Source organism: Aythya marila (assembly GCF_965140915.1).
Source record: "Aythya marila genome assembly, chromosome: 8".
Classification (NCBI taxonomy): domain Eukaryota; kingdom Metazoa; phylum Chordata; class Aves; order Anseriformes; family Anatidae; genus Aythya; species Aythya marila.
This window is the reverse complement of record NC_139049.1, coordinates 10396201-10512784: the sequence shown is the minus strand read 5'-3', so window position 1 is coordinate 10512784 and position 116584 is coordinate 10396201. Positions and strand designations below refer to the sequence as shown.

At 46.1% G+C, this 116584-nt stretch overlaps 4 protein-coding genes across 5 annotated transcripts in view; 3 read left to right on the top strand and 1 right to left on the bottom strand.

Moving 5' to 3' along the window:
* Positions 1-20398: 20398 nt before the first annotated feature.
* LOC309880689 (flavin-containing monooxygenase 3-like) lies at positions 20399-26782 on the top strand. Of its 2 annotated transcripts, none has more exons than XM_082765861.1 (9): positions 20399-20481; positions 20564-20719; positions 22541-22729; positions 22950-23112; positions 24001-24143; positions 24223-24422; positions 24537-24895; positions 25313-25385; positions 26296-26782. In XM_082765861.1, the coding sequence occupies exons 2-9, from the start codon at positions 20588-20590 to the stop codon at positions 26633-26635; spliced, it is 1599 nt and encodes a 532-aa protein (XP_082621987.1). In that variant the 5' UTR covers positions 20399-20481; positions 20564-20587; the 3' UTR covers positions 26636-26782. The 2 variants fall into 2 exon arrangements, with proteins under 2 accessions (XP_082621987.1, XP_082621986.1); XM_082765860.1 differs by having other exon boundaries at positions 20405-20481; positions 20582-20719.
* A 9390-nt stretch (positions 26783-36172) lies between these two features.
* On the top strand, positions 36173-41402 carry LOC309880592 (dimethylaniline monooxygenase [N-oxide-forming] 4-like; the record flags this gene model as incomplete). Its single annotated transcript, XM_082765702.1, has 9 exons — positions 36173-36286; positions 37198-37335; positions 37611-37799; positions 38125-38287; positions 38589-38734; positions 39352-39551; positions 39720-40072; positions 40268-40337; positions 41018-41402. The coding sequence occupies exons 2-9, from the start codon at positions 37204-37206 to the stop codon at positions 41400-41402; spliced, it is 1638 nt and encodes a 545-aa protein (XP_082621828.1). The 5' UTR covers positions 36173-36286; positions 37198-37203.
* Positions 41403-41979: 577 nt separating this feature from the next.
* On the top strand, positions 41980-111943 carry PRRC2C (proline rich coiled-coil 2C). Its single transcript, XM_082766063.1, has 36 exons — positions 41980-42190; positions 43201-43271; positions 59664-59831; positions 61045-61222; positions 64152-64258; positions 66971-67108; positions 68001-68230; positions 68586-68665; positions 69647-69780; positions 69864-69951; positions 70237-70375; positions 71317-71388; positions 72159-72798; positions 73606-73775; positions 74402-74648; positions 75571-75784; positions 76605-78971; positions 79989-80197; positions 80834-80988; positions 81460-81805; positions 82276-82361; positions 83310-83498; positions 85398-85649; positions 90653-90742; positions 92484-92585; positions 96771-96984; positions 97953-98156; positions 98855-98967; positions 99495-99631; positions 101018-101252; positions 101645-101767; positions 103226-103444; positions 105267-105370; positions 106610-106736; positions 110057-110336; positions 110423-111943. Exons 3-35 carry the CDS (start codon positions 59717-59719, stop codon positions 110315-110317), a joined length of 8085 nt encoding a protein of 2694 aa, XP_082622189.1. The 5' UTR covers positions 41980-42190; positions 43201-43271; positions 59664-59716; the 3' UTR covers positions 110318-110336; positions 110423-111943.
* Positions 111944-115320: 3377 nt separating this feature from the next.
* MYOC (myocilin) overlaps positions 115321-116584 on the bottom strand; it is a 3065-nt gene continuing 1801 nt past the window's right edge. The window contains exon 3 of the mRNA XM_082765826.1: positions 115321-116584. This exon is cut by the window's right edge and continues 3 nt beyond it. Coding sequence (XP_082621952.1) covers positions 115803-116584 — 782 coding nt within the window. The 3' untranslated portion in view covers positions 115321-115802.

Here is a 116584-nt window from a genome sequence, read left to right as displayed (position 1 = left end):
ATGGAAAGTCTCTGCCAGTCCCTCAGGATGGGTCATGTCTCAGCAGGGAGCATCCCACACAAAGACCTTATCTCCCCCCAGGTTCCCATAACACCCCCATCTGCCTTCCCCACCTGCCCCACTGGAGTCAGCAGAGCTACTCCATGGTCCAGGCTGGGTCGCTGGGGAAGGAGGAGGAAGCTCAGTCCTGAGGGATATTTCTGGTACTGTGTCTTAGGTCTGCATCTTGGCCTTTGCTGCAGACACGTTGGGCACGTGCAGATGTCTGACAGTGAGGTTTGATACTCTAAAATAATATGTTGCAGGAAATGGGAAATAAATCTCTTTAGAGTGAAGGTGAAAATTAAACTGGCAGAGTATGAATGGAAAGCCAGCCAAAGTATCTGACCTAACACTGGGAAAGAAATAATAAACCCAAAGAGGTGTAAGTTGTGCTGGTGATTGCACGTGTTGCTGGTGGAAATTTTTTTCTTCCTGCATGGGTATTTTTGAGGAAAGAAGCAACCCAGTTGTGACCAGGGTGCAAGTTTAAAAATAAGAGATTCTGTTTGCAAAGAGAACACAGGCAGGGAAAGTGAGACCAAACAAGCACTGCACTCAAAGAACTTCCTGATGTTATGTTTTGAGCTTTTTTTCCACTTTTCTTCTATAGTCCAGAGGAGCTAGCACTTCTAAACCAAAATATTTCTACCATGAGTATGTGGTTCCAGCTCCTAGAGCCAGGTTATCGCCTTGGAAATCTCAGCTTTCACTTGGAAACTCGCTCTTGGTTCCTGTGCCTACACAAACAGAGGCAGCGATTGGAGAACATGTCCTGCAAGATCAGAAAGAAAAAGGACCCGGTGCAATGTAATGTTGCTCAGCTGCTTGTCAGCACCTTGCCCTGATCCTCTCCCCTCTCCCTGCCTTGCTGCCCTCTGCTGGGATCCGCCAATGCCCCCGCAGTGACAGCAGCCTGAACATCCCTGGGGTGGCCTGAGGCTGCCCAGGTGTCCATGCAGGAGGTTTCAGCTGGGTCCTTCAGCATTTTGGTGACCTGTGGCTTTCCCCTGTCTTTGCTCACTTTCCTGCAGTAGATAAAAATCACCCTGAGCAGTTTCCTTGGATGTCCGCGTAGGTGCCCCCCTTTCTGAAATTACCAAGAGGACAATTCGCAGAGCGCCCAGTACACATCTCTGGGCAGAGAGACCCCCCCTTGTCCCCACACTATGACCTTTACATGAAGGGACTCACATAAATAAATCCCTGAGCAAACCCTTGGTCCCCCTCCTCACTTCAGTCACGGGAGGAATTGCATCGACTCGCATGGGGCTGCTCCCATGGGAAGGTCGTGTAAGCGTTTGCACCTCTGGGCTTGGTGGGATCTTGCCTCGTGGAGATGCAAAGCAGAGCATCCGTGTCGATATCGCTTTGCTTGCACGGAGTTGCTGAACAGAGCCCAGCTGGATCAAGGGACGGGTTTTGTTGTTTCTCAGTTGCTGATGGCCAACAGGCAGCGTGTCCTTGTCTGTCAAGCCAAAGCGAAAAATTATCACCATACATGTTTAACCCGTATTTTACTGAACCTGTCAATATATGTGCAAATGAAGGGCCTTATCCTGAAAGAGTGCAGTTCTCTGGGCTTTTAGGAGATTTTCAGCCTCAGCGCTAGGGAGGCTGCCGTGGTTACTCCGGTTATCACCAAGTTTGGGTACATTTGGGGAAAAAATGGTTGAGGCACACTTTCCTGCTCTAGCAAGCACCGTTTTCTCAACCTCACACTTTCCAAACCAGAATAAGGACCTGATTCCCTCCAAGTGCATTTTTTTGAGGACAGATGATTGATGAGGCTTCTGGGCCTTGGGATATGACACCACGGGAGGGATTCCTGGACAGAAGCGTGGCCTGTAAATTACCTCCGGCTTCATGATGTAAAATGTGCAGTGTTTGCACCAGGAGAGAAATGACCATTTTCAATAAAAGGGGAGAAAGCCTCCCCAGTCCTTCCTACAAGCTGCCACCTGTATCACGCATTGGTGCCCTGGGTCCTGCAATGCGGGCTGGGGCTGGGGAGCACCCTGGGGTGCTGGGGGACTCAGGGCTGCCTGTACCATCAAGCTGGGCATGGGGATGCCATACAGGGACCCCAGGAGAGATGGGGACCCCTATGCACCGTGTGAGCCAGTGGAGATGGCTGGTGCCTCCAGGCCTGTGCCCGAACCTCGGGATCCTTCTGCCAGTGTTCAGATGGGTTCAGACAGAGCATAAGGTGGGAAGCATCCCTGAAGACTCTCCCTAAAGAGCTGCTTTTTGGGAAGACATGAGATGCCCTCGTGTTTTTGGAGCTGGTGCCTTCTGTGCTGGGGGCTGCCAGTGCATGGGGCTGAAAGCGGAGCAGGAGGGGTGTGAGGGGGACCCCTTCAGAGAAGAGAGGGGAGCTGGGGCTGAGCACCCTTAGGTGGGTGCTGGGTGGGGGGTGACCATCCAGGAGGGGCAGAAGGAAGGAAAGCTGCGAATTAGGAGAGGAAACGCATCATGTCCCACTGCCTGGATGAGGAGCAAGAAGAGATGGGCTCAGTAGGGAGGAAGCTGCACTGCCAAGAGGCTAACAAGGGCTAATTAGTGCAGGAGGCTATTAAGAGAGGAGCAGGGGGTGGGGTAGAGCTTTTCCATGGGGGAGGACACGGAGCTGGGTGCAGCTGGTGAGTTGTGCTATGGGTTTAGGCCCCTGCTGTTGGAGGGGATATGCTGGGGGGTCTCAGCCCCCTGGAGCTTTGTGGCTTTGCCCTGCTCCTTCATCTGGAGAGGGCCAAGGCTGCTGTGGTGCCTGGAGAAGCACAGGGCCCCGGCTCAAGCAGGAGATGACGATGAGGCCCTGCTGTGGGGCCTGTGGGTTTCTGTGACCTCCCTCGGTGGCCTCTGAGGGATTTGTTTGGGGCTGAAAGCTGGGAATCCTGAGCACCGTGAGCTGGCCTCCTGCTGTGCTCCTGAGCCCTGGGTCAGGGTAACCAGGGCAGGGGATGCCTGGGGGGGCTGTGAAGGGGAGGTGGGCATCTCCGCAGTCACCTGCGGCCAGCCAAGCTCGCGTTCCTCACGAAGCCGCTTGCTCACCCCTCTGGGGCTGAAATAATAGTGTCAGCCCCTTGCTTGCTATTTCCTGGCTGTCGAAAGAAGGAGAACTGCAAATAGCGCAGCTTCCAAGCTGCTTTTGGGACCGGAGTGGTTTGGACGGAGTTGAAACGAGCCTCAGATGTCCGCAGCCGGCTCGCCTCAGCCAAGGCAGCCTTTGGGCAGGTGTCCATCACCGCGGCGCCGGGGCTCCTCGCCCCCACGGCTGCTGCTCTGCTATGAACCAGGAGAAACCACCCCACCGGGCTCCAGCTCCCACTTTGGCTTGGATTTCTCCACAGGACCCGTGGCTGGGACTGTCAGAGCCTCATCGGGATGTGGGGTCCTGCAGGTGGAGGCCTCGCTGAGGGAAGAGCAGCAGGGCGGGGATGGGGTCAGGCTGAATAGGGGCTGCCTGAAGGAGGGGAACAGGGGCTCCTTAGCACCCCAACCTGCTCAGAAAATGCAGGTTTCCACCATTCTGGCCAAAAATCTTGGCAGAGAAAACCCATGGCTTTCTCTGACACTGCTGAGCTCTGACACTACATCCATACGGTGCCCCCTTACCCTGTGGGAGTAGGGACCTAACTCACTTGGGCTCTGTCTCCCCTATTGGGAGCCTGGGTGGGCTTCCTCGGAAAGACAGGGGCTTGAGTGGCAAGAACCTCGTGGTGTGCCATGCCCCTGGGGGCTGCTGGCACCAGGGCACCCCAAGGTGCAGTACCCCCTGTGACGACATCACAGCATCTAAGATCCAGGTGCTGATACTTTTTTCTTGCTTAAATAAAGCTAGAAAGTAAGGGATTGTCCCTTTTAAAGGTGGTAACAGGGTACACTTTGCCCTGTGCCCCCCTGCAGCCTCCCCACCATATGCCGGGGTCCCATGGGCGATGCTGGGCTGGGAGCCCAAGACCTCCAGCTGTGACCATGAAGCTCAAATGCCTTCAGTAGGGCCAGGAGGATCGATGTCCCTGTGTCATGGCAGGGAGAGGCACAGGGGGAGTTAACAGCGGGCTGAGGGATGACAAATGGCAACTGGCATCTTATAATCTCATCCTTTTTTCTTTTTTTTTTTAACAACTTTTTTTTTTTTTGAGATTAGAGTTACTCTTTCCAGTGCCTTGGCCAAACAAAGCAGCCATGTGAGAAGGAGATGAGCTCTCCTCCATCCCTGGGCAGGATCGGTCACCCCATGCTCTTGAGGTGGCTCCTCATAGCACTGCTGGCAGTGCTGTGGTTACCCTCCAGGGTCTGGGGATGGGCCTGGTAACACATGTACACTATGGACAAGCTATAGCTGTAGGCAGGATTCATCGTGGGATGGGATGGGAGCCCCTCCCCAGTGGGGGAGAGCCCTCCTGGGCCACTCCAGGCCCTTATCTGGAGGCAGGGTGCAGCTCTCTGGGCTGGCAGCAGATTTATTGCCATGTCCGAGGGCTGTATCTAAAGCCGGCTGAAAAATTGAGTTTCTTTTCCTGTGGTAGTGTCCAAGTTTTCTGATTTTTTGACTTCATCCCAAATCGGGCCAAGGAGTGGAGATCTCTAAAAATACCACGATGAAAATGCAAATATGCGCAGGCATGGCCAGGGCGCAGACACGATAGATTTTTCCAGCCTTGCTGAAGTGGAACACGTCAAGGCTTTGAAAAATAAACTCCCAGGAAGGCTGTTGTGTGCCTGTCATGTCTGTATGTCACTGAGCCTCAAGTGAGATGTCTGAGCAGGATGCCTCGTGTCTGGAACATGTCAGGATGAAGGCTGCTTGCTCCAGCATCGTTCCCATGGGTGTCTCCTCTGACAGCTCCACAAGCCTTGTGGTCAGCCCAGGTGGCTGGATCTTGCTCTTCTCCTCTACAATAATGGCACACAGGGACAAAATGACATTGCAGGATCAAAGGACAGCCTGTGTCCTGCTCCCTCTCCATCTCCCAGCTCGTTTAAAGCCATGAGAGCCCTCACAGGTTCTCATCCAGGTTGAGCTGAGAAATGGCAGGAGGAGCAGAGCCCCTGGAGGTCAGGCTGCTGAGTCAAGGTGAGAAGGACCAGGTTGGAAGTCAAGGTGATGCACTTACCAGGGATATCGTTTGTCATGTTGGGCTTTCACTGACCTAACACAAATGCCCAAGAAGGTTTTCAGAGGTAAAAATCCACCCAAGCAATGACTTGATGAAGGTCCTGGAGGTCAGCACACGATGCACCACAGATCCATGTAGGGCTTCCCCAAGGAGAGCTCGCTTACCAAGCGTGGCAGGCTCTGATAATAATAGTAATAATAATAAATAATCTGTCTTTGGCTTCCCCTCCCTCTTCTCAGTGACGAATGGCTAGCAGTGTGGAGGAGAAGCAGCTGTTGACGGGGAGCAGGGTGGCTTCTCTGGGGTTTATTGTTTTAATCATGACCCAAGCGAAAGTGACAGCCTGAAGATGAAATGTCTGCTGAAAGGAAACCATAACTCCGGGTGACTCCACTTAGCTGTGTCACTTGCGAGGGTGTATTTGTGTTGGACACGGTGGATTGTGATCTCAACCGGCCATTTGCTGAAGCTTTCCTCCTGCCTTGGTGTTGTTGGGCTCGAGATGTCTCTGGGAGCTCTTGAATCTACCTGGGAGCTTTTGGACCTACATGAGCCTTGCATTGGAGTTGGTCCAGCCTTGGTGGGTCTGGTTTCTGAGGGGTTCAGCGCCACGATGCTGAGCGGGGCTTTGTAATCCCAAAGGAGGCAAGGCGGGCAGGGTGGTGTTCTTGGGGTCTGCCCTTCATCCAAGGGGAAGGACCCTCCTGGAGGGCCTTGGGGCTGGTTGCTGTTGAGGTGTAGAGGGATGAGCATCAGGGAAAGCAGCCTACAACGGGCATCCCACCACCCGGCCGGCTGATGGGGACCTCTGCGTGCCCCCACCGCCTGGCACAGAGGGAGTTAAACGGCGCACGTTGCTGCAACGTGTTCAAGCTGGCCCATCTTCCCTCTGAGCACCACGAATATGGGGGAGAACAGTTTAAAAATAGCATCCTCCATGTTCCTGAAAAAATGTTCTCATGTGCTCTGCTGGCTGAAACCGCTGTTACGAAACAGAATATTTCCCATCAGCCGTCATTCGCGCTCCAGCCCGGGATGCTGCTTGTTACGAGAGCCATTACCGAGAACGGAACAGGACCAGAATAGAAAAGTCAGCAGAGTTGTTATTTTCCTAATTAAAAAAACACGTCCTAGCCCGCGAATGGTGCCAGGACACTCGCGCTCCTTCCGCTGGATGGGAGCCCGGGCAGCGCCTTCGCGCGGCGCTCGACCTCCAGCCCCCACGGAGGGGTGAGCGTGGATGTCCCCACATGTGTGAATACCCCTGCACATCCCAGGGGTGCTGTGCACCCAAGGGTGGCTCCTTGTTCAGCTGCTTTCCCTTCGGGGAAGGTGTTGTAAGCTCAAGCTGATTTTGCCGCACGTGTTGCCGTCACTGAAGCCACTGGGGAGAAGCGTGGGCAGAACGGGAGCAGGAGGGTGCTCCAAAAACGTTTGGGGAAAATGTTTGGTGTCCAAAAATGTTTGGAGAACGTGTGCTGCACATGTGCAACCGATGACTACTTGTGCAGTGCTGATGCATGCAGTTATTTCCCTCAGTTACATCTGTAGGTACGTGAGCCGAGAGAGCAGCGGTGGGATTAGATTTTTATGGGGTTCTTGTTCTGCTTTGCACAGCTCCCATCCTGCACGGGCTGTTGGGTGGAGCAGGCAGCCCTGGGCAGCGTGTTTGCAGGCACACCACGCTCCTCACACTGCACAGGGGGTGGTTTGTGTGCCACCCATCCTACAGGCCCCCATCGACCACCAGCAGGTAGCACGGACCCATTGGGGCAGCCAAAAGGAGGAAGAGGAGGAGATAGGTGCTGGGGAGGGGTGGGGTGAGCACCAAGGGGTGATCTGCAAGGCTTTGGGCTGGGGGCGTGCCTAGGATGAGCCCTCTTGTCCCTGCACCCGGCTGCTGCCATGGGGCTTGTGTCCCGAGCGGTCATTTTGGGGAAAGGAGGAGTTTGTGTTAGTGTGGCTGAAAAGCTGCCTTCTCACCACCTTTTTTTGTTGTTGCTGTTGTTCACCTTGCCTAGTCTTCCAAAAAAGGGATTGGAGGGAATTTTTTTTTATTTTTTATTTTTTTAAAGAAAAGAAAAAACCTCTCACTGTTTTTCCTGGCCAAAAAACACTCTGAACAAACAAATCTGCAATGTAAACCTCCCCCTCCCCTCTGAAACTTTTATGTACTTAAACATCACCATTCCAGCGAATCCTAATACCCGTGGTTTATTTGACACCAAGTGACTCTGCTCGTGCTTGTTTTTCCTGGGATGCCTTCAAGGTACGACTCATTAAACAAGCACTGCTTGAAGATGCTGGCGGGCTGGCCACGTCCCGTTACGGATGAGTAACGGGGAAGTTAGGTGATTAACAGCAATTCCCACGTTAATGATGAAAACGATGGGGAAGGAGCCACGTTTTGGAGCACGGCGTGCCAGCTCAGTGACCGGGGGAGCATTGGATCCTCCTGATGCCAGAGCCTGCTTGGGGCAGGCGATCAAATCCCAGCCATCGAGCAAGGCGCTCACCCTACTGCTGCCCTTTTTCCCTCTGCTGCTCCCAGGGGGTGCTGCTTGCTCCCGTGCTTGGCTCTGGAGCCTCATTTCTCCCCCCAGCACCTGCTTCTCACAAACTCCATCGCTTTGGTGCAGTTGTTTTAATCCTGTGAGTCTCACTGATGATTTATATCTAGGCTGAGACCCAGAGGGAACGAGTTCGCCCCGAGGAAAACTTCCCTCGTTATGCACATGGGGCATTGGGACCAGAGGAGCAGCAGAGCCCCAGAGCTGAAGTCCTGGGGTGCAATCCAGCTTCTCACAGGCTTGGTGAGCTTTGACAAGTCAGCACAGCTCTTGCCAGCTCTCCTGCACAAAGGAGAACATTATTTTTTTTCTCTTTCCCTTTCCCCTTACACTTTCAAGGATTTCTTTGGTTTGACTGCTAGCAGGAAACATCTGACAGGGAAATTGCTACGACTCCAGGCAAACCTCTTGTGTCCGTACACCAGCAGAGGCTGTCCCAGCAGAGGTGAGGGTCTCTGGGGCTTGCTGGAGAGGAGAATTTGTTTCCTAGGCAGTGTTCCCCGGGACAGCCCAGGCGCAGGAGCTCTGCTGTGCTGGGACCGCTCTGGAAAGCCACCTGCAACACTGAATGGGGGTTTTTGTCATGCTGCCTGTTCCCAAATGCTGTGTTTTGCACTCACATTGCAGAGTTGTGAAATGGTCAGTAAGGAAAGTGACTGGGGGACGTGGGGGACTTCTCCATCTAGTGGAGTGGGTGTCCTGGAGCCCCACTGCTGCCTCCTGGGCTTCGTCCCTGCTCTGGGCATCCCGATGCTGATGTCCCACTGTCTTTCTTTTCCCAGGTGCCCCATGGCTGCAAACCCACAGTGAGGTCCTTCCACCTCACCTGCACCCGCAGTCACAGAATGGTTTGGGTTGGGAGAAACCTTAAAAATCACCCAGTTCCTGTTCCAGCCCCCTGCCATGGGCAGGGACACCTCCCACCAGCACAGGTTGCTCAAAGCCCCATCCAGTTTGGCCCAGGGATGGGGCACCCACATCTTCTCTGGGCATCCTCACTACACCCACAGTAAAGTATTTCTTCCTAATATCTAATTTAAATCTACCCTCTTTTAGTTTAAAACCACTGCCCTTTGTCCTATCGCTATGTGCCCTTGTAAGAGGTCTTCCTCCGATGCTTTTCCAGCTGCCTGGGGGTACCAGCTGGGGTGACAGGAACGTGATGGCCTTGGGCAGTGAGGAAGAACGGGGAGGGAAAGGGCACTGAGCTGCTCTCCCTATTTCTTCAAGAAGGCAGAGCGAGGTGACAGCCATCGCCTCCCTCCTGGGGCTGGGTCGTGGTGGGTTTTCCATCTCCCTTGCTAATCCCAGAGCTGGAGGAGCTACTCACTACGAAACGCTTTCCACCACCAGGCAGCTCCCTCAGACCTCCTGTTTGGTGTTATTAACGAAAACCATCGGCAGGGCAGCGTGTCAGCAGGCTCTGGGAGGCGGTGTCCCTGAGGACTTGCCCTGGAGCAGTAAGACCCCGTGCTCTCGGTGTCTCCTCCTGTAACCCTACCTCTGGCAGGCCGCGTAAACCCCTCTTGGATCGCTGATTGGACATAAATCTCCCCAAAACCGCGATGCTTACCAAACATTATCGCATGATGGAGACATAAATCCCACGTCAGCTCAGCGAAATATCTGCGGTGATGGAGTTAAACAAGTCAAGACACCTCCTTAACCATTCCCAAACATTAAAATGCAGGCGAGGAGCACACGAGGAGCAGCACAGCCGAGACGCTTTCGGAGCAGACATTTATCACTCTTGTACAACCAGCCATAAACAGGGCTACGGCTTCTGGCTCTGCCTTGAGCTTCCAGGCACGGTGACACAGGGACTGGAGGGGCTGCGTGGATGCAGGCTGGGAATTTGGGGTGGCAGCATCGCTGCTGTAGAAAGGAGAGGGCTGCTGCTGGGTGGTGCCATGGCTTCTGCTGCTTCTGCTGCCCAAAGGTAATCTTCCCAGGCTGGGGATGGAGATGTGGGGAACTGTGAGAGCTGGGCACCTCCGAAAACCCCCAGTGAGATATGAAATCAAATCCTGTGTGTCATTAAGGCTAAGTAGCAAGAAAAGTTCATTTGTTTGTTTTCCTGAGTAAGAAAAAAGATTTAAAAAAGACCCTTTCTATGCCGTGTTTTAGCATCTCAGGCTGTGAATGAATCCAAATCTCTGGCCCTGTGCTGGAGCAGCCTGTGATGGGGGAGGTGGCTACGTGCAGGGAATGAGCCCAGGGAGCTGCAGGCGGCATCTGAAGGGGATTTGCAGCCCCTCTGGCCCTGTTATAGCTTCTCCTTGCGCAGCTGCACCAAGGATCCCCTAGTTTTGGGAGTCTCTTCACTTCTCACACTTTGCTTTTTCACACAATGAAGAATTTTATTTTATTTTATTTTATTTTATTTTATTTTATTTTATTTTATTTTATTTTATTTTATTTTATTTTATTTTATTTTATTTTATTTTATTTTATTTTATTTTAACCTCCTGAAGCACAGGTGAAGCTGTATTTCTCTTCCATCCCTCTGACCCTCCATCATCTGAGAGCATTTCGTGCCCTGTGGTGCCCAGTGTTTATATAAACTCTGAACCATGTGCGGCTGTGGGACTGGGCTATAAATCTCCCCAAAGGGGCTCCTGCAAGGTTGCTGATCCTTCCAGGGCAAGCTGAAGCTGGAAGCAGAGAGGATCCCTTCCCAGGGGATGCACCAAGGAGATGCCGTCTTCAGAGGGTCTCCACCACGTGTCCAGCTGGAGACCAGGGAACCAGCCCTGCTCAGTGCTCTTCACGTCTCACCTGCTCTTCCCCTACAGGAAGAAAACACATGGTGCTGTGTTCTCCACCAGATTATCTTCAGGTCGCTGAGTAGCAGCACTTTAAAAAATAAAAATATACAAGCAAAAACTATGGCAAGTGCCTCGAGTGACTTAGAAGGCTGTTTTCAAAAGGGAGTTGCTCTCAGGAGACAAAGCATGTTTGAGACGATGCTCTCAAAAATCAATTGCTCTTGGAAGTTTGGCATCTGTGAACAAGCTGCCTGGCAGAGGGCAGCGGTGGAGGTGCCTAAACTGGTATTTATTATGAACTGGTATTTATTACAAACTGGTATTTATTATGAACTGGTATTTATTATATTCATTGGTACGTGCATGCAAGAGAAAAGGAAGGGAAATCGCTGTCAGCACTGTACTGCAAGTAACTTAATCATGCAAGTCACCATTTAATATCACTGTTAATATGAATTTGAGACTTAAGCACCACACAATCCCCCAAATGTGTGTTAAAAAGAGAATCACATCACACCGCAGCTTGCTTACACCAGCCCTGGGGTCCCAATCGCCTGGGCCGGACCCCAGCACTGATGTTTGCATCCCGCTGCGCACATGTGGGGCTGGACCTGTAGCCACAAGTGGAGGAGAAGCCCAGCCTAGGGAATGTCAGCAAATTAACAAATCAAGCCGTTTCTCCTCCAAAACTCTGCTGGCTTCTTCCCATCCAGCTGTGCTTTACTCTGTGGGCTTGACCCCTTTCCTCAGGGCCAGAGTTCAAGTGACCTACGTCTGATTTCTCACCGCCGCCTTATGAGTGTTTTCATAACACTTTTCTCCTTCCCAGCTTTGGGGACCCGCCAGAGCCCAGCCAAAGCCGAAACCCTTCTGCTCTTTGACATTGGGCTTTGCTCTCTGCGGGATGTTTCCTGGAGGCTCGCGGGAGGCGGTGTGTAGGCAGCACGGGAAGGGGGGCTCAGAGACGGTGGTGATGCTTCGTGGTCTTATAAATGGTTGGAGAGCACCGGGATTGGGAGAGGGAGGATTTGATGTACTGTCATGGTGTGCTGCCCACACATGGACCCAGGGAACCCAAAGGTTGGCACTGGAGCCACATCTGCCTCACTAGAGGCTGGACAGGGTGGTAGGAATTGCAGTGGGAAAGCTGGGAGGAGAGAGGGGAAGCCACAGCTCTTCAGAGAGGAGATGGGGAAGGGATTGGGGATGGCGATGGAGCTGGAGAAGGGGATATGGGAGGAGATGTGGAGAGATGGGGGCAGAGGTGGAGATGGGGAAATGGGGCCATGCCCCTGCATGCCTGGAAAGGGGGAGCAGAAGTGGGAAACTAGTGAAAATGGCACTGGGGACTCCATGAGAAGATGCTGGCTTGCCTACTGGAGAATGAATTGCACTAATGATATAATCCACCTGGATTTTACAGGGACTGGAATATCATGCATGGAAAGGAGGCATTCCTTCAGCTTGCCACCTGTGCTGCTCTTTGCTCGAACACCTTCTTTTCTTATCTGTGCAGGCATATGCCCTCCTCTCCCTGTCAGCTGGCCAAATGCCCTGTGGCCCTTCCCAGGCACTGCAAACAGGTACGCTTGCCCAGCTCCATCAGCCCGTGGGGCTCATTTGTCACTCTGTGGGATGGGAAAGCCACCTTGTGTGTGCCCTGAGCCCAGCATCCTTGGATCTGGAAATGCCCCTGGTCCACGCACACACAGAGAGGGGCCATCTGGTGATGGCTCTGCTCACCAGACGTCCCTGCAGCCCATGGATGCTCATCCCACGTACCAGAGGCTGTGCCGGCGCCAGCAGCAGCCCTGCTCTCTGACATGGGAGCAGCCAAACACCGCTTTTGGCATCCCGGGCTTGCTTTGATGTCTTGCGGCGCTGCCCCGAGCTCGTGCACCCCAACCCGTGCTATTCCCCCAGGCGGTCCCCCCCTTTCTCCATGGCCATGTGAAACATCCTCCTTGTGGTGTTTCCGAAAGGAAAAAATGTCCTTGGCTGCTGTAAATAGCGCAGAGAAATGATTTCTCATGGTCCTGCTAGAACCAACATTTCTGTTGCTTGAGCCTCGTGAGCTCAGTGGACAAACGTCAGTGGGGAGCTCTCCTCTGTGGCAGGGCCTTTCCCATGGTATGGACTTCACGTGGGTTTTTGGGGTACCCAAGGGAGCCAGGTGCTGGGAGAAACGCAGCCCTTCCCTCTGGGATGTCAAGCCCTACATAGGGAAAATGGCTGTGTGCACTTTGCGTGTGGCAAAAGGAGCTTGGAGAGGCTCATTGAGCTTGCTGCTGGATAATTAGGTGTTGAACGTGTGAGTATTGATGTGGGATCCTCTCTGTGGGTAGAAATTGACTCCTCCACGGAGCGACTGTCCTACAACGTGTGTCTCAAAAGGTGCTGATCTCTCTGTATAACTCGATCAGCTCCTGTAGAGCATCTCCAGCCACCTCCAGGAGAAAAGAAACCAGCCTTGCCAACATCATTTTACCATCACAGCGACTGGCAAAACAGCATCTCCCTCACCACCCGAATTCACACTGGGCTTGTGATGTGCACAGGGACACAGGGATAGCAGATGACACAGCGATGGGAACCGTGGGGTTTGGAGACACAGGTGACACCTGGCCAAGGGACTGGGAACCAGCGGAGCCATTTCCCCCACTGTGGGATGTGCTCCTTCCATCTGAAGCCGCCCCAGGAACCACATCCAGGCTGCTGCAGGGAAAGGGAGGGCATTTCCCATACAAAAATAAGCCCTTGCCCCAGCTCCCACGCCGCAGAGAATCAGCCTCGTCCCAGCCACTGGGGGAAGCGCCGCGAGAGGCAGACCTGGTGCAGAGACCTCAGCCCCATAGTCCAACCTTATCCCAAGGCTAATGACAAACAAAGTCTATTTTTGCAGTGGCCTTGTTTAAAATATTTTCCCTCAATACTCCTGAAATAGCAGTAATTGGAAACGGCTCTTTGAAAGGCCGGTGCATACTTCTTTAATTATGCCTCGCGCTGCCTGTTTCCAATGAGAGGGCCCTATCTGTTTGCAGTTACCGGCCCTTATGAAAAACAGGCTTGGGCCCAAGTTGCCTGGAACCGAAATGAGAAACATTTCCCTTCCTCGGCACCGTTGGAGCTAATTAACTTTAATCATCCCAGAAACATCTCCTTGAGTTTCCCCCCGCCTTGGCTCCAAGCAGCCCCAGGGGCACGGGCGGTGCTGTCCCCTCGTCCCTTGGTCCCCAGGTGCCATCCTCGCTGGTGCTCTGCTCCAGGACGGGCTGGGGACACGGTCACAGCCAAGATGAGCCAGAAAAATCATACGAGCCACAGATCACGGCTGGGGCTGTGATATTTTGTGATTTACCAGCAGGGACGTGATGCCGCGGCGGTGTAAGAGCATCACTGGTGAGAGCACGGAGAACTAGCGCTCCCCAGTTTTTGTCTGAAGCCATTGGGGTTTAGGGGGGACCTGGCTGTGAGGCCATCACCGCTGCCACCCGGCGGGACGCGGGGGTGTCCCCAGGGTGCCCCGGTCCCTTCCCCCACCAGGGGGAGCTGAGACCCCATGGATGCAGCCCCCGGCCCCCCCGTGGGCCTCGGAGTGGGCTGGGGGTGGGCAAAGGGAGGGGGAATTTGGGGCAGGAGGCGGAGGAACTGGGTGGGGGCCCCAAGCAGCCCCAGCTGGGTCCCCACCCAAGCACCCAGAGCCCCATTTAAGTTCAGGTCTGAGCATTCATCCCTCTCCTGGGCTCTGCCCCTATTGAATTTTGCAGGGAAAAGGTCCGATTTTAACGCCCTTCTGTAGGGTTACGGCTTATTCTTTTCTTTGCTCAGTATATGGGATGTCTTCCTGAGCCCATTTCTCGAGGCAGGAAAAGCAGGATGGAATTTGGGCTAAATTCAGGCTGACTGGCCCCTCCAGAGCTCCACCTGGGGCTGTCTGCGTGCTCCAGTGCTGTCCTGGCCGAGCCTGAACGCCCTCAGCCCTGCAGGAGCTCTGTGAGCCTCCGAGGCAAGTTCTGCACCACTGGTAGGGATCTCCAGAGTCAGCTTAAAAATCCTACAAGTACCTTAGGTGATCCTTTAACCCAAATGCATGTTGCTCCCAAGGAGCAGCAGGCTTTGCAGTGGAGCAGGGCACTCGGTGCAAGCACCAGGACCAGCGCCTTGCAGTGTTATGAAAGGCTTTATGAGGGGATTTGGGATTTTGTTTTATTTTTTTGGTTGGCCACTAAGGAGTCAGGGATTGTATAGGGCCAGCTCCCTATGGCCGGGAGAACCCAAGGGCAGGAGCTGCTGACCACACACAGAAACCAAGGCGGGAGCTGGTGGCGAAAAATGGAAAAAATGTTCTTCACGTGCTTGTTCGCTGGGGCAATTAAAAGTGGTTACAGGAGCAGAAATGAGTGATTGCTCGCTTTGTTGTCTGCTCCCTGTGCTCTTGGAGAGATTTATTGGCTGGTAGCAGATGATCCGATCCCCCTGCTCCAGATTCTGTGCAATGGAGCACTAATTATGGTTAATGGTTGTACTGAAGTGGATAATTTTTTTCTAGCATGACAGCAAGAATAACATGATTTAGCAATATCCCTGCAGCAAAAGGGCCAGGAGTGGTTGTGTCCACAAGCTTTACACAGCAGGGAGGGTGATGGCAAGAAGACAGTGGGAAAAGGCACTGGCATGGAGGGAAATCAGTCTGTCCTGCCTGGAATTTGGGATGGGCTTTACCAGCAGCATTGCCCCTTGGCCTGACCCTACTAGAGCAACAAGGCATGAGGGAACAGCCCCACTGATGGTACACGGGTTTTGAAGAACAAGGAGGGCACATCGCACCCACTGCTGCTCCAAGCCTTTCACTTGGAACCATAAAGAATTTGGTGGTTTTGCTTCCAAACTGGTCTGACTGCTAGGGCTGTCCAGGAACAGGGCATGGGAAACGTAATCGGGTTGTACGTGCAAAGGTAAGCAGAATAAACAATGAGGGTGTAAAGACATTTTAGTGGTAAGGATGTTGATCCTGAATATGTGATATGTGACAAAAAGTAAGGCTAATCCCAGATTCAAGGGCACGTAACCAGATACAGCTTGGAGAAAACAATCTACAGGGCAAACAAAATTCAGGCTAGGGCAGCTCCTTCAGGCTGCCTTCTCAGGGACAGCCGTGGGTTAGCATCCCAAAAGGGTAGAGTCAGCTGCAGTGTAAATGTGGATGTGAAAACCAGGGCATAAAGTGAGCTTTTGTGGCTTTTGCTCGTTCTTTCTCTGGATGGATTGGCACACCAAAGGCAGTTGGGTGTCACCTTGCTGGCCCTGAGCTCCCTGCACCCCCCCCCAAGAAGCTCCTGGAGGAGGCAGCCCAGCACGGTGACCAGAAGCTGGCCCTGTGAGCTCTCCAATTTACCCTTCATTCAGAGTTTCTCATTTTTTATTTTTTTTATCCTTTATCCAGGCATAAAGGCTAGAAACCATTTTGAAGGAAGTTCTTATTACTCTTTTAACATCTTGAGAGAGTCTCTCCCTGGGGTTGTTTTTCATAGCTTGAGGCTCTCACCTCTCTTCTGGCTCAAAATCACCTGCAAACACAGCACTAAGTGCCTGTTGGAGGGACCACAGGTGAGACTGTGAAGCCTCTCAGCCTGTTTGCACTGTGGAGGTGCTCATCCCTGGTGGTGCTTGATGATGAGACCTCAGGGGAAGGAGCTTCTTCCCATTGCATGTCCCTGGGGAGAGGAAGGCAACGAGCCACGGGAAATGTGGAGCAGCTCCAGAAAATGAGGTCTGAAGCATCCTAGTGACCCCAAATTTCTCGGTTCTGGAGGTTTTTTTAATGTCGTGCCAGCTGTGTGGTCCTTGAACCCTTTGAGTGGGCAAGGCTGTGTCCTCCCAGCAATGCTAGTGCACTCAGTCCCTCCCTAGGGAGGGAGGAACTGGGAAGTGATCCCACAGCACACCCCAAACCCTCCAGGAAAGGAGAAAGCCCCCGGGGTCTCTGTCTCAGCACCCCTCTGATCTTCCCACCACACTGATGCTGCAAGCTGGATGCCTCCAGGAGGGTTTGTGGCATCCTTCATGAATGACTCTTGGAACAAATTTGTGCATGGGGAGGAGGATCCAGGAAAAATCCCCTGCTCAGTGCTGTGGACGTGGGCTGCTGCACCCAGAAACCATCCCCTGGGTCCATCCTCGGGGCTGGAGCCGTCCTTCAGAGAGGAAAGAGGGACATCGTCTTCTTGGGATGGGTTTCTTGAAACTGGCAATTAGCAGCCCGAAAGCCATAATGAGGCAACGGGATTCCTTGCTGCTGGGGAGCAGCTTTTGGCAGACTTCATCACACTGAAAGCCTTCACCAAGGCAACGAGGAGGAGACCCTTGCCTTTCTGCGAGGCACCTGAGCAAAATGCTGGGGATCAACCCATGGATGGCAACTTGCAGCTCAGCTCGTCCGTGCTGCTGGGGCAGAAAAGGTGAGGGCAAGAGCCTGTTGTTTGTTTTGTTTTGTTGTTTTGTTTTGTTTTTGTTTTTCTGTGGGGATGGTAACTGCCTTCCTGCTCCAGTGGGGTTAAACCAGATGCCTTCTGTGCAGGTATGCATCTCCCGAGGACAAAAGGGAACAAAGGGTTCGTTAGCAGGAATTATGTGCCTGATAACCCCACCAAGCCTGTTTCAGGAAGGTGTGGTCACAAAGCACCCTGGAGCTGTTCTGTGCTGAGACTTGAGCCTCTGGTGTCTGGTTCCCTGCATGAGGGCTGGGTTTGTTCCTTCCTGGCAAAGTGAAGCTGGGGACAAGCAGAACAGCTCAAATCTTACAGTCCCAGCCTGGGACCTCACCTCGCCTTGGTGCTTCAAGCAAGGCTGGTATGGATGTGATGGAGGACAGCCCTGGAGGGATCCCTGGTGAAGCCCAGGCAGAGCAGGGGTAGGGGACACAGCCAGGAGGAAGGGGACTTCTTGAGGGCATCCGTAAGGGAGCAGTAATACTTGGGACGATTCCCACACTTGGCAATAAACCTGTGGGTTGCCCATGCCCGTGGTGCCTCTGGCCCCTGCAGATCTGCAGCAGTGCCAGTCCCCTGCGGTCACCGGTGTGAGCAGGGCATTACCCCTGTGGTTAGCAAAGGCATTGGATGCGCGTGTCCTTGGGGACCTCCACTCCTCCAGCCAGGTTGTGTAAGGCTTAGAGCGGTGCAGGAGCCAGGTAAACACTTGAGCCCATTTTTGCCAGGTGATTGCACAAGAAAAGGACAATCCTGTGTAATTTCCCAGAGCCAGGTGCCTCTGAGCACCTACACCATGGCCCCGAGCTGGGCAGCCTCCAGCAGCTATGGTGGAGGTGGGACTCCACATGTGAGAGGCAGTGAGGCCACTGCAGCTTCTCCTGGGGTTTTTCCTTCTGGAGAAGGTGAGGAGGTGGACTGGAGGTCTACAGGAGAGCCAGCACCAAGAGTGGGTGGTAGTGGTGGCGTTTAGAGGAGAGCTTTTACCATCGAGAGATGTCTTCAAGACAAACAGTGAGATTTTTCCTGTTGCAGTTGCTACACCTGAGAGCAATTTCCTGGGCTTTTGGTGGGTTTAACCCTGTCTGGAATGGTTTTATTGCACTCAGAGAAGAGATGAAAGAACCTGGGGGCTACTGAAGAGGAGCTGCCCCAGCTCAAGGCTGAGTGAGGAGGGTTAAGAAGAGCAGAGACACCTTGGCGTGCTCCATCCATCAGCCCAAAACTGATGGGAATCCTCTTGCAGCCCTTTCCTGGAAGGATTTTGCCTGCAACCGAAAATGGGGAGGGGTGCAGAAAATGAAATGAAAAATGTATCTTTAACCACGCTCAAGACAAATGAGGGATCTGCCTGGGAAGTGCTTGGCTGCAGTTAGCGGGGTGCAGAAGGGAGGTGGGCGCTCCTAGTTCCTGCCCTACAGCTGCTGATTTATTGTCCCTGGCGTGCAGGGCCCCGCCAGCCTGCGGGATGTTTCCCATTTGGCACTTCAAAGATGGGTGAACAATGGAGCTGTGCTTCAAAGGGGGATGGCTGCTGGCCCCTGGGACCCGGTGAGGCCACGGTGCCTCAAGGAAATTTTGTTCATCTCGTGCTGCAAGCAGCACCAGGAGCCTGTCTGCAGCTCAGGGGGATTGTGCTCCCCGTGGGCATCCTGCCCTTCGTGACCTGTCCTTCAGACGATGTTCCCCTTGCCATGGGTCCAGCTTTTTGCACAAAGGCAAAGTGAGCTGTGTCCCTGTGAGATGTCCCCTCCATAGGAGCCGCAGCGTTGTGCTCGAAGCCACCTCCAGCCTCAGCTGCTGAAAGGAAGCTTTGGGCTGGAAAAGGAGGTTTTTGTAGGTGGGACTGCCTTTACCTTGGTATTGCTCTTCTGGAGACTGAGAGCTGCCTTCTGCCGCGTCTTTCCTGTGGTGCATGATATAAAGTCCAACAGGAGTCTGCAGCTGTTGGGCAGAGGGACAATAAAAATGTTAATTTTTTAAATTATATTTTTTGCAGATTTTTGCACACCCTAACTTCTCTCTCTTTCTCTGCCTTTCCACACCTGCAGCCTTTTCCATCCCTTTCTTTTTCCCTTTTAGAGAGGAAAAATGCAGCAAAACATCCAAAATCTTTTATTTTTGAGGAAAAGAGCAGCTGGGAAATGACGAGCTGAGAGGGCAGGCACCTTTATTCCCTTCCCTCTGCCTTAGTGATGTCTCCTGTCCCAGTGCCAGGACACGGAGCAGGCACTGTCGTCCCCTGTGTGTCATTTTCTAACAAACATTTTCATGGGCAGAAGTCCTCCTCCTCCAGGTTGGGTCCTGCAGGAGTCACAGAGATCCACCTCTCCTCCGGGCTGGGAATCCATAAGACCAGCTCGGCACCTTATTTGCGTTAAGTCCACTTAATCGTGACTCCAAAACTGCTCTTTTGAAAACCCGAACCAATTTGCTAGATAGTGGAAAAAGGAACAATTTCTTCTTCTGGTCAGTTGCTCAATCATTTTTTTCTGGCGTTCTCCATTCTGTTTTATTTGAAGTCAATTTAGGATGAATGAAGTGTCCAGCTTCGACAGCTTTGGAGGCTCCGGCAGCAGCAGCCCGTGGGCTTCCCAGCGCGTGCGCTCACCAGCTGAGCTGTTCTCCCTCCGGCCCCTCCGGAGGCCAGGACTTGATGGATGGGCTCACACAATGAATTAAGCATCACTGGAGAGTGCGGAGCTGGATTTGGGCTTGCAAGCACACTCCTCCACACTTGCCTGTGTTTTGTCCTTTCCCACAGACGTCCTTGGAGGCACATTTGCCCCATTTATTAGAACTGGGGATCTGAGGCAACGTGGAAATGTGGTCCAGGGAAAATCCATGTGAACTTAGAGAAAAGAAGCCCAGACGGTGAGTTACTTGCTGAAAGTCCCGTGCTTGGGGATCCTGGACTCTCGTGTGACGTGGCTGGGAGCTGCTTGGCTCTGGCAATGCTTGCGGAGACCGTGGCGGCGAGGGGAGAAGGCAGGATACAAACCACAGCTTTCCCTGATGGTCTGCTGCTCCTACAGTCGCCTCTACTCTGCCCACACATCGTTAATGGACTACTTATTCCTCCAGTTCTTTGCTGGCTGAGGATGAGCCTCCCCAGACAGTCTCCTTGGTGGCCCCTGTTTCCATCGGCTGCTCTCAACCACTCGGACATGGCCGTGCCGCTTTGCAGAGGTGCCTTTGGAGATGCTGGAAGCAGCCGCCTGGTGACCTCTATCTTGGAAACCATTTCGGTCCGGGGCTTTATTTCCTAATTTCAAGGCTCTGAGCCCACAGCTCCTCCTCAAGTTACAGCTCGGGGGTTGCTAAAGTCCACGCAGCGCGAGCCGCTCGTCCAAAGAGAGGCCGGGCTCTGGCCCTGCCTCCCCAGCAGCGCTGTATAAAAGCTTTGCTCTCTGCAGGAACCTCCTCCCGAGCCCTAGCTCCTCTCTTCCCACAGCCTCAGCTCACGGCTCTCGCCTCCCCGAGGGGTGCACAGGTAAGCGAGGATGGATGGAAAACCCCACGGGACGTGTAGGGAGCGGGGCAGGGCGGAGGCGGGCGGCCCCACGCCGTGACAGCCGCTCTCCCCACCACAGGACACCATGGTGCGGCGCGTGGCCGTGGTGGGCGCAGGTGTCAGCGGGCTGGCGGCCACCAAGTGCTGCCTGGAAGAGGGGCTGGAGCCCACCTGCTTCGAGAGGAGCGAGGACATCGGCGGGCTGTGGCGCTACACGGTGAGAGCGGCTCGGGCCGCGTGGCCTCATGGGGCTAAAGAAGGATTTGGGGTGGGGATGGTGGCTTCAGGAGCAGCTCGGGGGAAGGAGCTGGGCAGGTTAAAGCCTGGGGGAGGAGGTGAGGACAGTTTGTTCTGGGTGATGCAAAATGTTTGACTCGGATCAAAGCACAAAGCCTGTAGCTGTCACGCCTGACCTCTGGATGCTTTCCGGAGCTCAACGGGGGTGCTAGACCTAGTCCCGTGCCCTCTCCCCTGAGCTTCTTCTTTCCCTGGCTCCTAAATGCAGGTGTAACCAGCTCCTAAGTGCCTGGGGTGAGGCAAGCCCTCCTACCTGGCCCTTTAGGACACGTATGTGCTCTTGGGGGTGATTTGGTTACTGCACCTGATGGCTTTGGGGGGCCTCTCTGGCCCCAGCCTGGTGGTATCTGCAAGAGTCAGATTAATTTTTAACCCGGAATGTTTTGGGGATGGAAAATCACTGGACCCAGCAGGTTCAGCAAATCATTCATCTGCTTGCTCATTCTGAGGAAAGTTGGCAAACCAAAACCCCCAGTGAGACTCTTAATTTGACAAGATTAAAATAAAACACTTAGGTTTTATTTATTTATTTATTTGATGTAAATTACTTCTTGTTCTTCAGTTTTCTTCAGTCTTCTCTGGATATTTTTTAAGCTGCTTTTAACTGAAAAAAAGGTCCGTTTTGTGGCAGTTTTGTGTGAGTGAAATGTTGCTTTATTTATTGCCCTTTTGGCTTGATAATGATGTGGAAATCTTGCACATCTGCTGGATTCTGCCTCCCAGGTGGGTGAATCCACAGAGAGGTGGTGAAGCCCAAAATTTTTCCTCTCTGCAGGTGTGTGTCCATCCCCCTAGTACCACCTGGGCAAAACCTTGTCCTGAGGGGCATAAATCCCAGCCAGAAATGCCAATAGCATTAGGATAGCAGCTTTGAACCCTGGGGCATCCAAACAAGAGCACTGTGCAATCTTGTACATGTGGGAATCTGTGGTTTTGGCAGGGATCTGACCCTTGCTATGTCAGAAACTCTTGGCCTGTTGGACCAGAGGCTCAGAGAGCAGATTTAGGGCAGTTTCACAGACAAAGTATTTATCTTTGCTGTGGACGGTGCCTGGATTTTGTTAATTGAGCAGTAGAGCAATAAGCCTGTGATATTCCCTGTGTGCTCCAGCCAAGCAGAGAGAAAAATCACTTTGAGCTCTGCGAGTGATGTTTCTGAGAAGAGATGCTTCAGCTTTAAAACAGTGTGTGCCCAAGGTTAAGTACAGACAACATCATAACTGATGTTTCTGCGAGGTAAAAGCGGAAGAAATTATGCTAAAAAGGGGAATCTGAGGTTATTATGGGGATGTGCGTGGCTCTTTGGAATGAGCCCACAAAGCCTGCGAGCAAACGAGGAAGGTAAGCAAAGGGCTGCAGACCCTCTGGGGTGCTCAGCGCCCTCAGTTCTGGGCTCAGTGGGTGAGGTTGAGCTGGAGAACAGGGCTGGGGCTTACTTGGCCAGGCAGGAAGGGGATAGCAGGGGAAAACCTCCCTCATTCTGAGAGCCAAACATTGTGGTTCAGGCCTCCAAAGCTCTGGGATTCTCCTAGAAGTTCTGGATAAAACCATCTCCAGGTTGGCTTAGTGTTTCCTACACTTGGCTTATGGCTTTCCAGGGTGCCCATGGCTGGTCTCCCCGAGCTGTGCTGCTCACCCAGAGCTGGAGATCTGGGCTTTGAGGAGTGGAGGACACCCTCTGGGGCAGCACACATCCCTTCATCCCCTCTAACCACAGCCCTCTCCTCATGTACCCCTCCAGGAGCATGTGGAGGAAGGCAGGGCAAGCATCTACCGCACCGTCTTCACCAACTCGTGCAAGGAGATGATGTGCTACCCCGACTTCCCCTTCCCCGAGGACCACCCCAACTACATGCACAACGCCCGGCTCCAGCAGTACATCCGCGACTACGCCCAGCACTTCGACCTGCTGCGGCACATCCGCTTCAAGGTGGGTGCCTCGGAGAAAATCCTTTGGGATAACACCCAGGGGAAAAAAATGTGGGTTTTGTGCAAGTGGGTCTCGCCAGCTTTTTGGTTGGGTGGGGTCAGATAACCAGCTGGAAAAAATATTTGGCATTTGAGTCTGGGGGCGAGAACACCCACCTGGCTGCAGAAGGGTCCCCTTGCACTGACTTCCCAAACCTCTTTCTGTCTCTCTTTCCTGTAAGACTGTGGTCACCAACATAAGGAAGCGCCCTGACTTTCGTGCTACGGGGCAGTGGGAGGTGGTTACACAGAGAGATGGGAAGGAAGAGATGGCTGTTTTTGACGCTGTGATGATTTGCTCTGGGCATCACATCTACCCAAACCTCCCCCTAGACCACTTCCCAGGTAAGTTGCATGTCTGCAATTCATCCACCATCATGCAGACAAGCACACACCTTCTGTTCACCTTCTTTCTTCCCTGCAAAAAATGACTTTCCAGCACTAAAAAGAGTGTTTTCCTTGGGAGTGCCTTTGACGGTGGGCTCTGTTCAAAGAAGCAAAACCTGTTTTTTTAAGAAAAAAGACTCAGTATACAAACTGTGACAAGGCAGGGACACTTTTACTGGAGGTGATGCTAGTCTTTCCTGGAAAAAATGATTTCAGAGTGTTTCCTTTAACAGAAGATTCTTCACTAAAGGGTTTCATAAAACTCTTCTTTTGGCATTTTTCCATAGTTTCTTATACAAAAATTGTGCACATTTTACCATACCTGTGTTTATAGGCACATCATTGAGAAAAATTCTCGATAGTGAGGAATAGTTGGTGCTGGGGGTCTGTTTGGAGAAGGTGAGGGCCTGGGTTATGAGCTGGTCAGGAGAACTCCCCTCAGGTCCTTTGTAACCTTCTGGTTTAGAAATTAAAGTTGCTTCCCTGTCACTTACTGGTGTGAGGGCATACCAAGGGGATGACATTGGCTGTTCTGGTGTCTCAGCATGATGTTGGGGCTGTACTTGTAGTTTTTGGGGTACACAAATATGACACCAAGGTGTCCTGTTCTTGCCTGCTCAGGCTCCTCTCTGCTTAAACTCTAAATGAATGCAGAGAAAAAAACCCTGTCCCATTAGAGGCTTGCAGCATCCCTCCACGTGCCAGCGATACCTGCTACTGTGAGCAATGCTCAGACAGATGCTCCAGCACCACCTGCAGGAATGGGAGATGCCAAGGCCAGCACAGCCGCTCTTTTTTCCATTCCTGGGGTGATTTACATCCCTTTCTGTCTTCCTCCCCCCCCAGGTATAGAAAAGTTTAAAGGCTGCTACTTGCACAGCCGGGAGTACAAGGAGCCAGAGAAGTTCAGAGGGAAGAAGGTGCTGGTGGTCGGCTTGGGCAACTCCGGCTGTGACATTGCCGTGGAGCTCAGCACCGTGGCCTCACAGGTACGGGGACCTGCACCAGGGCTGGTCAGGGCTGGTGGCCATCACGGGGGTGCCTCACCCCTGCCCGGCTGCCCCCCAGGTTTACCTGAGCTCACGAAGCGGGTCCTGGGTGTTGAGCCGCATCTGTGACCACGGCTACCCCTGGGACATGGTGATCATCACCCGCTTTCGCACGTGGCTGGACAGCATCCTCCCCAAGGCAGTCAACGACTGGCTGTACGTGAGGGGCATGAACCAGCTCGTAAAGCACGAGAACTTTGGCCTCATGCCGGTCAACAGGTAAGCGTGAGGCCATCTGTTCCCAAAGCCACCAGAGGTGTCGGTCCCAGATGGGGCTGGGCCGTGCCTGCACAGGGCCAGCAGCAGGAGCCTCCTTGGGCTTTCCCCTTGCAGAACATCCCGCAAGGAGCCGGTGCTCAACGATGACCTCCTGAGCCGCATCACCTGTGGCGTGGTGTTGATCAAGCCAGATGTGAAGGAATTCAGAGAAACATCCGTTGTGTTCCAAGACGGGACCGTGCAGGATGATGTGGATGTGGTTGTCTTTGCCACGGGTTACACTTACTCCTACCCCTTCATGGAGGATGAATCCATCATCAAGAGCAGGAACAACGAGGTCACTCTCTACAAGAGCATCCTCCCCCCTCACCTGGAGAAGCCAACCATGGCAGTCATCGGGCTGGTCCAGTCCTATGGGTCTGTCATCCCGACAGCAGACCTCCAGTGCCGCTGGACGATCAAGGTGTTCCAGGGTGGGTGCATGGGCTAAGTAAGGCCTGTTTTCCCCTAATGGGAACTCGTGTTTCCCAGCAGTGATGTACAGATTAAAACCAAAAATGAGGGCAGCGCCTGAGAGCTGAAGAACGTGGATTTGGCCAGAAATACCGTGGCACCTCACAATGTGGCAATGGGTGACTTGTCATCCCACTACAGATTGCAATGAGGTCCCTGTGGTGGGACAACTACTTGGGCATCACCACGCACCCTAAGGGACAGGGTGGCAAATTTTGTCACATCTCCGATGCCCAAGTACGACCAAAGCCCAGACCTTGATTCCAAAGGGAAGAGAAGCACCCAAGGACACAGCTGATCCCTACAGATCCTACCTGCTTTAGGAAGGATCTCTGGGCATCACCTCCCTTTGCTAATGCTATTCCTGTTCTCCCCAGGTCAGTGCACCCTCCCGCCCGTCAGCAAGATGATGGACGACATAGATGAGCAGATGAGGAAGAAGCTCCAGTGGTAGGTGCAGCGTGTGGGACTCCCTGCCCAAGGAGGAGGAGAAAAGGGCAAGGGGAAGGCAGCTCCTTGCCAGGAGGCTCTTCTGAAATGCCCCCTTCACGTCCTGGATAACTCAACCTATTTTTTTTCAGTGCAGGAAGCCCCAGCCAGCTGGCTGGTGTTGGTTCACAGTTTTCCACCCACCCCAGGAAGGCCTGAATTGGGCAAGTTTGGGTGGAAAATTTGTGATGGGAAAATTTCCTGTCTGGAAATGCTGGTTTGCCATTACTGAGCATTATCAGTCTGAAATAGCTTTTCTCAGTGAGGCCCCAGCAAAACCAGAACGTCTTCCTCATTCTTCCGCGATGTTTTTTGTTTCATATAGTACATGGAAATGCCTTGCATTCCCCTTCCTTAGCATATCTCATGTTATAGTGAAGCAACGTGGTGAAAATATGAACATAGTCAAAGCTGAGTCTGGCCCAAGAAATGTTTTCTGTTTTTAGAAACAGTTACGTGGCAGGAAGTTCCAAAGCACAGCATTGAGGTGAGAGCCAGATCCCTTCACCAGCAGCAGCAGCGATGCACATGGTGCATGGTCGTGCCCCAGCCAGCACCGCTCCACATTTTTGGCGGACAGATTCTGCCTTTGTCCCCCTTCTCAGGGCTCTGTGGGGGAGCAAATTCCTTGTCTCTTGCCTTGATATTGTGGAGGATGGCAGCTATGGAGCAGAGGGCTGTCTGTTCCCTGCCAGCCCCCTGCACCATTTTGACCCTGCACTGAATTTGTCTGACTTTACGGAAGGTTTGCTCCCTGCCCACCCTTGCTGCTGCCACAGGGTCCCCCAGCGCAGTGAGAGCACAAGATGTCATATCAATGATAATAACAGGGGGAAAGCTAAAGCAGACCCTCTTTCCCTCTCCCCCAAAGGTATGGGAGCAGCACCACGCTGCAGACCGATTATATCACCTACATGGACGAGCTGGCCTCAGCCATCGGCGCGAAGCCCAACGTGCTCAAGCTCCTGGTGACGGACCCACGGCTGGCCCTGGAGGTCTTCTTCGGGCCCTGCACCCCCTACCAGTTTCGGCTGACAGGGCCGGGGCGGTGGAGTGGGGCCAGGAGAGCCATCCTCACCCAGTGGGACAGGATGCTGCGGCCCACGAGGACACGCATAGCCCCTGACGCCCCCAGCCTCTTCCCCATCTCGGCCATGCTGGGGGTGCTCTTCCTCCCGCTCCTCCTCCTCCTCGCTGTACTCTACTGGTAGGGGAGCGATGCGGGCGCACCAAGTGGGGTTTGTGCATGGGAAGCTTTCTCCTGCTGGCCACCCAGGGAAATGTGTGCTGCTGCTTGGCTCATTACCCAGATAATTCATCAAGAGTTTCCTTTAAAAGTAAAAAAAAAAAAAAAAAAAAAAAAAAAAAAAAGCAAGCTTTGGTAAATCAGTCTCTGTGCTTGGTGAATTGAAGCGTTCTCAACTTTTTTTTTCAGTAGCTATGAAAGAGTATAAATGCTGGTCCCAGTAAGTAACGCTGGTTATTTTATCCCTCTAAATGTGTTCAAAGTGTGATGCAGTGTCTTTAACTCTCCCTTTGCACAGTCTTTCTCTAGTGAAAAGACAGAGACAACATATTTGCTTGTTCAAGAGGCATTTTGGTGTAAAAACTGTGCTCTGGGCAAAACAAACCTGCCTGAATTGCCTCTTCTGGGCACTCATTTCCATAGCAAGTAAAGAAGAATATCCATATTTTTCACCAATGGGGAAAGATGCCCAAAGGTGGGGGAGGAACTTGGATGAAAATTGTGAGAGGAAAAAATATTTTGGTGGAAAATGTCGGGTAAAGCCCCCTAGCCCAAACAGCCCGCCGGCTCCTGGAAGAGCATCTGGCTTTGCTGCAGAGTGTGGGGTTCCCCAGGGGACAGGCACAGCTGGGGCTGTGTAGCCCAGCACCCCCACTGCTGTGGCCATGCGATATTTAGCAGACAGCAGCTCCCCTTTCTGCTGCCTCAGCAATATCATAGTTCATTTTTAGGAAGGACAGATGGGTTTCTCATGAATCAGCTAAGCTTTGGCACGGGCAGCTCATGAAGGCGGTGGTCCTGAGGCATGCAGTGAAGAGGAGCACTGGGCTCAGCCCGGGCTGTGCCTCCTGGCCCAATGCATACAACCAGCTCTGTCACCGTCCCCAGAGCCTGGCTCTCTGCAGCCTGCACCCCAAGGTGCTCTGAGGGCTCTTTCCTTCTCTTCTCCTTGCAGATGTTACGAAGTTCAGGGGGCAATATTTCCGAGACTCCCAAGGAATTCAGCCCATTTGGCTGGCTGGTCTGGGGGATTTGGGGCTGGATACATTCATGGGGCTCTCCCCAGAGGCCAAGGAGAGCATGAACCCCATGGGAGCTGAGGGGATGGTGCTGGCTGTGCAGCTGGTCCTGTTGGTGCCTTGTGGGCCCTGAGGCCACCATAGGAGCTGCTGCTCTGTTTCGCAATGCTGTGATCTTCCAAAATGTCTCCAGAGGAAAAAAAGACACAAGGGTGGTTATCAGCACACCCAAATGCCAGTGATGTGTCCTGCAGAGCAATGCTGGTCCCACTTCAGGCCACAAGCTGTTTCAGATAAGAGGACAAAATATTTTTACTGTTCATTTTCTATCATGAATTATATTACTTTTTTTTTCCAAGCTGAAAGCTGAGCTATGCCTCAGGCTTGGTGTAGGAAATGCATAAGCCACTAACTTCAGTATTAAGAGCAAAATGTTTAAACTAATAGCTATGGGCATTAAAACTAAAAATTGCTGTTCATGCATGAATTTTAGGAAGCCCTTTCTTTTTTCCTCATTGTAATAAATAGAAAGCGAGAGGTGGTTTTTCACATCTCCATAGGCACAAAACCTTCCTCAAAGGCAAAGCCTGGAATTAAACATCTGAATGTAGGCTGGGTAACCCAAAAGGAGAAGGATTGTTGGTTTCATCAGGAACACTCTGCAGGTGCTTCTGAGCACAGGGTAGCTGATCCCTGAGGGGACAGGAGATGAGTCTTGGCTCCGGTCCTGACCAGCCCATGATTTGCTCTCTGCTCGGGCTTGCTGATAGCAAATAGATAAAAGCCTGTACCCAGCTGGGTCTGAAGTCCAGCCAGTTCAGTCTGTCTCACTTTTGCCTGGATCAGAGCTTTTTGAGACATAATCAATAACAGCTTTGTTATCTCCTGTTGTGGGGTTGGTGCTTCTCCCCTTTGACATGTTGGTGAGATGAAGTTATGCCTTGGAAGTCTGCGTAAAAGTTTTGTTTTTGTTGATGTTGGTTTTGTGTGTGTGTGTTGTGCAACTTCACCGATTTCGCAATCTGAGCACAGCCACGGGAGCCCTCCAGTGAGGAAAGACAAGACCTAGGGTGCAGTGAGGAAGCACTGGAGAGCCAGTATTGCTTTAGAAATGAAAGGTGTGTGGTGGTCAGCAGGAAGATTCACCTGTCCTGGGTGTGATTTGGGTCAAGACACTCCCACGGAGAAGTGAGGCCAGGCAACAACAGTGCTGAGCAGCCCTAAAATCACTGGGACCACCTGTGAGTGCTCAGCACCTTCTCAGACCAATTAGCAAGCCAAGCCAGGAGCTCCTGTACCAATTTAAGGAAGATGCCTTCGGAGTGATAGAGAGGTGATGCTGTGTAATCTCCTCAAATATCTCCAAATGCTGCTAGGGGGCAGCTTGGCTCTCCTGTGGGGGTAAAAGAAAAGTTGTTGGCCACTCTGAAGGCAAACACATGGGTCTGTGGGAGGTGATGGGGTCTTCATCACCAGGGGGTTTCAAAACAGGTGGGGGAAACAAGGAGGAAAGGAGCTGCTCTGGAAGGGAAGGTGGGTCAGATGGTCCTGAGGTCCCTTCTTGTCCTGTGGTCTGCCGAAGCTCTTGGAGATGAGAGAAGATCCCTCACTGGATGTGAGTTAGTGGGGCTGCCAGTGCCTGTGCTGGCTGTGCTCAGCAGGGAGCTGGAGTTGTCTGAGACGGGCACATTGCTTAGTATTGGGGGGTTTGTCCTTCTAAAATGCATATTTCTGCAAAGGAATGCACAAACAGAGCTCCTAGGTGGGGCCTGAGGTGGTGCCAGAGCACGTCCCTGCCAGGAGGAGGATTGCTGCCGTGTCCCCGTGCCGGCAGTCAGGAATGTCAAACACCAGCACACCTCCCCTCGAGATGCTCTTGGAGCGGCTGCAGGAATTGAAGGCATTTAAACACCCAGCTCAGGAGGAAGGGGGGAAATATTTACAGGAGGGGGCCCACTGACTTCACCGAAATCTTAAAAGCCCTTGAAGACCAAGGTGGTGGTAGGACGGAGCCTTCTGGTTGGGGTCTGTGTGGCTTAACCACCTGCTTTCCAGGCAGCTCTTCCTTATGGTTATTTGCCTTTTTTTTTCTTTTAAACAAGTGTTATATTTAAATATAAGCCCTGTTTACTCCAGCAATTCCTTCAGGAGATGTTTGTTATTCCTGAAATGATGGAGACAGAGCCCTGAATGCTGAGGGTCAGTTCAGGAGGCTGGAGGAGGGTCCAGAGCCCTTCCTGGAGCTGCGGGTTCTTTGGGTGCTATTTGGGAGCTTACACATGTTTATCTGCTTTGTGCTATGGTACAAGGCCGTGGCAAGAAAGGGGGTGTGTGTGCATCCATTAGGGATGGTCTTGTGAGGATTTTTTAAGTTTTCAGTGGGAACTTTTAATTGTAAATCTTAAAACCTCCAAAACAAGGAGCTAAAAGCTGCTCCTCTTCTGCCTTCACCAGATTCACGGGAGGCAGCAGGCTTAACAAGGGCAGCGGCTTCTCCTTGGCAAAGTCCACAGGCTGCACACGTGGAAGATACGTGACTTATTACTAAATCAGGTCAAATTTGGCCAAGTATGCTGGAGTAAAACACTTGTGCCCTTCTCGCAGGGCCTCCTTGCCTGATCAGCAAACTCCTTCCCACTCTACCTACTACAGCCCATGCCTGCCTTGGCACATTCTTTGGGTCTCCTTCACCGTGATGCCTCTTGTGAGAGTTCAAGAAACTGAATGTACCTAGTTCAAAAAGAAACATAAATGTTGTGCTGGTGCTTGTTGCTGCTTGCTTTAGTGTCCTCTCTATGCTGGGAGCAGTAAAGGAATCAGGAGAACAGCCTCTGCCACTTGATAGTATTTATTTTATTTTTTTATTGTTTTTTTTTTTTGTTTGTTTGTTTGTTTGTTTGTTTGAGCAGAAAAATCCCCTTTTGACCTTGGGGGCAACCCGTGTGCTCCAATGCATAAGCAATTCTTAAGGTTAAAATCCAGGCTCTAAGAAATTAGGAAAAGTGCATGTTGCCACCTGCAGCCTCCTCTCCCCCCCCCACATATCCTCATGGGATGCAGCATCCTCACTGTCACGGGCAGTGAAGGAATGGGATTTAAGCCCTCTGCTCATTACTGGGAGGCACTCTGAGCCCCTTGAGGGCAGTCTAAGTGCCATCCTCTTATAGACATGGGATTCCCTCAAACCTCTGAATAAGGGGAGCAGAAGGGAAGCACGGACCCATTTTCTGCAGCCTTCAGAAAGGTTTGTGGACAAGAAAAGACTGCCTTAACAAGAAACTCTTTGTTCCTCTTCCCCCAGTGTACTCCGAAAGCTAGTGTCACGAGCCTAGAAAACAGCCAAGTGGGCTGTGCTCAGACTTGTTTATCTGTAGATTTGCCCCTCCTTGACTTAAGATGTTATTTTAAGCAGAGATGATGAAAACAGTGCCAGGGGTTTGTAGAGAAGGAGAGGACAAGAACCTGCTCTACTCTTTCCCATCCAATTTAGCCCAATTAGGTCGGTTTGTTTTTTCCCTGCCCTCTCTTTCCAGCATGCAGAGCCCACACGGTGATGGCCACTGACATCCCACTGAGTGCAAGCAGCTGGGATGCTGGCTGGGAAGCCAGGGAACCAGGGGCACGTGAAGAACAAGATGTTTTCCTCTGTGGATTCCCTACTTCTTCTTGCCAAGTGTGTGCAAGCACATCTGCAGCTGCAAGATCTCGTAAATCTGGGAGTCTGGTGGGAGGGCTGGGAGGTGCAGCCGAGGCAGAACCTCCCCAGTTTCTTTTTAAACCTTGGTTTTCCTAAAGGCACAGTCCTTCACCAGCAGTCTTGGCATGACCTCCTCATCCATCTGTACTTGTTTGCAGGCGTTTCATGCTTTCTTTCCAAGTCACCCCTAAGTATATTGAGTAGCTGCAGGTGAAGCTGCATCCAAAGCCACCCTCGCACCTTTCCTCTCCATGATAATTCACCGCTGGGAGATGGATGGATGGGTGCTATGTTTTCCATTGGTATTTTAGCAAGCATTTCCACTTTGTGAGTGTGTTTAGGACCTCGCTATACTGGTGTCTGTGTCCACTTCACATTCTCCTGGTTAGCTGGGCACCACCATCTGGGTGCACCCAGGATGCCTCCGGACCACTCCAGTCCTTCCCACCACCATGATCCCATTTGGCCATCACCCATCACCACCACCCCGGTCTCCTGGCACACAGAGGTGCCACCACTCCTCCCACAGCACACCCAGGTTGTGCAACCATCACGAGAGCACCACGTGTTGCCTATAAAACCCAGCCAGAGCTGCTCCACTCGTGGCAGCAGCGAGAGCATAGGCAGATGGTCCTGGGAGGTAAGGGGAGAGCCGGCCGTGTCCGTGCACTTTCAATCAGCACTTCCAACCCTCCCTGCACAGTGAGGCGAGTGGTTTGCTTCCCATCAAACTGCTGGGGTTAACCCCTGAGGGTGTTTGTAGGCAGAGAATGGAAGCGTGGCAGCACCAGGCATAGGCAAGATAAGGCAGGGGGTCCCGGGCATTATTTCCAGCTTCTTTGCTCTAGGGTAGGGAATTAAATACCATGCATAGCTGAGCCGTGCTTGTGATGCAAGTTAACTCCTGACGTGCAAGAGGGAAAAAAAGGAATGAATAAATGAACAGCTTATGATAGCATGTTTTTTTCTTTTCCGTTTAAACAGAAAAAGTCCAGTTTTCATTTAAAATGGAAAGCCAAGTATTCTGAAATCTTTACTAAGAACTGAAATTGTTCATGGGAAATTCAATGTTTTGTAGAAATGTGTCCAACACTACTCTTCTACTGAAAGCTACTTGCTGGCAACTACGCTGTCCCTTTCAAGTGCCACTGTCCCCTGGCAGCATGTCCCAGGGAGGTGCCACCGGGCTGGTGACCCAGCTGAACAGCACAAACCCCTAGAATTGTGGTCGAATCAGGGCTCACAGCAGCCCTGCAGCTGTCTGCCTGTCTGTCTGTCCAGCCCAGAATTCCCCAGAGAGGCAGCTTTGGGAGGCAAAGCATCCCCAAAGCTGCATTGTTACAACCTCTGTCCCTGCAGTCGTGCCAAAGCTGGTGGCATCTTCCCCAAGGGACAGAGGATGGGATGCAGGGGCTGGGAGCAGCCCCCATGCATCTTTGGCTCTGTTTCTCTAAGAAAGGCGGTGACAGGGCTCCGAAGATAAAATGCAAACGTTTGCAAGGCTGACAAGCAGGGATAGTTTAAGTAAGACTCTGTAAAAACTGGCAGTGGCTTGTGGCTGAGCTGCAGCCTCACAAAGCGAGTTTCCAGGGCAACTGCAGGGCTTTGGAAGCAGCCTGGCTAGCATGCTAAAAGGGGATGGGTTTATTTAAATACATATAAAGAGGGAGAAGATGAATGTTTGAAGGCCTTTATTCTAGCTTTTAAATTAAGAGCTGGTAAAGGGAATGAGAGGTTTGGGGTGGTCTGTGGAGGGGTTCCTCTATAAAGGGTGGGCTGGGGGCTGGGCAGTGCTCCTGGAGATGCCTGAAATGGCCACAACCACTGGTGGGCTTCCTCCTGGGTTTGTCCCAGAGGAGACAAGCCTCTACCTGTTGGTCATCAGCAACACTTCCAAGGAGATGGCTCCGACTCTCCCTGCCCCAAGGACTTGCTCATGTTCATGCCCAATACCAAGTGCATCAGGTTTGGGGGGAGCAACGGGTGTCTGGTGCCTCCCAGCTCCATATGGCCATCACACATCCATCTGACTTTTCAGACCACCATCAGCAGCATCAGGAAACACCCCAGCTTTGACACCATGGGCCAGTAGGATGTGTTCACAGAGGTGGATGGGAAGGAGATGTCCTGCACTGCTTTCCCTGTACTGCTAGCTGCTTGCAGGCAGTTGGGAGGAGAAGTGTTAGGTGCTCCTCAGAGAAAATGCTTTGCTCCTCAGGTACTTGCTTGTGCCCATCAAACCTCTTGGCACAAACAGCAGTAGGCCCTTGTGCTTCTGTGGCCTTGTTCCTGCAGGCACTTTAAAGTAAATGTCCAAGGTTGGATGCTGCAGCTTCAGAAAGTGGAAGCTCCATCATCTGCCGCAGGGCTGTGCAGGCCTCACAGCGTGGTAAATGTCCCCAGCTCTCAGCACAGAGAGGGCGGCCTTGTCAAGGGTTTCTGAAGCCACATCTGGGAGAGAAGACATTTGTTGGCTTGTCTGAACCTCTGAGAGGCTCAATGCCAAGGCTGCACCAGTGCAGCTCTTGCACCCAACTTTTTTACAAGTATCACGTGTGTGTCTGCTGCACAGGGATGTGTGAGGCCTCATTTTTTGGGGGGAAAATACCAGCTCTGTGTGCGTGAGATGGAGGGTTGGGCCTCCCCAAGTCCCTCATGGCCACTGACTGAAGCTTCTTGCTCTTGCCACCCTGATTGTTTCTGCAGCACTCATCCCTACAAAAACTCAAGCACTTAAGTGGTGTTTCTCTTTCCCCAAGGCATCAAGAGGCTTCAAGGCCGGTGCTTTCACAGCAGCACTGTTTGCTCAAAGCAAAAGAAGTCCCAGGGAGAGCAAGAGGGATGCAGGCAGGGCTTGTTTGTGGCCCTCAAGGCTGAGAGCCCCGTGGGTCACCATTGACGACCTTCTGAGCTACATCCTCACAGGGAGGATCACCATAAACTCATCTCCCTACAAATGTGTTTCCAAGGCACCTGCAGAGGCCCACCCTGGCTGTTCGTGGGCTTTTTTTACTCCAGAATGAGTTCACATGTCCCTTCAGAAGTCAAACCCCACAAGGTGCTCTCCTCTGTTCCCCAGGCTTGTGTCAGTTGCCCCCACAGCCTGCCACAGAGAAGGAAGAAAGTGAGAAGAAATAAAACCAAGTGCAACTTACCACATTTACAGCAGAGGCTAGAAACCAAAAATACCTGACCTAGCCATTGTTTTATTCACTTGCAGTGAGCTGATGTAACCTTTGATTTGATGCTGATATTTTGCATGTTGGTGATGGGGAGAAATTAATTCAGGGGACTCAAGACTAAAGCTTGCCTGAGGAGCTGGGGAATTTGCGATGGTCCTGAGGGACTGAGAGACAAAACAGCAGGGAAATTAATGGTAATAAATGCAAATTAATACAGCAGGATTTAAAAAATAAAAAATAAAAATCTGTAGACACAAATTGTCTCACCTCTCAGCACAGAGATGTGAGTCACCATGAACAGTTGTCTCACAGCATCAGCATGGGGCTCATGGAAAGCCAAGAGGTCAAATAAAAGGCTGAGAATTATTAGGAAATGAACAGGATGAACCCAGGAAATTTGGTGGTACATTAAGCCGTGCATCACTTACATTGCTATAGGAGGAAAGATGTAGAAAAGCAAAATAGAGGATCCCACAGAATAATTGCTGTTCAATACCAAACCAGCCATACATGGCTGTTTTCAGCCAGCCAGAGGTGGGGATATGAAGATGTGAATTCTGCAGGGCAGGCGAACTGGGAGCAATTCCTCAAGTCACTGTGCATTTCTTCTGTGTTCAGTGGAAATGAGTTTGAGGGGAAACTAAATGGTGCTGCCTTTTTCACACAGCACACAACATGGTTTAGTAGTAGATTGGCAGTCCAAGGTCAACTTGTTGATCTTAGAGGTCTTTTCCAACCTAAATGATTCTATGATGCTCTGCAGAGAGCAAAGGGAAAAATAGGTTAAACAAACAAATAAATATAAGCCACCAAACAAACAAACAAAAAAATAGTTTGATGAAATCCTTTGGAAAAGGTCCACCAGGGTGCAGAGGGGGTTTGGATGCAACTCATGGGTGATTGATGCACATTTGTGCCAGAGGCAGGATCGCTCTACACATGCTCTGTGGTGGGCAGGATTTTTGGACAGACCCTGTCCCCACAGTGCCTGCCCAGTCCTTTTCTAAGTACATCCCAATTGCATTTGGGCACAACAGCAGTGCAGATGCAGGGCAAGTTGTCCTTGGGCTGTTTTCAGCTCACCCACAGCTTTGTAAACCTACTTGGCCAGTGATGGCAAGCAAGGCTTTGGTTGGCACAGCCAGAGAGGAGCCCAGCCCTGCCCCAAATCAGCTGGGAACTGGGGTTTTTGGAGGCTTTAGTCCAGCAAGGAGTTATCTGGGCTGGGCACAGAGCTCAGGATGTCCCTTCCTCCAGCATTAAAAAGCCCAGGCTGGTAGAACTGGTGCATCTTTTAATTTAAGGAGCCCTGGCTGCTGGCCTCACTCCTACCCCTGGTGTGTGGGATGGGGATGGGGATGGAAATGCTCCCCTCACACTTTTGGCTGCCTCTTGCCCCTCCAGGCTGGCAGGCGGGCACAGGGAGCGCAGCGGCCGATTCCCCGGGGATGCCCAGTGAGGGGGGAGGACACGGAGGTCCCCAGGCACGGACACGACCCCGGCGTCACGGGTGGGTGTCCCTGCAAGCGCAGCGCCTTCGGGATTAAGGTCCAGGCTGTTGTGCTGGCAAGTGCTGGCAGCGGAGCGGGTGTAAAGGTCGGCGGTGCAAGAGCTGTGCGAGCAGGGCCAGGCAGACTTCTGCCTCGCCTTTAAATCCCTGCCTGGAGAAGCTCCAAGTGAAGCCCGGACGAGCCCTGAGCAGCAAAGGCACAGTGAAGGTTTGCTCTGAATTTCTTTGCAGCTGCATTTCGTGTGCTGTGAAGCCAGCCAGCCCGTGCTCCGCTGTCTCCAGTGGGGCTTGGCATCGGGGGCGGCTGCTCCCTGTGGGTGATGAGGACAGGCGAGTTTTGGGATTTCGTGGGGACAGTTTTTGGGATTTCGAGCAGTGACGCAGGCTGGGAGCCACTCGCTTTGCTACGCGGGGTTTGTGCCTGTCCCTGCAGCATGGGTGAGCTGCAGCTGGACGGGAGCCTTCATGAGTTCGTTCAAGTCTCTTGCTTTTTCTGGGGGCTTTTCTCTGTATTTCTGCTGTTTCCTCCAGCTCCTATTTAAGTTAGCTTATTCTTTGGCATAAAACTGTCTGAAAACAATGAGCCTTTCTTGCGACTTTGCAGTAGGAGTGTTTATTATCTAATCAAAGTTCACATAGGCTCGTTTTTTTTTTTTCATTCCTCTGATTTACACTGAAGCTCTGCATAGGTCAGTTTACCCAGCCTGAGCTCGGAGTTCCTCCTGCCTGGAGCTTGCATTGCCCGAGTTTCTTTCCGTGCCTGTTTGGTAACACAAGCAGCACTTCCACAACACTGTGCAACTTCGGAACTGCCACTCCATGTTGTTCAGGCATCAGGCATCACGATTATTTTTTTTCTAAACCTTTTTGTTTTCAAGATAACACCATTTAATGGAAATTAGAAAGGAGAGCATGAAAACAAGTCAGCCCAGCTGAAAACATTTTTTAAAGCTCTACCAAAAGGGTGACATTTGCACAGGCAAAAGGGTTGCACAAACTGCCCACAGATCGGGTGATGCCCACAAGGGATGGGGGTGGGAAGAAGTGATCCACGTTTCTGCTGATCCCTGGACAACTTTATTCCCTGTTTGTCGTGCTCCATCCCTTTGCCACCTGCAGGACACCATGGTGCGGCGAGTGGCCGTCATCGGGGCCGGTGCCAGTGGGCTGGTGTCCATCAAGTGCTGCCTGGACGAGGGGCTGGAGCCCACCTGCTTCGAGAGGAGCGAGGACATCGGGGGACTCTGGCGCTTTGCTGTGAGTGGGCTCTGCTTGGTTTTGCCCCCTCCCCATCTCCCCTTTGCCCGCAGCAACAAGGAGGGGGTGGCCATGCCCTCGGGAAGATCCCCGTCCCAGAGTCTTGCAAGCCCTGTGTGCAACCACTGGCTTTAAACTCAATGCCGACCTCATCCTGCAGCCAGCAGCAGGTTTTGGGGTGCTGGCCCCTGTTTATCGCTCACATCCCTGTGCTGACCCTGAGGAAGAAAGTCATCCCCTGTGCATCCACAGATATCCCTGCTCACTTCTCACAGGACAACGCTGACGGCGGGAGGGTCAGCGTGTACCGGTCGGTCATCACCAACACCTCCAAGGAGATGTCCAGCTTCAGTGACTTCCCCTGCCCCGAGGATTTCCCCAATTTCCTCCCCCATGGCCTCCTCCTGGAGTATTTCCGAATGTACGCCCGGCACTTCCAGCTCCTGCAGCACATCCGCTTCAAGGTGGGCTGGGGCCTGCTGCAGGGGGGCCACGGGGAGCTTCAGGTGCCACCATCACCCGGGTGGGATGGGACAACAGCCCCACGAGGGCTGCATGTCTTGTGCACCCTGAACACAGCCTTTTTGGCTCCGTGTTTTAAGAAAGGCTGCTCAAGCAGGGGCTGCCCCATCCCGTGCCATCTCCAGAGGGAAGGTGCAGGTCTGTTGTAGCAGCTTCAGTGCTGAAACCAGGTTCCTGAGGGCCCGGCAGCCTCAGCCCTTTGTGGGCAGCTCCTTTCTGAAACTGGGCACAGCTTCTGACCGCAATTTTATTGGGTTTTGGTGTAAGACAACAGTTCTCAGCGTGAGGAAGCGCCCGGATTTTGCCACCTCAGGCCAGTGGGAGGTTGTCACCGAGACCGAAGGCGTCCAGGAGTCGCACGTCTTTGATGCTGTCATGGTCTGCACAGGACACTACCAGGTGCCCCACCTGCCCTTGGCTTCTTTCCCAGGTGAGCCAGAGCATGTGTGACCCTCACAGAAAGTGATGTGGGCATACCCAGGAATGGGTAAAAACTCCTCGTGAAGATGCACTGGTGCTCTTGCATGAGAATTTGCAGAGCAGGACCATGATGAGGTTGCAGAGGAGGGTGGAGAGGGTGAAAGCATCACTATTAATAGAGGGGCTGACATCTCTACAGGCTTTGCAGCACTTGGCTGCAAGGAGAGGTGGGGAGCAGTGGGTCCGGGGCCAAGCACAAGGCTGGAGCAAATGTGCCTGGTGGTAGGAGATGCCTCCTGCTCTCTGCCCAGGCATCGAGACCCACTTCAAAGGCCGATACCTCCACAGCCAGGAATACAAAGATGCAGAGGCTTTCCGGGGAAAGCGGGTCCTTGTGGTCGGCATTGGGAACACTGGTGGTGATATTGCTGTGGAGCTGAGCCACGTGGCTGCGAAGGTACAGAGCTATGGTGGCAGGGGCACGGGGCAAGTGGGAGGGATGATAAAACGACCATTTTTCTTAAAGATGAAGTTAGCAAGACCCACCATGGGGATGTTTGTTTCCCTCCCCTCTGTATAGTCCCCGCTCAACCCTTTCTTGGCATTCAGCTCTTTTCTTCCCTCCCACCACTCAGCCCTCTGAACAAGGCTTTGACACTGTTTTACTTTTACCAAATACCTCCCCAAAACTGCCTACGAGCACTCAGGAGATACTCCCAGTACCCGCAGGAATGGCACCTTTTGCTCCCCAGGGGCTTTGTCTCGTGAGGGACACCAGAAGATGTGACAGCAGGGTGTCCACACCAGTGATGGTGGCTGCGACCAAGCTTTGTCCATTGGGTTTCTCAATAAACAGACCATCAAATTGAGGCCAGTTGAAGAAGCTCTACAATCCCTGGAGAATTTGGGCCACCTGGGAACATTGCAAAGGCCACCATGAGCTGGTTCACCTGGACACCGGCTGCTTCCCTCAGGACTCAGCTCCCAAGCACAGGAGCTGGGATTTGCCACGTGGGGCAAAAATGGAAGTCAGGCCTCTGGGCAAGAGGCCCTCAGGCCTGCCTTCTCCGCCAGGTGTTTCTCAGTGCCAGGAGCAACACGTGGGTGTACAGCCGGGTGTCAGACCACGGCTTCCCCTTCGACATGGTCAGCACCACGCGCTTTAACCACTTTCTCGAGTGGCTTCTCCCGTCAGCCATCACGAGAAGGATCAAGTTTCGGAGGTTCAATTCATGGTTTAACCACGAGATCTATGGCTTGGCTTCTGTTAAAAGGTGTGTGTGATTTTTTTTTCTTTTTTTCTTGGTTAGTTGTTGATTCTTAATGGTGTGAAATCATCTTTCACTTTGGGGGATATTTGCAGCATAGCAAACCATTGGAGAGGACTTTTTGGGCCCCCCTGGATGCTAACATTTCTCTCCTTCTCTTTCTCCATGTGCAAGTTCCAATTTTCATGTAATTATCAACGAAGAGTTGCCATTTTGCATGCTCTCTGGGACTGTCGTGCTGAAGCCAAATGTGAAGGAGTTCACCAAAACTTCAGCTGTTTTTGAAGATGGGACAACTGAAGAGAACATCGACGTGGTGCTCTTTGCCACAGGCTACATCTTCTCGTTTCCCTTCCTCGAAGAGTCAGTTCGCAGCCCCCTCAAAAACAACCGTTCCCTCTATAAATGCATCTTCCCACCCCAGCTGGAAAGGCCGACCCTGGCCATCATCGGTTTGGTGCAGCTGACCGGCTCTGTGATGGCAGGAGCAGAAATCCAGGCTCGCTGGGTGACGGGCATCTTCACAGGTGAGAGAGGGGCTGCAGGGATGGAGGAGATGCTGGGGAGGGAGGATGGGTCAACCTTCTGCTGCCCTTCGCCCCGTGCTGGGCATTGCTGCATCAATGCTGGCAAGGCTCTGGGAGCATGGAAGGGGCCAAAGGGTTGCTGACTGCTCTGCTTATGGTGCTGTGCAAGGTCTCTGGTCTCTTTGCTCTTCTCAGGTGCATACAAGCTCCCTCCTGCCAGCAGGATGATGGCTGATGTTTTGAAAAAGCAGCCGCTGGTCAAAAGGTGCGTGACACTGCCACACCTCGGGGTGTGCTGTGACAGGCCTTTGCTTTTGAAAACATGTCAAGCTGGGCAAAGTTGATCCTTTCTCCCACTAAACCCTTTCTGCTGATCCATGGCTTCTCCAAGCTGAGCTCTGGGATGAAACAACCACTCTACAGCCTCCCCAGGCCCCACTTCAGCTCTTGGGGGGCTGGAGCAGTGCTGCCCCCAGATCCCTTCTGCCAGGCCTCCATGTCCTGCCCTTGTTCCCGGAATCTGTGTGGAGATTTGTTTTCCTCCAGACAGAGGGTGCCATCTCGTGGCTTCTCCCTCCCTACTCCAGGCAGCAGGGAGCGTGAGGCTGAGGGCCCAGCTCCCTCCCAAAACCCCACTGGAGTGCTGTCAGGGACCAGCTTCCTAGCTCAGCCCAGTCCACAGGTTGCATTTTGGTGGTGACAAGCAGGTTACAGAGATAGAGCAAGTTTCTGCCTCTTCCCTGTGCCAGGACAGCTGCTGGTGACCACCACATGAAGGCTCTTTGGGTGCCTTTAGGTCTCTGTGTCCCTACAGCAGGGACAGGCTCAGAGAGCGTGGCTGACATGTATCCCCTGCAATGTGGTGTCTTATTCAAGTCCAGGGCTGTGAACCGAGGTGGAAGCACACTATCTGATTTTCTTTATTGATTCTATATCCCATGGAAGGAATCCATCCGAGCCGGAGAACTTGAAGATGAGTTTCATTAACTACACCTCCGACATCGCTTCGTGTGCTGGCGTGAAGCCCAGCGTGCTGTGGCTGCTCCTGACCGACCCCCGGCTGGCCATGGCCGTCTTCTTTGGCCCCTGCACGCCCTACCAGTACCGCCTGGTGGGACGGGGACGGTGGAGCGGGGCCAGGGCCGCCATCCTGACGCAGTGGCAGCGGGCCTTGAAGCCCTTGAGAACTCGGGTGGTGGAGGACGGAGCCTCCCCCTGCTCCTGGCGCTGGCTGGGTCTCCTCGCCCTGCCCGCCATGCTGGTGGTGGGGTTCTTCCTCTCCAAATCTCCCCGTCCGGGGTGGGTTCCCAGGGGGCTTTCCCTTTTCTAGAAGGGATTGAGGGGTCTGTGGGGGTGGTGGGGGGACCACGGACTTCTGCCACCAGCCCTGAGCCTCCGGAGGGCTATGGGGAGAGGCTGAAGGGCTGGTGGGCATGGGGCCAGTGCTTCTTCTGGGGTGATGGGCGGCTTGTGGGGTGGGCAAGGGTGGTGCCGGTTGATTTGCTGGGAATTTGTGAGAGGCGGGAGGCAGAAATAAACCTCAGCGAGCTCTTAATGTTTTTAATGCGAGATTTCGCTGTTTTGGGCAACGGGTTGGCTATGAGGGGCAGGGGGGCGGACTTAGGGCTTTGCACCCCGGGAGCAGCGAGGAGGCAGAGACTAAAGGCCGGGGTGGGGGGGGGGGCATCCCCGGGGGCCTCCCGCCGGAACATGGCGGCGAAAATCCCAAAACCCCCCAAATCCACCCCAATTCCTTCCTCCCCCCCCCAATGCGGCAGGGCGGGGGGTCACGTGGGCGGGCGGGCGGGCGGGGCCCCGCCGGCCGCGCGCGCGCTCGCTCGCTCCGCCGGCCGACAGACCGCGCGCGCGCGCACGCGGCGCGGTGACGTCAGACGCCGTTGGCGCCGGCTTGGCCGCCCGCCATCTTGGCCCCTGTGTGGAAGCGGCTGAGGCGCGGCGCCGGGAGCGGCCGGCGGCCTTCGCCGGAGCGCGGTGAGCCCGCGGGCGGGTTAGTGGGGCGAGGAGAAAGGAAAGGAGAAAAAAAAAAAAGGAAAATAAGAAAAAGAAGAAGAAAATAAAAGGAAATCCAACCCGCAGCGGGCTCCTCGGCCCCGCCAGGTGAGCCGCGGGAGGCCGCGCTTCTCCCCTCAGCGCTCCTTGGGCGGCCTTGAGGCAGGCGCCGGGGGGGAGCGGGCGGTCGGCCTGCGCCTCATGGCCGCGGGCGGGGGCGGCACGGAACGGAGCGGAACGGGACGGGGCGGAACGGAACGGGGGGACACGGGAACCGGGAGGGGCCCCCGGGCCGCTGCTCGCCCCGCCGGGCGCGGGGAGGCGGCGCTGGGCCCACGCCGGCCGGGCCCTGGTGCCGGGCCGCGCCGCATCGCCGCGCAGCGCAGAGCCCGGGGCCGGCCGCGCCCCGCAGCGGGCACAGCGCCGGGCACAGCCCCGGGGCGCCGGGAGGGGGCTGCGGGCTGCTTCCCCGCCTAGGTTGCCCCCTCTTCCTTACCCAGCTTTTCCCCTTATCCGCCTATTTCTCCCTCCCTTTACCCTCCTATTCCTCTTGCCTCCCGGTTTTCTTCCTCCTTCTCCACCTATTTTTCTACCTATTTCTTCCCCTCTTCCCCACCTATTTCCCCGCCAATTTCTCCCCCCTTCCTCACCCGTTTTCCCCCTCTTCCTCACCTATTTCTCCACCCATTTTCCCCCTCTTCCTCAGCTCTTTCTCCATCTATTTTCCCCCTTCCCCACCAATTTTTCTTGCCCACCTATTCCCCATCCTCCCCTATTTCCCACTTACCCACCTATTTCTCTTCCCCACCTACTTCTTCCTCACCTTCCCCGCCTATTCCCCATCCTCCCTTCTTTCCCCCCCACTTACCCACTTATTCCCCTTACCCATCTATTTCTCCCCTCACATACACACCTATCTCCCCCCTTTACTTTTCAAAAAGCTCCACATCTCTCCAGGGAGATTCCTCAGGAAACCATCCCCTTCAAGCTTTTGCACTCTGTGGCACTAATTCTTCCTCCACAACTCCCCAGGAAAGGAGAGGTTTTCCTATGGGATGCTGGAGGCACGTGCAGTGCGCCACACTGGGATTTTCTGACTCTGAAATATTTATCCACAGCTCTGGAGACACGCAGTAAAAGGACTCCTGGATTATTTGACTTAGAACTGCGCGAAGCACCTTCTGGGAAGGTACTGTTGTTTCTGCTCCTAGGGACGAGATTTGTAGGAATGGGATGAACGTGACCAGGGTGGTTTTATTGATAGCGCTTGAAGTGTGGTGTGAGCAGAGGTAGATGACATGGCTAAAACTCAGGCAGCCAGCCTGGCGTAATGGGAGCCATCACCCGGGGATGCAGGGCTTGAAAATTTGGGGGCTAAAGATGGCCCAGCCAGTTTCCAGCTTGGGCCCTTTTTATGGGGGAAGGGGAGCCTGCATGAGAGCCTGGTGCTGGGAGTTGTATGGGACACTGTGGTTTTGCTGTTTTTTATCCCTTTTGTGTCTCAGGCATACATTTTGTAAGCTTGTCCCTTTGTGAAAGGCCTTGAACTCTTTATCATTGAGGAAGAAGTGTTTTTCCTTATCAGTCTTTGATTACTGGAGTCAAATGGATGTGCTAGTAGAAATAAGCATTATTTCCAGCAGAAGGAACAGGATTTTTTTAATAGCTTTGTTTCTTGTGCAGAGGGACATCAGGCTTACCCATTGTTTAGCCTTAAGAGCTCTGCCTGGACAAGAAACTGCTTTTTAAGGGGGGAGGAAGTGGGACATGATCTCATTTGTCCATCAGTGAGAAACAAAAGGATGACATTTTAATGCTGGCTGCCAGGAGCTGAATGGTTGTCAAATTCCTTTGAATCATACAGCAGAGAGGGTTTTTCTTCAAGATTAATTTTGGGATGTTTTAGTGCAGTTCTGCCATAGCTTCCTCCTTGGGACTAAGGAACCTGTAAGTTTTGAGAGTTCCTTGAACTCGATGGATGCTCAGCAAGGAGAGTTTGTCCCTTAGATTATTGTGCTCCCTGCACAAGGATGTGATCGCTCTGAGGCAGGTGTGTTATTAAAGGTGGCCAATTGAGCTGAAGTGGGGATTGGCATAGACCTTGCTGGTGTGCAGAAACTTGTCACCTGGAAAGCTGCCTTAGTATATAAATGTTTTATACGTAAAGTATTGCTTTGGTAAGTAACAGTGGGTAAAATGGGTGTTAATCAATATACAGCCATTTCTGTGAGTCTTGCTGATACCAATCTCCAAAGACACAGAGTATTTGTAGCAACCGATAGTTTCTTTGCTCTAGTTTAGACTTCATAACTGGAACTCTCCCCTTTTGTAGGGAAATCTGTTAAAAAAAAAAAAAAAAAAAAAAAAAAGGTTCAATTTACACCTCTAACTTCCTTGTTGCTGGAGTCCCTGTTTTATGGCACAGATTTATTGCATGCAGCATCTTTAGGTCCTATTTCTCCGTTTTCTAAAGTCTACCTGGGAAAGTGAAATGAGCCACGAAACAGGGAAAAGATGCTGCTGTTCAGAAGGGAGCTCTCCTTTAGGTGCTGTTTGTCTTAATGAGGCTTTTAGAGCGATAAAGTGAAAGAATGAAAGCCAAAGCAGTAGATACTTTGTAGGGGGTCCCCTTCAGCCAGGTGTCCTGGGTTACTCAAAGTGCAAGCCACGTTGCCAAAGAGCAATTCCAGAACATTCCCCAAGCCGTCTATGGGAGTGATGTGACAGTGGAGAGAGGATGGAAAACAGCCTAAATACCATATATGGGTGGTATGGGTAAGAGGCTTAGATGTGGAGATAGAAATAAAAAGGTAGCTCGTGCAGAAGGACTAAACCCATGCACAGCATGCTCTTGCAGGGGAGCAAACCCTGGTATAGTGTGTTGGAGGCAGGAGTGAGGGAAAGAAATATTCCTCTGTGATCATTTGTTGAAGGAAGAATGGGACTTCCTTAGAGGCCAGATAAGGTAATGAAGGTTGGGGGGGCTCCACCCTGAAAACACACCACATTTCCACTAGCTGGGGATGGATGCTGGGCTTGTAATGACGGGACTGCGAGTGGTGTTTTACTGGTAGAACCAGTTGTTCGTCTTCTCCAGTGATTTTTTTCTATGCTCAGTTTCATTCCCTCGTGTTTTTTCTTCAAGACAAGGTTTCACAAACGCCATAGAAAGTTCCCATGGGTGAAAGCAGGTGCAAAAAGAAAAGCTGAGATTTTTATGAGGAGGTGGGAGGAAATAATACCGTGTGCATGTGTTTGTGAAATGAAAATGGAAAGGACAGAAGTCTTAAAAAATGCATAAAGAGCAGAGGAAGATGAAGTCCTAATAAAAATCAGATGAAGACAGCTTTTATGTCTATGAAGAACAGGCTAACAGAAATAGACTGTTTTTATTACAAATACTTCAGCCATTACATAACATTCTAACTAAATGCTAACGAACTAGTCTGTTACAGATTGCAAACACGTATTAAAGCGAGAAGCTTTTTATCACCATATTTTTTGTTTTTATATGTCTGACATTGTCTCAATTAATGGTGAAATTACAATGCGGAATTGCGTATCGTTTATCTGAAGTATGATAATGGTAAATTTTTAGCTGATAGAGTTTTAAAAATATGGTGAGCTATGTTTTCAGGGGCTTACAATATCAGAGACATGAATTACTGCACTTTATCCTGCATCAGGTACGTCTGCTGCAAAAGTATCGGGTGAAGAACTGTGGAATCACCCGATGCTGCGTAACTGAGAGAAGAGATCTCTAATTTGGTGACTCTGAAAGTGAAAGGGCAGGTTTACTCAATACTTAGGTAGCTGGGATATAAGTTGTGGCTCAGCATGCTCTGAGGTACCACGTGGATTTCCATAGCAAGACCTTCAGTAGTTAGGTCATCCACTTTTACCACACTGCTTGCAACAAATTTTGTTTTGCCAATATGAATAATTAGTCTGAAGCAAAGGTATGTCCTAGAAGGAGAAACTTGCCTTTGGCTTGTGATATGATGACAGGATTAATTTACTGGAGTAAATAAAGAAACAAGCAACTGAAAATGTTAAACTTCTTCTGTAGCCATTTGGCAGATGGAAACTGCTATGGAAAATGGGTTCCGTGATGCTGGAGGACGGATACATAAAGCTGAGTATGCTGATACAGCTTTTGTAATTCAGTTCATCTTTTTTTTTTTTTTTTTTTTAAACATGAATCGGGTCTAAAGATGAGGGCTGAAGTTGCCCTTTAATTGACCACTGTTGTCCAATATTCTTTGTCAGTGTGCTTTTCACAGTTGCTTCTCGTACATGCTGGGTATTCTTGTAGTCACAGGATAAGGATAGTTTCTGCTCAAAGAATAATATTAGTGAGTCCTCTCATGGAAGAACGTGTAAGCAGAGATCAAGGGAATAACAGGCAGCTGGGAGAAGAGACTGTGAGTAGTAATGAACTCAAAGCTGGACTAGGCCAAGGTTTCTGACGGAGCAAATTCTCCTACCTTCTACCTTTGTATGCACAAGAGTCAGGTTCTGTACTGATGTCAACAGTGATTTTTGGGCTTGTACATCTGGCAACCCTGTCTCTAGCTGTCATGGTGAGAGTATCTCTGATAGTCTTAAAGACAAATGTGTGGCACCTTGATATAGAGGAGAAACTGACGTTTTTTGATCTATGAATCACTTTAGGAGTATGGTGGGAGTTACAGGCAACACAGATTTGGGGTGTTAAGATGGTGACAAGCAGCTTAAGACATAACACGACTGAGTAAAGTAACTGTTACTGAACATTTTGCATCACGCTAAGGGTGTACAGAACTCTATAAAATGGTTCATTCTGCAGATTCCTACTGCTCACGGGGTTGCTTCCATCTTGGGCTTGCAGTCTTCAGTAACAGAGAGATCTTGAGAAGGTGAATGAAAAGATGTTGGAAATATAGCTGGAGAAGAGGAATCTATTTTGGTACGTCTATTTTGGAGAGGAATGAAGCTCTTTAGGGGTTTATTCCCAGTGTAGCTCTTGTACACTACCAAATATCCTGGAAGAGTTCATGAGCAGAACAGCTTGCCTGAATATTTCAGAGCAACATCTAACTGATTTCTGAAGTTAAAAACCTTATTTAAGTAACACAAATCATTACATTTAAATGTGTGGATAGGTGCTTTGAAAAATAAGTTTAGCTTAAAAACTGACAGATTTCTAATTATTTTCAGCTAAGGTCAGGTATATTTTATAGGTGTGGAAAGGTTTGATATGGAAAGAAATCTGCTGCTACAAGTGAGTTGTGTTTCCTTGAGATGAACGCTGAAACTGAGCAGTGTATCTTTCTCGTCAAGAAATATTAATTATTACTTGGAAATTGTGGTAAAGGAGCAGGAAATGAAGGTATTGAAAAAGATCATTTGAATTATTCACAGCGAGGATTGGCTTTATGTTTGTCTCTTAATAAGTCCTCCCCTATTCCATTGCCCACGTCAATGTGGGGTGAGTGGAAAGGGTATAGGAAGTACGTAGGAGGTCTAATTTGGCTTTTTAGAAATCAGTAGCAAGGACTTTATCATCTAAACCTAGTAACTAACTGGACCAGAGAGGCAAAAGAGTGCCACCAGTTTAAATGGCATCATTTCAGAGCTTGTAGGGCTCTTACAGTAAGAGTGTTACAACAAAAGGGAAAAAGAAAACAGTGAAGAGATGGATGATTATTAAAAAGCTTCAACTTTTGCTCCTTATTTGAGTTAGGAATCTGGTTCATTGTCATGTACCTATCGATTATCTTTTGTCAGCTTTCTAAAAAAGAATTGTTTTGCATCAAACAGTGTGACTGTTCTGCAAAATTGACCCTCGTTGAGGTCAATTCTTGTTTCTGGTAACTTATCCCAGACAGCTGTCTGCAGAGGAGCTCATCCTGCACACTCTTAAGCCTGCACCTTCAGATCTGCTGAAGTGCAGCTGGAACAGCAGAGCTGTGGCGTGCTGCTGCTCTGTATGTTTAGAAATGTCAAAGAATCCAGTGATGTGGAGGCTTCTTGTTGATACCCTTTTACTGTAGGGTGCAAGCAGTTCATTCTTATTCTTGCAAATGGGCCCTTCAACCCACCACTATCACGAATTCTGCTTGTCCTTTGTAGTCTTCTGCACATCTGAATCTGAGCAAGTGCAGAGCAGTGCTGACCATTTGAGTGTTTTCAGCACTGGTTTGAACAGGCACGGGGGCATCTGTATGTCATTGGTTGCCTAGCTTCTCCAGCAGCCCCCATGGGGGCTTCCCTTTTCCTTCTCTGTTATCAGACACGCTGTTCTCAGCCTGCCAGAGCAACTGCTACTCAGGATACCACTGAGAAGGGGACTCCCCATGTTGCTTTCTGTGTGCTTGAGGACAATGAGTCCACTAATGTTTTTGCCTTCCCAGGCTTCTGCTGGATGGCGTGATGCAGTTGAGCAAGAAACAAAGTAGTACTTATGACAGCATGCTAAGTGCTGTTGTAATTTAAGGGACCGTTTGTGATCTTAAACATTAACAGATGCCTTTACAGAGAGCAGCTGTGGTCAGGATAAACTGATCTAAATTAGTTTGTGAGAAGCCTAGTGGATAGTTTAACTTTCTTTTTCAGTTAAAAGAACTGAGGGGTAAGACAGGTCGCGATAGTTTCCTTTATTCAGGGAAACATGCACCCACCAGCCGACTATTTGAGTACCGTGTTTTGATAGCAGGTATTTGAGTTGTTTCTGCAGGAATTTGCCCTAATTTATTCCCCTAATTTTTTCTCAAATAATGATTTAGTTCTGAGGACTTCAGAGTTTCTTCATTCTTCTAAATAATGTTTTTTGTTTGTTTGTTTGTTTTAATAAACTCTTGAATATATTGAAAATAAAAATCTCATTTGGCGTCTGCAAGTTGAAAAGCTAATTGGGTGAAAGCCCTTAAGTGGTTCTGTTCCCAGAAGTCATAAGAATGCATCTTGTTGTGATGCTTACTTTACTTATATAGAAGCTGTTCCTACTTCTTTTTTCTCCTGGTCCTGGCTTCCTTCCAGCACTTCAAAAGTCCTGCAACAATTAAAAATTTACAGTTTCAAAAAGCTTCTTAAACTGCACGAAGCTGGAAAAGCAAAAACCTGTTACAGTGAAAAAAATGTGCTCTAATACTTAGTGGCAGAGAAATGAAGAGCTGTGAAGAAATTGTCGGGCTATTGAGGAATAAATAAGCTTGTCACAAAAGTGAGCTGCAAAAACGTTTTGGATCTTACGTTTGCAACTAAGAATGTATCTTTCTGAAAATGCATTTGGTAGTCTTGCAAAACATCTAGATTATTCTAATTTATGTTTGTGGATTATCAGCACATGGCAAGAATAGCTGTGCTGTGTTAGTGCCTTAGCTTTATGGTGTGCTAGTTCTGACTTACGTGTGGCACGCACTGTCAGTCTTTACTGGAATCTCTTGAAAAAATCCTTTCTGGCAAAGAAGCTGTTTAAATGTATTTTGTTAGCTTGAAAATGTGCTAGTACTCGAAGGGCTTGAAGGAATACTTCTATTAATACAGTGCAGTTATTAGTATTTATTCATCTGCCATTTTCACTTGAGTTGTGGTGGCGATGCTAAGCTTCTTTCTGCCCACCTGCTTTAAGTTGAACAAGCAAGTAATGGGACTCTTCTGATCCATGGCAGGAGGTGAATGCCATGCTACAGCAGGAGTGACCCAAATACATTCAGTCTAGTGGCACATTCAGGGTTTCTGATTCTCAACATTTTATGGTGCTTGTGACATCCCCAGCTATGGCTTACAACTTCCTTGTTCAGGTCCATTTTCCTTGGAGTTTGTATACAAAAAAATAGTATCAGGAAATTAGCCTAAAGGTTGTTGCAAAGTAGTTGGAAAAAGTGACTGAAGTAAATTCGCTAAGCTCAGAAGCAAAACTAAAACCATTTCTGTGTAAGTCATCCAGTTTTATGGCTGTACTGGGGATTAGAGGCGTAAGGCAGAGTCCTGTCACGGTACTTCACTTCCTGAAGGCGCTTGAATGCTGGAGGAAGTGCAGGAAGGGGGTTCTTTAGGGTTTCTTTAGGAGTGCTTGTGTGTCCATCCATCAGTCCTGCTGTTGGACATAGATACTGGATTTTAAGCTGAGGAGTGCTATGTAAATACACAGATTGTTTTTTAGGGCTCTGGTAGAATTGAGTTATTGTAAGCCCTTTAGATACACTTGAATTTACCCAACTGCATAGACTAAATGGTACTTCAGGTGCTTGTGCTTCTTAAAAATCATTTTAATTTTCGTTGTAAACATGACTTCAAAATACAATGCTGTTGTCCGACCGTTAGAGAGATTTTAAGCATAGCATAGAGCAGACCAGAAAAAGTAAAAACTGTAACAAACAAGCAGAGGAGTGGTAGTCTCAGGAAATGCCTTTCCTTGCTGGGAAGAGGCGCAGGGTTGATTGTGAGACTTGGTCTTGAGCTCCCTTTTTAAGTCACCTGCTGCTGTTAGTGGGTTTTTGCACTCCACTTGCTGCCTGTTGCTTGGAAGCGTTCCTTGCTTTCTCAGGACTGCTGTTCTGTGGCGAGGTGCTGCTGCCTCCTTCCAAACATTTGTTTGATACCTCTTGAGCCTGGTGGTATCTTCTAGCTACAAGGTAAGAGTTAAATATGTTGCTGGCCATTGGCAAGCTTCTTCATAGTAACATTGAAGCTAACTGTCCTAAAAAGTTTCTAGACAGTCTGAGCTAATTAGATTCGTAGGGTGGGAACTACAGTCTGAATCGTTTGCGTGTTAGAACTTAATTCCCGTTGACTGTAGCAGGAGCTAGATGCCTGAATAGATTTGAAGGATTATGGCCTTAGTCTGAAATTTAAACAGAAATCTAATTGCAGTTCATCAGCCTCTTCCAGTGAGAGAGGTGGTGCCAGTGCTTTGTTCTTCCGGCTTTTTTCTTTTCTTAGAGAAGAAGGTTTTTTGGTTGTTGTTTTTATTTTGAACCACTACTTCACTGTCTTTATTCTTCCTGCCATGATAAGGATTAAGAGTAACAGACTTGCATTGGATGCTCTTACAACCATAACATTTCTCTTCAGAGCTTGGGAGAGCACCTTGCTTTTACTTTCAAGAGAACTTGATTTGCTTCAGTAGGCGGCCATCTCTTTACAAAGATGACAAGAAAGCTTTAAAAATAAAAATAATAATAATAAAAAAAAAGGCAGTCATTATTGGGTCATCCTTTAGTTCCATAGCAACCTTTAAAACCCACTCTTTTTATGTCTCAAACATGGCTTTTCCTTCTTTGATAATTGGCAATGTGCATTGTTTTATGGCTTCTGTAGGCAGTATTATACTAGTTCAATGCTTCATTGCTAACACTTTGTACAGTTTAGATTTGAATCTCCTCTTGTGATAAAGTTAGCTTTGTGTCTCAAGTATGAAAGAATCTACAGCCTGAAGAGTACATAGGTATAATTATAAAGCTAAAGGAGTCAGAAGTATTACATCTTCTGCACGTACAATAGATGAGAATTGAGTAATTTAAGTGAGACGCTTATTAACTCCAGCATTTTGTTCATGAGAATAGTTACGTTCATACTTTGAGTACCTCTTTACATTATCTTCTGCCTTTTAAAAGGTAAAAGTAAGTGAGACTGCTGTGCTGATGAACAGCTTCTCATACAGTATTAACTGGGAGACCAAAATAGAGCCACTGGTGTAAAACATGGAAGAAAGTGACATATAATCATAGAAAGCATTGAATCCTCGGGATAACGGTATTGCCTTAAGCAATATTGAGATGTTATTTGTCAAAACACCAACCGGCTTTATATGATACTCCAAACATACAAAAAAATATCCTCAAACAAAATGAAAACTGTCCTTTCTTTCCCAAATACCTAGTAGCTGTAAGTAGCTGTAGTGGCATCATTCTGCTTGTGAGGGGAGGGGACCACAACCTCATCATTCCCTGCTTTCACTTCAGAAGGAGAAGATTTCACAAACAGTACAGGTAGTATTAATTACCTTAGCTAAACAAAAGTAACCTGTGATATGAGAAAATATTTAGTGTGTTTTTGACAGTTTTATTGCCAGGGAGAGTTTATCCTGTCTGTGACTTTTTGATCACTGTTAGATGGATGCATTTAAGAAGACATGCTGCTGATGGTGATTGATCCCATGGATCAGGCTTCTGCTGGCAGAATTATTCTATGGGAATCTGGTTTCTGTGTATGTTAACTGAAAAACTCATGCACATATAGTTAAATAAATATTCAAATCTGAGTAGAGACAGATCTGAGGTTTGTATGGCTGCTGTCCTTTTATCTGTGGCTTTTGACTCCAGACAGCTGCTTTTAATTCGTATTTCCTTTTGTTCTCAGCAATGCTCTGCAGAAGCTGAATAGAAATGACAGATTATTTTAGTTCCCACTAATATTCCTCTGCTGCAGGATGTGTCCTGAAAGTTTATTTTAAAAGTGTTAGTCACTGCTACTGGTACCATCTTATTATACTTGAGGGATTCCTCATAAAAGTTCCCTTTATATTTGTGGTTTGTTGCTGGTTCTCCTGTTGGAAGGATGTGTTGAATGTGACTGGTGTTTCTTAGAGAGGACAATTCAACAGGCAGCCTTCTAATCTAAGGCAACAAAAGTTTTGCTTGCTCTGTGGATTGCTAGTTTGAGCTAAAATGATTTGAGGTAAGCTTAGTTTCTGTACTGAATTTTTGAGAGTGCCTGGTTGTATTTCGTTGCTTGGCTGAGCAGCTCTGTTTAAGAGACAGCTAACTGTAGTTTAAAATTGGTGCAGGTGTGTTTGTCGATGATCATTTCTTGCATCCCCACACTGCATTTTTACAAGATGCATCTGTGGGATAGCGTCCTCAAATGGTTGTTTTGTGTCACGATCTCTTTTCTACCCGGTGCATACCTGGCTTTGGTAATGTTTTGGGAAGACGCTCTTAGGCCTCAAAGGGGAACAATTTGAAGAACTAGCAAAGCCTGCTTTGCTACAGCTTTGTCCTATTCCAAGTGCTTTGGTTCTAAGGAGCAGAGCTCCTCTTTGATTTTCCATTTAAGGGTCTTTCACAATATTTCCCTATAGATTGTCCAATGCTTAGGGGATTAGCCTGTGCTACCTCTTTTTCCTCAGAGGTGATGAGTGCACAAGAGAGAGGATGATTGAAAGGGTTTTCTTTTCCAATTCAGCCCATCTACCTTCAGAAAATTTGTACAACCGGTGTAGTCTCTACATTGTACCCTCTTCAAGTTTGGCTGAAAACCAGTGAGCCCAACATCTACAGATGTGGAAGAAAACTGGGGATGGAATTACTAGCCTGGTTCTCTGAGTAAATAAAATTTAATATAGATCTCGTTCAAGAATGAGTTGTAGCGAGATCTACTCAGAAAGCTTTGAAGGTCTGCAGAGCTACAGTTCTTCTAGACGGCAGAGCTATGTGGTTTGTCTGAGGTATGGGTAATAGCTCAAAAGTCCGTGAAATCTTTAATTTTCAGCCTGCATAGCAGCAACCTACTTAACAATGAACACTGCTGCAAATTACTCTATTTTTAAAAATAAAAATAAAATCCAAACTACAGAAGCTTCTTTTTATTACGTTGATTTGAAAGAGTGTTTTTCTAATTATGTGTTACGGGGGGGGGTGAGGCTTGTTTTCATGTTATATCAAGCCACCTGGTGCTGAAGCTATTAAGAACTGTTTATAGTGGGATAAATGGCCAAAACATTGATTTTTTTTTTTTTTTTTTTAATAGGTCCTGAAAACTGTAGTCCCAGAGTGGTGCTTTGGGGACTATAAAGTTGTACATATGAGGACATGAATAAGAGAACGTTAGTTAATGTGTATTATTCATACATAGTGCTGTCAGATGAACTCGCTATGTTTAGTTGTAATTCAGTTTACCAATATTTGTGTGCAACCTTCTCCTTGTGCAAAACCATCTATTCAGTAATTAGATAATATTCTTGAGCATTCAGTTGAAAAATAACAGGATTCTTTTACATAATGGGATATAAATTAGACATAAAGCTTTCAGGGGTTCCAAACACATGATATTCAGCATCCTATGTTTCTCATTTAAATTGGCTTTGCTTATCTGTAAACGGTCCATTAATCTCTTTTCTGAAGATCACAGGTTTTCAGAATTTAATTTAAATTTTCAGAATTTAACATCTAGCTGCAGATTATGTTTAGGTTTTACAATTACGAGGCAAATTTTTAATAAAAACTTAAGAGTCTAAATGTGCCAGAATTAGAGTTGAAATGAAAGCTTTCCTTTCTAACAAATTTTTAATGGCATGTTATGTGGGGTGTCAGGTGTGGGGCTTGTTGAGGTATTGAGAATGATTTTTTTCAAAATAGATAACACTGAGTTTGGGAACATCTGACTCTATCATCCATCTGGCATGTGGCAAGAAAGCTTCGTTTTTGCGTTGTGTTTTGTTGTTCCCAAACCTACCAGAACCACATTCTTTAGTGGGACCAAAACAAAGCTAATCTAATAAAAGTGGAGTTATGGCCAGATACAGATCTGTATATGAGGCCCCCTAACCACTGTTTTAGTGCCCTTAAAATGAGGGTAAGACAGCATGAGAAATCTTTCTAGATTTGTTTCTCGTCTTGTGTTTTGAGAAGTGCTAATTTGTCCCAGTTATGACTAAACTTTCATGTAGTGCTTTTTATGATGCTTCCCACTTCACAGATGGGCACTTGAGGCACTGAGAGCTTAAGGCCCTAGGAAATATTCAGCAAGTTTGTCTTGAATGGTGTGCCTTGCCTTAAATCATTGCAGCTCGTCCTTCTTCAGAATCAGCGATGATACAGACTTTGGAGTGGAAGTGATGGGAACTAGATATCCTGTGTTAAATAAGGAGTGTGAAGCTTATGTAAATGTTACCTGTCACGAATGATTGAGCACTCGTAGGCTAAAATGAGGGTGACATGTCCTGAGCTGGTAGGACTGCGTAAAAGGTGGTGGTAATATTGCTGAAGAAGTCTATTGACATGTTACACTTGCATTTAAGCAAACTTATTTTGTTTAGCAGTTTAAAAACGCAGCGCATGAAATAGAGTTCTAGATGTTCTCATGTGGCCATCTGTGCTTACATCAGCTAGGATGGGATGCCTGGAAAATACAGGGAATAGTAATCTTTCTGCCAGATGTGAGGAATGGTGTATGTTGTGCTTCAGATGTGTACAGAAGCAGATCAGTTGGAAGACCATAATAGAAAGAGTACAGTTATTTCCCATAGCAATAGCGAGAGTTGATCTGCCTCTCAAAAACTGTGTATAAAGAAGCTTTCTACCTGAACTTTTACACTACTCTCTTCCCCTTTCTGTGCCTGTGTGTACTTTACCTGTTCACTGAGATAATAAAATGTGATAAGTTAGGCAGAATGCTCTTCTGTTCTCACATGTAAGTTTGTAAAACCATTTTTTGTATGTGTAATAAAACCACAAAATACTGACATGGACATAGTGAGGAAACCAGACAAGAATTGCTGTTATGATGTTAAATGGTTTAAACGTCTTACCATTCCAGTCCTGAAAACTTGACCTCAAAAATACTTTCTTCCTTGTTTAATCACAAAAGAATGTTTTTCTCAATTGAAGGTAAAATCTTTTCTAATCTGTGTTTTTTCCTAATCAAATGCTATGTAAAATTTACAAATACATGAACCACTACTATTAAATTCTAAACAGTTTATTTGGGGGAATTCTGAAATATTCATGAGAGCTAGGAACTTGCTGGAAAAGGTCTGTCTGGTGTGTGGGCAGCGGGTGTTCTGTTTGTCATTTGTCATTTTATTTCAGAAATAGGATTCTGGCAACCACAGTCTAGGAGAATAGACTGCATTCTGTTTATTCTACCAACTGTAGGTATCTAAGAGAGGGTACAAGTAAATGTTCCTTGATGGTGGCCAGGGTATCTAGAAGTTGACAGCTCCTTACTGTACTAATTTCTGTACGCATGCCTCTGAGTTCATTGCAGGATCTAAATAAGTCAACCGGTTGCAGTCTGAAAAAAGACTGGTCCAGAAATTACAGTACCTTTAATATGCAGGTCCTGAGGTCGCAGAGGAAAGGTCAGTTAACTCGATAACATTACGAAGTGGCTGAAAGGTAATCTTTGCTCCAGGATTTTGGAAGCACTGCACCTTCAGTAATTATGCATATAGTGACTGTAGGCTTTCAAAAGGAATTGCTGACTGGCTTAAATTTCTTAATGGTGCAGTAAACCCTGCCAGCTGCTGTTATTACTTGTACTGCTGCCTATCCGTCTGTTTGCTATCATGGTAATTATTTAATTTTAGTAAGTAGTTCTGACATCTTTTTTACGTTGCTACTGTTCAGAGGTATACAGCTGTCCCGTATTCTTACTCATTTGACTGTAAGTCTAAACCCAGCAGGCAGTAGCATTTGCCTTGGAAGGGTTTGACTAATAGAGTTCAGACTAACTGCTGGCTACCCATAATTAACAAAAGATAAATATTAGAGAAAATTTAGAATCACTCGGTGAGTCTAGTAATTGCCAACCTAGAACATAATTGTATGTACGAGTTAAGCATGTTTTATGTTAAAATAATTCATAGACAGTACTAAAGAGGGAATGATTCTGATGTTCCTGCATATTAATGTGGTATATACAAGTGAAGTTGAGTGAAAATGCAAAGCCATTGGACCTGGACACAGCCTGAATTTTATTTCTTGTGCCTTAGAACCACGCAATTATCTCTTTATAACTGCTACCGGATGGCACTGGGGTGCTTGTTTAATGTGTGACCTAGCACATATGTTTGTAGAGGGCCAGATGGGCTCAAGGGGAGGATTTGCCATCTCTGACATAAGTACCTAGTCTAAAGTCTAATTTTGCAAGTGTATCTTCTCTGGCAACCAGTGTCAGGTATAAACCGAGTTAAATGTGAATGTATTGACTGGCCTAATTTACGAGAACACTGCTTGCAGTGCTTGAGCTATTTTCTGCAAATCAGATTACTGAGGAATGTGCAGTTTTAATCAGTTCAAAATATTCTGTTTCTTTGTAGCATAACTTCGGAAAAACTTGTCAAACAGTGTGAATCTAAATACTAAAAAAGGCATAGAACTCAGCTGTAATGGGTAGACCTACTTTGTTGATTTTTGTAAACTTGACATCAAAAAGCACGATTGGGAAATAATTACCACCCTTTGTTCTTTAAGCTATGAAATGTTCCAGGAAAAAAAAAAAAAAAAACAATTCTTATAATTAAGATTTGTCTAAGTATTCTCTCTTCTTCTGTGAAGAAGAGTCATGGTTAAGACTTTCCATGTTTGGTTTCTACCAAAGGTATGAGATGTCATTTTTAAATTGCATGGGCAAACAATGACCTGAAGTGTTTTTTTTGCCAACTTCTGTTTTATTCAGTGTTGTGAAGCCATTTTGTATTTGCAAAATCTGGGGGCTGGAACTGGTCTTGAGCTTAAAATTATAATGGGTTGTTTTCTTATAGGAAGAGTATGAGAACCTAGCTGAGTAGCAAATCAATGTGGTGTATTACTTCACATGTTTATATGCCCATCTGAAAACTTGTTTGCCACCCATGCCCTCCTGGTAATTACCTGCCCAGAACCTACTTCTCTATTTGATGCTCCAGGATGACCAAGGTGGCCTGGTTTCTACCACGAAGAGAAGTTTGGGAGCAAAAGGAGGAGAACTGAAGGAAAAGAATCAACCAGGTTCTTACACAGGTGTTTCACTGAGGACCTGATGATAAACCTGGGTTTCCTTGTAGAAGAAGAGGTTAATGCAGGACCTAGACTCTGACTTGATAAACTAGTCAGCCTTGATTCGTGTCCCCAGACTGGCTGAAAGCAGTTGTCTGGCCATGAGTAATGCTAACGGGTGTGTTGCTGAATCATAGATCATCATTGAGGCAGCCGTGAACAGTGAGTGAATGGTTGCTGGCAATCTGCTTAACTGTTAGCTCCACAGATAAGCTTATCTAAAGTCACTTAATGGGCTATTTGTTTTTTCTTCTCTGCGACTGTAATGGTGTTTAAACACTGAGCTGTGGCTTCCAGTGAAAGCTTGCAATTTCAGTATGTAGTTTTTTGGATACAAAAGGGACAGCCTATCAGCCCTATCCAAAGTCTGTGTTCTGGTTATGTGGTCAACTTGGTGGGCTGGGTTCAGCCTGCTTCCAGCCTCTTTTTCAAGTTTTTGGATGATGGGAGGATGCTGACCAGTCTGGCCAAAAAAAATTTGTAAAATGCTTTCCCCTTGTGAGAGGGGAGAATACATCTCTTAGCCATGTATACGGACCAGTACAAAGCTGAAGAGTGTCCCATTTGTAGCAGTCTGCATGGATTGTAGTAGAATAGCATCTGCCCAAAACCTACTACTGAAGCTGGACTGTTCTGAGGCTGTATGCCATCTCCACTTCTTAATCTTTTCAATCATGGCTTGTAAATTGAGGTAGGTGGAAGGGAGGGTGGGAGTGTTATCATTCTCATATAAATTAAACTTCACTGGTCTCTTGCCATTGGTTTGTCTGTCATGACCAAATAAGTGTTTTGGTTTTTTTTTTTGGACTGCTTGTTTATCAGATTCTTCTGAATATGAGTGCCTTTTGTGCAAATTGTGTTTCTATTGAAGGTCTTCTGAGACTGTGAGTGATCAGGGAGCTGCTTGATCAGCAAAGGGTTTGAGCAGGATGTACAGCTCTGACTTGGTTCTTGTTGTCCGCTCTTAGAATGAAATGTGAGAGTATTTGATCATCCCTAATTTCTGGACTCAACATGGGAATAGATGAAAATGGTTGTAGTAAGGGGTGTAATGATTTTTTTTTTTTTAGTGTTTTTAAGATTAAATTGACTATATAATAATATTCTGTTTAAGTGAATGCTCACTTGTGTTGCTGCCTGATGATGAGCAGCCATACTGAGAAGTGCCTTCTAAGAACCAGTGAAATATTGGTGATAATTGCTGGGTGATTCTTCTCAAGACCTGTTATTCTGGGGGAAGGAGAGGGATGACCTGTTCTAGCAACCCTGTAATTTACTGCTGCAAGAAGAACAGTGTAACTCCTAGTTTAAGGAACTCCTTTACCTTGCCTGTCTGAACATACACTGTTCCTAGCTTTGAAGAAACTTCTGACTCGGTGTATTTATTTTTTTCTAGCTGCTGAGTTCATGATGGTTTTAATTGGAAAAAAGCAAATTCCAGAAATATTGTACCACAGTTAGTGGTATCTAAGCGCTTGGCTACAGGAGTGGGTGAGGTCATTGAGCTTCCCCAGTGGGGAACTAGCTGCTGATGGAAACTCGGCATGCTTTTTTTTCTTTTTTTAGTGAGATCATAGACAATATTTAACGTTAGGGGGGGTTCAATACTGCTTGGATGTTGACCCTCCTGATGATTTTGTGATGTTCCTTTAAAATGGCATAGAGTTTCATAAGGCTTAGGTGCTCCTGAATCTAATGTATTCGAAGGCATCTGCAGTTTGCTTAACAGAAATAGTGATAATAGCACTAAATTTGCTGTCAACTTCTGTCTTGTGAACTCTCCCTTAAGTATTGGCTTATATTCAAGCTGTTTTGCTCTTCTGGTGTTTTGTTTTCAGGCTGATTTTGAGGAGTGAGCGGGAGGTACCAGACTCGATGAGTTTCCATCGAAATGTCGGAAAAGTCAGGCCAGAGTACAAAAGCAAAGGATGGAAAAACAAAGTATGCAACACTCAGTCTGTTTAATACTTACAAGGGAAAGTCACTGGAAACTCAGAAAACCACAGGTGAGTTAAACTGACTTTATTTATGCATTCTGTTTCATCATTACTGTTGTGCAGCTAATTAAGAGTGCAAAGGATGTGATCATTATCAAGCAGTTAAAAAAAAATTGGCTGTGGTTACAGTCGTTAATAGGAAGAATTGTGGAAAAAACAATCTTGATTACATTTGCTGGTTACCTATGAGCTAGAGTTTCAGTTAAGGGGGTCAGTGTTTTCAGTCTATTAGAAAGCAGAATATAAGTAAATAAGAACTGTTCTACAGCTGCAGTTTACATTTGTTATCAGCATATGACAAGCCATTTCCCAGCTGTGCTTTTTAGTGAATTTTTAGAAGATATTCTCAGAGGTAAAAGCACTGCTGTTTTGAGATCTTTAGTGAACGCATTTGTTCCTTGAGTGGTATAAGTAACAAACTTTGGCAGAACTGGAATCGTCTGATTACCAAAAAAAAAAAAAAAAAGGGGGGGGGGGGCGGGGAATGTGTATTTTCATGTTCTTTTGTCTGTTTTGCTGACAAAAAGGAGGGGGACTGTTTGAAGAATTGGGATGGAGGTTCCAAATTCGTTGAAGTTTACTATAATTTTCAAAGGTTGCAACTGAGATGCTTGATATAACACGTTTAGGATGTTATCTTATACTTGTTCATCTGAATTGAGTAGCTGGTAGGATGAATGTCCAACGTAGTGTGTTGGCTTCACGCTGTTTTTTCATAATAGTGGTCTGGAGTAAACACTCTGAGGAATGTTTTTGCAAGAGCAGCATCTGCCAACTGAAACTGGCAGCAAAAAAAGTGGGATGGAACCATGTAGGTATTCCTCAACACAAGGCATGTTACACCCACCAAAGGACTGAAAGAATATCGCTTGATGACATCTTAAAGGATATTAAGAAATCAACATCATATTTATAATGGCTCCTCTAACTTTCTGTCCTGAGCATTGTATACAAACAGGGGCCATATATCCCTTTCTGTTTCTGGAATAGCTTAACCATAGTGATACGTTATGATACGTTATTCAAAATACTCAAGTTCTCTCAGGCCAAGTATTTAAAATTCCCATTTTTAAAATGAAGTCATGAAGAATTTGAATTTCTAATTCCTAGTCTTCAATTTTCTCACTGTCTTGCAAACCTTTAAAATTGATTGCTGCAGCTTTGCAGGAATTCTACCTGCCACCCAGCATTGTTAACTTGAACTTTCTGTTTTGACATGTAGTTGCCACACGCCATGGATTACAAAGCCTTGGAAAAGTTGCTATTTCGAGGAGGATGCCTCCGCCAGCTAACCTCCCTAGCCTCAAAGCAGAGAACAAAGGCAATGACCCTAATGTGAACATTGTGCCTAAGGATGGCACAGGATGGGCTTCAAAACAAGAACAGCACGAAGAAGAAAAGTAAGTGACCAACGAGATCAGGGTTGTTTTGCTGTAACGTTTCTCAAGTTTTTTAAAACTAGTGATGGGTAGGGAGTGGGAAGGAACTGTTTAGACTTGACAGTCCTTAAGATAGCTACTAGAGAGGACAAAGCATCACGATAAATTTTTGTAAGGAGTAACATTACTATTAGGGGATAGTAACTGTGGGAAGGGGGACACAACAAAAAGCACCAAAATTGGTTTAATTGCCTTAAAATCCTCTTTAAGCTCTAAGAGGAATCCGTGGGTGCACAGCAGCTAAGTTAAATAATAGCTTGCAAGTTTGTGAGAATGCAAAGATGTACAGTTTAATCTGTTTTTCCCAATGTAGGGCAGCAAAAGCTTAAATCCTTGGTTTGTATACGTTGGTTAGAATCTCCTTTGTTTTCCTAGCGGTTCTTAATACTTGCACTTTAATTTGTTTGGTTAGTATGCCATAAATTCCACAGCCTTCAAACAAAAATTTTGTATCTTAAATGTCATGCTGTAGTTTCACACTGCCACAAGAAGTGATACAAACAAAACAGAGGTGGGGGTGATGTTGATTTTCAGATGTATGCTGTGTATAATTTAATTGCCTGTGCTCAGTTCAGTTTCATCCACTAAGTTTGTTTCACGATTGCATGGGAAGTCTCTTGGCAACCTCAAAAGAAAATAGAGTAAAATGTTTCAATAATCTAATCAGAAAGTGCTTTAAAGCAAAATTCATTGCCATTTAAGCTTAAAAAAACAATATTGTTCTCACTGCAGAAGTGGAAGTGGCTTTTAAGTGTTATTCTTCAACATATAAATTGTTCTGAAAACAGAAGATAGAGGCACTGAGTTCAAGTTGTAGGAAGAAATGTCTGCCATCTTCAATCTGGATATAGATCCGGTTTCATGCTGGAAATTGAACTCATGGAGCCGTGGTTGTGGTTAACTAAGCTCTGCAGCCAGTTTCTCAATCATGCAGCAGAAGCTTTGCCGCTTCTTGCAGTGATGTGGTGGTGGTAGTTTGTTGTGCTCTTGTGGAAGTAACAGATGATTGAAGGCTGGCTTCCCCTTCTTGCTGTCACTTCATTTCTTCCTATGTATTTTCGTACATTTAGATGTCATTTTTGACATCTCTCTGAAAGGCTGTTAGACTTCAGGAGATACTTTTTGTGTTTAGCTTTTATTTTAGGTTTATGAAACCACAAATTTACGATACTCTGCCCAGTGTTGTATGGTATTTTTTCCTACACGTCAGAGGCTATTTACATTTGGTTTAGTTAAATTGGTGTTGAGCTCAATGGCTTGTTTAATAAAAACACAGTTTATAATGTTTGTCCCAGTAGTTGTGTGTCTGTAAAAAAAAATAGCTACCCCTTATCTGCAACTGGAAGGTGTTTGCCTTGGTTTTCATTATGCTTTATTCTGATAAAAGCCTTAAAAACCACATACAAGTAAAACTAATGGGTGGAAGGAACTTGATGCCTCACAGTGGTGTGTATGCCTAGGCCACAAATCACGTTTCCTAAATTCAAGCCATCTAGAGTTTGGTCAAGTCTTCAGACCATTTTTCTCCAATTTTCAATATGTTTTTAAGTGTTTCCATTTCTGAGTGTTCTGATATTCACCCCAAGAATACTGGATAAAGGAAATCTCTTTATCAGCTTGGTATTTAGCTTAAATCCTTTTTTCTATTGTTTCGCTATTTTGGAGTTCGCATGAATTACTTGTTTCCTGTGATTACTAATTCTTTCCCTGCTGCTTTCCCAAGTTGTTGCTCTTCCTACGTGTATTGCCTCTATCCCTTTTCCTGGGTAATGCAGCCAGTTGTGCATTGACTTGATTAAATCAGCTGGCCCCGAGCTGAGTTCTTTCCCTCATTAAATGGTGTGCCTATAGGACAGTGCTTAGATAGCTGAGCATGTTTAGAACTGGAGTTACATAACAGAGAGGAGCTCCAAGGAATAAAATCTGAGATTTAAAGCATTTACAATTGCTTTTGAAATATTATGCATAGCTGTCTGTTAGGAAGCTAACTGTATAACATTTATAGAGATAACTACAGAATCTGAAGGGTGGTTTTCCAGAAAAAGATGTTAATGGGTGTCAGTTTATTGTTATCCTTCATACAAAGCAAATTCATTTTCATGGCCTGTGGTGCAAAAGGAGTAGGCTACTGGACAATCTTGTACTAGTTGTCTCTTCACTGGTACGATACAGCAGGTCTAGACTATCAGACTTCCCGTGTCACTCTTATGTTACCAAAAAAAAAATGAGTACTTGGGAGCTGGAGGTCCTGACTGGCAGAGACATGGATGCTTTGAAGTCTTAAGTTAATTGTATGTGCAGGTTTCAGACATTCTTGAAAGAGGTTGTGCAGCATTACTGAATTTATAGATAAAAAAATATTTTCCTCTAGAATACGCTCACTTTTTGGATTGGAAAGAATGAGGAGTTGTTAAATGTCTGTTTTCATTGTCAAGATGGCAAAATTGAGACTGTCTTTGCTCTTAACAGATGTAAACTTTCTTGTTCCAATTCATGGTACCCATATTTTTTTCATAATGTCTCTAGCTTTCATTATCAGTTCTTTTTACTTAGTAATTTCTGACATGCTCGTCTTCTTTCTGTATGTTCACAGCAGTCTTTTTTAAAGTTCTTTCTTCTCCCAGCTCCTGTGCCAAGAGAACATTATTCTGAATTATACCCTTCCATGGCTGTAGATTTTTTTGATCAAATTAGCTAATTTATTCCAATTTTAACTGTTACTGTCACAACTCCTTTTATATGAGAAAATGCTTTTTCTACAGCAAAGTAGTTAGTGGTTCTTCAGCTGCATAGTTACCTCCTTTCATTCACTTGTTTGCTGTAGTAATCCTGACAATCTTATTCTGTGCTCATTCTCTTGTATTCATGAGTGCTTTTCCTCTAATTTCAGACAGCCAGAGGTGCCACAGACACAGCCGAAACCTGCTGCTCCTGCTCCTCCAGAAGCACCTCCTGTTACCAAATCATGGGCCAACACCAAGCCAGGTGGACAAGATGGTAAGTGATGTTAAAGGTTCTTGTCTAGCCTTGTGGGCTCTGAATGCTGCTGCGAGAGACCCAGACTCAGTCTTGAGCAAGCCAGCTGGGACTAAGAATGCTGTGGAAGCAACTTTCTTGGCTGAAAGTGAGCTAGTCCTGTCACTCAAGCGAGCTCCAGCCCAATTTAGCAGCAGGTCTGACTGCCTTTAAAGGACCTGTGTAGCCTCTTTTTTTTTTTTTTTTTTTTTTTTTTTTTGGGGGGGATTGACAGGGAAGTGGTGGTCCTGGCATAAAGTGCTGAGCGTGGCAGTGGTGGGGAGGGAAAATCTCAGTTGTTGCCAATCATACAATTTTGGCATGAGAACTGTAAACAGTTAATACTTGATGTAGTCATAATTTTGGATTGTTTTCTGCAAAATGTGTGTAGTCTCACTTCTGTTTAAATGTTTACCATGACAGTACTTTTGTTTTATAGATTCCTTACTTGTTTTGTTTTCAAAGTGAAAGTAGATTATCTTTTTTTTTTTTTTTTTTCCTGGGGAAAAACATTAAAGCTGTTTTTACTCTGTTTTATGTAATAGTTCTCCATCATTTCATCCAACATACAATTTCCACTAGTGTGGATCTCAGCTTGAGTGTTTTTGTGACAGGTATAACATCAGAGTTAAATCTTTAGCAGGGTTTAAAAACTGCTCCTAGAGTGAGAGCTTACTTAAGATTCCTGTCTCCATTTTGGAAATTAACAACATGTTTTATCCCTTAAATTTGAAACTTGCAAGCTTCCTGTGACTGAAAAAAATACTTGAATTTTGTATTGATAGTTTCCTTAATGAAAGATTTCTCTTTCAGATAGAAATATTAGAGTAGTAAAATCTAGATTGAATGGAGGTAACTTCTAAGCCATTGTTTGGAGTTTAGCATCACGTATCTAATGAGTTGGCCTTTTTTTTTTTTTTTTGCTGTGAGTGTTAGAAGCTGCAATTCTAGATTCTTCACTTCTTGTTCTCCTGTGTAATGTTCAGTGTTTCCTTCATTCTCAGAGACAGAAACTCTCCTCCATAAAGCTCTTGCAAGAGTATTATATAATAGAGGTTTCAAAAAAAAAAAAAAAAAAAAAAAAAACAAACACACAATGCTGGAATGCAGAAAACTTTGCAGCAGGCTTTCTGCATAAGCTGATAAGATCTTCTCTGATGTGACACAGCAAATAGTGATTCAGCTCAATGGCTCCAAAATGCATTTAGCTAATTATTTTATGGTTACCATGGTAGCTTCTGTGCCAAGCCCAGATGGTGTCCTCATTTCATTCAATTAATGCAGTAGGGGGGTTGCTGTTTCAAGAAGAAATACAGAATGAGAATTGGCATCAGCTGCTTGCTATCATCCTCAGTTTGCGACTTGGGATACACCTGTTGTGTTCATACTTTGCTGATCTGCAGTTGGCTGGTGGAACTTGTACTTCTTCCAGATGCCTCGTATGCATTCCAGCAGTCATCCAGCCAACTGCCTCATGCTCTTGTGTAAGACTCAACTCGAGTCAGGCAAAACTAAGCCCTTCTCTGATGCTGTGGGTGACCACGTAGAAAAAAGAAACTCCATGATCTAATGACCAGCATTTATTTTTTGGTCCACACATTGGTTAGGAGTTGGGATTAATTGCTACCATCAAATCTTTTATGATTCTTATGCTTGTAGCGCAATTTTTAGGCACAGAGCTAAATATTGTGGCATTTGCTTGTCATAATATCACAAAAAAAATGAAGACAGCAAGGATCCCTGTCTTTTATCTTGTATTGCTATGAAGGATTTTTTCACGGATCACAGAGAACATAGTCTCTTCTAGCTGCTGGCTTTAAAAAAAAAAAAAAAAGCACATATAATGGAGGTTGGAATTTTGGGGGCTGTAAGTGTTCAGATCCTTTTTTTGTCAGTTTGCCTTAGAGCCCACGTAGCCTAATACACAGCCTCTTACAGCAGCTACTAAAAGCAGGAATATGAGCAGGCTGTTAGAATAGAAATCTTCCCTCAGTAAGATTATCAGTCATTTGGTATTAGAAGGCTGTTGACCTAAGAGGTCAATATTCATTATGTATATGGGATGGGGGGATTGATTCAGAGTAGATGCAAATGAAGCCTGCTATAGAAGACAATCTACTTATTTGGCCTCTCTACCATGTGCAAAAGAAGTCTTAAATTCCAATCTGGACTTTTAGCTTTTAGAAATCAAAACATTACAGTGCTTTGATACTTCTCTTGCAATGTAAATTTGGACTTTAAAAATCCTGAGAAATTTACTAGAATAGTGAATAATCTCAAGGACTTTTTGCAATACCATGGTTGCCTGTCCTTGGGTGGACAGTAGTTACAGAATAAAAGAAGGGAAATCTTTGAAAGGAAAAAAAAGATGTGCTAACATAGCTGAAGAACTTTAGGTATTCCCCATGCTATGTCTCATTCCATTGGACAATTCAAGCTGTCGATTATTGCTCTCTGGTGCTTGCTTCTGGATTATTCTCATTCCAAATAAATGTGATAGCTGGCCTAGTAAATTTAACAGCTTTGGTAGCAAGTGTGAATGTTTTATGAGGATTGCTCTTGGCTCATGAATTCCATTACCAGTAAATTAATGCAGCTCTATGGTTGACATTTTAAGGATGATCAGGCTTATAGGATTGCCTTCTGAACTGTTGACTATGGAAAACTTGTGACTCTGAGTATCTTCTTTTGTAGGTCCAGCTCTTCCAGTAAATAGTTATTTCCAGCAAGAGTTTCCCAGTCTGCCGGCAGCTGGGGATCAGGAAAAGTCAGGCAAAGATAAAGATGCATCTGAAGAGACCCACGGATCTGGACCCAGCTTACGACCACAAAGTAAGTATATGGTACAAATTTTTGTGAAATTGCATGCAGTTGTCTGGAACTCATTTATTACAAGAGTATATGCTCCCTGTACAAAATAATTCATGAATTCGTTATTTTAACAAACATACCTACAGTAAAGAAGCAGCTGCAAACTGTCCTCCCACATGAAAGTCGTGTGACTACCTCCATCATACATTTAGCTTATTTAAGAAATTGTCATAAAGATTTTTTTTCTACTTTCCTGTGTTCCCAGTGTGGAAAACACGTGTTCAGTCCTCTCCTGCAGTCCACTCTCTATTTGCCAAGTCTGGTCAGTAGCCCACTTGTGCTTTGAGGAGCATTGGTTAGTTGCACCGTATTGGCATTTTCTTACTTCTACCTGCCAGATACCACAGTGGACACAATGTGTATTTAAAGAACTCTCTAAATAACTAGTTAAGTACAGCCCTCATCTCTTCTATTCCTTCCTTATCCGATACAAGCCAGGCTCTGGATACCTGTCTTTACTTAGAAATACAATGCATAGATACGTCATTTCGAGCTGCTTCAGAGAATCATGAGAGGCCTCTGCATAAGCATCTTAATCTTTGCATTTTATTATTATCAATACCCTTCCTAAATCACCTTGTGTTTTGGAAGGTAGAGAAAAACAACTAGTGGTCTGTAGATTTAACTCTTACCCTTCAGGATCACAGCTGGAGGTAGGGCTGGAGAGGATTAGAAAGCATTCCCTGTTTCTCAAGTGGCTATTGTTTGTTTCAATAGCAAGTACGAAAGTCTGTCTGCGCACATCGCTATGTCACAGAGCTGCGCAGGAAGAATGTATTTTTCCTCATTCCTGTCTGTGAATCTGCAATATAAAGTCTGTCCTTGTTTTCTCGTACTGATTCTGTTAATGCAGATGCTACTAACTGGAGAGAAGGCGGTAATAAGGGCAACTCACCCAATTCTACAGCTGATCAAGAAGGTCTTGGGCAAGAAGATGGCAACGCTACACCAGCAGAACAAAACGATGGCCAGAAGGCAGCAGAGAAGAGGGATCCGCGGTTACCACAAGTCCCACAGCCCAAGCTGAATGGCCAGCAGCAACCACCTATCTCATCTCAGTACAGGGCAATGATGCCCCCTTATGTAAGTGGTTACACAAAAAGTTTGATTATTGGCTATTGTGATTCCTTTAAACCCCTTTTTCCTCCCTCCAAGGAAAGCTTAGTAGTTTAGCTAGAACAGTGGGAAAACAACCAGATCCCCTAAGGATCTGCCTGCATATTGCCACTCCTGCTGCATTAAGTTTCAGCTTGTCAGGAGTTGATGAATACTTGAATTGCTCCACCTTGGTGGCTTGATGTCACGTGCTTGTCGTTTGAGAAGACTGTTTTAATTGAAGAGCCTTACTTTACTTCCATTATGATTCCTTTGATGTTGTCAGTATGTTTAATGCAATGATGGTTTTTAACAAATGTCTCCCGTTTGAAACTTTTCTTAGATGTTCAATCAGTATCCTAGAATGGCGTATCCTCCTTCCATGCAAGGCCCCACAAGGTTTCCAAATTCTGAGCCCAGTAGGTAAGACACCTTACAAGTGTTCCTGTTTTGTAAGTATCAACTGTGCGTGTGATTCAAACTGGGGGGAAAAAATAATAACAAAAAAATACTTTGCCCTGTAAGTCTTGATTACAATTATATGCTGTCACTGATGAGTCTCAAGTTTGGCTTCTGTGGAGCTGTGCCATGGAGTGGCTTTTGTTTCACAGCTCTGCTGCAAAACTTAAAGGGATCCTGCTTTAAAGGAATTCTGCATGTTACAGAGCTTTTGAATCTGAAGAGCAGGAGAGTTAGGGACACATTTGTAACTTCAAGCAGCACTTTGACTGTCAAATGACTGTTGTTGCATTGTCACAAAGTAAATTCCTGGTTCTCAACTGTACTGCTCATCAGTGAAAGTAGAACTCTAATCCTTTATGAAATCAATTTTACTCCTTTCTCTGTGTGTTCCCCTGGTTGAGGATGGCTGTGTACATGCATGAAATGGGATATGAAATAGGATAGGATACAAAATGGGATAGGAAATGGGATAAAATAGGCAGTATGGTATGAACTTTGACAGATAGTCTGTGGTTGGAATGCAGGAAGAGAGCAGGAGAAGCTGGGCAATGACTGAGAGAACTTAAGTATAGGAGTACAAAGAGTACAGAAGCTTTGACAATGGAAAAAGCATGAAAAATACAAACAAATATCTTTGAAGTGGATAGTGGCATAAGAAGGGTGGCTTTCTAGTGTCAACAAACAGCATGGAACATTTGGCTTGTTTGCAAAGTGTGCAAGCAAGGCTATGTTATCTAATTTTTCTCTTCCGTGGAGAACTGTGGTGATGTAGCAGTAATGATATGAACTACAGTAGTCTCATGTACGGATGATGCTTCACATTTAAACTGATGTGGGAGAACAGCGTAGTGTATACTTGAAACAATTGTCATACAAGTTGGCCTTCTATCTAGCTATTCTGCTGGATAAATAATGACCATCACCTTTATTTCTCTTTTTCAGAGGGCCGAGGGGAAGAGGACCACCTTCATGGTGTTCAGAACCGATTGAGCGCCCATCCATTCTTAGTGCTAGTGAGCTGAAAGAACTTGATAAATTCGATAACCTTGATGCTGAGGCTGATGAAGGCTGGGCAGGTAAGAACGTCAGACTGGTGATTTCTGTTATTTGTATATCGAATTCTTCTGAATGATTAATGGAATACGTGCTTATGCATCAGGGGCTCAGAGTGAAGTGGATTACACCGAGCAGCTGAACTTCAGCGATGACGATGAGCAAGGAAGCAGTCAAAAAGAGAAGGAAAGTGGGTGAGTTGGTGTTGCCAGTTGGTGTGAATGCCACATAACTAGCTTAGCTCTTGGGAAAGTTGAATGAAATGTATGAAGTACTCATTTCAGTAACACTTATTACAGTAATTTAATATTGTATTAAACGGCATAACTGTCTGCAGATGGCAGTCACGTGGGCATGCAGTGGAAGTGATTTTTACTGTGAGGATCTTTCACTCTTGCTAAGAGACTCAGGGGATAGAAGATAAATCACCAAAGACCAATATGGAGTACACCTTTGATTTTTCTTATTTCTTTGCCCAGTGATGAACAAACACCAACAAAAGATTCTCAGAGCCCCGATGGCCAGAAGGAAGCAGAAGAGCAGACAAACGCTAAGTCTGCCACCCAGGTTTCCACAACAGCGGCCAAAGGGCCTTATGGCAAAACTCAGCTTGATCAGGTTTGTGTCTTCTTTCCTTCGACTCTTTTGGCATCAGGTGTCTTTCCAAACTGTCAGGTCTATTAAGGTTGTGAACATGAGTAAAAGCATTAGTTACTGATTATTTTAGCTGCAATAACTGATGGAGTGCTGCTTAGCTTTTTCTGGTCCCAAAATGTAGTAGCATGTATTTATTTAGCGTGTTCTAATCCAGAGATGTGAAGGGGTAAGAACTCCTATGTTGGTTGCTGTGGCTCAAGTAACATGCCGTAACTTGGTTCTGTTGCCTGTCCATTCCTGTAACAGAACGAAGCCATTCTCGTATCCATCATGTTTGCTAGTGGCACAGGGCAAATAGCACCCTGTTGGCCCACACGTTTCCTGATTTTTTTATATCGTGACCAGGCTCTCTTTAATATAAACAGTATCGTATCAGCTTGCTTCTTACTTCTCAGGTAGACACATTTTCTACGGACCATGTAGAATTCATCAGTTTGACCTTTTTGGTTTTTGGATTATCCTGTAATAAAGGAAGAATGGCAACCAACTCAGTTTATATCTGCTTCAGTCTGTTGGCTGTTTTTTTTTCCCCTGAAGAAAACATACTGTTGGCTTTGTCTGAAAATTTCAGGGAAACATTTTCTTCTGACAACAGTAAGAGCGAAGATGGATCTTGAATTAGTTTCCATTGCACTTTTTCTCTGTGTAGAGATCGTGTAGTCTTCCGTGGTTTGATGCTACATTGAACCTAAGGGAAAAGAGTGCAGTGGACTAAACTCAGAAATTTGGATGTGTGAATTTTTAAAGTTGTACAGCTGTATCAGTACATTAAATGGAGATGTCCTTGCCCTCTTTTTGCATACAGATTTATATACAAAGTAGTAGAAAACAGTGCATCTAAAACTTGTAGCCTTACTTCTGTTGTAAGTTTGTTTACCCTGCTCTTGTGTTTGATCCAATAGGATCGGGGTCCAGCACAGCCCTCTATACATGACAGAGGTGGTCCCGTTCATCCCAAATCTATTCTACCACCGGTAAGAAAGATTAGAGTTGTCCTTATTTTCTAGAGTTAAATTCTTTAATGTGATGGTGGAGGGAGTTAAACTAGGAAAAGTAAAGATGCTTTGCATAGGGGTAAGCCTTTTCTGTAACAAGTAAAGTGACACAGAACCTGGGGCTGAGTAGGAGTGGGACCTCAACACAACCACATTGCAAACTGTGTAAAGCAGCCCCATCTTGAAAGTGGCGTATGAAATACATGCAAACTTCCAGAGGTTTTGATTATCCAGCGTTTGTGTGGGGAATGGAGGGGACAGGGATGTGGGGAGGTTGTTCAAGGGCTGAATGTGGCCGAGTATTGGCTGCATGCCCATGCAGACAGGGAGATGAAGTTCCAAGTGAAGTGTGGAGATAGCAGCTTCTTTCCAATTTTCAGCAGTCCTTTTTAAAATCACTGTTATCCTATGACAACCTTGAATTTCTTTGGTTCCTTTGGAGACTTTGAATTGTCCCCCACAGGCTGTAACCAAGTCTAAAAGGTTTTTGTCATCTTTGTAGTCACTTTGCCTGAGCAGTGATAAGGAGCAGTGACATGAGCCCAACTGAATCTTTTCTTCTCCTTTCTGAGCTCAGGTTGCATGGGTTGTAACTGGAGCAGGAGGGTGGGGTCTTGGTTTGTCTCTCAAACCTCACTTTTTAAAAGTGCAATCCAAATACATCTGTTGGCTGTAGTTAAAATGCCCATTTCACCTTGCTGTTCTATATAATATGTGCTCTACCTAACTTAGTGATTTAAATATTGCAGCATCCTCCTCCTCCTGATCGCCAGATACCTGGAAGGCAGGGACCCTTTCCCCCTAAACCAGTACCAGATGAAGATGAAATATGGAAACAGAGGAGAAGGCAACAATCAGAGATATCTGCTGCAGTTGAGCGAGCCCGTAAACGACGAGAAGAGGAAGAAAGAAGAATGGAAGAACAAAGAAAAGCAGCTTGCGCAGAAAAGCTGAAACGGTTAAATGAGAAATTTGGCTGTATGACAAAACCCTCCCGAGAAGACCCTCTAAAAGAGCGAGAGCGGGAAAGAGAGAGAGAGAGGGAAAGGGAAAGAGAAAGAGAAAGGGAGCGGGAGCGGGAAAGGGAGAGAGAGAGGGAAAGAGAACGGGAAAGGGAAAAGGAGAGGGAGAGGGAAAGGGAAAAGGAAAAAGAGAGGGAAAGGGAGAGGGAGAAGGAAAAAGAAAAAGAAGAAAAAGAAAAACTGGAGAAAGCAAAAGAGCAAGAAAGGGAGAATGAGAAAGAAAAGGAGGCAGAGACAGAAGAGAAAGAAAAGGAGGAGAAAGAAGAGGAGAAACCAGCAAATGAGGCTCCTGAGCCTGTAGAACCTGTGGCAACACCTGTAGTAGAAAAACAAGAAAGTGAAAGCAGGAATAACAAGGAAGAAAAAGGTATGCTTGCACACAAGTAGGAGTTGTCTTTCTTGAAGCTGAGCCACAGAGCATAGTAGTAATCTAAGTGTCTAATTTGAATACCTAATTAAGTGCATCAAGACCATTTATTTTCCTGGCACATTACAGCTGCTGACTGTGTCCTTTGAGCTAGACCTGTTTGGCCAGCTCATCAAAATGTTAAAGGAAAAATTGGTTCTGTGATTTAGGCTGGACATAAAAGAATGCAGGAAAAAAAAAAAAAAGGCTTCCTTTCTTCTTGATAAGAGGGTCAGCAATTCATGTTGCCAAGAAGCAATGTAAATTATTTCAGCTATTCTGTTCTTTAAGAAAGCCTAGAGAAGTAGATGCGAAGAGCATGTTTAAACTTGGTGCATTTTTTTGTAGTGGAGCTTGAATGCAACAGGAAAACTGTTATTAAACATAGTCTAACGTTTTTCTAAGCTTTAAATGGATAAAAGTGATTGTGAAACTGAACTTGGATGCATAAATAAGTTGATCCGCATTTAATATGATAGCATTGATGCAGCACTTCTTAAATCGCACAATATTACAACATAAATGACATCTGATTGCACAGCTTAAGTTTAAAAGGGATGCTGAGAGATGGATTAATGACAGTATTTTGAGGTGCTGTTCTTAACATTTTTGCATGTCTGTTTTGAGAACTAAAACTGTGAGGTTAGAGAAAGGTTATTCATCTTAGAGAGGTCCTTTATTTGATGCTCTGGTTAACATGAAATTATTGTAGTTTTCAGATGCACTCGTCTCACATCTGTTTGGTTTTGGTTTGGTTTGTTTTCTCAGAAGATCAGCCAGTCTTTACCCGACAAGACAGTGGTCGGAATGAGAAAGAGAATGCACAGGTGACTCATGAGAGTGAGCCAGATTCAGGATCTCAGCCACGTCCTGCTGTTTCCTCAGGCTATTCTAAACAGTTCCAGAAATCACTACCGCCAAGATTTCAGAGGCAGCAGGTAACTAACAAGTTCACTAAAATGATGTCTTTCTGCCTCATTCTAAATAAGAATGTGACTGTAGGGATTCTTTTTAAAAGTCTGAGGTGTTGGCTTCCAGCTTCTGTGATATCTATTGTATTGGCAGAATTTCCTTTGCAGTAAGCACTTCTCATCCCTTGCAAAATGTATAAGGGAGGACAAGACAAGAGAGGCTTTCAACACTGGCTGCTTTTTGCATCAATTGCTGGAAGTAGAGCTTTGCCCTGTGGATTCTTTTGGAAGCTGCTATCTGATTATCATTGTTTCTGCAGCTCTTCTTTAAAGGGCATGACACTCATGAATGTAATTTGCACTCAGTTCCTATGCTCTGAAGAGCACTTGTTATTCACAACATGCACAAAGTGTAGATTTTCCTATATCTCAGCCAAACACTAGTGAAACTGTAGTTACTCTAAATTGTCCAGCCTTTTTTTCCCCCTCCTTTTCTCCTTGTTCATCCTGATTCCTATTTGAGATTAATTTTCAGGATGCTTAGTATCCCAGAGGTGACTACACTTGTTGTTTCTAAGGGTTATTAATTCTGCTCAAGTCTTAATCTTTAAAAATAATAATTTAATCTTGTAATACTGTTTTCTATCATTCAGGAGCAGATGAAGCAACAACAGTGGCAGCAACAGCAGCAAGGTGTACTTCCACAGTCTGCTCCCTCCCAGCCCTCTAGTGGCCCTGTACCTCCTCCCCAGCATAGACCCCTTTACCAGCCGATGCAGCCACATCCTCAGCATTTAGCTTCAATGGGCTTTGATCCCCGGTGGCTAATGATGCAGTCTTACATGGACCCGCGAATGATGTCAGGAAGGCCTGCAATGGATATGCCTCCAATTCATCCAGGTAAAATCTGGCAGCATGTTTGACTGTTGAACTTGCTCAGTTTTGAAATAGATGTCTTTCCTTAACCTGTGTCTAGTAATTATAAATAGATAAGTTTTATAAAAAAGAAAACTACATTATATGAGACTAAGTAGATTTTAGTGATACTGGGAGAATGATACAGTCATACATCAATGTGTATCTTCGACTAGAAAGTAAAATCATAGCTTTCTCCTGTATCAAGGCATGTTAGTGACAGGGCTGTATTCAAAATGTCATTGTAAGCCTTACTTGGCTGCAAATGTTAAAGCTGGCATGAGTTGGGTCATTACACTATAAAAATGGTGTGTTTAACCATTTATCTCTCGTGTTAGCACTTGGTAGCACTTTATTTTAAAAAAATATCTTTTTTTTTTTATCTTGTGTACTAGCTAGCACCTTCAGAATACTTGCTATATTTCTGTTTTCAGATTCCTGGCACTACAAGTCCTTTTTAACTTTCAGAATGGCTGTCTGACTTGCAATTAGAAAAGCTAAATTCTTTAAAATGTTAATAAAAAAAAATAAATAGACCTGTAGTCCTTAACAGGGTACCATAAAACACTTGTATGTACACTCATCGTGCCTTTGCCATTTGGATCTTGCAGCAGAAAATTAATCCACAAGTTTACAGATGTACAGGCCTGGTTCTTTCCATTATAGTGGAAGCAGACAGCTTTTCATTTTGTTGTTACATAGGGTAAGGGTGGTGAATGACTTAATCATTCTGAAGTCATCTGGCAGTGAAAAACCGTTTGGTTCCAACAACAGAAGGTACAGAAAAAAGATAGGAGGAGAGAGAATAGTGCTTCTCAGGACCCCCTGATACCCTCTGTGTTTTATGAGCTAGGTCTCTTTGCTAATGTTAAATTGGTTTCAATTGTTGAAATTAAACCTGTTCCAGGAATTATGCCTCCCAAACCACTGATGAGAAGAGACCAGATAGAAGGATCAGCAGCTAGTTCGGATTCCTTTGACCACATAGCTCGCTCAGCAAGAGAGCACGCTGTTCCTTTGTCAGAGCCCCGCATGATGTGGGGGTCAGACCCGTACCCCCATGCAGAACCTCAGCAAGCTAGTTCTCCTCCCAAAGTGTTAGAAGAGACTGACAACTTGAGGTAAGCCTGAATTACCTACTCTTGTCACTTCTGAGCAATATGCGATAATGCACTTAGCTATGGAATTTATATTGTAAAATACTTTTTCAACTGTAAATTCTGACCAAGTTACTGCTGCTTTTCACACACAACTTTAAAAGGAGTTGTGACTGGAGGGACACAATGTACTTGGCACTCTCGTATAAGACATTCCTGCCCTATAGTAGGGTGTAGAAGGGCATTTTACCCCTTGTTTAGGATCCATAATCTAATTTGATGAATGGTGATTGCCATAATATTGTAAATTTTCAGTTTTGTAGAATGCTGCTGCAGTATTGTATCCTGTCCTTCATCTGCTTTCCTTCGTCCACATACAAGAGAGCTTCTGTCTGATGTATATTAGTTTCAAAAGTGATGTGTTAAGTACAAGTGGTATAAACTGAGACAGTCCCTTTGGACCTTTGCTGCATGCTGAGCGGTCAGGAAGGCTTCCTCTACATCTTCAAAATATCTCCCAAATATATTTTATTTTTATTTTTTTTTTGCTGTACTGTGGTCTGCATGATACTTAGTGATGTTACCCTGCTAACTTGGAGGCCTGGTTTAAAGTACAGGTATAGCCATTAATACATTCCTAAAGCGAACTGTACATGCAACATTGAATTTTTAACCAGGGTAGAATAACATGGGTCTCTATAAAAATAGCAGACACTGAAAATGACTGTCTTATGTTTCCTGAAGCTGACATAAATCCTTCATGCAAACAGAAAATTATTTAGGCAAATATTTATCAATAAGAACTTTTTCCCCCATTGTAACATTTTTAATTGCCTTGTCTTAGGTCTGAGGCACACTTGGAGCAAGAACGAGTTGCTGTTCCCTCTGCAGCTTATCCTGTAGAACACAACCAGTTGGACTCTCATCCAAAGACAGACTTTTTCAGAGAATCGGGAGAGGTGGAGGTACAGAAGTTCCCAAGCAGGCCTTTGGAAGATGTACAGCCTCTCCAAACTGACACATCTAACACTGCAGCTAATTTCGAAGGAGTTGATGAGAATGTTTCACGCAGCTCTCCAGAAGAACTTGCCCCTGTGGGGGAGAGTCACTCTTCATTAAAGAGAAGCATTTCCCATGGTTCAAGTCATTCTCTAAAATCGGAAGAACAGAGGAATGAGACAGCAGCAAATATCCCTAAATTGATTAACAGGTCTGTTGAGTCAAAGGAGATAATTGAGAGAATTGAGGTTAAGCCAAAAAAAGAAGTTTTGATCAGTAATAGAACAACAGAAGGACCAAAACCTGAAAAAACCTTCAAACCTAAGTCTGAAACAAGATGGGGTCCTAGGCCAGGTTATGGCAGGAGAGAAGAAGGCAGTGATAGACCAGTAAGAAGATCGGGTCCTATTAAGAAACCGGTGCTTAGAGATATGAAAGAAGAGCGCGAGCAGAGAGAAGAGCGTGAACAGAGGAAGGAGAAAGAAGGAGAGAAGATGGCTAATGAAAAACTGAGCAAATCTGAAAAAAGTGACAAAAAGGAAGCACCTCAAGTGCCAGTGCCTCAGGCTGAGCCAGAGACGCCTGCCTCTAGCAGTGCTCCTCTGGCTAAGAAGATAGCCCAGGATGCTGCCCCAACGCCTGCCAGCTCGGAGAGCAGTCAGCCTGAGACTGTGGTTAAAGTTCCAGTTCAGCCATCCACGCCTCCCGTCCCCCAGCAGCTCCCAGCTCCCCAGCCTGTTGCTGCTCCCCAGCTGCCCCCTGCCATCCCGCAGCAGCCGCCTGCTCAGCCCGCAGCACAGCAGCAGCCACAAGCTCAGCAGCCAGCTACCACGGTGAAGGAGGAAAAGCAGACAGAGAAGGCAGTTAGCAAGGAGATTGTGGAGAAGCCACGCTTAGAAACCAGGCCGGTGAAAAGAGAGCCTGGCTTACCACCTAGGACATACTGGAAGGAGGCTAGGGATAGGGACTGGTTCCCAGATCAGGGCTACAGAGGCAGAGGTCGTGGGGAGTATTATTCTAGAGGTCGCAGCTACAGAGGTTCTTACGGAGGACGTGGTCGGGGCAGCAGAGGCCATAACAGGGAGTACCCACCCTACAGAGATACTAAGCCTAGATCAGACCACGTGCCTTCAGGGCCTGTTAGGCAGAGAGAAGAGAGTGAAACTCGCAGTGAGAGTTCTGACTTCGAAGTAATTCCAAAACGGCGGCGACAGCATGGTTCGGAGACTGACTCTGACAGCGAAGTTCACGAAAGTGCAAGTGACACTCTGCTTTCAGACAAAGAAAGCCTAATCAAAGGCAAGCACCCAAAAAGAGAGGAGAGAACCGATGGCAAGAAACCTATGAAGCCACTGTCATTCAAACCTGAAAACAATATCAGAGTAGACAACAGATCTCTAGAAAAAAATTATATAAGAGATGATGAGAATAAACCCAAACCAGGGTTTCTTCCGAAGGGAGAGCCTTCTAGACGAGGCAGAGGGGGGATGTATAGGCGTGGTGGTAGGGATCCTGGCGGGCGTCCTCCACGTCCATCCACAATAAGGAGACCAGCCTACAGAGACAATCAGTGGAACCCTAGACAAACAGAGATCATTAAAACAGAAGACGGGGAGCCTCCAAGGAGAAATGAACATTACGGTCCTATACCTGTTGATAAAAGACCTCCAAAGTTTGAGAGGAAGTTTGATCCAACCAGGGAGAGGCCACGAAGACAAAGGCCTGCTCGGCCTCCGAGGCAAGATAAGCCACCACGCTTCAGGCGGCTAAAAGAGAGAGAGGCTGCATCCAAGATAAATGAGGCAGTAACCAGCTCATCAACAAGTGCTACGGTCAGTAACACAGGTAATGAGCCCTCCAACGCTGCGCTGGAAGTTTCGGGAAGTAAGACACCAGACTTGTCCAACCAGAATTCCTCAGACCAGGCAAATGAAGAGTGGGAAACGGCCTCAGAAAGCAGCGACTTCAATGAGAGGCGTGAGAGGGATGAGAAGAAAACAGCAGATGTAGCAGCACAGGTGGCTGCAAAGGCAGGAGAAAACACTGGAGCTCCAAAAAGGGAAATAGCCAAGAGAAGTTTCTCTAGCCAGCGGCCTGGCATAGACCGTCAAAACCGACGTGGCAACAATGGGCCAGCGAAGCCAGGGAGGAACTTCTCAGGGCCTAGGAGTGAAAGGCGCAGTGGTCCTCCACCCCGAAGTGGAAAAAGAGGGTAAGTACCAGGTTCTAGAGGGAAGCAGGCATAGGTGGGGTTGTGTTGTCCTCTTGTGCTTCGCATATGCACCTGTGTCTGTGTACTTTCTGTATTTGTTTGTATGCAGACACTTAGAAAATGGAGTTAAGAGTGGAGTACTCCTATGAAGGCACAATGTTAAACAAATTTAATAAAATATAGCCCTGTTTCTCAGGGTATGTTTCCCAAATTTTGGATGCAAGCTGGCATGTTAATGTGAGCACTTCCGCAGGTTAATACGTTGCAGCATTGCATTTGGCCTGCTGTATTTAAATCAATCACCTAACATAGAGAAGCATGTTGCTTGCCATTGAGAATAAACTTTGTTTCTCCATATGGTCAATTTGATTGGAACTTGATAATTATCTAGTGTCACTGCTTGTCTGCTCTAATCTCTGGATTAAAAATATTAGGGCTTTCTGTGGACTAGTCACTTAAATATGATGTGGAAGCAAAAGCTGGGTTTCCCAGGTGCCACAGCAAAGCTAGAATGCTGGTTTCTGACTCTAGTGGCTTCAGAGAGCTTTCGTCAAGGGAGCCTGTAAAACAGCTGTATTTTTATCCTTTTTACACTTGCTCACATTGGATACTGTAAGCTTCTATTTGTTTATTTTTACTTTTTCCACAGAAGGCTTTGCTAGAGTTCTGAACTGCATTCCTGTTGAGTTTTTGATGTCTCTGCCTTGACTGAGGCAGAGTTAACCTTAAAATTTAATTAGGCACATTTTTTTCTCTGATTTTTTTTTTTTTTTGGCAGCAGAACATTGGATATCTCACCAAAACAGCTTTTGCTGTTTAGCTTCTGCTTGTTCAGTTGCTGAAAGTGAATGTCTGGAGCCTACTAAGAAGTTGCACAGTAGACACTCACAACTCTATAATATGATTTGCTTTAGGTTGTTAGTTCCGTTCTTCATTTGTTCTGTGGCTAGTCATTAATTTTCTTAACAGAATTATGTTTTTTTTTTTTTTTTTTTTTTTTTTTTTTTTATAATGCAGGCCATTTGAAGACCAGACAGCAACCGTGCCGGGTGTTGATCCCACCACCACCAACTCTTTGCATCAGGAAGAAGGAGGTGTTACTGTTGCAGGTCAAAAGAGCACCAAGGATGCAAGTGGCAAAAAGAGAGAGGAACCTAAAGCTGGTCCAAAGAAGCCTAAGGAAAAAGTGGATGCCTTGTCTCAATTTGATCTTAATAATTATGCAAGTATGTATTGATAAGATACCAAGCTAACAAGAATTTTTAATTCTGCTAGCTTCTCTGGATATAGTGTTGGATGTTTAAAGCTTACAAAAGAGGAAAGATGGCTTTTTAAACACTAGAACAATTGCGTACTTTAGCATTGTCACCTTTGTCATATTTAAGTAATGTGTGTGCCTGTAAAAGGTGGCATACCTCATTTTTTTTATATAGATGAGAGTAATTTTGGTCTACCATCTAATCTTTACTCTGTCCTTCGGACCATTTTCCACCACAGTAATAATTTGCTTAACCTTCATAAGCAGATAGTGTATATCACTGAAACACAGCAAATATTCCAGACGGCTGTTCATTATTTTAAATTGCATTGTTTTAAGCAGTTTTAGTTCTTAGTTCCTGGAGAGTCTGGTACAGGAAGCTCCAGATTTTTAGTTTATAAATATCAATTTCCTGTCTTCAAGTTCACCAGTCTAAAGTTCTTGCACTTAGCAAGAAAAAACTTATCTTTATCGGGACCATCATCTCTATCTTCTTATGGGGAAATTGCTTCTACTCTGAAGTGGTTTTTGCTTGGTGTATTTTACTGTGTGCTGCATCTGAAGCTGTTAAGACAGCAGCCTCTATATCTTTCCTTTTCTATAGGTGTTGTGATCATTGATGACCACCCTGAAGTGACAGTAGTCGAAGACTCCCAGTCTAACTTGAATGATGATGGTTTCACTGAAGTGGTGTCGAAGAAACAACAGAAACGCTTGCAAGATGAAGAGCGCAGGAAGAAGGAAGAACAAACAGTGCAGGTACAAGACATGTTTGTAATGCAAAAGACCTTCTTGTGATACTGAGAATGTTGTGAAGCATGCAGAATCTTCATCCCAAGAAACTATGTATTTTCATCCCTTAAAGATAACTAGATAGTTGTATTAATACTTTATTTTAATTTTAAATGAAACTCATTTTCAGTGGGACATTTTAGGATTTTATACTTCTTGTTTGGGCCTTGTTGGGTAGGTGGAACTGGTAAAGTGGAAATGTCATTTCTTCATGCTTGTGTAAATCTTTATCAAATTGCTTGTGTATCAGTTGATCCCAAGAGGAAAATGGATGAGAAGTAAATCGTTGTTCCTCAGCTGAGAAATAAATCACTGTTCATGTGGTTAAATACCCGTTAAAAAGTTCATTTGAGACAGGCTTAACCAGTTTGCTTTTGCTGCTGTACAGCATACATACAGGCTATTAGCTGTAAGAGTAAAATTAGATTCCACTTCCAGGTTTGGACCAAAAAAGGATCAAGCGAAAAAGGTCGAGGTCAGAATTCCAAGCTGCCACCCAGATTTGCCAAAAAGCAGCAGCAACAGGCAGCAGCTGCAGCTGCGCAGCAGGCACAGGCTCAGGCACAAGCTCAGGCACAGTCTCCGTGTGCAACGCAGACTCCAGGTCAGCCACAGGCTTCTGTTCAGCCTCAAAACCAGGCTGCAGGAGGGACGGCGGCAAGCACGGAATACACAGTGTCAGGCAAAGTTCTGCAGAACACCCAGGCTCACAATGGTCTAGGAACTGAACTATGGGACAACAAGGTGCCTGCTTCAGCAGTTCTAAATGACATCTCCAAAAAATGTAAGTATTGTAGTTACTGGACACTGTTTGTCAGCTCTTTGTTGATGTCTTGCTTGTATCTGTGAAAGTATTTTGTACAGGGAGTAGAGGAGAGCTGTCCCAGGTGTAACACTGTAACCGAAGAACACCCCTGAAAAGAGATTTTTATGGAGTGATACTACTCAGTATTTTATGTTGTTGTCATATTCTTGTCACCCTTCAAAAAATCTGTTACTAGACTTGACCAAGCTTCAAAATGTGATGATCCCACTTAATAAAACTACCTAGGGAGCATATTGTTAACTCCTGAATAGGCTAAAAATTTCTGAACTAGAACCTGGGTAATCAATACATCTAAAATTTAATTCTCCTCAGTCAGTTGGTAACTTCAGTCAAACGCATTTGGCAACTTCAGGGTTTTGTCTTGTTTTGGTTTAGGTTTTTATTTTTATTTATTTATTTTTTTTTTTAACTCTTTTCTCACTTATCAGTGGGACCCATTAGTCCACCTCAGCCACCTTCAGTCAGCGCTTGGAACAAACCTTTGACATCTTTTGGATCAGCTACATCTCCAGAGGTAAGGGTGAAAGGAAGAAAAATAACTCGTGCACAAAGCTTACCTAAATTATTTATCACTGGGATTGAGTACAGATTATCCATTTAGTCAGGCATCCGCATACTGAAACTAGTGTTTGTAGGATTCCATGAAGTAGGGAGATGGTACAGGAAGAGCACAGGACACAAGTGAGTGCTTTTATTGATTGCAAAACAGAAAAAACGCTTTGTTAATCAAACCTCGGCTTCTCACAGCTTCTGTTGATAGCTGCTATGCAGTGTATATTTAAGTTAAAATACTGTCTAGTTTGCATGTGAACACTTGGTACAGTTCAGTAACAGAAACAGGATGCCTCCAAGGAATCAAATGGTTTTATGTCCCTGCTTTAAGCAGAGATGCAATAAGCAGTAGATGTCTTCTAACCACAGGAGCTCTACTTATCCCCTGGAATTTCCATAGCCCTAACTACTGTATAGTCCTGTGGTTTAGTTTTCTTGGGCTGTATTGGCCTTCTTGACTTCATTGTTTTAAACTGTTAAGGATGTCTTTAGTCTCTTACAACACCATTGTGACTGCATAAGGAGATCTATAAATCTTTAGTCTCCTATTGTTTCTCTTGAACATTAATTTTGAAGTTTTGGGAGAATATTGTGAAAATTAATCCAGACGTTTTATTACTGTACTTGTCTTTCTCCTCTTCTCTACCAGTTCTTCTTGATCTTGTTTAATTTTTTTTTTATTGCTTTTTCTTTTTTTCCTCCTCTTGAGCTCTTATAAACAGTAGGAAGTTGAGGAGGAGGGAATGTGCTTTCATACATTGTTTATTCCTCTTGCAAATCTGTTGCAGTCACAAATAATGCTTTTGCTGTGGTGTTCAGCTGAATGTATTTGGTGCTCTTTTTTGAACCAGTGGCAATGTACTGATTTAAAAGTCTTTTGAAACATGTTAAATGCTTGCCTTTTAAATAGGGAACAAAGCCTGGGCAAGAAGGTGGAGTTGAGCTTGGTATAGAAACTATTCAGTTTGGAGCCCCAGCTTCCAGTGGCAGCGACAATGAAGTTGGCCCTGTACTTTCTGAGAAGTCAACTGACAAGCTACCGGAACCAAAAGAACAAAGACAGAAACAGCCACGGGCTGGACCCATCAAAGCACAAAAGGTAAAAGGTCATATCTTAGAAGTACAAACTTTTAAATAGCAAAGAAATTGATTCAAAAAGAGGTTACATGTAATTGATTTAAAAAGGGAATAAAATGCTCATTCAGTTAGGACTAGACCTATAAAAGTTGCCTTCCACATTTGTATTTCCTAAAATAATCAAGTGGTTCTTGGAGAGAAAATGAAGAAGTGCATGTAAACAACATCCTAACCTAGCAAAGGTCATCCATTGACCATTTGGAGCAGGACAGGCTAGAGCAGGAACATGGTTATGGATTTGTGATAGCTTTGTTGGGAGAGTATGGATGCAGTAGGGTGTTTTTGTTTTGTAGCTTGGGTTTCTCGGTTTACTCCTGTGCTTGCTTTGCTCAGGCTTTCAGAGTAGTCTTGGCGCAGGCTATTTCTATCCTGGCTCTGCCTCCAGTTTCAATTTTTCCTGCCTGCCTTCTCCCCACGTACCACCACTCCCAGCCAATGGTGGGTGCATGGTGCTCATCTTGGTAATCCAGCTACAAAACTAAGCAAAGTAATACATCAAATTGCTGGGAAAAAAAGTGTTTTGGGGAAAGGGAAGAATGCTAGAGCCACTAATGAGAAGTCTCTAAGGCACAGATGTGTAGATAATTAATTTTTTGTAACTAATCCAGGAAGAGTGAATAGGTAATCAGACTTAGCTCAATTAAAACGTTTCTCACTCGTCCTCCAGAGATTTAGGTATTCTAGTCAATCATCTTGTATTTCTATTGTTACAACTCACAAGGAGTAATACTTTCTCCTCCTGTCATTTAGATTACACTTAGTGATCTTTAAATTATTGTTATTACTTTCCTCTTAGCAATTTACCTTTTGAAGTGCGACCTTAGTGTCTGGAGGAATTTCTTCAGTTAACTGTTATAGTAAAAAGCATTTGGAGTGAAGTATGTCTGATGATCCTGACTGCTGCATTGCAGAGCTTAGGCATTCACTTCTACAAGTGCTTTCTTCCTTCCCTCTGAAGGCATTCTCTAGTCTTTACTGGCCTCTTGAGGGTACCAGACACCTTAGGGCAAACTCCTGCCCTCTCCAAACCCCAAAAACATATTTTTAAAGGGTCTTTATCTATTCCTGAAACAGATGGCTTGTATTTATAGAGACAATACCAGCAGCTTCTGGTTTTCAAGTATCAAAGCCGAAGCGATAGGATTGTAGGGACTGCCTTTAAAGAATTTTTGTGCTGCTCTGTAGTGAGATGGGCTGAGTAGTCTCAGCCAGAAAGGATATACCTCTTCAAATAGAACATTCAAGTTCCCTGAGGTCCTTCATTCTGCTTTAATTCAGCTGCACAAAAAGGAACTACTGAATTACAGCAGCTACTTTAGCCATAGTGATTACAATATAAGGCAACACTTGAATGTGGGTGGTTTCTTGGTTTGTTTTTTTTTTTTTATGGGTATTTCTTTAGTGCTCAGTCACTAGGAAGAAATGTTGCCACATGCATACATTGAAACATCAGCAAATGAAGGCAGAGTCTTTTGTTCTAGTTTGCTGGAGCCCTGTAAAATTCTGAGACTCTGAAAATTAAAGTTACCTATATTTATATGAAGTCTTGTGGCTTCCTTACTTTTTTGTGCTTGTAAGAAAAGTCAAAATCATTTTCTATCAATTTTATAGATGTTATGTTAGTTGAACTCTGCCACTTCATATAATACATCTTGCTTGAAAACAGTGTTGGAAAATTGCAATGTTCAAAGGGGATGCATTTCACGTACTTAGTGCTAACTTATTCTCAGTTGGTTTATATATTAGAAAATACCTGTTGGGAAAGTTTTGTTAGATTTAAACAAAATTATTTTAAGCATGTGGGAATATTCTTGTGGGGACGTAAGGGGAAGACATAACTGACAAGTTAACGCTAACTTAGCTTCCAGACTTGAGTCCGGTAGAAAACAAAGAGTATAAGCCTGGTCCTATTGGGAAAGAGCGTTCTTTAAAGAACAGGAAGGTGAAGGATGCCCAACAGGGAGAGCCTGAGGGACAGGAGAAGCCATCTCCCACCTCTGTCAGAAGTCCAGAACCTGTCACTGCAAAGGAAACCAAAGCAACGAGTGAACTGAGCACGGAAATAGGAACAATGATATCTGTGTCTGCTCCAGAGTTCGGAACAAACACAAAGGTAAGAAAAACATTGAGAAATTACAGAGTGCTGTATGTGAAATAAGATTTCCATTATTTAATTGACATTTGGTTGCCTGCTGGTGGTAGTTACTTGGACAGCAGAGCCCACTGTATAGCAGATTTGAAACAAGTAGGTACTGCTTGAATTTTAGCAGTTCTTTGGAAGTAGTATGAGGATGTGCTGTCTGTCATGCTCCTGTACAGAGATTGGCTTGGAAAGTTTTAAAGACTTCTGCTGTCTTTCGAACATGAAAACCGTCCTGATGCTTTTCTTGCTGTGGAGAGTGACACTGGAGCCTGGTATAGGCAGATTCTGGGAACTCAGGTCTTGAGCATATTTGTGGTATATGCAAGGTGAGAGCTCGAGTTTCAACAGAGAACTGCAGTAATGTGCTCAGTGGTTGGCTGAGTGCATGGATGACCTGAGGCTGTGAGTTAGGGATTGTTCTGTGGGGGGGGGAAAAAAAATAATCTTTGAACTAGGAATATGCTAAAGCATTTGATGAGGCTTGTTCAGTTTATCCAAAGGCTCTGTATGTCAGTTCCTATTGGCTTGGATATTGTCACGGTATATCCCCTCGCAGGACCCCTTCAGGATACGCAGGACTCATGGTAGTTGTCTGCATGGAAGTCCTCTGACTTCTATCCAGTGAGGTGGTGACTTGTTGTCAGGTTTCATTGTTCTACAGCTCCGTTCTTGGCTGTGATGCATTGATAGCACTGCGTTGTTCATGGAGAGGCTCTCCTGCTTGCCTAATGGCCTGTTTAGAGACTGTCTTCACTTCTGGCAGCCGTGTGTCTCAAGCAAGAACTGTGTGTGCTCTTTCTCAAATGCAGAGGCCTTGTAGTTGGAGTAGCTCCTCGTTAATAGTTGCACCTGCCTTGGTAAAGGGAAAATGCGTATTGTATGTTTGCAAAGCAGTTAAGAGATTAGGCTCGAGTTTGTTGCATGCTGTCTCAACCTGTCTTTTCCTTGTCTTAAGCAGAAATCTTCTGACACCATTTAGGAAAAACTCCTTTGCAGAAGTTTCACTAATAGTTGAAGAACCTGAAATGCAGATCACTCATGATTTTATCTGTTTTTAAATCTGCAGCTTGTTTGTTTGTTTTTAAGGAAAAATGAAGTAGTCTTAGCAGGTTTTTGCCAAGTTGTCCTGCAAGCAGAAGATGCTATTGCAATTAGATCATGTGCATATCAAGTGTTAATGGGGATATTTGTTTCCTACGTATTAGCTGCAAACTTGATTTTGGCAAATAAGTATGAAAATGCAATGCTGGGATTTCTCATCCTTCCTAGCAGTTTTTGTCTTCTGAGTAGATGTGAATGGTAACAACATAAGCCAGAACTGGATGAAGTGCTGCTCTTGTATGCAGAATCAGAAACGCACGCTGTAAACACCAAATTTTTCAAATATTTGGTAAGGAGGCTATTTCTATTTTGCTTTTTCACCATCTCTCAAGCTTTAAGATAAGAGAAGGAGACTCCTTTTCTAAGCCTCCTGCAGAATAGGAAACATCCTTGATTACTCCAGACTAACTTGCTGGTGAGTAGCTCTGCCGAAGTAAATCAGTATCATGTCTTCTCTGTAAACATTTGAAAAGAATGAGATCTTCAAAAGGGAGGTCTGAATTTTGTGCCTTTCTGTCCCTAGGTAAATGCAGGTTGCTAAGGTGCTTTGAATTAGCATAGCATTAAAATGTCTTCCCCTGAGAAGGAGGCTTGACCGAATTGAAAGGAAATCTTCCAGTTTGTGCTGGATTTGCAAATTTCCAACAATCTCCTTCTTGCTTTAAGTGGCTACTAATAGAAGCATTTAATACATGCTGTAAATAAGCCTAAAAATTCCTGTCTCCATAGTTCTAGCTTTGCTTTTGAATTCCTTTGCCGTGAGTAGTTCTCTGGGCATCACTAGGTTTTCTAGGAAAGGGGTGGTTGTGTTTTGTATTTAATTCTATTGAAGTTGAACCAACAACCTGCAGATGTATTAGAGAAGTTGAACTTAATCTGGATTTCACAGAAATAAACCCATCTTGCTACTTTTTGAAGTGCCTTTTGAAATAGCTTTAAATACTGAAATAGCTTTATTAGTCCTGGAACTGATTTGTATTGCAGCAGCTTTCTCATGTCTTCGCAGCATTGTCTTCCCTCATTAATGAGGGAAGAAGTGACAACATCTTTAATCCGTTGTTTGAATGTCAGGTGTTAATGTTGTTAGCAAACACAAATGATTTATCGATGGACAGTCATCCTTCTTGGGAGACTACTGCTGAGATACCAGCAAGGCACACTTTCTTTAGTGTATTTGTTGATTTTAATGTTTATGAGAGTCAAGCGAGCTGTCTGTGTTCAGAAGCAGAAGCTTTGCAGGAATACGTCATCCATCCCAAAACAACCCCCTTAATAACAGCGTGTGAACTTAACCATACAGGTCTGTTCTACCTGAGAAACTGCAAATATAAATCACCTCATATTAATGAGCTGTTTATCAGGAATGTGAGTGTGATGCTGTGAAGCAATTCCAGCTGGTTTTCTTGGGTTTTGTAGTATTTTTGGAGTAAAACCAAACTGTTACACAAGTGTCTAGATTGGATGAGACACCTTTAGTGTTCCCTCAGCCCTCCATCTCAAACTAGTTTTGAAGCTTTCAAGTCACAGGAGTGATCAGTAACTGGTTGTGGATATGGCAATGAAATGTTTGTGTAAGTAGTTGATAAAGGTTTGTCTTTTGGAGGTGATGTCAAAAAGGACACTTGCTTTACTTGAGAGTATGGTTTTTGAGATGGTTCAGTGTCTGACAAGCTCTCTGGGTTAGATGATTTCCATGAAGCAGGAGCAAACCAAACATTGAGGAAATATTGATGATTTGTAGTCCCCTGCTCCTTTGTAGCAAGGTCACTTCTGAGGTCCACTGTATCCTTTTGCTCACAAAGTCACAGGTTTGTGATCTCTTCTTTTTGAGCAAAGTAGGTAGTTATAAGAAGTTTGCCTGTTTTTTCTTCAGATATAAGTACCCTGTAGGTAACTTCCAAAAAACGTGTACAGCTTTTTGCTTTTGCTGTTATTATAGTTACTAATTTATATCAAACTATTCAGTTGGGTTCTTCAGTAAAAGTTGTACAGAAAGTTCATTTTAATTGAACTAGGAAAGCTTATGGTGATGGTCGAGATGTAAAAGACTAGACTTTATCAGTAAATGAAGGATGATGGTTAACCAACCTATGACTTACGAAGTGGTGTTCTTACAGTTGAATTTCTGTCTTATCTGCATGTTTGGGATGTAGTTCATCCTTGTACCACAGCTCAGCATTGCACATACGCTTGTAAGGGCACCGGAGTTGATCTGGCAGTTTCGTATTTAATTTTCTTCTAACCAGGAAGCTGGTGAGTTACACTTCATTAGAAGGACCTTGTGATTAAAGCAGCTTTATGTGCTTGCTTCATTCTACCCAAAGGGAAGTTACCCACTGGATTCAAAGAGTAGCGTGCAACTTGCAGCTTGGTAGTTTGGAGTGTGGAAAATGTGTATCTGGTATCCCACCAGTTTAACAAGGGAAATAAATAACTACACAGAGAAATAGATTTTCTGTTTCCATCATAAATACAACAGTGTGCACACTGTACCCTCTCTTACCCTGTTATTCTTGAGCTTGTTTTTCTAGGCTTTTAGCAAAATAAGCTTATCTTTTTAGGAGGATTCTTTGTTACTTGCTGGTTAGTATCTTGACAATTCAATTGCTGTGTTAGGAGACGTTGCCATAGGCTCCAGCAGTGAATCAAATGTGCACTTTTTCATAGTTTATCATACTGGCTGAATGCCATTGAGCATAATCTCTCTTGTGCTTTCAAATTCATTGTGTTGGCAACACCAGGCACTCATCAGCAATTCTGCTGCTAATTTATCCTTCAGTTACCTCTTGGTGTTTGGTTCTGTAATAGATAGAGCCTGTCCTGGGCTTGCAGTGGTTGTTGGTGAATGAGTCTTGGCTAATTCTGAGTTGTTTGGTCACACGGTTTATCTAATAGTCTTTGGGTCAGATTCTGATAATACTTGTGGTTCTGATAACACTTGTTTGTCTCGAATACAGTCAGTTTTAAATATCCATTCACAAGAACTAAAAAACAGTGCTAAACGTGGCTTTAGAGAGAAGTACCAGTGCATTTTTTTTCATTATAGGTCATTCTCTAGAGAGCTGGCAGTGTCATCAGTTAGATGCTTTGATCAGGGAGTTTAGAGTTACCACGTCAACAGTCACTGGCTACATCTAAGTCCATGAAAATGGACTTGATTCATGGCACATGTTATGGTCCACTTAACTGTGATAATAAATAAACTTCAAGGAAAGCCTCTGAGTAAATTGGAGACTTCACCCCTTTTCTTCCTTTAAATCACTGCCTGGTGCAGAAACTGGGAGGCAGACCTTCACTGTCTGGAGAAACTGTGTCTTAAGACTTTGAGACAGGACTTAAAGAAAATTGTTTGGTCAAATGGCAACCATCCTTGCGTTCTCTTTTTAATCTGGAAGGCCTTACTTGTGATAGATTTACCCAAGAGATTCCTGTTTGTTTAAAGCTACAGAAAGCTTTTGGCTAATATATTTTGCTTTTTGAATGTAGTGGGCTAAAAGTGCCTAGAAGTAGCTAAAGCATCTAGGGTGTCGGATGATGGCTGGTTACACCACCACATTTCCATTTGCCTAGTGTCCTGGCACTCCATCACTTCACGTATCCTTGCTTTAAAGACAGTATTTTGGCTCATCTCCAGGCATATGTTGTGAGGTCACGAGGCAGACTGTAATCTCCCCAAAATTCTCCTGACCTCAGTAGTAATTCAGCAACAAGAATTGCTGGACATGCTTTCCAACAAGCTTTTGGGGATGAAACTCTAACTTTCTGTTGCATGATAAGCTTTCCTTCCAAAGAAAGGATGACCTGTCCAAAAAAAAACTTAAAATCTGATTTAGGTAAGGGAGATATTTTAATGGAATTATTTTTCTTCACAGGAGTCTGTAACAGACTACACTACACCTTCTTCTCATCCTAACACAGTGGCTACTAGCAGTACAAAAATGGAGGAGACTTTGGTGACGAACGTAAGTCTATTGTAGTGATCGACTTGACTTGGAAGACAAGGAAATATTTTTGCACTTCTTTAAAGCACAAAATACTGCCTTCAGTAAACAAGTCACTAGAGTTTCTTTCATGATAACTAGCCGTGCACTATCCAATAGTCTTACTCTGAAGGACAGTTGGTTCATTTAATATCTGTTCCGGAATTCTTCAGATATTTCCTTATTTTGTGAACTACCACTATGAGCTGAAGAGCACAAACTGGAAAACATCTAGGGGCGATTAAAAACAAAAAAGAAAAAACAGGGATAAACATAATCAGTGTGTTCTCAGCAGCAGTTGGGGCTTGAACCTGGTATAAGTAGCAAAGGTCTGTAGGTGAGTTTGAAGAAAGGCTTTTAGAAACAGAGCTGTTTAGAACTGTAGCTGGAGATCACAGTGCTTGCATGCGAAGGGAGCAGCTTAATGGTTTTTGAAAGCATACAGCAGGATTTAAACTGTTCAATTGCTATAGAGATGTGATATCTGCAGTCCTCACAAAGCCGATGATGCTGGCTGTGTGCATGTGCTGGACCAATTGAGAGGACCAGCTGGATTGTGTGTTGTAGCAGAGTCGAGTTTGTCTTGAGCTTGCTGGTGCCAGGCTGGGGACTTGGATCTTGTTATTTTTGTTGTTTGAGTAGCAGAAATACAATTGACTCAGCATTGAGTCGCTTGTTGTTTGGGGGAAAGAAGAATCAATAGTAGAATCTCAAGATTTTACAAATATGTCTCTGAATTCTAAGAAATGCTTTTAAGCTTACTGCAGCATCCTTTAATGCGGTTTTGAAGCAATATTGGTTGAACTTACTCTTCTGCTGGATTTTCTGGTGGTGTTGTGGTTTGTGCTTTTGGTGGTTAGTGGAGAAGATTGAATTCTTTTGCATAAATGGTGTTAGTGCGTGCTCCGTTGTGGCAGGTTGGAGTTGGATTTGCAATGCAGGATATAGGGGCTCCTGGCCACAAACGATCTGTGCTATCATCTGCTTCAGAGCTTCAGTATCTGTCTTTTGAATCAGCCTCATCTCATCAATAGGTGGAATTCTGTTAGCTGTGCTCTTTGAGTGGAGAAAGAACTGATCAGAAGGAGTAGGCTGGCCACTGCAGTGTTTTTGATGCGTTCCATTTAGAACATCAAGGAAATCCATCAGTGTTTTCTTCCATACAGATAGAAATAGCTTTCTGTCAAGTTTATTTCCCTGAGTTTGACATCTTTCATCTTTTGAAAGAGAAAATAACTGAATTCAGTTATTGGATGACAAATCTGTTTTGATTTGTTTCATGGTCCTATGACTTTGAAGATTTGTAGCTTCCTCTGTTCAGAAACTGCATCTTAGAACTTGAGAAGTCACCAAACCCCATGTACTGTACTGGTACGGAAGGGGCCAAACTTGGCTTGGGAAGAATTTTTGTATACCGGGAAAGTAAAATGGTGCTTCAAAGTAAATCCCAAAGCAGCTAATTGGTATTTGTTTATGCAGAAGACAAGGATGCTTCAGAACCCTAGTCTTGAGTCTCTTTTAAAGAGAGATAAGAAGCATCTCAGCACCTGCTGAACGGCCTTTTCCCACCTACTAAATTTTCACCTTATTTTATCAAAACCTCCCTGCCAAATGCTCAAGCCTTGAAGAAGTTGTAGCTCACTTAATAAAGCTTGAGCTTTGCTTTTCTGGGGCTTTCGTAATAGACGTAGTTAGAATGTGATGTGTGTTGCCTGCCTTTCAGGTGCCCCTGCCCCACACCCTTCCCCTCCCTAGGAGGGAGACTCTACAACAGAGCTCCAGCCTAACTCCAGTTTCTCCCGCTACCGTCGACCTCACCCTCAAGGTATGTACCACATCCCTCTAAGGGTTGTTTTCTTGCATGCAGGGGAAAGTTAATGGAGAACTTGCTGGTAAACCTTTTTTTAGAGCCTTCCTTTGTTTCCTCTGCTGAACTGCTTTTGCATATAAACGGATGGCTGAAACACAAGACTGTATCAAAGGATGCATTTAAATTCTAAATTTCTAACCCCATTTTGCATTAACACTCGGCATCAACCAATCTTGGCTCCCACTGCCCTGAAAAAGGATCCTAGCATTTTAGCGTTGTACCATAGTGCTCATGACAAACCATCGGAATCCGATTTATTTTTACCTTTTGGTGTGTGTGGCATAAAGAAAGTTGCTCAGTTTGGTATTAAAGGCTACAAAGAGTTGCTTGGTAAGCCAAGCTTGATTTTCGTAGCTGTAAGATTTTGGTGCAGTGATCCTGTGTTTTGAGTTGGATGGCTGAAGTTCTACATGCTGCAATGTAGGTGGCGTGTTGGTGACTGAAAGGCAGTTTGATCAGCTAGTCAGAACATGCTTTGTTGTGTTGTAAATGTTCCGTTGTTTTCTGCTCTTCAGTGTAGAGCAAGTGTGGAGAATATCTTGAGTAGCTTTTCCCCGTTCTGATGGATTTCGGATGGTGTGCATTGTATAACTCACTAACATAGTATTTGGTCTCTAGCTTTGCTACCGTATCTTTAGAAGTTTTTGGTCTTGGGGTGTGTTAGGTCTGCTTTGTGACTGTGACTGCAGGTGACTGAACTAGTAGAAACATTGCTGCATCTGGTGTTGAGAGTGACGTTTGAAATTAGCTTCTCTAAATTTAAACAAAAAAAAAAAAAGCTGAGAACAGGGAATGGGTGCAGAACTAACACTTTGGAGAAATTTACTTGTCAATCCTGGTGAGACTTCAGTCTTGCCAGCATGGTTTGACAGCTGCTTGCTCACGTTCTCTATGGGTGATAGCTATTAATGATCTCGTGTTGAATCTTTGCTCTTCTTTTGTTAACACCTTTTTTCCTGGGGAAAAAAAATGTAACCACTTTAAAACAATAGACATCCAGGCCTGAAAAATGGGGAAAGGGATGGAGAGGGATGAGTAAATTAACAAAAATATCTGGTTTTCTGTTGCATTCTTATGTAACAAATTATCATAATCTGACTTTCTGGCACCTGAAAGTATTTTTCTGAAATAGCAGTTTCGAACTGGTTAGCAGCTGGATTCCTACATAATACAGGTAGGAACATTACTACGGCACGATGCCACAAAGAATGTGATGCTGCTCAGCTACAGAGCAGCCTGCCCTGCTCACTTGTGTTTTGTTCTGCAGTTCTGGTGTCAGTGGTTTTATTCATTTCTCAGTGGATGATAAGTCTTGGATGCGTGATAACAGAATATATTGCAGATAGGTGTTTTAAGGTACAAGTACTTTGTGATCAAAAGCTGAACAGAAACACATTTAAAATTAGCTTTGACTCAGTGTTCCTTTCTCCAGCTGCTGGAACACTCCCTCCTTTTTGTAACTGTTGAAGGCAACAAGCTTGTTTTGAAGCACACTGACACTGTCACTTCCACAGAAGGCCTTCTGGCCCAGGCAGAGCAGAGCTGCTCTTTCTCTCCTTGCATTTGATATAATCCTTGCTTTTAAAAGGTACTTTTGGAGCCACAGAAAGCAAAGCATTCCCTTCCCTCTTTTAAAAGAGCAAAGTCTCTAAGCTCTGCCTCCAGAAAGGGATAATCCTCTCTCATATCCTCTTTTTTCCATCCCCTATCACAGAAAGCAATCTGTGAGGAGGCTCAGATGAGGAACTCGGCCAAAATTGTTCCAACTATTTCACATCATTCTGCAAGGGTGTAGGTGTAAGGTGCTCATCTGAGAAAGCTTGTTGAGCACTGTTTTCCTTGCACCAACTTCACTAAAGAAACCTTTACTAAAGTAGACATCCCAAAAGCACTTACCTGCCACTGCTTTTGCTAGTTAGGATGCTGAGAAAAATAAAGTCCAAAGCCATCTCAGACTGAAGTGCCTGGCTCCCTTTATGTTCCAGAGTTCAATCTAAAATTTCTGTGTAGGCACCAGAGTCTGGAATCTGGCATTTTTGGCTTTCTTTTGCCAGTCACCTAAACATTGGTTTACATAAGGATATTTGCCTAACCATTTTTCTCCAGTTAATTTCTTGTGTAGTGGGTACTGGAGCGTTAATGTGATGCGAATGGCCCTGATGGGTCAACAGTGAAGCAGCAGCCTCAAGCAGCCATGATCTCCAAGCTGTGCTCTCCTCTTCCGAACTGAGCAGCAAAATCGTACCACTTTCCACAGCCTCACTTACTGTAGAGCTTCTTACTCCTTCATATGTGATCTGTAGATGGTTCTGCATAAGCACTTACAGAATACCAGTCTCTCTGGCATCCTCTTACAGTTTAAGAAGTTAGAGATTAAGGAGCTCTCTAAAGGGAAAGCTATTTGAAAGTTTGATAAATTTGAAATTTGAAACTTGAATAATTGGTAGGGGTATGGAGTGACCTGGCATCTTGCTATTGTTTAGGTTTGGAAGACAAAATTCAGTATGTAGACTCCAGCTTTTTTGCTATTACTAGTTTTTCCAGGACATGCTGAAACTTGATGAACATAGGAGAAGCTTCCATGCATTCTCTGTTCAGATGTCCACAGATATTTTCCTCATCTCTCTTCATACCAGTGTGGTATATTTATTATTCTGTCTTACCAGAAGCCTGTGTTGTGTTCAGAAAGGAGCCTCTAGTCTTACCTGTGTTCCACGTTATGCAAAATCCTTTCCTTTTCCATTTTGAAGTTTGCCTTGTCTACAAGAATTAGAACCAATTTGGAGGAGAGTGTTGTGATGGGGAAACTGAGTATGAGTATGTGATTACTGGGTAAGATAATCTCAAAAATGGAAATAGGTTATTTATTTCCATGTGATTTAATGTACAACAAAGTTTCTCTCCTTCCCCCTTTCCTGTTTTGAGGAATGCAGAGCTTAGCTTCTTTCTGTATGGACGTGTATTGACCACATTACCCACTTCTTTGTGTATTGCTCTGCTTTTTTATCACGCCTGAAGCATCTAGCCAAATAACAGAAATTGTGTTTGGTCTGCCCAGACTGTGCTTAGTGCAGTTAAATCTGGATAGTTGAAAGCGTGACTTCAGGAGTCTGCGAGTCCCAGTTAGGGCGCTCTACTGATCAAGGCAGCAAGGGCAGATTTGCTGGTAAGGGTGCATTTGCCCTTTTACAGATACCTTTAAAGTCAGCATCTGGCCTTAAGAAGCTCACAGTACTCTACATGAGGGATTACAGCCTCTGGCATCCAGCTCTGCTCACACAAACTTTCCATTTCAAGGGAAGAGGACAGTTGGAGGTTGTAGGGATGTCCATGGACTGTGTTTGAGCACTTAAATTGATGGGTGTGGTCTGAACATTAACATTTCCTTTTCACTAGTCTATCAAAAGTGTCTCAGTTCAAAGATACAGCATTGTGCATCTATTCTAGCAATAATTAGATTGTTGGCTGCATTAAGCAATGGTTCCTTCCACTTCTGGTGGAAGAGAAATGTGTACAAAACATTTATTGGAAGCTCCACCTTCCTTGCTGTGCAAGAATTCGTTATAATAGAAACAGAGGAGTGTGAAGCGTCTGTAGCACTCCTGTAAAGCAGTGTGCACAAGCTGGGTCAGCTCACGATCACATTTTGACCAGCAGTTGCTTTGGAAATCTGACCTTGACTGCTCTCGGGTTTACTGAAGTGTGCATTAGGTATTTTTGGTGGTCACTCAAAACGGATGACATAGCAAGAAAGTAAGGAGCTGCTTCATTTAAAAGGCCCAATGCTTCTAAGTGGAGGACTTACGGAAATAGCTGGATTCTTTTGTACCTTTCTTTAGCTTCCCATGCCTTTTGCTCTCCATGTCAAACAAAACCAAGCCAAATTAGCGGGTGAATTCTCTTTTGAGTATTGAATGTTAAGATCATGAACTGTGCACGTGTGCAGTTGGAACAGATAAGAAGCTCCAACTTCAGGCCGTATGCTTTTTTGCATGAACAGAGTTGCACGATTACGGTGATTTTTAAGAGGCTCGCATGAAGCCTGAGTTGCCTTTTGAACTAAAAATAACTGTTAAAAGTTGAAGACTGACTGGTTGAACTTCCTAATAGATGAGGAAATTTTGTTTTCTTTTTAAATAGATGGAGTCTGCACGCAAAGCATGGGAGAATTCCCCAAACATGGGGGAGAAGAGTTCACCGGTGACATCAGCAGCGTCTCCCATAGCTGGTGGCAGCAGCAGCAGCAGTAGCAGCAGCAACGCTGGACCAAACAGTGGTACTTACAGCTCCTTCTCTAGTGCATCGATGCCTCCTATTCCTGTAGCCTCAGTTACACCAACAACTTCACTATCAGGTACTGGCTGTCAAGATTGCAGTATCGTGTTGAACTGTTCCTTGGTTATGTGTTTCAAGAGACCAGATTCCCACCACATTTAATGCACAAGACTTCTGTCAGCTTTGCAAGCATGAAATGTCAGCTCTGAACAATAGCTTCCCAAATATCTCTTAGTTAACAAGGAGATCCTTCCCCTCATTCACTTCAGTCAGCTGAAAAGAATATTGAGAGGACATCTCTGTTTATGCTATTTATGTGGACTTGAAAGAGGAGGTAAACTTCTCCTCTTGGCTCACTTAATGGTTTCATTTTGTTCATCTGAACAAAGGGAGGGAAATAAATTTGTTTGTTTGTTTGTTTTTTCTTTCTAAGCAGCTGGTAGTTCTGACAGCCACTGACTTCCAGCAGACAGCTTCAAAATTTTGTCACTTCATCCAGCGTATTACAGTACTACTTTTCATTTGTGCTCTCACTTTCAGACTCGAGGCTTCAACACCTCATAGCAAATCTCCCTTGTACTGGGGAGAGCAAGTGTCCGACTGCTCTCCCCAAGCAGTGCTGGTTCCCACCTTGGTTCTTTGCAGCAAACAAAAGATGCTGGATCTGATTAGATCTTCACAACTAGGAATATTAGAGTATATGTCAAAATCTCAACTGAAATGGTTTAAAATTAAGTTTCTTTGGAGCCAGCCTCTCGACCATGAGAGCCACAGCCACTGTACGTTGCAATATTTCATTGGATAATTGACCAAGATGTATACTTTGGCACTTTTAAGTCCTCCTGTGCTTGAGAAGGGAGAAGTAACTTAAAAGAATTATTCTCCCTGTCCATGTTGCAGTGATGGAAACGGCTGCATTAGTTTTCAGCGTTCTTTCCTAGTAGCACCTTATGCTTGCATAGATGTCCCCAAACTGACCACTGGAAGATGAGGGTTTGGAGTGTCTTCAGCTGTTTTACAATGCACTTCTTGTTTCTCTTCTTGTAGGAGCTGGAACATACACAACCTCTTCACTGAGTACAAAGACTGCAAGCACCTCAGACCCTCCCAATATATGTAAAGTGAAACCACAGCAGTTGCAGACAAGCAGCCTGGCTTCTGCAAGTCACTTTTCCCAGCTGAGCTGCATGCCATCCCTCATCGCCCAGCAACAGCAAAGTCCCCAGGTCTACGTGTCTCAGTCTGCAGCAGGTAACAGTGTTTGGCTGAGAAGCCGTGTGGTTGCTTTATTGGAGTTACAAAGCTGGAGAAATTAATTTAATTCTGGTTTTATCTGCAATAAGGACAGAATGATGGCAGCATTTTGTGAGCAAATATTCTGTAATTGTCTTAATCTAAATAGGCAGTGTCTGTTGTTATAATGATAACGCCATGTTGTTAGTTCATTGAGGAAGATAAGTTTGCACCTCTTGATGAACCTTTTTTTCTTTCAAAATTTTAAATCAATATTCAAGACGAAGAATGACTTAATCTTGATGACTTTATTAAATGCCACAATAGCTTATAAGCATGGCATTTTTCTTAAAAGATTAAGTTCTACATATAAAGTCATGTAGTTTAGGTTAGTTAGAGCTTGTTCTTCCCCTTTCATCACTCAAGTGCCTTTTTTGGCCAGAATCTGTTGTTTTGTCTCCTAAGAAATTCATGGGACTGAAGATGCATGTGCAAGACTGATAGATTCTGGGGGTGAATAGATGCCAAAGAAAAGATACCACAGCTTATTATGCACCCAGCTGTTCAGTTCTGGTTCTTATCCCAGTCTCTCTGGTAGTTGTCACACTGGAAAGTACTGACAGTGGCTGCATCTCTAAATCTTGCTGAAAACTTGTTTAGCAGAGAAATGTTTGGAAACAGATACTAATTGTATTCCTCTTCCTGAGGTACTGCAGCTCAAATTCCAGCATTTTATATGGATACAAGTCACCTGTTCAACACCCAGCATGCACGTTTGGCACCACCTTCTCTGGCCCAACAGCAAGGCTTTCAGCCAGGGCTTTCACAGGTATTTGGGAATTTTTTTTTCTTCCTCTCCTTATTTACATTAACTGTAAAACTCTGCAAATGGGGGCAGGCAAGAGTGGGACTGAAGACCGCAAAAATGAGATCATACCTGTCATTGCTATTTCATACTGGTGTATTCAAGTTGCTCTCTACTGCTTCTCTACTGTGATTGAAAACAATTGTCATGAAAGTTGAGAGAATAAGCTTTCACTCAGTGTGCTCTCATGTAAAAGTGCACGTTCATATGAGGTGTTGTTGGTACAAAGCTGTGTGGATCTTGCACGGTTGTTTTGTACCCAAATCTAAATGATTTGTTCAGGTTCTCCTGGTTATTTTCACCAAAACCATAAAGCACAACATGAAAGTATTTTTTGAAACAGGTGAAATACTGGCTTTCCATGCAACCTTGAGGTTTTAAATTCTTCTCTTTACTTTAAAAGATGTTACACTAATCCTGGCACACATTTGACTGTAGCTTTTCTACATGACTTCTATCCTGAGATATTTAATGGTTTCTTCTTTCTGCAGCCTGCTTCAGTTCAGCAGATCCCCATCCCCATTTATGCACCTCTTCAAGGACAGCATCAAGCTCAGCTGAGTTTAGGAGCAGCACCAGCTGTGTCACAAGCCCAAGAGTTGTTCAACTCCTCCTTGCAACCTTACAGGTAAGTAGCACATGTAAATTTATTTCCTTTTTCGGTGGCAGAAATTATAGAATTTGCTTCCCTGCAGACTTGTGTCTTGTGTTCAATAGGTACGTCATCTTCCTGTCTTCCCCAAAATCTTTCATCTCTTCATCTGCCTGAAAACTGTATGCCAAGTGGGCAGTCTGCATCTGCAGATAAAGTTGAAGAGTTGTGGTTGAAAAATCATGCCAGAAATATTTATCTCTGGAAAACCAGGCTAAAAAGCTGGAAACATCTTCACTCTTCCATGTGAGGAGAATTGGGGGGGGGGATCTGACTCCTTAATTCAGTATTTTGTATTTGTTGTTTTCTGATCAAACCAGCACTGGAGCCTGGAAACACTTTTGAAATCACAATTTGAACCCCACAGGTAAGGTAGGGTGGTGGAAATTTCATTCCAGATGCACAGGGGATAGGAGATTACATTTTAGAGCAAATGTTTTCTGTTTGCTACAGGAGATGATAATAGGACCAGTATATTTCAAGTGGCATTGAATTTGTCTGCATACAAATCAGCATGCAGAGAAATTTACACTGTAAGCCTTTCCAAAGTGTCCTTGCAGTTCCTACCAGAAATTATTCATAGTGGTATTCTGATAAATGTTAGTTTCACTTTAATTACTTCTGCAAAGGAACGTCTCAGAGGTTTTTGCAAGTGCATGTAGAACAGCCTCCTTGTTGTGATGTAGAAGGCTGAAGCCAAACAAGGTGGACTCAGCAGGGGTTTAACTGAATACACACGTATCCTGAATCCTTTAACCTGTAAGTCAGTCCTCTCTGTCCTGAGCACTTTTTGTACTGGAGGAATCCGTTTCTCCAGATGTAGTATGTGACTTTAGGGTTTATCAGATCAACATGTGCTATATAGCCCTAGTGTTTCCTGTCTGGTACTACAGGCTTGGCTGGCTGACCATTGTTTGGAAGACTTTGTTGGACCAAATATTGCCTGTTCTTTCATAGCTGACAAAAAATGTTACAAACAGTTGGCTAGTTGCAGAAACACAATCAGTCTGGCATGCAGTCCAGATTAAATAAACGCTTCTGGCTGATCTGGTCATGTATACACCAGTATGAGTGGACTTTGGGGTTGTGCTGTTAGTAAGAGGACTAATACCTTTCCCACATCTCTAAAGGTGCAGAGGGTTGTAGGGTTTAAATAAAAAGCTCAGTCATTTTTCATGTGGGCTTTAGTAGCATCTATTATTTTGTTGTGTGCAGAATAACTAGAAAATCTACCTTTCTTGAGTGAAAATGTGGATAATCTGGTGTTCTAATTCTGTTTCAGCAATATACTCCATGTTCTTAAATTTTTGGTGGCTGTTGATCTGTTTCCATTTTTATACTTAACGCTCCAATCTCTTGCAGGTCCCAGCAAGCTTTTATGCAAAGTGGTTTGTCTCAGCCATCACCAGTAGTCCTGTCTGGTACGGCCTTACACAACTTCCCAACAGTGCAACACCAGGAGCTTGCGAAGGCACAGTCAAGCCTGGCATTTCAACAGACTTCTAATACACAACCTATTCCTATCTTATATGAACATCAGCTTAGTCAAGCTTCAGGACTGGGAGGCTCTCAGCTTATTGATACACACATTCTGCAGGTAGGAAATACTCCAAAATGCTGAAGTTCACAGTGTTCACATCATCTGTATCAAACCATCACAGTGGTTTGATACAGATGATGCAGTAATCAAGTATTGCCTAGCTTGGGATAAGCCTACCTCTTCTGTAATACTGCCATGGCAGTCAAGGTGGCAGAAAACTTGAGACACTTGGAAGAGAACGTGCTTTTAATTTCATAAAGGTGTATTAGAATAATCTCTGGAGTGAAGATTGTTCTCCAGAATAGAGGAATCTTTGCACTTATCAAACCAGAAGCTCCAATAGTGATATATCTTTTATTGTAGGTGACAAAAGGCTACCACTTGCTAATGATGTGCTTTATTACAAGCTGTTGTGTTTTTAAAGTAATGGTGTCTTTCACTCTTCCTAGGCCAGAGCTACACTCACCCAGGCTTCAAATCTGTATTCTGGGCAAGTTCAACAGCCTGGCCAGAGCAATTTCTACAACACCGCGCAGTCTCCCAGCGCTCTCCAGCAGGTAAACTATGGCATGGTAAATTTCCTAAATTGTATTCTTCTTAAAAGCATGTTGGTGAAGGGTGAGGGGTGGGGGTAAACTGCAAGAATTAAAAATTGATAGGAGAGAAAAGCTACTGCAGAAGTACTGCAAAAATGAGTTACTGGGAATTTGAATGGCCTGCAAGTTCATATTGATCACTTGTCTCTGGCCTCCTTCTCTTAAGTAGTTCACTTTCCAGTGACAGGCAAAGATTTAGTAGGTTCAGTGCTGTTGCTAATTGGTTGAGGTGTATGCAGCCCTTATGGGAGCAGGTATCATGGTGGAGAGAGCCAAGTAAACCAAAGGTGTTTTATGCAGCTTAATTGTTAACACCAAATTTCACCTGAAAAGTCAGAGCTGCCACGTCAGTGAGATGAAATATATAGGAAAAAAAAGAGAAGTCAGGAGATAGGTGATCATACAAGCAAATAGGACAGCCAAGTCAGTGACTACATCAGGAAGTTTGTAAAAATAACTCAGATCGTGGTAAGTTCTTGGCATTCTTTTATGAAAGTTCTGTTGGTTTGCAATGTTCAAGCATTCTGTTGTATTTACAGCATGCTGTCTAGTGGCTTCCTGGTTCAAGTTTTGATTTTAAGTGGCTTTTTAAAAACAGCTTGCAGTGGGCTGGCTTATTATAGTAGCCTACTTCATACATGTGAAAAGTTGCCAAGACAAATATTGAGAAAAGCCTTCAAAAATTGGGTCTCAACTGTTGAAACTATAGCATAAAGTATTAAGGACCTTTTAGAAGGGTTAATGGTTTTAATGTGTTCGAGTATGGCTGTTGTTATGCTTTTATTCTGCTATAATTCAGAGCAGAATCTTGCTAAGTTTTCTCATCTGGAGAACGTCCTATGTTCCTGTAGTCACGCAGTACAATTTTGGAAGTTTGGGATTAATGGTCAGACTAGGAAAAGCAAGAATTCCTGCTAGTCAGGTCACTGTTATGGTATTTTCATATGCTTATCACTTCCATTCTGTGATGTTTGCAGCCCACAGCATTCCCTGTTAATGCAGACAAGTGAGAGGCAAATGTGTTTTTGTTTTTTAAAGCTTGGGAATGCTGGCTGCTGGGATTCTTGAAAAATAAAATTTAGCTGTGATCCCAAACGGTGTCCTGATGACTAAAATTATTTGAAGCTTAAAAGAAGGGGGGAGACGGGAAGCTGGCTGTTTCATTCTGCTTTTATTTCCTGAAATGAATTACGTTTACTTATCCATGTAAGGAAATCCCATTGTGTGATGTTGCAGTTAGGAGTTAAATGTTAACTTTTTCTGAAATGCAAAGACCAGAGATGATCTTGAAGGCCCCTTTCAACCCAAATCATCCTATGAGTCGTTAAGCCATTCACCCTGACTAGAACTGAAATCACAGAGCTAGTAAAGAAAGTTAAATAATGACCCCTGTGTATATGTTACTGGTGATTCTGTATGTTTTTCTCCCCCCAGGTGACAGTACCTTTACCAGGATCACAGCTTTCTTTGCCCAACTTTGGATCTACAGCACAGCCACTCATTGCCCTGCCCCAGTCTTTACAACCACCACTACAGCACACACCACCACAAGCGCCAGCGCAAAATCTAAGCAGACCTGCACAAGTAACCCAGCCTTTCAGAGGATTAATCCCAGCAGGAACTCAACACAGCATGATAGCTGCAACTGGAAAGGTGATAACATACATAAATCTACAATACAAAAAATAACACAACTCTGTGCTGTTTTATAGTACCAGCGTGGCAACCTTTGTTTGACTCTTGTGCCATCTAAAAACCTTCCTTGACCTTAAAAGTTTGGGAGAGGAAAATAGGAAAGCCAGCTGAGATTAGTCCCTTAGTGATGGGCTCTGTGCATCTTGTGAAGATTTAGCTAAGTTTATGTAGTGGCTGGCTTGCTGCTAATCCACTTGCACTGTAAGAATACTTCGTTTGGTAATGACTTTGTGGACTAGCAGGGTACTTCATTCATGTAGGATGCCACATAGAAGGTAATACAGAAACCATTGTCAGAGCAGCAGGCAAACAACGTTACAATGTCAGGGCTGGTTTCTGCTACTGTCAGTGTTTTTCTGGTCTCATACTGGAGCAAATTGCCAGATTTCACTTGTGCTTCCAAACCATCAAATGCACTGAATTCATCTGTAATGCTGCCACCTGCTGTATGGATTTTTTTTCTGCCATATACCTGTTGCTGTATCGAATAGGGAGTGCTTGAGGCTTAGGGCAGATCTAATCTTCACTAATGCTGTCCTGTCCTCCAGGTTGATTGATGAATGTCCCAGAAAATTCCAGTCAGGTAGCTGTGGTGAAAAACATTGCAAGAGAAGCTTATGCATCCATGTGTAGATAACTCTAGCTAACTCCCTTCTACATTTGTAAGGGCGCTGTTTTTTTTTGTTGTTTTTTTTTTGTTTTTTTCCTGACCTACAATCCAAGAGTGAATGTCAAAAAATGAAATCTTTCTGATTCAGCAAACTGGCTTCCATTCACGTGGTCTCTTATCTTAGATGGAATTACAGATCTGTAGGCTTTGGGGATTTTTGGATAGCGTACAACACAGTGCACTTGCAGTGCACTTTCAGGTGGCAGTGATTGGTGATACTGAACATGAACGCTGCTATAAGCTTTCTGTCAGATTAGCAAGGTCTTTTCCTGGAGCAGGAAGTAATCTGTCTCTGGAGCTGCCCCTGAAAGTCTTACAGCTTGTGGCCTAGACTTTAGGGTGCTTTAGAACATAAAGCAACCCTGCAGTCCCAATATTTTAGAGCTGTGATAAAAAAAAAAAAAATCTCAAGAATTAATTCCCTGTCTTGGACAGTAATGGCAACCAGGATTCTAGATCAGATGGATCAAGTTTTCATGTTGTCACCTACCAACAGAGTGATTTTGCACCATGTAGTTTTCTAGCTTCATAGGTTCTGGCCAAAAGCCTTTCACCTTTACAATTTTTGAGCCCATCTTCCAAGCAGCAGCTTGTTTCTAGCTATAGTTGTCAGGGGAAAATAACTGTGGTTACTTCAACAAGAAATGAGGGAAAGCTACAGTGGAATAGGGATTTTCCCTTAGGTGGCTTTGCTGCCTTGCATTAAGGGTTCCATCGTGTTCTGCTAAAGGCAGTCAACAATAAATCAAGTAAAGATTCGTTGTTTTGCCATTATGCTTCATAGCTGTGTGTGGAAAGACACTGTTGCAGAGACTCATTTATTCTGTTGATTGTGTTTGCAAAATAACGTGTGAAATGGATTGCTCCATTTAGAGTCTGGAGATTTTTCATGTGAATGACTTCCATTTTTGCTGTGCTTTTGTGTTGTGTTTTTTTTTATATATATATATATAGAACTGGCTTATTTTATGGCACTCTTCCCTTCAGCATTTTTCAAATAGTATCTAAATATTTTCACATGGTATCTGTGGTGAGGAAATTTCAACCCTGAAACGTGTTGATTTTTCTTTGCTCCTACTGAATTAACATGTTGATTGTTGTGCTTTTCAGATATCAGAAATGGACCTGAAGGCATTTGGGGGTGGTATCGATGTCAAACCTGGAACACCACCAGTTACTGGTAGAAGTACTACGCCAACCTCCAGTCCCTTCCGGTAAATCTCTTTTTAAGCTCAAAATTCCTTGAAATCACATCTGGAAAACTTAACTAATCGTATATGAGCAGTCAATTCTGAAAGGTCTGTGGTGAGGGGCTACTAATGGAAAATAAAACGCTTAATCTTAGCTTAAAAGGAACATTCTAGTAGGTGATCAGATCTCCTATGCTTAGCTAGAATAAAATAATTCTGAAATAAGACCTTAAAAATACTTATGAATTACATGGAACTGAACAAGTTAACCAAAATGATCTGGAAAACACAGAAGTGAGCAAAGAAGAGGTGCTTTGGGGTAAAATGTAAGACTGTTACATGAGAGTAAAGTAAGAATTAAAACCAAACAACCAAACGCATCAAAGCTTACACCTCAGAGAGCAGTAGTTGTGGCGACAGTTCTGTTACAGATCTTACACTGATTGTTGGTTTTCTAAGCTTTTCACAAGAGAAATTAGTAGGCTACTGGCAGGTTTACTTGGTTAATTGGCAGAATTAGCAGAATTTTGCTTATAGGCAGAGTGCTCTTCATGGTGAATTTATTGAGATGTTTGTGGGTGAAGTTATGAGTGGGCTGAAAGAACTTAAAAATGGAACTCTGGTACTAGAAAATTCTTGAAAATTGTACTCCCATGCATAGTAATTATATTTGGTGGCTTTCACTGTGGCAAGCTGAAAGTGGTCCAGGCTTTTCTAGTCAAGTAGGAATTAGTTTGACCTCCTACATGCAATCCTAATGTCTTGCCTGAAATACTTCACCTAAGAAAAATGTAGAAGGATGAAAAAGAAATAATTGAATTCGCAAGCTAGTCAGCATTTAGAACAATTGATTTGATGGTATATATCTTAAATCCTATGTGAGATGACTCCCCTCTTAACAACTGAGCAAGGCTCACCGTAAACCTTTGGTTTTTAGTGTGGAGGTACTGGGAAGGTGCAGAAAAACGTAAGAGCTTGAAAGTCAAAACTAAACAAATGTCTGTAAGCTTACAAACTGTGTGCATTGAGTTTAGCTGCCTTCCTTGTCACTGTTGCCCTGCTGCTCATTTTACATTAAGTAAAAATGCGTTGCCCACATGCTGTGCATGAGAACTCTGCAACTTGGTCACAGTTTCTTAAAGGCTTTTCCACCTTTGTTCACCTCCAGCCAAGCTGTATTTCTAGTTAAGTTGCAACTAAAGACAGATGCATCCTTTTGGTTGAGAGCAGTGTGATTCTGACTGACGTTTTCCTTTTCTTTAGGGCCAGTTCTACAAGTCCGAACAACCAGTCCAATAAAATGAACAGCATTGTCTACCAGAAGCAGTTTCAGTCTGCAGCTGCTGCCGTGAGGATGACACAGCCATTTCCTGCACAGTTTGCACCACAGGTAGGCAACTGGTGGCTTCCTACAGACAAATCTATTTCTCTGTGTCACTACTGACTTCGCAGCTTAGCTGTGTTCCCTCAGGTTTTATCATGGGGAGATGCAAAATGAAATCCTTTAAAAGACAATAAAAAAGATGCAGAAGGAAACTGATCTCAAGATCAAGGCAAAAAAAAAAAAAATCTGATCTTGCTACCCTAGTACAAGTCTTGTGGTGTGTTTAATTTCAAGAGTTCTGTGCATGCTGAGGAATCTGTTAGAAGTTGTGAATGATGTCAGTTGTTTTGCGGGCTTCCCCACACAGCTGTAATGCACCTCATTCCTGCAAAAGCAGGCCATTTGGTTGGGGAAGGGGAGAAGTTTTGTGCCTCAGAAGGGTCCCAGTGCACATCTTAACTGTTAAATGACAAAGTAGGTTTGTGGGTGTCTGTCTGAGATGCAGCTGTGAAGTGTTCTTGGAGCAGTTCAGGTTGGAAAGGATCCCTGGAGGTCGCACAGTCGGGCCTCCTGCTCAAAGCAGGGCTGATTGCAAAGGGTTTCACTTGCCTCTCTTCACTTTCCAGGGAGCGTGGCTCTAACAGGGTGCTGTGTCCCTGCTGGAGGTGACTGGGGCCAGGCTGCTGGATTTGTTGGTTTTTAGTGTTGGGAGTGTTTGACTGCGGGAGTTAGGATTTGGTTTTTGGATTGCAACTAGCAGAAACTACCCAGACTTCTCAGGACTTCCTTTCGCTGCTGCTCCTCTGCTGCCTTGCCTGCGTCTTGTCCCTTGTTACGTGCTGTTTCTAAGCTGTCAGTGGTACTTGAAGGCCCAGCAGCATTACAGTGCTGTGTTTTTCTGCAGTTCAAGCGTGGCTTAACATAAACGCCTATTTTCCTGACATCAGTTTGACAGCAGAACAGGCAATTTTTTCCCCTTTAAAATAACGCCAACGTGCAATCTAGTTGGCAGCTTTCTACTTGCTAAACATCTCTTTTTGTTGTTTTTCCCCACGTAGATCCTTTCTCAGCCTAACCTGCTCCCTCCATTGGTAAGAGCCCCAAATACTAACACCTTCTCAGCTCCTGTTCAGAGGCTGCCACTAGCACTGCCTACTCAGATGCCATCTCAGATGATCACAGGCCTCATGAGCCACCCTCATTTACTGCGTGTGGCCAGAGGTCTTTGGGGATCAGTGTCTGGAGCCAGAGGCAATCAGGCCCAGGCTGTGGTGAAAGCTGAACAAGACCTGAAGGTTAGTGTTTGACCTGCAGCGCTGTTAACACCGGTTCAGTCTTGACAGCTTGTAGGGCAGGAATGTGTCTGCAAATTGTGTCTTAATTAAAATGCCTCTGGACCCAAGCCCAGTAGCTGGGCCTTCAGCAGGTAGACACAGATCTTCTCTGAGCCTTGTTTGGTTTTTAATTTTTCATTAGTTAAAACTTGAGGCTAAAAAAAAATACAGGGCGCTTCCTTTCTCAAGTGATCTTGTGGGGAATGGTTGTGAAGCTGCTGAAGGCAAGCTGACAATTACCTCTCGAGAGCCTGGATTTTTGAATGAGCAATGAAACCCATGAACTTGACTGCTAGCTGGCATTTCACATCTCCCCCACCCCTGAGCAGCAGCATGAACCCTCCCGTCCCAGCCAGCCTTGCTTCTAGGTTACTCTGCTAATTCACTTCCTGGTGAAGAGCACTTTGGGACCCTTCATGACGAGGCCAGATCTCCTTACCGAGGCAGAGACTGCAGGACAGGGAGTCTGCACAGGGACAGTTGTACACGTAGCTCATCTACCTGTCTTCTGCAGGGTACTGCTGGTGAGGATAGGTGGTGCTGAAGAGCTCCCTTTGCCATAACCCGTGTGCTGAGCCACACAAGCCAAAGAGTGTGCTTTTCCTGATGAGCTCTGGTTGTAGCAGAATAGATTTACCCCTTCAGATAGGCCAAATCTCCAGGATTTGTTTTCTACCCCCAGTTTATGCCAGCTGGAGGCCTAACAGGTGATGCTTAGTGTGTTGTCTTGAGTCTGTATTGCAAATTGAGTCGAACTTGTCACAGCAAATGCAGACGTGCAGTCCTGGTTTTCTGAATCTCCCTGCAAGCACTGTTCAGAAGAATGTAAGTTATTCTGTCACGCTTGGGTGCCTGTGATCAAATCATCCAGCTTTCTAGCCTTAACCTTAGAGGATGTCTGAAATTACACAGAGGATTTCAGGTGTCTGTCTGGCTTCAGTAAAATCAGACTTGTTGCAGTTCATTGCAGCAGGGTTCACAGATTTTTCTGTTACTAGCTTGGCTTCTTGAGACAACTGCACAGTATCAAAACCAAGACCCCTTGTTCCAGGCTTTTGCTAGTTTTTCTCCCTGGCTTTCTGTAAAATGCATAAAATACTCATCAAGAGTATGCATGGAGGCTTAGTGTCTGTATTGTGGTTGGGGTTCCTTGCTTTAGACAGGTCTTTGTAGTGTTAAAAAGGCGTCTGACAGCATTGGAAACAGCACTATGAAGCCCAGAAGATTTGGACTCTTCGTGCAGCTCCTGCTTTGCCCGAGTGTGGGCAGGAGAACCAGGTGCTTGCTCTGAAGCCTCTGTGTGCCCAGTGCTTGCACTGCCAAATGAAAGGCCTGGTGTAAGACTGCAGCTGGAACACCTGGGCACAAAGGCTGACCTTAACGGGTGCGAGTTGAGGTTACCAGCAGGATCCTGGGGATGCATTTGCAGGAAGTTTGTGCTTCCCAGAAGGAGTTCCTGCCTCGAGCTGGAAGCAGCTGAGGCTTCAGCTTCACATAGCATCATCCTGAGTCAGGTTCAGTTGTGTTAGCACTGCAGTCTCCAAAGTCTGTTCGAGCAGGAGGGGAAACTTTGGGTGCCCAGGAAGCTCAGAGAAAGGGGCAGGAGAAAAGACAGCTGGCGTGGCCCTTAGTGCCTGCGTAGCTGGGGCAGTGTCGGGGCTCAGGCATTGTGCAGAGATGTGTTCTGGTCGTGTCTGACACTGTGGGGTGAAGCTGCAGATGGAGCCTGCTGTGGGCTGTTGGTACTTTTAGGTGCTGTAATGCTCGTTAGCTGCATAAAAAGGTGTTAGATGGTGCTTAAAATTTGCCCTTGGCCCTCTCTTTGGGGGGAGTGAGGATTATAAAGAGCCAGGGAAGCCTAGGCACGATGTTAACTACTGCTGAGGAGCCAAGTGCTGGATGTGGTAGCTTCTAGGAAGCAACTGGATGGACGTGCCTTTCTAGTAAGGTCTGCCCGATGCGGTCAGTCCTTTCATGTAGGATTTACTTCTGTGAAGTCACTTTTATTCCTGTGCCATCTCTTCAGTAAATATATTTTCTCCCTTTCTTAAGGCAAAGCAGAGAGCAGAGGTACTTCAGTCCACCCAGAGATTCTTTTCTGAGCAGCAGCAGCAGAGCAAACCCATAGGAGGCAAAGCACAGAAAGTGGACGAGAACGGGAGCAAACCCTCCGAGGCAATTGCTGACTCTTCAGGAGTCTGCCAAGACAAAACCGAGGAAAAGCCTACCCCCGCACCTGCTGCAGCAACAAAACCTGTTAGAACTGGACCAATCAAACCTCAGGCAATCAAAACCGAAGAAACAAAATCTTAGAGGCTGTATTTCCTTGGAGGTGGGGGAGGAGGGGAGGGCGGGTGAGATGACAGCAGCATGAATTTGTAGCCCCGAGGGGGAGTCAACAGTTTTCTCTCCCCACAGGGCTCTAAACAACACAAAGGGACGTAGAAGCTAGCGGCAGTGATGAATTTAAACTGCTGCTCATCCAGCTCAGCTTCTAGGTTCTTTGGTCTTTTATCTTCTCTGACAGCACGAAGGCTGCTTTTTGGTAGTGTGTGTGCACGTTTTACACGTGCGCGGGGGTTTTGGCTTACACACCTGTGTGCTTCCCAAAGTGGGCCCTGCCGAATAGCACAGCAGGGCAGCAGGTGGTTGGGGAGTGACGTTCCTAGCTGACAAGACGAATACTCTGATTTTCTTCTGATCTTCAGCTGCTATTTATCTTCTTACAAACCCGTGAGTATGAGAACGTGCAGATCTGAAGATGGTGCTGGGCCAAGTAATGGGCGTGAAGTTTTGAGCGACTTCAGGAGCTCCTAGCTTGTAATAAGCAGAGGGATTCACCTAGCTGGCAAAGCTGCCCTTCCCGTGCGACGCCCGATGTAATATAACGCAGAGGGTAACCCTGATGTTGAATTTCCCTCTGAAGGCAGTGCTTTGCTGGCCGCTGCTTCTTGGATGACAATATACTGTGTTTAGATCACAATATGAAACCGCTACTTGGCCACCTGTGTTCTCTACACCCGCTCCCCCCTCAGTTGTTCACCTCTGGAGCTGAAAAGTTAACTGCATCAATAGCCAGATTTGTTCTGTTCACCCCTGTCCAGCTATCTTTATATGAAGCGAGTGATCTTTAAACGGTTTCCAGCTTATGTCTGTATACAGCAATGAGCACTTAGAACTGTGCCACAAGAATAAAAGAAACCTTATCGGATTAAAATGAATTTTATCGAAAAGGTGCATTCTTTATATCAGAGCTGCGTCGCACCACCTCCTTGCCCACAGTGTGCTGGAAAGTAGAATCAAGTCAAATAATGCCTTTTTAATTGTATCCTCTAGTATTATAGCTGTAGGACAGTACTGTATGATACTTCTGTGAATGTAAGATATCCTGTACCTGCTTATGATATGTAGTAGTGACTGTGCTATACTGGAGCTGTTTTTAATAATGTTATTCTAGAGGTTTTTTCCAGACAATGATTGAAAAGCTAATAAAAAGCACCAGGTACCACATCAATAGCAGAATTTGCTGTTTTTTTCTGGGATTTTTTTTTTACTTTTTTTTTTTTTTTTTTTGGAAGGAAGAGTGAGTTGAAAGTCTAATGTGTATAATTTTGTTCAAATGACTGCAGAAGCTGGAGAGGCTGTTGCTGCTATTGATGCCTAGTGAATTGCTATTGGTTATCTTTTTATATAAATATATATATAATTTGAATTTTTGGAAACTTTAGCTGTGATGTCAACTTTGGAAAAAAGTATCCCACTTGTAGTGTGAGTTGGCATTGTACAGAAATTAACAGCCATATTGGTCTAGAAATGTTAAACTTAATTTTTTTTCCATTTGTACAGGGGTAACGCACTGTATTAAATATGTACGGTCTTATTTACATGGGTTTGATTACAGAAACTAATAAAGTATTCTCTAAATAAAGTATCCTGGTAATCTCATGATTAGCTGAGTGCTGCAGGATGCAAGGAGAGCACCTGAATGTCACATGTCAAGCGAAGAGCGTGTATTGCAGCTTGGGGAAGCGGACTTCCAGAGAAAAACAGTTTGAAACAGCTTTTTTGTGTGTTTCTCCCTGTGCTCGCTGCTCCCGACCCCATTCTCCGGTGCCAGTCTCGTGCCACAGGGCTTCCAGCTAGCTGCTTGCATTCCCAGGATCTTACACCGCTGGTGAGCTGCTTGGTGTTAGATTTGTGTTTTTGTTTTTGCCTAGGCAGCTAGGAAGCAGGCAGCTTCCTTCTTGTGCTGCTGCTCCTGCTCAAGACAGCTGCAGAGGCCTCCCGGTCTCCCAGCTCGGGGTTGCCAAGCGGAGGAGCTGGAGGCCGGGACCAGAGGGTGCTGCTCTCAGCTGGCCACCAGAGGGTATGCTCAGATCGTAACAAACCAACCTTTTTCTCTATTTTGTTCTCTAATTTGGAGTCTCAATGCAGAAAAACAATTTCTGCCCTGGGAAAAGGTGCTGGCAGGCATTATTCCTCCAAGGAATGCAGATGTATGGAATAAGGTGGCTCTGTGAGCGCAGGTGGGCTGGAAGGGGTGGTCGGGGGGCACCAGCGCTGGAGTTCTGCCCTGCTGAGGTGGGTTCCTGCAGCACTGCAGCAGTTGGGTTAGGTAAAGGTGCTGTGACCTGCAACTGGAGTGATGCACGGGATAAAAAACCTCTGAGTGGGTAACCCCACAGGTGAAATGCCCCTTTTACAGGAACCAAACCAGCGCAGCTACAGTAAGCACTCGGGGAAAGGAAGAAGGTGGGAGAGCTGAGTGATTTTTCTGCCTGGTTCATGTTAGAGGGACCCTCTAAAAACGAGTTGTTGTTCACCTAACTTTTCTGTTTTTAAGGGAGTTCTGTTAAATGTTTAATCTTCGGCTCTCCAATAAAAAGAAAATTCAGCTGAATTTCACAAAATCAGCAGTGGGAACGCACTGAGCTTTTGGATGTTTCTCGTGCTGAGCAGAACAAGGATAATATTTCTGCCGGAATTTAACAAAAAGCAAATGTTTGGGCATTTAGTAGTAACATTATAGCATTATTTTGATGCAAGTCTCTCCAAAACAGCCTTGAACCACCTCGGTTGCTTCTGAGGCCAGGTTAAGCATCCAGTCAGTGACCCAGGCTCTCTGGCTGTGGCATCTGACAGATAATTTGCTCTTGGCCGTTTATGTTAGAATACCTCTTGGTTTTTGTCTTCAGGTGGCATTTGGTGTGTAAGCTCATTGCCAGGACTCTCTTTGGTCATCACAAATCATTGCATTGAAAGTCCCATAAGGAAGGGAACTACTTTGTTAGGGGAATTCACTATTTTGTTTTCAATAATGTTCAGTCTGTGTAGAGACCGTAACTTCTCTCAAAGGCAGGAGCAGGGGGGATTAGAGTGACTGGGGCTGGATCCAGCAGCCCAGCTCAGCTCACGCTTTCTTGCTGGGCTGCGGGAGGGGAGGGATTCTCGGGGCTTGTTCTGAAAAGCCTGTTAAGTAAACCCGTGTATGTAGCGCTGTTCAGCTCCAGCCAGGCTTTCTGGCACTCCTGTGTACGCTGGCTTGTTTTCGTTTATTTTCCTGGTCAATTAAAGGACGGACTTCCCACCCTGAAAAGCCCCCGGTGCTGGCGGGGAGCAGGGAGCCATGAATTCCTGGTGTCGGGGCTGTCTGCTCTCAGCGGCTCACCTTACTGAGAAGCCTTTGGTGCTGCTCTTCCCGCAGCCACTCCAAACAAGCCGTCCCTTCATCCCCAGCGGGAGGAGGCAGGCACACAGGGGGACCATTTTGGTGGCCCTGGGGCTCTCACCCTGGCTTTTACCCCTGCTTTGAGGACACGGGGTTTACCCTCACCAAGACCTCGACCCCTGGGTGGCAGAGCAGAGGTTTGGCTGCTCCTGGAGCCCCCCTGCACCCACCTTACAGACGGCCAGGAGAGCCCAACACACACTGCAGGTTTATTGCCCGGAGCGGTGACCCCGGGGCTGTCCCCTCGCCCCAGCAGGCACCCGAGGGACACAGCTCTCAGCCCCGCTCCCCATTGTTCCCCTCGTACAGCGCCCAGCTGGTCTCGATGGGGGGCATGGGGCTGCGGTCGATGGCGTGGCTGTGGTCGATGGCAGTGCCACCGCTCTGCGCTGTCACCAGCGGCGCGAAGGTGTCACCCTCAGGCTCGGCATCCTTCAGGACTATAGGCAGCTCCCCGAGGCCGGCCAGCACGCGGAGCCGGGTGCGCTGCAGCATGAAGGTGACGCAGGCCTCGGGCTCCACCATGGTGCGAGCATCCCTCGGCTCCCTCAACTCCCTCAGCTCCCTCGGCTCCCTCAGCAGCACCGCGTTGTCGTCCCCGGAGAAGACGGCGCGGCTGACGGCCAGCGGGGGGATGTGTTGGCGATCCACCTCGCCCAAGCCCTGCTGCGGAGGGGGCTCCAGGCCCGAGGTGGCGCAGATGTGGCAGGACCCGGTGGAGGCGGCGGCCCCGGGCTGGCACAGCGTGCAGAGGGAGTCGCAGCAGCTCAGCACCACGGACGCTCGCCGCGGGTCACGGGGAGCCGCGGGGCTGTTGGGCCGTGCCATGGCGGCGAGGCAGGCGCATCGCTGGCAGGGGGGGCACCTTCGCCTGCAGTATTCTGCGATGTCCCAGCCCTGCTGCAGGCCTGCGGGGAGGGAGAAGGGGGCTCTGAGCCTCCAGGCAGTGGGGACACACCCGCAGCCCCCCTCCCCGTTCCCCAGCCCACAGGCACTAAGCACGGATGCCCGGGTGATGATGGGTTATGTCCCATCCTCTGTCCCCCTGCCAGCCGGAGCAGTGCCCTCCTGCCCCGTCCCAGCGTTTTGGCAGGACCCAAATCCCCCAAACTCACTGGCCCTGCAGGAATAGGGTGTTGCCTGGTGTTGAAGCCTGCGTTGCCTTCGCACCCTGGGCATCCCCTTGTTCCCTGCCCTTCTAGAACAGGTCCCACACCCTGCTGCTGGCGGGGGGGGCAGTGGGTCACCAGCACCACTCAGTGAGGATCAGCATCAGAGGGGGCCAGGAGCCCACCCTACACTGCTGGGGGCAAGCACCCCTCCAGCCCTTGCTTCCCTTTCTGGCTGCAGGACCTGCTGGGTGCCCGTCCCAGTGGCCACCCAGCTCCAAACGCTGCCACCCCCTCGGTGAGCAGCCACAAATCCCAGCGCTGCAGCAGCCAAAGAGCTGCCCCGTCCCCCCGCATCGGCCAGCCCAACTCACAGACCTGCCCCCCATGGCCCGTTTTAATCTTTTTAATTGAGCAAATCTCCAGGGTTTACCGCTGAAACTTAGACATTTGTTCTGAGTTAATGTTGCGATGTTTATTGGAGCATCCCCCCCCCCAGCTGGGGGGAGAACAAGCCTCCTACAGCCTTTCTACAATAAATACTTAAAACCGCAGGTTCTGGAAGCAGCGTGGGAGAGCCGCCGGCGAGGTGAGGCCAGCTGCAAGCAGAGGCAGCGTGGAGGCTCCTGGGCTCCGGAGGGGGGGACGCAGGCGGCGAGGCCCCCAGCTGGAGAGGCCACCTCACCGGTCCCACTCTTGCACTGGCCTCCCGGAGTGGGAGGCGTTTCGCTGGCTCGGCCGAGCTCCGGAGAAGCACTTCAATTCTCTTTGCTGCCTTGGAGTACAACAGGATTTCACAGGAGGCATCAGCAGAGGCGTTGGTGGCCCTGCCGCGGGGCGGTTGGGCAGCCTGGGGTCCCCACCGCCACCCGGGGCCGAAGCAGGCACCGAGGGGGCTGAGCCGGCTCGTTCCTGGACGGGAGTGACCGTGGCGCATCCTCTCGGCGTCCCCGGTCCGTGCTCACTCATGGGAGAGGCGGATGGGGTAGGCGACCATGTTGTAGCTGTCCCAGGCGAAGAGCTGCCGCTCCGCCGGGTTGTAGTCCACCATGCTGAGGTACTGGAAGCGGTTCTCGAAGGGGATGCTGAGGGTCCGGCTGGTGCCGGTGGCCGTGTCGTAGGCGAAGTTGACGGTGGTGTTGGGCGCCGAGTAGCTGCTGACGGTGTAGAGGGTGCCGCAGATGACGAAGGAGTTGGCCACCGACTGCTTGCGGATGTTGGTCTCCCAGGTGCGCCGGATCTCCAGCGTCTCGGGGTCCAGCTTGGAGAGGACGATGGCCCCCTTGGCCTTATCGGTGCTGTACACCACCCACAGCCCCGTCTCGTCCACCGCCAGGTCGATGTCGGTGTAGCCGCCCCAGGAGTAGGGGTACTGCCCGTGGTAGCCGGCGCCCGGCAGCTCCCTCTCGGCGGAGATGGCCTCAGCCCGCAGGTCGTAGCGGGCCAGGGCGCGGGAGCGGCGGGGCTGGAAGAAGAGCCCCCCGCGGTACACCACGGCCCCGGTGCTCTCCAGGGGCCGGGGCAGGACGTGCACCTTGGCGGGGTAGCCCCGGGCCAGCTGCTCGGCCGCCTCGTACTGGAAGAGCTGGCGAACCTCCGTGCCCACCGTGTCCACGCGCCACGTGGTCTCCCGCGTGAAGGGGGCCACGGGCTCGGGGTCCTTCATCCACACCCCGTACTTGCCGGCGATGGAGTCCGCCCGGCCCAGCACCACCGGCGCCCCGACCCACGCCAGCTCGCCGC

Bases quoted from the DNA above. Each gene is read 5' to 3' on its own strand.
- LOC309880689 (XM_082765861.1), top strand. From the start codon at position 20,588: ATGGTGCGGCGCGTGGCCGTGGTGGGCGCAGGTGTCAGCGGGCTGGCG. The intron at 22,730-22,949 runs GTGGGTGCCTCG...CTTTCCTGTAAG, and splicing joins TGCGGCACATCCGCTTCAAG to ACTGTGGTCACCAACATAAG. The intron at 24,144-24,222 runs GTACGGGGACCT...GCTGCCCCCCAG, and splicing joins TCAGCACCGTGGCCTCACAG to GTTTACCTGAGCTCACGAAG.
- PRRC2C (XM_082766063.1), top strand. From the start codon at position 59,717: ATGTCGGAAAAGTCAGGCCAGAGTACAAAAGCAAAGGATGGAAAAACA. The intron at 67,109-68,000 runs GTAAGTATATGG...CTGTTAATGCAG, and splicing joins ACCCAGCTTACGACCACAAA to ATGCTACTAACTGGAGAGAA. The intron at 72,799-73,605 runs GTATGCTTGCAC...TTGTTTTCTCAG, and splicing joins GAATAACAAGGAAGAAAAAG to AAGATCAGCCAGTCTTTACC.